At 43.6% G+C, this 107,290-nt stretch overlaps 1 protein-coding gene across 2 annotated transcripts; it reads right to left on the reverse strand.

The window, feature by feature from the left end:
- Positions 1 to 23,784: 23,784 nt before the first annotated feature.
- On the reverse strand, positions 23,785 to 86,907 carry RAI2 (retinoic acid induced 2). 2 transcript variants are annotated; one of them, XM_017540624.2, is made up of 2 exons: positions 86,673 to 86,907; positions 23,785 to 25,771 (listed from the first exon to the last, which is right to left on the reverse strand). In XM_017540624.2, exon 2 carries the CDS (start codon positions 25,745 to 25,747, stop codon positions 24,155 to 24,157), a length of 1,593 nt encoding a protein of 530 aa, XP_017396113.1. In that variant the 5' UTR covers positions 25,748 to 25,771; positions 86,673 to 86,907; the 3' UTR covers positions 23,785 to 24,154. The 2 variants fall into 2 exon arrangements, with proteins under 2 accessions (XP_017396113.1, XP_017396114.1); XM_017540625.2 differs by lacking the exon at positions 86,673 to 86,907 and adding an exon at positions 86,095 to 86,490.
- Between the last annotated feature and the right edge of the window lie 20,383 nt (positions 86,908 to 107,290).

Here is a 107,290-nt window from a genome sequence, read left to right on the forward strand (position 1 = left end):
ATCTTCCTCTGCCCATCTCTTGTCGTCTTTCTGACATTCATACCCACACATTATATGATTCATGATTCTGTGCATTTTTTGTCTTCCTGAGACTCATTTCCACACAAGGTCTGGTTATGTTCATAAGTTTCAATTGTACTGTATCATACACACGCATAATCTGTCCATACCCATGTTTTTCAGTTTTCCTGTCATCAGTACCCATCCATTACCTGGCTATTTCCGTCTCTTTCGTACTTTCTCTGTTCCATTCTTTGATAGATTTTTCACTTGTCTTCACTTTCTGTGTTCCTGTGACCCATTCCCACAAAAGATCTGGTTATTCCCTACTGCTGGGACTGGGCCCAGCAGTCCTGAGAAGGAGGTGACCGCAGTTCTGTCTTCCTGAAATGCGCACCCCCTTATTGTCTGTCCCTGCTTATTTCCTACAGTCTTCCTAAGATTCCTACCTACACACGAAGGGGCTATGCCCATTATATTCTTGTTTGTGTCTTTCATACACACGTGATCTGCTTTTGCCCATCTGTTATGTCTTCTTGACATTCATAACACACATTATCTGCCTCTGATCATCTCTGTCTTTCTGACATTCATACTCATACTTTATCTGCCTCTGTTCATCTCTTCCTCTTGCCCTGACATTCATACCACACATAACGTTATAGGCTTATCTTTTACTGTCTTCCTAAGACTTGTGGCACACTTGATCTACCTCTGCTTATCTCTTACTGTCCTGACTTTCATAGCCGGACATTATCTGCCTCTGCCCATCACTTACTGCCCTTCCGACATTTATTCCTACATGTCACCTGCCTCTGCCCTTCTCTGACTATTTTCCTGACATTCACAACTACATGTGATATGCTTCGCCCTACTCTTACTGTCATCCTGACCTTCATACCAGAAGTGATCTTTCTCTCTCCTCTTCTTACTATATTCCTGACATTCACACCACACATGATGTGCTAGGCTTATCTTTTACTGTTGTCCTGACATTCATACCACACCTGATCTACCTCTGCCCATCTCTCACTGTCTTTTTGACATTCACACCCACACATGATCTACCTCTGCTAATGCCTTACTGTATAATTGACATTCATAACCACACATGATCTGCTTTGCCCATCACTTACTTGCTCCCTGACATTGATACCACATTGATTTGCATCTGTCTCTCTGTTACTGTCATCCTGATATTGATGCCAGACATGACCTACCTCTGCCCATCTCTAACTGGTCTTGTGACATTCATACTCACACATGATCTGTCTCTGCCCATGTCTTACTGTCTTCCGGACATTCGCCCTCACACATAATCTGCCTTGGTCCATCTCTTATTGTTTTTATGACATTTATACCCACACATGATTTTCCTCTGCCCATCTCTTACTGTCTTCCTGATATTCATACCCACACAGAATCTACCTCTGCCATATCTTATTGTCTTCCTGACATAAATACTCACACATGATCTCCTCCACCCATCAATTACTTGCTTCCTGACTTTGATACCCACACATCGCGTGCCTCTTTGCATCTCTTACTGTTCTCACATTCATACCCAAGCATGATCTGCCTCTGCCCATCTTTTATTATTGCCCTGACGTTTTTACCAGACATGATCTTTTTTCGCACATCTCTTACTGTCTTCCGGAGATTCACCCCACACATGATCTGCCTCTACCCATCTCTTCCTGTCTTCCTGATGTTCATAGTCACATATGACCTGATCTGCCTCTTATTGTCTTCCTGACATTTATACCTCACATAATCTGTCTCTGCCCATCTCTCCCTGTCTTCCTGACATTCATACCTACAAATGATCTGCTCTGCCCATCTCTTACTGTGTTTCTGACATTCATACCTCACATAATCTGTCTCTGCCCAACTCTCCCTGTCTTCCTGACATTCACGTCCACAAATGATCTGCTCTGCCCATCTCTTACTGCCTTCCTGGCATTCATACCTCACATAATCTGTCTCTGCCCATGTCTTACATCTTTTTGACATTCATACATACACATGATCTGCCCTTGCCAATCCTTTGTGGTCTTCCTGACATTCATAACCACACATCATCTGCCTCTATCCATCTTTCACTGTCTTCTCAACTTTCATACTCACACATGATCTGCCTCTGTCTTTTACTGTTTTTGTGACTTTCATACCACACATGATCTGCCACTGCCCATCTGTTACTGTCTTCCTGAAATATATACCCACACATGATCTGCTCTTCCATCACTTCCTTTCTTCCTTCCAAACCACACATGATCTCACTCAGCCCATCTTTTACTGTCGTCCTCATACCACACAAGATCTGCCTCTACCATCTCTTACTGACTTCCTGGCATTAATATTACAAATTATCTGCCCCTTCATCTTCAGTGTCTTCCTGACATTTACACCGAAAGATGATTTGCCACTCTCCGTGTCTCTGTTTTCCTGATTTTCAAACCCACCCATGATCTGCTCTGCCCATCTCTTACTGTCTTCTTGACATTCAGACCACACATAATCTGCATTTTCCTGTCTCTTACTATCTTCCTGACATATAGACTCACATATGATCTGCTCTGCTCTTTACTTCCTTCCTTCCTAACATTAACACCACACATGATCTGCCTCTGCCCATCTCTTACTGTCTTCCTGACATATACACTCTCATATGATATGCTCTTCCCATCACTTACTGTCTTTTTGACATGCACGCACACACATGATCTGCCTCTACCCTTTGCTTGCTGTCTTATTTTCACTCATAGCCACCCGAAATCTGCATCTGCCCATATCGTACTCTCTTCCTGATACTCATAACAACACATTATCTGCTCTGCCCATCTTACTGCCTTCTTTACATTCACCCCCACACATACTCTGCATGCTCTGCCTCTACCCATCTATTACTGCCTTTCTGACATTCATAGCAACACATGCTTTGAGGCTGTTCTTCTCTTACTGCCTTCCTGATATTCATGCTCACACATGATCTGCATCTGTCCATCTTATACTGTCTTCCTGACATTTATACCCACACATGGTGTGCCTCTGTCTGTCTTTTGCTGTCTTTCTGCCATTCATACTTACACAAGATCATCCTCTGCTCATCTGTTCCTGTCATATTGGCATATACCCCACAGATGATTTTCCTTTGCCCATCTTTTACTGTCTTCCTGACATTCATCCTTACACATGATATGCTTCTGTTCATTCCTTGCTGTCTGCCTGACATTCATACCCCGACATGGTCTGCCTCTGTCCATCTCTTACTGACTTCCTGACATTCATAGGCAGGCATGTTTTGACTCTGTCCATTTCTTACTGTATTCTTGACATTCAGAACCACACATGAGCTGCCCTCTCCCATCTCTTACTGCCCACCTGACATTCATGCCCACACTTGATCTGCCTCTTTCCATCTCTTTCTGTCTTCCTGACATTCATACCACACATAATCTGTTTCTGTCTCTTACTGTCTTCCTGATCTTCATACCCACACATGATCTGCTTCTTCCCGCCCTATTGTCTTCCTGACATTCATACCCACGCATGATCTGCCTCTGCCCATAGCTTACTGTCTTTCTGTCATTCATACCCACATGTAATATGGCTCTGCCCATCTCTTCCTGTCTTCCTGCCATTGGTACCCACACAGGATCTGCCCTAGCCTGTCTCATCTTTCTGTGCTCCATCCTCACACCTCTTCTGCTCCTGCCTGTGTCTTTCTGTTTTACAAGGGTCCAAATCTACCCATGATGTGTTTCCTTCCCTTATCTCGTTGCCTTACTTGATTCTGACTCTTACCAAATATTGGACCCATCCTTCTCCTCTCAGCCACTCTTGTGAATCTGCCCTGGCCATTTCTCAGAGCTTCTACATGTCCAGCTTCCTCCTGAATTCAGGCCCTGCCCTGGCAGTGCCTCTTCCTGGGTTTCTCTGTTCCCAGGGTTTGGGGTATCTTCTTCTTTGGATCATTAGTGTCTCAGTTCCAATGTCACCGCTCAGAGAAGTCTTCTGTGACCGTCCCTCTTGGCATGTCCTCCTTCCTTGTCATCCCCTTTTACTTTCTTCACAGTGCTCCACGCCTTTGGGAGGAATTTTGTTCATGTCTGTTTTCCCTCCCCTTGCTGATCCAGAAGATCAAGGTCAAGGCCTGGTATATGTGGCTGCCGGCTCTGTTCCCGCCTCCTGATTGTGCAGGGTGCCCTGGAGGTGCTCGGTGAGGTCGTGCTCAATGAAGAAGTGAATTCCAGGGGTCAAGACACAGCTCAGCAGGAGTGGCCACGCACACGGAAATCCTCGGAAATCCATGGAACCCTATGGCAGAGGAAAGCTGGAAGGAGCCAGTGGATTCCGATTGCAGAAAGCCGGCGGTGGGCTAAGGCTGACTGCGCTTGTGGGACCAGGGAGGTGGAAGGTGCTGGAAGGAGGGAGGGCTGGCCCGGCTCTCGTGTTCCCATCACAGGAGGGAGCTGGGGGCTGCTGGCCTGTAGACTGGGCTCGGCTTCGGGCACCGGGAGCTGCTGTCTACACCTAAGACAGGCGGGAAAAGCGCAGGGTGGAACGGGCTGTTGAGAGGACACCGTGCCCAGACGCAGAATGAGAGGCGAGAGGACTGGTCGGGTGGGACTCACAGGTGAGGACCACAGGCTCAGCGAGAGGGCTGGGGAGCTTGATCTCCAGGTGCAGTGGGGGGGCTGGAGAGAGCAGTGAAAATGAGACCATCAGAGATGGCCCTTGGGCCACGGGGCCCGAGTCCAACCACGGTTGGCTGACATTCCGCAGTGGGAGGAGTCATGGGGCCTGGCTGGGGGGAGGTGTGGAGGCTTCTCAAGGCATCCTCGGGGCACGCCAGGGTCACAGGGTGTCCAGTGCTGGAAGCCAGAGAGATGGAAGTCCGGGACGAGGTACCCCTGGGCTGAAGGCAGCACACGGACTACCGTACCACCACGTGTGCGGGTCACCAAACCCACACCAAGTCAGAAATTCCAGTGCAATCAATCTGCCAGTTCCTGCTGGGGGCCTGTGGAGAACCTGTGTGGGGCCACCTGTCCTCAGGGCCGGCTCCTGCTGACTTGGCCCTGTCCACGGATGCCCTCTATGTTTTCCTTTCAGGGTCCCTCCTCCGTCCAAGAGCCTCAGAGTGTTTCAGAAAGGGATTGGAGAGGGAGAGACCTGCCCAAGGCACTCAGGGCTGGGCCCCCTCCTCTGCCACCTCTGCCTGTGTGGGAATTAGAGTCTGTTTGCCCCTTGGTCCAGTGAAGATGACCCCTCCCTCGAGGTTTCTGACAGTTCAGGGAGATCAAGAAGGGAAAGGGTCTTGTCCCAAAGGGTGCCTACTCTGTCTCTGCTTGTCTTCCTGCCTTTCTCACCCCCAGACCCTGCTGCTCCCTTTTCTACTGCCTGGCCACAGCTCACCCCAACACACACACTGGGGAACTGCAGCCCCAGCAAGTCTGACTATTAAGGACGACTTCAAATTCCTTTTCCAAATTATTTTGAACTTGGGTGTTGGAGTCACTAGCTATTGGCTCTGGGTGTCTGGTTCTCTAACCATAAAGTGATGCTGAGAGGATCCCATACATCGGTATAGACTATGTTCATTCACATAGTGTCCTGGGTTAGCGTATCGTTTTTTCCTGACTGTGAAGGCAGCTGAATGATTGAAGTCTCCATTTTGCTCACTCCATTCCTGGAGAAATGGATGGGATTTTTTCTGATCGGTAAATTTGGGAAGAGTAGCTGACAATAATCTGTCCAGCTCCATCTTCTTCTGCTTTTAGGGTTTCTGGGTGGGTGACCCTGGCTAATACTGGAATCCTCTTGCAGACTTCTTGCGCTATCGTGTTAACTGCATCCTCTAGTAGGAGAAAGACGATATTTTAGCCTCCATCTTTACTCTTATTTCTCAACTTTTCAGAACCTTGGGGCAAAGAAAAGAGAAATGATATTTACTGAAACACCCATGTAAAGTATTGAAGCCCCCATGTAAAGTAGGTAAGAAGGTATCTATTTTTTTTTTTTTTTAAGATCAGGTTTCACCATATTGGTCAGGCTGGTCTTGAACTCGTGACCTCAGGTGATCTGCCCGCCTCAGCCTCCCAAAGTGCTAGGATTATTTTATAGACATCAGCTACACACATTTATGGTCAACAATGGCTGTCTTCTTCAGGATGTTATGCACATGAATCTAAAATAACATATGTAACCTGAACACATAATCATAATAGTGGCCCTCAGATCTCTAATATGACTCTTTCCTACCTGGCCAATCTCGTTTCCTACTGTGTTCTGACCCACACACTTTGTGCCAGCCAACTCATCTTTATACTGTTTCAATTTTCTGAACACAGAACTTCCTCTCACCTCAAAGCCATTTGAAATAGATAAAGCAGCTCGTTTCTTTTGACTACTAAAGATCCCTCCAATGATCCCTGCTCCCTAGTATCTGTACCCTTGTGCAATCCTCCCCCATTCAATATAACTTGGACTTACTGAATCCCCTTAAGGACAGAAGTGATAAGATGTCAATTCTGAAATTAGATTTTAAACACTATGGGCTCTGTCTTAGACATTTTCTAAAATCTCTTACTCTAGAAGAAGTCAGCTGCCATGTCATGTGGCAGCCCAAGAGTTGCACACGCAAGGTCCAAGGTTGGCCTACAACTTTGCAGGTGAGCTTGAAAGTGGATTCCTACCCCATCACCCACTGAACTTTTAGATGAGATCCTAACCAGCTTGACTGAAACCTCATGAGAGATCCTGAACCGGAACCACCTGGCTAAGTTGGGATTGGGCTCCTGACTCATAGAAACTGGGAGATAATCAATGTTTTTCTGCAGCAATACATAGCTAAAACAACAGCTTCTTGTTTTTTCTTTTATTTTATTTTTGAGACAGAATTTTTGCTTCGTAACCCAGGCTGGAGTGCAGCATGTGTGTCATCACTGAGAAATATTTATTGGGTGATGATTACTGTTTTTTAGTGTTGCATCTTATTTTATTAATTTATGTCTGAACATATTTCATAAGTGAGCCTGACTGCTTATGAAATCAATAGCAATGCTTCTGTTAGAAAAAGTGCAGGTACACAAGAAGTGACTCTGGTCAGAAATGTGATCTGCAGTGGCACAATCATGGCTCACTGTGCAGCGTCATCCTACCTGGGCTCAGGTGATTCTCCCACCTCAGCCTCCCAAGTTGCTGAGACTACAGGCGTGTGCCACCATGCCTGCCTAATTTTTTTTTTTTTTTTTTTTGTAGAGATGGGGGTCTCGCTATATTCCCGAGGCTAGTCTTGAACTCTTAGGCTTACGTGGTCCTCCTGCCTTGGCCTCCCAAGGTGCTGAAATTACAGGCATGAGCCACTACACCTGGCCTTCTGCCTTATTTCTAAAGGCAAAAAATGTGTTTGATTATTGGTATATTTTCCCCAAACCTCACTGCCAAGCTGTTCTCCCTTTGATTTCCTCTCTCCACTCATAATAACTTCAGAATCTGATGGAAAGCTGTCTGTTGCTTACAAGTGCACAGGAAATTCTTGATGGCTGGTTTTTGATTAAAGTCTTAATCCATTAAATCTCAACTATGGAAGCCTTTGCCGAAAGTCTCAGTGAGATTTTGAAGAAGTGAATGCATGTTGCTAAAAGTGAAAATACGCAAAGTTCTTTCTTGGTATGTGAACCATTTGATATGTACAACCTGCTCTGGTAGTTATTTTTAGATCTTCTCTGTTGTGTAGTGTGTCTTGTTTTCACTTGTCTTTTGGTGTTTGCATATGACTGAATGAGGTCAATTCCAAGGAAGAATAAGGAGTTGCTGAATATGCTTTAGGGGGCAGTAGGGATATGTAGTTTTACTTCTTCTTTTTTCCCCTTTTGTTCTTAAAAATTTGTATTTTTGCTGTTTACTTTTTCCATACATGAGTGTACATCTTACTCCTGTATGTGAATTTAAGCTATAATATGTAATTAGCATTAGTGTCACCATTGAGAAATATTCATTGAGTGAAGATTACTGTTTTCTAATGTTGCATCTTGCTTTATTCATTTATGTGTCAATGTATTTCAGAAGAGAGCATGGCTGCTTGTTAAATCAATAGCAATGCTTCTGGTAGAAAAAGTACAGGTACACAAGAAATGACCCTGATCAGAAAGGAGTGCCCTGTTATACCCTTTCCTGAGCTACCTAGTGCAGTCAGTGACACATGAGCATCCCTCTATCAGGAGACTGTCAAGAGGTCCTGGCCAGGGTAAGGAGTGGTGGCCATCCGCATTGAGTTCCACTCCAAACATTGTCAAATGTGTGCATTACCTGCTAAATGGATATACTCATGATGACAGTGCAAAGAATTTTAACTCTTTTTATTATGTGATTATAAGTGAACTGCCTGATTCAGATGTGGTTTAAATCAATATGCTCATATTGGTCAGGATAAGTCATGCTATGCTGCAGTAACAAAAAAAGCCTGAAATCCCAGTAGCTTTGCTTGGTTTCTCAGGCAAAGTCTAGTCCTCTATAGGTGCTGCTTCTTTGTGTAGCTCTGCTATTCTATTTTTTTTTTTTTTTTTTTTTTTTTTTTTTTTTTTTTTTTTTTTTTTTTTTTTTTTTTTTTTTTTTGGTGGCGATGGCCTCTGCTATTCTGACACACGGCCTCCAGGACCATCACATCAAGGGAAGAGAAAAGCTGGAAGGTAGTTCAGGGTCTTTTTGTTACCTCAGCCCAGAGGTGACATGTCATGGCACTCTTACTCAGATCCCACTGGGAGAAGTAATCATATGACCTTGCATAAGTACAAGAGAGTTGGGAAGAGTAGTTTTTCCAAGAAGAAGAAGAGGAAATGAAAAATTTGGTGATGCAAACAGCATTGTTTCTACCACAAAAGTTTAAACGTTTTCCAGGCTAAAGCAATTACAAACATGCTTTTGAGATGGACCAGTTTGGTGTCTTGAGTGACACTTGTGGGGTGTAGTGCATAGGTGTGCAAAGATGACTGGAGGAAATGGTGTCTGGCTGGAACCTACCTGTTGCCCCTAAGGAGAGTAGTGATCCTTCCAGTTCTTGCCATGCAAGGTTTTGTGCCTTGTTTTATAGATCTTCCAATGTTTAAAAGGAAAATGGAAATGCAAATCTTCATGTAAAATCCCCCAATTTTAGAATGCAGTCTTAAATATAGCAAAAAAGGCTAAACAAAATGTGCTTGCAGGACTAATTTGAGCTATGTGCTGCCAATGTAAGATTGTAGCTCTTTGTCCTAGGAACTTGGGATCTTGAACAGCCCTTTATTTATCTGTAGGGTAGAGCAAACCTTGAATTTCTCATAAGTATCTTGGCTCTGCCTGTGAGCATTCTCTCAATCCAGGTTCGAGTTGTTCATCCTCACATTATTCCATACTCAGCTGACTGCTGGAGCACTTAGGGCCATACTTAAAGTTTAACACCTACTCCCTGCATTCCAAGTCATTGCCAGGCTGTGCAATCTAGAAACATTTGGTAAACCACAGATATTGGGCATGACTGAAACATGGGATGGGTATTGGGGAATTGTTATGAACTTGGAGAGCTAAGCAGGGCCTGAAGCAGGAAGGAACTTGAGTAGGTTTTGAAGGGGATCCCAAGAGTCATGAGGATAAATTGAAGGTGGTGATCAATGTGGGAGCCCACATGAACAGATCTGCATTCTAGACAGGTCATTCTGGGAGCTCTTGGGGTGGAGATAGGAGCTCTCAGCTAACAAGAGCTGACCATCTGTTCTGTGCCCTACCTGAGATGTGCATCCCATCCACATATTTTCCTTGGGGTCCACCTGAGGAATTTCTTCCTGTCCTTTTCTGGGCTGCGCTCAGAAGAGCAAGTGTCCCTCTGAGGGTAGCCCAAGTTGTTGGGTTAATGACCTCGAGAGAAGCACAACTCTCTCTCTCTCTCTCTTTAAAATGGTAGAGCAAAGTACTTTCAAGCTTGCCTGAGGTCTGAGAAGCTGAGCTTTCTGCAGTGGTCTTAGCGGAACCTCTGACTGGAGCATTCAAAGGGCGCCTTTCTTGTTTACTTTCTCGGCGTTGAAACATCAAGATGCAGAAACCAGAAAGGTCACTGGAGCCTGGTCCTCAGCAATCTGGACTCGAGGCTGCAGACTTGCTGTTGAAATGGGCCGGATGGGAAGGCAGAGTGGGTGCCAGAGCCCACCCTCCTGGGGCTTGAAAGGGTGGGATGGTACAGACCGGTCCCCCACCCAAAAGTAGGTACGGAGGAGGACATCTGTCAGGATTCGAGGTGGGTTTTGCTTCACCACCAGGAGCGAGGTGGGTGAGAGGCAGGTCCGGAATCGTGCACCTCGTGAAGATCAGCATGGGCTGATGGTGTCAGAGGAGGCGACAGCCCAGGTCATGCCTCATTAGGAGGCTTCCTCCAGCTGGAGGCACTGCTGCCTTCTTACCACTCCTGGGGCACAAGTGAGGCCTCACTTCCAGGACCTCCCTCCAGGGTTCTCGGTACTAGACTTAGCCTGGGAGACGGGCTGAAGTTCTCAGGCAAATTTTACTCTACCAAGGCCACCGTTTTGTAGGTAACCACCAGGCACATGGGCATCTCTGGGCCTAGGCTGGGCATCAGGCATCCTGACAGCTCCCTGGTGGTCCTGGGGTACAGCTGGGGTGGGGAACTCAGTGTCTGGCAATGTGACCAATACCGGCTATGTTGTGGGAATTCTCCCGGACCACCCTCCCCACTCGCTCGAAGGCAGTGGCTGCCAAGCTGGGCCTGTGCTCCAACCACCCCTTCCCTCCCCTAGCTCCCCTGAGTTGCATTCCAAGATCCCCAGCCTTCCCCTGCTATGTTCCTGTCGTCCCCAAAAATGTCAAGGCCACTGCTTTAGCTCCACACCCTGCAGTGTGCTGTGTCCCCAGCTTTCATTTTAGCCTGTCACCAAAGCTACCAAGTCCCAGGCCAGCAAGCATCTCTCTCCCCGACTTTGCTGCGACAGTTTCCCTTTAATGAAGGCTGAGGAGGTTCTTTTCTGAAAATCTGGACCTTTCAGGATTTTCAGTCTGGGACCTTCCCAGGGATGTCCCAAGAGGTTCGCAAGAGCTGGCTTCCTTCACAGAAGGGGGATCTTCTAGGCAGGTGCCCATCCCAGGACCACTCTAGGGAGAAGATCCCTGAGGTTGTTGCTGTAGTCTGCCAGCAGAGGGCGCTGTATCCCAGCACAGATGTAGTGGGTAAGAGTGGTTTCTCCCCAGCAGGTGGGTGGAGAAGTTGGGCTGTTCTGACTTTGCTGCCAAAAAAACAAAACAAAACAAAAAAAAAACAAAAAAAAAAAATCCTCTTCCCGTGGTGGAGAGGTCAGCAGCTCTTAAATAGCATGAGCAAGAGATTATTTTCCTATGTTCACTTCACAAACCCTTTTCTGTAGTTATTTCAAATACACTTGCCCCCAATTTATATAGCAGATGTGTTCTTCAGAAGTTGCCCACACGCTAGATCGTGTCTCAAGTGCACTCAAGAACGCTTCTTCATTCAAAAAAGAAACTGGTGTTATCTCTTGTAAAGCAAACTTCAGATTTCTAATTCAAATAACAATTCATCCACTCTAGGGCATCAGATTCTTATACGAAGGGTTTGATAAAGGGGGTTCAGCTGTATAATTTACTTCTGAGGAAGCCTAAACCCCCCCTGCTCACCAGGTTACAGACTTCTAAGGCTGCACAACCTCTTGGTGTCACTACAGAGCTGCCCCCAGGGCATGACTTTCCATGGGCCCTGTGATTGGACGGTGGCCTCTGGATGGGGGCCTGTCCCTGAGTGGTGGCACCTGAAAGCCCCATCCTCACCTGGAGCCTATTCACTGCAAGCAAGGACGGGAACCCTGGCCTGTGTGCACCTCCTACTCACAGGTCCTGGGCAATTGCGTTTTCTCATCAATCCCCATGAGAAAGGCAGCTGAGTTGTGGTTTTACTGACAAGGAATCCAAAGCAGGGTGAAGTCAAAGAACACATGCCACTTTGATTCCAGGATCAATCTTGCCTTCACGCTTCTTTCTCCCAGCCTATGTCACTTTTTCTCCTGTTCTAGCAAGTTCATTTTCTTTCTGATATCCAAGGGATCAACCATTTTCTAAGGCCAATGGGAAGGAAATCAAAATGACATTTACATTAGTTCAACTATTAGTCACTGGTCAGGAAGCAGGCATGAAAATGCCTGCTGGAAAGCCACTTTTATGGAACAAAGTGAAATCTAAAACTCTGCTTACTGGAACTAAAGGCGTTTAAAAATCTAGAATTCTGGTGATCTTGCTCTCTATCATTATCTGTAAACAAGATATAATACAAACACATTTATTGATCATTGTTTATATCATTTATATCCCTTGCTCATGCTTACTGTGTGCTCATTTATTGAGTACTCTGTCCTTGGTACCCCAAATACACTAACTCACATACTTGAAGATATTTTATTATATACATTTCACAGTTGAGGAAATGGAAGCAGAGAGGTTAAATGACCTGCCCAAAGTCACGCAGCTAGAAAGGAGCAGAGACGGGAATTGAATCCAGACTTTGTGGCTCTAACACTGGCACTCTTTTTTTTTTTTTTTTTTACTTTACGTTCTGGGTTATATGTGCAGGTCGTGCAAGATTGTTGCATAGGTATACACATGCCATGGTGGTTTGCTGCCTCCATCCCCCCATCACCTACATTAGGTATTTCTCCTAATGCTATCCCTCCCCAATCTCCCCACCCCCTGCTATTCCTTCCCTAGCCCCTAGCCCCCTACCCCGCAACAGACCCCAGTGTGTGATGTTCCCCTCCCTGTGTCCACGTGTTCTCATTATTCAATACCCACTTATGAGTGAGAACATGCAGTGTTTGGTTTTCTGTTCTTGTGTCAATTTGCTGAGAATGATGACTTCCAGATTCATCCATGTCCCTGCAAAGGACATTAAGTCATCCTTTTTTATGGCTGCAGAGTATTCCATGGTGTATATGTGCCACATTTTCTTTATGCAGTCTATCGTTGATGGGTGATCATTAAAAAATCTGGAGATAACAGATGGTGGAGAGGATGTATGGAAATAAGAAAGCTTTTACACTGTTGGTGAGAGTGTAAATTAGTTCAACCATTGTGGAAGACAGTGTGGCGATTCCTCAAGACCTAGAAATACAAATGCCATTTGACCCAGCAATCCCATTACTGGGTATATGCCCAAAGGATTATAAATCTTTCTATTATAAAGACACGTGCACACGTATGTTCATTGTGGCACTGTTTACAATAGCAAAGACTTGGAACCAACCCAAACACTGGCACTCTTAACTTTTACTCAGGGTCCCCAGCCATCCTCCTGCTTAGGTGTAGTGACAGGAACTCATTCTGCTTCTGATGCAGAAATGTCTTGTGCTTGGGTATTTTCCATATTTCAAGAAAGAAGAATGCATGGATCTCTAAGAGAATTTAAAGGTTGTGTTCAGCCAGTTGAAAGATTTCTAATAGTCTCATTTCATTATGACCCAGTGGGATACATAAGATAATGAATTGGGGCGTGGAAAGAAAATATGGCACCTCTTTATGTTTGCTTCATTTTTTCCAACATTTCTGTTCTTTCACTTATTTTATAATGTATATATTTGTTTGCTAGTCCATGCATGTCATTTATAAAGAAATCCACAAACTCTGGGGAGATAAATGCTCAAACATTTTCTTTGCATACCAGTGATGAGATGTTGACTGTTGCTTGCTTTATGTTTTATGTATATTTTTGTAAGAGTGTAGAAACCACTTTTGAAGAATCCATCTTGTTTTAAAAACATAGTAAGCCATATGGTTTAAAATAATCAAGTAGTGCATCTTCTTTTGCAAAGTTGATTATAGATTCCAGACATTTCTCTTTCGTATGTTTGAGTTTCCATATACTGGACTGGTTTGGCTAAGAAGGGCACACTTACACTTTCCACATAGGTTCAGTGCAGTCCACACACATTTATTGAGGGTCCCCTACATGTCAAGCACTGTGCTAGGTGTTTGAGATACAATGACAATGACCTTGGCCCTAGAAGAGTTTGTGACATAGTGGGATAGACAGAGTCATACTTTCAATTGAATGAGATGGATGAGATGATATACAGATGTGTGCACATGCACATGTTGCTACAGGAGGACAAGAGGGGCTCTTAGCTTATGCCGGAGCAGTCATGGAAAGCTTTCTGGAGGAGGTGTTGTTTTGAGCTGAATCCTGAAGGATTAGTCAGAGTAAGAAGATGGCGAAGGTCGGGTGCAGTGGTTGATGTCTATAATCCCAGCTATTTGGGAGAATGAGGTGGGAGGATGGTTTGAGGCCAGAAGCTCAAGACCAGTCTGGGCAACAGAGAGAGAACCCCGCTATCTCCAAAAAAAAAAAAAAAAAAAAAACAAGAAGGTGAGGAGGGAGGGAGAGGGAGTGTCAGGAGGAGGGCACTCAAAGGTAGAACCACAGACGCAGGGCTGGGAACTGCTAACCTTCCTGTATCCCTGGAGCTCGCACATAGGGTGAAGCAGGGAGTTCTAGCCACAGCTCTGAGCTGGCCCTGACCTCAGGAGGCCTGCTGACATGCGAGGCCACAGGGTGTGGGGAGCATCCAATATCACAGGCTTTTACTCAGCAGAATGACATGGTGAGGCTTGCGTATTACCAAAATGATCCTGGTGGCAGTATAGAGGAGAGAATCAGGCAAGCTAAAAATGGGGGCGTGGTGATCCAGTTCTGACACAATTGTAAGAGTCTAGGCAGAGAACTATGTGGGAAGGCTCAAGAACATTTGTATGGAGGAAAGGAATGATGGATTTGAGGAAGACTGGGGAGGCAAAGTCAGGAAGACAGGGACCTGGGAGGTGAAGATGAGGGAGAGATCATGAAGAGCAGCTACACATTTCTTGCTTGGAGAACAGGAAGCAGGCAGCAGCAGAGGCAGGGGGTGTACACTGGTTCTGAGGAGGGGGTGAGGATGGCCGATGCTGAGTCTAGTTCTAGGATGATGAGTATGAGACACCAGCCTATGTATATGGCAAGTTGGTGAGGGGGAGAGAAAGAAAAAGAGGCAGGGAGAAAGAAAGAGAGGAAGGGAAGGAGAGAAGGAAAGAAGGAGAGAGAGAGAGACAAGTCAGGGCTGAAGATACAGATAACTAAACACAATACAAATGTTGGAGACAACTATGAGAATGTCATCCCAGGAGAGCACAGGGAATGAGAACTGTGGGCCTGGAACAGAGTCTATGAAATAGAGAAAGAAAAAGAGAGGGAAGAGGTGGAGCATCAGCATCATTATCTGCAGAGGTCAAAATGAAGAGACAATCAGAGAGATCGGAGCTTTGGGAGAGAAGTGTGCCAGGAAAGCTAAGGAGGAGGAGGGGGATGAAAGTGCTTCATGCCTCCACACCTTCACATCTGTAACTCCCAGAGGTCAGGGAGATGAGGCTTGGGAAACAACCAGGGCTCCCTGGGGAGTTCTTGCCATTTATAAAATTAAGCAGAAGCAGCACTTTGGGGAGTGTTTTTTAAAAAAAAGAAAAAGGGGGCTGGGATCAGTGGCTCATGCCTGTAATCCCAGCACTTTGGGAGGCCAAGGCAGGCAGATCACAAGATCAAGAGATCAAGACCGTCCTGGCCAACATGGTGAAGCTCTGTCTGTACTAAAAATAGAAAAATTAGCTGGGTGTGGTGGTGCACACCTGTAGTCCCAGCTATCCGGGGGACTGAGGCAGAAGAATCGCTTGAACCCAGGAGGTGGAGGTTGCAGTGAGCCAAGGTTGCACCACTGCACTGCAGCCTGGTGACAGAGCAAGACTCTGTCTCAAAAAAAGAAAAAAGAAAAAAAAAAAGAAAGAAAAAGGGAAGAAAGAGGGAAGAAGGGAGAGGAGGGAGGAAGGAAAACTTCAGTAAAACATTAATTAAAATTTCAATTATTTGAAAATTTGTGATTGCTCAAATGGGCTCTGCTGGATTTTAATCCTGATGGTCACAGCAAAAGAAGGGTCTAAAGAGTAAATAAATTGGACAGGGTGGACCATACCCCAAATGTCTAAATCACGGCGTTCCATTCATCTGATGCTTGCACAAGTCACCTTTGACTAGGATCCAAAATAGGGCCAAACCAGAAAGACCTGACAGTGGCCAAGCTTGGGATGGGGCCAATATGGCCAAGAAGTGATACGTATGAAAGCAGAGAAGGTGCTCCAGGTTTCAATTCAATAAGCAACTATTGAGGCTTTGCTAGACACTATGTGCTATGGACCAAAACCTGTGCCTGCTCTCGGGAAGCTTCCCACCCAAGGGACAGAGATTGGCTCAGTAAAATGGGAGAGGCTTTCCTAGCCTGTTCCTGTTGTGCAGGGGGTCTCAGGGAAGCATAGGGAGGAGAGGAGCTGGGAATGGTCTCCTTAGCCGGGACACTGGGGCTGGGTCTTGCAGAGTGTGGAAGAGCCACTTGCCAGGGAACAGGGGACCATTTCATGCTATGGGTCAGTTTCTGGATGAAAGCCAATTGGCCAGTGATGGCGATCAAAGCATGCCTTGTTGTCATGGAAGCTGAGAAGGGACAGGATTGGAAGAGATTTTAAAAACAAACCAATAAATAGGCAAAGAAGGAAGGCACTCATGTGGATTGGCACTGGGGACAGGAGAGCCAATACCAGCTAGGGACAAACAGCCCCCTTCCCTGGACAGCATGGAGAGCATTGTGTAATCGCAGCCCAGGCCAGTCACCCCTGCTCACAACAATGACCGAGTCAAGGAAAGGTTTCCTTTGCCAAGGTGCTTAAATGCATTTTAAAAAGTTTCCCATTGAAAACACTTGCAATAAAAGCTTTCAGAGCTTGAAGAATCAGCCTTCCATTATCTGGCTCTCCCACTGCCTGTTGAGTGGCATTCCCCAGTCACACAAAGAAAATAGACTATTCTCATCCACGCTCAAGTGCATTAGGAGCACCCATTCATTCACAATAGTTGAGATCCTCTTTACCAATAATGTTATCCGTGTGTTAACAGGATTTCCCCAAGGACTTCTACCAGGCAAGACCTTGTTAGCTGCTTTTCATCAGTGCCTGAAATCACAAAAGCCTCATTAAGAAACCATCACTTGTTAACAAAAAAGTGGTTAACTCTGTATGCTGCCCCTGCCACCCTGAAGACTGAAATCCTGAGATTATTTGTCGTTCCAACCGTCTCCATTGCTATGGTGGCCGCCCTGGGGACTGACACTTGCTGGCATCCTGTAATCAGAAACCAAGTCTTTGTTTTGCAGGGACAGTGCTTGGATCCTTGACTGTTACTCTAGGCCTAGGTCACCCTTCAGTGGAAGGGAAGGATGGTTGGGAGTCTGGTCTCCTCATTCTGAGCCCATAGGTCATTAGATCACATGTGCCCTAAGTGTCCTCTCTGCTCCTGGATAAGATGTAAAGGAAAATAGTAGAAGGCACATTGCCCTGCTGTCCAGAGCCCTGATGGGGAGGTGCCGGGGGTGGGAGGGGCAGATGGCATAAAGCTGCAATGCTTGAAGACCCTATAGGGTGAGGCACCAGACAGGCAGGACTCCAGACCAGAGTGGCTGTTGTTTTGTAATTTTCTTTTTACACCCTAGTCTTCTTCAAGAGAGTTTGTTTGAGTTAAGAAGCCTATGGTGTAACAGAGTTTGAACGCTGACAGAGAAATAGTAAGGACCAAACTGAGAGCCTGGGAATGTCTGTTCAGGGGAAATCAGTTAGGGGAGGGGATTCCAGATTCCAAGAAACAAGCCATGGAGGATGACATTCCAAGCAAAGTTGTGACAGTCAAGAAACCTGGGAAATATGGAGGTATTAATGGGCATATCATCAATCAAAGATGGTGGGGCCCAGTGGAAAATGGGGATACAGTAACAGAGATATAACTATCAAAGATGGGCAGTAACTATTCAATTCTAGGAGGATTTGCTGGAACACATAGTTCCCAGTTTCTATCTGGGGTTCTTTTATTATTTCTTAAAAGATAACTTTGTTGAGATATAATTCACATATCATAACAATTCACCAATTTTAAAGTGTACAGTTGAGCGTTTTAAAAGTATATTCACAGAGTTGTACAACCATCGCCACAATCAATTTTGGAAACTTTTTGTCACCTACCTGGAGTTATTGACTCTACAAGGTTGATGAAGAAATTGGGGTCAGAGCGACCAAGATGACAAAAAGGCTATAAGATAGGAAGTGGGAGAAAGTGAGAAGAGAGAGGATTCTTGAGTCTTGAGGACAGGAGGCTGCAAAAAGTTCTGGTGCTTAAACTGGGAACCACTAAAAGGAGATTTGACTTTTGTTTCCATAAAAGACAAACAAAACACTGGGCTCACTTACAGCAAAACGGATTTAGGTAAAACATGAGGGAGAAAAAACTTCTTGGCAATGTTTGTAAATTCCTGGGTTATGCTGTCCTTAGAAATAAGACCAATTCACAGAGTGAGATTTGAATAATAAATAAGCCCTTCCAGTTTTGTGTTTGTAAAATAATAAGGATTCTGTCATGACTGGCAGAATGCCTGCCCTTTCTGTGAGATGGTGGTAGTCTTGCTGAATCCTTTTTGCTAGAGAGAAGCTTCTAAAGGGCCCATAACATGCCAAATGAATGACAGCCCTATGGATGGGTGAACAGTGGTACCAAGTAAATTTCCTGATCAGATCAGCCGCATGGTAGTAAATCAGAAAATGTGAGTAAGGCATCAGAAACCACAGCTACAGCTACAGACTCCTTTTCCTGATTGCTTCTTGGATGCATTCATTCATCAAGGACTTTTTGAGCCCCTGCTGTGGGCCAGGTGTCAGGCCCTAGAGATAAAGCAGTGGTTCTGGACCAAAGATGATGTTGCCACTCAGGGAACACTTGGCAATGTCTGCAGACATTTTTGTTATCTTGTAGGAAGAGGCCAGGGATGTTGCTGAATATCCTACAATGCATAGGACAACCCTCACCCCCCTAGCCAAACAGAATCGATCACCCAGCCTCAAATGTCAATAGTGCCAAGATTGAGAAACCTTGAGATAAAGAAGTAAGACTCAGTTCATGCTGTGAAAGAATTCAGCCCCTGTTCATTGTGGTGTTTCTAAATGTGATTTGAAATGGGTCCTAATAATTTCTGCATTGAAAAAAAATATTCAAGTTCCTCATTTGAAGAGACCATAAACTGGGAAAAAGCATGTTCCCAATACCATTCTGGACTGATTTCATGGAGCAATGATGTAATAAGGGTTTATTACATCCTTATTAATTGCCTGGTTTATCAAACTTTAGATTTAAAACATTCTTAAGCAGGGGGAGGAGTGTTTCCTGGTTTTTATCATCTTTATTAGCAGAGTGAGCCTACAGGGTTTTTGTTTTGTTTTGTTTTATCTTTTTGAGGCGGGGTCATCTTGCTCTGTCACTCAGGCTGGAGTGCAGTGGTGCCATCTCACTATAGCCTGGACTTCTCAGCTCAAGTGATCCTCTTACCTCAGTTTCCCAAGTAGCTGGGACTACAAGTAGTTCATGCCACCATGCCTGGCTAACATATATATATATATGTGTGTGTGTATATATATATATGTGTGTGTGTGTGTGTGTGTGTGTGTGTGTGTATATATATATATATATATATATATATATATATATATATATATTTAGAAATGCGGTTTTGTGATGTTGCCAAGTCTGGTCTGGAACTCCTGGGTTAAAGTGATCCTCCTGTCTTGGCCTCCCAAAGTGCTGGGATTACAGGTCTGAGCCACTGTGCCCAGCTGGCGCCTACAATTTTATCTGAGTGTATATAAAGAATACATTTGGATGGAAAATAACCTACAAGTGGAGTTAATAATAGTAAACCTCAACAGTTCATCGCCTTTAACTTGGGCTTGTTTGTAATCTCAGCAGGGCATAACTAAAATCTCACTTTGCTTAGAAATCCCTTGGTCTAATAACAGTTGCAGGTGGATTAGTTGAAACATTTTGGAACTACTTCTTTTAAGCACTTATATATACTACTTACTATAGTGTCAACCAATACGTTAATTAAATTAAATGATCAATTTGTTAAAATAGCACCCTAAGGACCTCAACTACACCCTATTTTGTCTTGCTGATGTGGGAGGTGAGTTATTTGACCTGGTGGTAGTGAGCTGTGGAAAACTGCTTTTTTTATTTAATGAGGAGTAAAGTCTGCTAGAATGACCTCTTATGCTTTTTTCCCTGCTGTTAAAGTTTTCAGCTTAGCAACTTTTGACTGTGGCTTTTAGAAGCTTGGCTTTCCCATCCTTCAGCTTAAAATCATCCCCTCACCATTGTGCCAAGTGCTCTGAGCATTCCAGCTAACTGGAATGATCTTGAAAATAATTGAAGAAAAATCTGTAATTCAGACTCTCTGCTAATTCATCCTGGCTTTTGCCCCTAAAGAGTCCAAATTCCTGTGGGTTCATTGGACTTTAGACCCAATATTTAAGACTATGACAAAGTACATATTTTTTGAGTTGTTGATGCTTAAAATCTAAAAGCAGAAAGCTCTTCTGAGCCTCAATTTCCTCACTTGTAAAATGAATCTAAATCCTTTCCTGTCCTGTTTTATTAATTATGCTCCTTATGAAGATAATGAATATATTGACATATTCTCTCAGTAATTGGCTTCTTCCTCTCTCCCTGTCTCTCTCCTTCCTTCCTTCCCTTCCTCCTTCCTTCCTTCCTTCTTTTTGTTTGGAGTTTTTAACCATTGCAGGCATATTTTTTTCATGCTAAAAGTGTGAGAGTTTTGCTTTTCAATCTAAACAAATCTTTGACCTCACCTCAGAATATTCTACTCACTGTCAACAACTTTCTTGGTTAGGACAGTACCTGTTCCTTCTTTAAATCTTCATTTTTTTCCCTCTTTAGATCTACTCATTTTTGCTCTGCCAGGATGATCAGTACCCACAAACACAGATCTTCAGAACTTGCTCCAATTTCTTATAATTTCTGAACTGAAGCCAGCTGAAGCCATCTTGACAAGTCTGAGCAAATTTGAACATTCCTGGTGACTAATTCTATTTCCTGAAAGGCTGATCCTTTGGCTGGTTGGCCCAAACTGTTTTTGATAGGAGATGACAAATCAAGTCTTGAGGAAAAGCCTGCTGGAAATCCTGCATGGCCGAGACCTCAGTAGGTGAACTGGACATAGTTGTGAGGGGTGGGAGATAAGAGTGACCACAGCTCGCTGAACCAAGCAGAAAAACAACAGGGCCAGAGAGTGTGCTGGTGGCCCTCTTTGTGAGCCCTGTGGGGATCACATGTCTCTGTCCAGGGACCATGGTTCCGGGCTAATGGCTCTTTCTCAAAGGTTTGTGTGAAAGTCTGCATACTCCTGACTGGGGAAGGGGCATGGAGTTGAACCACCAGGGAATCCTCGGCTCACTGGGGCCACAGCAATGAGTGTTTTCCCTTCTCTTAATTCCTGGCCTGCTTATAGCCAAGCAGACTGGATCCCAGTTTCCATCAAACGCCGGGATGAGGGGCAGGCAGAGGGTGTTGCTGCCCCATTAACACAACCCTGATCCCAACACAACACTCCACGTGCAGCCTTCACAGAGCTCAATGGGCAAGCCTCTCAATGCCACAGCCAGTCCCCATTACAATAGCCTCATCCCCAAAGGCCCCCAGTGTTGAATGAGAAGGACCATAAATGGGTTTGGCTGGAGTGGGTGGGGAGGCCTGTGGCAGGAATTTATCCCAGGGCTGGGAGTTGTCCCACATTGGCTCAATACCCACGGTCGGCTGTGTAGCCAGCCTTTGTCACCCAACCAAAGCTGCCGTCTCAAGTTGGATTGGCGGCCTTCCTGCACCAGCTGATGAGGCCCGTGTCTTTACAATACACTGGGAAGAGCTGCTGAGTCTCTGGCTTTGAAGGGACAAAATTTGCCATTTGTAGCAGCTGAAAGGATGGCGTCTGGCTGATGCTACAGACTGGGAGTAGCCAGCCTGATGAGAAACAGCTATTTGGTCACATTTTGAAAAAGAAATTTTACCAACACAGGAAAAGAACAGGAAAAGGGCTTCCCGGATATAATAAAGAGAAATGTGTGGCTTGAGGTTTATAAGGTAATTACAGGTTACCACTGACTTCCTTTTCTCTTGTATGTCACTTGGCTTTAAGTACTTACTTCTAAAGGGCAAATGGCATTATTTTGTCCCCTGAAAGCCAGAGACTCGGCGGCTCTTCCCCGAGTATTGTAAAGACACGGGCCCCATCAACTGGTGCAGGAAGGCCACCCAGCACTGCAGTGACAGGAGGAAATAACCGTAAGCAAGGTGAGAAACGACAGCAGACGAATGGGAAACGCTGGTGCCCAGGCACCTTTGTGTTCCATTTGAAACCAGAAGACACGTGCTATGCTCAGGAAACACGGCCAGAAACCCACAGTGGGAATAAAAATGGAAAAAAAACTGTACCCTGTGGCAGCTGAAAGGATGGAGTATGGCTAATGTTATAGACTAGGACTAGTAAGCCTGATGAGAAACAGCTATTTGGTCACATTTTGAAAAAGAAATTTTAACAACACAGGAAAAGAGCAGGAGAAAGAAAATTCACTCTGGGTGTATGATACAGGGCCAGCTAAAACTATAACCCTGTACATGGAGGGACTGGTAATAAAAGAACAGTCTCACAACTGCTTTTCCTCCTGTTCGTGCTCCCTGTAACAGCTGGATACATACTAATTGCAAGAAGTGAAAAAAATAAAAGAGCTTTAAGTTTAAAAGCAGGAGTGCAATCATCAGTCTCTTGCCAGCACAGTTTCAGACACAAGTGTACTGTGCCACCTTGCAGGTCTATTTTAAATGCACATTCACAGTTCCTGCAGTTCCTCATTTGTGTGGGTGGCCTTTGCTGTCAGGGAAGAGCTGCACTCTCCTTCCAGGTGTGTCGTTTCTGTCCATAAGAAATGGCTTAACTGGGGCTTCTCAGCCTCAGCACAACTGACATCTCAGGTCAGATCATTCTTGTTGGGGGATGGGGGCTGTCCTATCTGTTATAGAATGTCTAGCAACATCCCTGGCCTCTACCCACTAGATGCCAGTAGCAATCTTCCTCCCCGCCCCCCCCCCCCCCGCTGCGACAACCAAAAGTGTCTCCAGGCAATCCCAGAAATCCCCCGGGGGTTACAATCACCCCATTTGATAATCACTGGGCTAAACTAAAAAAGAACGACTTTGTCTTCTCTCCCTGGCTCCACCCTCAAAGTTCTCTATCCAAGGCTGGGAAGATCTATGAGGCATCTCTTGATCCACTGGCCTGTGCCAGTACTTCTGACTTGCAAGATTTTCAATAATTGAGAACAATGCTCTTACCGCCCTTGAAAAGAAGGGCATTTCCATCTAAACTCTTGGTAGGGGGGAAGAAAGCAGGTTACTTTTCTGTTGTGAGACATATGTCTGTGTTAGACTATGGAAGGTCCAGGCACAGAATTCTACACACTCAGAACTGTGTGAACTGGAAGGAGCCTCGGGCACTTGAAACTCACCTCCCTGTCTCCTTTCTTTGCCATATATATATACATATATATATCAAACGAAATAAAAAACCCAAGGCCAAAATGGGAAATGATTTGCTCTAGATCATCCATATTCCCAACCCTCCTTTTACTGGGGCATAGAGCAGTATTTTCCAATATACCTGAAAAGCTTAGGTCTCTAATCACGGATAACTTACAGCTTTTTACAAGCAAGAGTTTTGGCCAAATTATGACAGTCAGGGAATGCAAATTTTATAAATGATGGAATACTGCAACCAATTAGTGCAAACAAACATTTATTGTGAAATATTCATCCTACCCTTTATTAGGTATTACATCATCAAAGCACTTTGTGGCAATGAAAATAGCTTTTTTTAACCCCTCTAACTCACCCAATATTCCATTAAAGCTGCAAAAAATGTGCAATCTGCTTGAAAAATAGGTTGCTCTTATTTACTCATTTGTGAAAAGTCAAAAATTAAAAAAGAAAATGATACTAGCTTACAGGGCCTCTAGAGCCAATTCACCTTTGCATTTCCCAACCACTCCCCAAAATAATTAACAAAGATAATTTGTTTTAAATGCCTTTTTATAAAACCAATGCACCTTTCCCCATATTATAATCATACAAATTTTAAAAAGCCATTATTTACTTTCTTGGAAAAAAGGTGGCCAGCCGTTGTTTTTTGATTGGGAGCATGTGTATTTCCTGGGAGTTCATTTTCTTTAACTTTATGCTCCGGTTTTTGATGGATTTCCTAAGGGGCTCTGCATTTCCCATGGATTCTTCCCCTTGGCTGTTGATGTCATAGCCCTGAAGCACGGAGTCTTCTCTTTTGAAGGAGAAGTTTTTGGTGGACACCCCTGAGAGGCCTTTGATCTTGCCACAGAATATGGTAGGCACAGCATCTTCGACTGAGACAATGACCTTGGCCGCCTGGGACTCGCCCACCATCTCAATGTTGTTTTCAGCCTTGACCTCGCTGCTGGGGTGGTTGGGCTGGCTGAGCATCTTGGTGGCAGCATCGCTGCTGCTGATGTGACTATCTATCATGGCTGGGGCCTCATGGGGCGTGGCAGGGGCAAAAGACATTTCCATGCTACTGGGAAGTTTCTCCATCACTGCGTGATCTGGGCTGTCCACTGATGCACCACCATCATACAGTATCTCAGGTGGAGGCTCGGATTTCCGGTGGGTTGCCACTGACAGGTCTAGGGCCGCCTCTTCCTGAATGGCTGGGGGACTAACTTCACCAGCCTTGAGCCAGGGCACTGACTTCATGGAGAGATCCAGGGCCTCATTCTCACTTCCCATCTTGATGACTGTGTGGCGGCTGAGCTGGAAGTACTCCTTCGGCTGGAGGATGTCAAAGGGCTTCAGTTCATCTTTTTCCAGAGGGGTCTGGGTGCCTTTAAAGGGGTGCAGGCCAAAGGAAGATGGTGGCTTGGGGAAACTGGAGCTGAACTTGGATTCAGAACTCTGAGGCACTGGGATGGGGATGGGAATGGGGACCGGCACAGGCAAGGGGACAATCACAGGATATGGCACCAAGAGGGTGGCTGGTGGGACCAAAGGGGACAAGGGGGAGTTAAAAGGCTGGGGGGGTACAGGGGCATAGCCAGGAGGAGGCTGACAGGGTGGGGGCCCAAGAGTGCCCTGGGAGGGAAACAAATTCTGGAGCACAGCTTCAAATGGCAAAGTGGGCTCCTGCGGCTGGCTGGGGATCCTCAGGTCCAGGAGCTGGGGTTGGGCCTCGGGGTCCTCCGCTCCCTGGAAGAGGTTGTTGTGGATGGTATTGGAGGAGCATGGGGCCTCCTGCGGCAGGACCAGAGGGGAGTTGAGGTGCTGAAAGACGTGCTGCTCCAGCACCACAGGCAGCTGCACGGGGCCCTGAGTGGTCATGACGTAGGTGGCATTGCCATTGGGATTGAGCTCTGGCGCAGAGCTTCCCTCCACCTGCATGTGAATGGGCATCACCACTGGGTTCTCCCCAAGGCACAGGGGCTGCAACACGGTGGCTGCCACCTTCAGAGCCATGCCACTCTGAGACTCTGCAGGGGGATTCAGAATGGATGGGGCCGGCACGGTCACCAGGGCCTTCTTTACCAGGTCGGTGGAGTTGATGTTCCAGGCCTCAGTGGTGATCAGCTGAGCCATGCCATTCTCCAGTCTGTTATTAGCCAAGGCGGGAGGGGAGTCAGTCATGTCCATGGGGAGGTTCTGGGACTGCAGGTCGTCCATCACTCAGCTCTGATGCCACTTAGCCTGCAACACAGAACATACAATATGACTTTTCCTTAAAAGACTATTTATAATTGCCTTAAGAGCTCTCTTACATCTTTAGAAAGTTTCCACATCTTAGTTAAACAGGGAGCATAACCCATCTATGTATAGGTTCAGGTTAGAGATATCTCCTACTATATACAAACACACCCACATAATCATCTGTGCGTGGAGAACCATAATGTTTAAGATGATTAAGCTATAAACACAAGTGATGTAATCAGTAAATAGCTAAGTGAGGTTAAACTGGGCATTTTTAAAGCCTAATTCTCAGCTTATATGTTTAGCCTTCAACAAAAACAATGTTTCAGTCCACATTGCTATGTCAAACAGTGAAGAAATGCAGAAATTTGACTTGTTCAAATTCGAAGAAGCAGTGAAGACTTACTTTTCTTTAAGGAAAAAATAATGCCTTGTCACATTTGAATACGCTATGACTATGGAAAGAGGCATTTTAAATACTCTGTAGCAATCATTCTTCCAGAAGAGGTTTGATGCGGAAGAGCAGTGCATTTACACAAGGGTCATTACAGTTGTCTCTGTCTCCCTCTAACCAATGACATTCCCGTTTCTCCCAATAATAGGAAAATCCATTCCCCAGAGCACGGTGAAGATGGGATGACTTACATAAATGGTCATTGGGTCCACTGTCACTTCCCCACTCAGCTTATCTATCTGACCTGTGGCCTCTCCTATTATCTGTCTGCCAAGAGGAAGGGGACATCGATGGGCCTAGGGCTGGGGGATGAAATACTTATTGGAAACGAAAATCCTTGAAGGTCAGGCACACTTTCCCAATGTCCTTGGCACCTGCTGTAGACCTCTGGTCACCTCTTGAGAGGCCAAAGGCGCCTGGCGCGTATGCTTCCTGGAGGAAGCAGAGCTGCAGCTGCGAAAGGGCTCTCCATGGAAACCCGTCCATATTTAGCCTCGTTACCATGGAGAAGGCAGGCACCATGTCTAACTCAGGGATCTGAGCAGCCTTGGAGTCTGGTTGGGCTCAATAATAATTCACTAATCTTCAGTTTCACTGGGCAGGCCTTGGGCAACTAAGATTCTGGACTTCACCTATCCCAACTGCCTAGACTTTAGTCCTGTGGTCAGCTCATCCTCCTCTCCTCACCCCCAGATTGCCAACACAACCTCCAAAACAAGAAAGAGAGGCAGCCCAGCACACCAGGGGTTAGAAATAAACAAATGAGGCTGGATGTGTTGGCTCATGCCTTTAATTTCCCAACACTTTAGGAGGCTGAGGTGGCGGATCATTTGAGGTCACGAGTTTGAGACCAGCCTGGTCAACATGGTGATACTCCATCTCTATTAAAAATATAAAAATTAGCCGGGCATGGCGGTGTGCACCTATAGTCCCAGCCACTCTACTTGGGAGGCTGAGGCACGAGAATTGCTTGAACTTGAGAGGCAGAGGTTGCAGGGAGCCGAGATCGTGTCACTGCACTCCGGCCTGGGTGACAGAGTGAGACTCCATCTTTAAAAAGAAGAAAAAAGAAAAAAAAGAAATAAACAAACAATGTCTCACTACAGTAAGGCACTTTTAACAAATGAACAACTCTGTAGTATTTCCAATCAGAATGTGTCAAATGCACAGAACAAGGAGTTTCTCTGAGGCAGGAGAGGCAGGGAGGGAAAGGATGCTGTGCAAACAACTTTAGCAGGATCCAGAGCCTCCCTCTGGAAGCCACGAGGAGACCCAGCATGCTGGCCAATAACTCCCCTGGGACAGAGTTAGGAGGCAGTCTGGCCCCAGGGATGCTGAGAGGGCTTGCCTTAGCCGAAGGGTCTGGTTCTTTATGAGATGAGTGAATCCTGATTCAGCTGAGAAGAGGCCATGCCTGTAATATGCATTTTTTTTTTTTTTTTTTTTTTTGAGATGGAGTCTTGCTCTACAGCCTAGGCGGGAGTGCAGTGGCGTGATCTTGGCTCACTGCAACCTCTGCGTCCTGAATTCAAGTGATTCTTCTGCCTCAGCCTTCCAAGTAGCTGGGACTACAGGTGCATACCACCACACCCAGCTAATTTTTGTATTTTTAGGAGAAATGGGGTTTCACCATGTTGTCCGGGCTAATGTCGAATTCCTGACCTCAAGTGATCCTCCCACCTCAGCCTCCCAAGTGCTGGGATTACAGGTATGAGTCACTGCGCCTGGCCTCAAATATACCATTCATTCATGCATGCATTCATTCATTCACTCATCGTGAGTGAAACAGACAAGGTTGTTGCTTTCATGGACATTATAGTCTAGTGGAGGCAACACATGTTTGATCAGAGATTTGCTAGCATGCAAAGGTATCAATGTTATGCCAGGAGAGGCATCCACATCAGCAGGACAAATATTTTTTGGCCTCTTGCATGCCCCATGAAGGCCCTGAGAACCTAAGGTTATATCCTTGTCCCTCACAGTGGCCAGAACCCTTGGGGAAGGGTAAGAAAAGGCTGAAGGGAAGCTGCAGTAGGACTGGTGAGGACAAGGGCAGCAACAGTCAGAGAAGGCACCTATAGCCACCCATCTGAGGAGGATTCTCATGGTGAGAGGCACTCAACAGAAGTCAAGACATGTTCTGTGCCACATTTAGTCTTTCTGTGGGGTTAGGATTATCCAGCTGTGAGACAGCTTTCTCATAACAGTTGCATCTGTCCATCCTTGCAGAAATGGCAGTCTCTCTCCCTCCCTGTATGCTTCTCTCAATCTCCTCCCAAGGGAGGGAAGGCAAACTTCTGGATGCCTCCTACACCTCCTTGCACACACCTTCAGCTCAGGTGCCAGCTCTCATCGTTTCCTGTAAAACCTCAGTCCCTTCTCTGCCTGACCTTGGTCTAGGTCTGCTAACATTCCCAGAACAGTCCTGATTAGAAAGTGAAAAGAGGACTTTGCCAAGGCAGGCAGCCTCCCTCAGGCCCCTGTTCCTTCCACGGATGGCAAGAGCTACAGCTCATTGAGCATCCGCCATTTGCCAGGCCCTCTGTTGAGAACAACCCAGCCACAGGGGTCCTATAATTATGCCCATTTTGTTGGTGGAAAAACCGATTCCACAGGGAGATTAAATAAGTAGCCTAAAGGTACATAGAGGCTGGGCTTCCCAGGCTTACCTCCCACTGTGAGAGCTGCTAAGGCCACACCCCTCCATGCATTTTGTTTCCTGCCAAGAGTGGTCCCCACAACCTCTCCTTCAACATTGAGTGTATGCACCTGCAGAGGCATGCAAGAAAGGTATGGTACTTGAGCATAACATTTCTTCAAAGTGGAGGCCAGGTCCTTCCCAGTAAAGTCATTGAACTGTTGCTCTTTTTTTCCCCACAAGAGGTCTCATCTGTCCCCTTCATCACCGGAGTTCCTCCTGTCCTTAGGGACTGCATCCCACAGTGGCTATGGTTCTGTTACTGGAGGGCTTGAGGGGCCTCCATCCTTTCAGCCTACTTCTGGTTACCCACCAGTCCCAGCCTGCCTTCCAGAGACAGATGTCACGTGGGTAGGAGGGCACCTCACACCAATGAGATGCAGAGAGGCCCTTGGGTCCCCTGCTGTGGCTCAAGTCTCTGGGAACAGGGCTGAGGCCCAGTGGGATGGAGAACAGAGGACAGGCCAGGGTGTGGTGGAGGGGAGCAGTATGCAGGATCTCAGGGCAGAGGGGCAAAGCCCCTGACCCAAACCTCACTTCCACCTCCTTCAATAGGTCAGCTCTGGACCTGCCTGACTACTCAGCCAAAGCAGGCCCGAGAGTACCTCCAGGCCTTTCCCTAGATAGCTGCTGGTGCTGAGACAGGCTTGCATGCCTCCTCCTAGTTTCCACCAAGTATGGTGCTGGCTCTGGGATACTCAGGCAAAGGAACATGAACTTGGCCTTCATCATGCACCCTCCCACCTCCCAGAAAGCCTCGTTCCATCCTTCTCTCTACATCTCCTCCTCTTCCTGTTCAATCTGCCAGAAAGCACCCTCCTCTGATTCTGAGTCAGCAGCTGAGGGGGTCTGGGTGCACCCAGTGGGAGCATAGTGGGTATTGCTGCTGCAGGGGCTAGTTCTGGAAGCCTCAGCGAACCCCTGAGAGTACAAAACCAGCTCATGAATAAAGGGTTCAAAGGGCGAGTCTGTGTCCCTGAGGATGAACCAAGTAACCAGATAATGACTGGAGAGAAGGTGGAGGCCTGTCTCCCCACTCAGCCAAGCTGCTGATTAGCAGGGGCAGAGGGTGGGCGAGGGAACCTCTTCAGATCAAGGAACATCATAGGAGCCAGCTGATGCTCAAGCCCAGGGGCATGAATTTCTTCAGAGGTGACAGGGAACATTTTGTTTGTGTTTTGTAAAATATTTTCAAATGGGTTTAAATGAGGGCACCCATCTATTCTGCCTGCCCCCATTATCCTTGGGGGTGTGGGGCAGAGGTCAGTAAACAGTGGCAGTGTGGCTAGGTGGGAAGCAGGCAACCTGGATCTGGAAGTTGCTGGAGACCCTGGAGATCTTACTGTCTTGGTCTGCAGCCAGTTGCTAGGGCCTCACCCTCATGTAGCCCATGTGCCCCCTGGATGGAGACAGTGGGGAAAAGATTCAGGGCCCAGGAAAGACGAGGAAGTGGGGAGCAACTGTCTGGGAAAGTAGCTCTGCTTGCAGACTTGTGGGGTGTATTAATCTGTTCTCATGTTCCTATAAAGGTATATCTGAGACTGGGTAATTTATTATATTAATAAAAGAGGTTTATTCTGGATATTAGCCCTTTGTCATATAGGTAGATTGCAAAATTTTTTCCATTTTCTTGGTTGCCAGTTCACTCTAATGATAGTTTATTTTGCTGTGCAGAAGCTCTTCAGTATAATTAGATCCCATTTGTCTATTTTGGCTTTCGTTGCCATTGCTTTCGGTGTTTTAGTCATGAAGTCCTTGCCTATGCCTAAGTCCTGAATGGTATTGCCTAGGTTTTCTTCTAGGGTTTTTATGGTGTTAGATCCTATGTTTAAGTCTTTAATCCATCTGGAGTTAATTTTTGTATAAGGTATAAGGAAGGGATCCAGTTTCAGCTTACGGACAAATGGGATCTAAGTAAACCAAAGACCTTCTGCACAGCAAAAGAAACTATCATCAGAGTGAACAGGCAACCTACAGAATGGGAGAAAATTTTTGCAATCTATCTGACAAAGGGCTAATATCCAGAATCTACAAAGAACTTAAATTTACAAGAAAAAAGCCAAACCACCGCATCAAAAAGTGGGCAAAGGATATGAACAGACACTTTTCAAAAGAAGACATTTATGCGGCCAACACACATATGAAAAAATGCTCATCATCACTGGTCATTAGAGAAATGCAAATCAAAACCACATTGAGATACCATCTCACACCGGTTAGAATGATGATCATTAAAAAATCAGGAGACAACAGATGCTGGAGAGGATGTGGAGAAATAGGAATGCTTTTACAGTGTTGGTGGGAGTGTAAATTAGTTCAACCATTGTGGAAGACAGTGTGACAATTTCTCAAGGACCTAGAAATAGAAATACCATTTGACCCAGCAATCCCATTACTGGGTAAATACCCAATGGATTATAAATCATTCTATTATAAAGACACATGCACACGTATGTTCACTGCAGCACTGCTTACAATAGCAAAGACTTGGAACCAACCCAAATGCTCATCAATGATAGGCTGGATAAAGAAAATGTGGCACATATACACCATGGAATATTATGCAGCCATAAAAAAGGATGAGTTCATGTGCTTTTCAGGGACATGGATGAAGCTGGAAACCACCATTCTCAGCAAACTAACACAGGAGCAGAAAACCAGACACCACATGTTCTCACTCATACCTGCGTGTTGAATAATGAGAACACATGGACACAGGGAGGGGAACATCACACACAGGGGCCTGTCGGGGGTGGGAGGGGCTAGGGAAGGGATAAGAGGGGGTGGGGATTGGGGAGGCATAATACTAGGAGAAATACCTAACGTAGATGACGAGGGGATGGATGCAGCAAACCACCATGGCATGTGTATACCTACGTAACAATACTGAATGATCTGCACTTGTACTCCAGAACTTAAAATATAATTTAAAAAAAAGAAAGAAAAGAGGTTTAATTGGCTCACAGTTCTATGGGCCATACATTACAGGCTTCTGCTTCTGGGGATCAGAAAGCCTGCAATCATGGCAGAAGGTAAAGGGAAAGGAAGCACATCTTCACATGGCTGGCAAGAGGTAGGGGGAGGTGCCACACACTTTTAAACAAGCAGATTGCATGAGAACTCCATCACAAGAACAGCAAGGGGGAAGTCTTTTGATCCAGTCACCTCCCACTAGGCCCCTCCCTCCAACTCTGGGGATTCCAATTTGACATGAGATCTGTGTGGGGATACGGAGACAAACCATATCATGGGGTCACAGAATTATTATCTGAACCCCTTATCTAATTATTGCAAAGATCTAATTATACCAGAGGCCAGTCTCCCTAGTTTCTGTCCGTTAGCCTGGATCTCTCTCCTGCCTAGCCTTCACCTAGCCAACTCCTGCTCATCTGGGGTTCAGCTCTAAAGTTGCTTCTTCTGAGATCATCCCCCATCCTCACTGGGCTCCCAGAGGACCCCAACTTGACTTTGTCTAGTCCTGACTCCGCCCAGCCCCCATACTGGGATTTCTTATTTACTTGTTTCTCCAGGAGCAGGGGATGGTCTCCCACCTCACAGCTGGCACTAGTAGGTGCTTAGGAAATATATTCTGGATGAATTGCTGCATGAATGAACACCTAAGCCTTCCTGAGCCTGGTGTTCTCATCCTTACCCTCTCGTTGCAGGCACACCACTTATAGACTCATGGCACGTCAAGGTGGGCAGAGGCATTAAAGCTGACATCTCCTTCAGCCTCTTCCTGACCCTTTTTACTGATGAGTAAGCTGCAACTCAAAAAGACTAACTAAAACTTACAGAAGGCTGCTTCTTACAGAGGTCACCAGGCTCTTGTTTCGGGAAGAGCAGAGAGTCAGACCCACAGGTGCCATGGTGGGAGAACATGGGAGCCACCCACCTTTACCAGCCACAGGAGACTCCGATGGGACAGTAGATATGAAAGCAGTTTGTGGACAGTAAAGTTCCTAATAGGGATGGTGTGTGAATGGATTCACCCTGTATTTCTCTGAAGCACCCAGAAAAACAAAATCAAATCGACTGCTTTCCTTATGAGAAGCTACATTCATGAAGAAGCTGACTCAGACCTAACTCCTCGGTGATCAGTCAGTGACCTGCCCCACATCTCTGCCCCCACACTGGGTGTCCACACAGGTCGTGTCTGCCTCTCAAGCCTCCTCTTCCAGAGCTTTGCTCAAAGCACCTATTTCAGCTGACGGGCTTCTGTACACATTGACATTTTTCTAATGAGGACTCATTTATGGCTTAATTTAAAAAGAAAAAATACTTGACCTCTCAGATAGTTTAGACTATTCTCCAAGTCCAAAATTCCACCTATTTGTTGGTTGCCAGCATTTAACACTGTGAAAGTCACAACTACACACTCATCTTCTCACCCACACACACTCAGCCACTCACAAATAACTTAACACCCTCACCCCAATGCCCTCAGCTATATCCTAAATGATCTTAGTCACAGCCCCCTGAAGACCCTGCACCAACTCAGACTGGAAGCAGCTCAGAATGTGACTGTGACCCCACGCTGGCCCAGAACAGGCTCCCTGAAGGCACCTCAGGCTGAGCCTGATTTCTGAGCCAGTAATTTGGACAAAAGCCCTGGGGCATGCTGGTAGCCCCTCTCAGAGTTGCAGATCACCGCAGAGCAAAGTTTGATTTTATTTTGTGAACTGGAAGCATTTTCAGTACAGAAACAATGGTAAAGATGGTCACGACGCTCCTGATCCACAGTGCCAAGCACCCCTGAGCAAATGCTCCAGGAGTGGATATCCAAGAACGGTGGGAAAGTAGGGAGGTGTTTGTCTCATAGCTACTCAAGCCAGTGGTCACTGTTGCTGGAGGGCTTTGTGAGGCCCCTGGGATTAATGGAGTGAGGTCACTGGGAAGGCACACTCAGTTTCAGGGGAGCCTTAGTGATCTGGGCTACACAGGACAGATCCTACCCCCAGGTCCAGGAAGCTCTGGTGTGGGCTTCCAAGTGTCTTCTTCAGGTCCTCCATCCCAATTCCGGTATGCTGGAGGAGCCAGATCCTGGGCCCTGCTCCTGGGGATGTTCCCTTTCATCCCCAACAAACTGCAGGTATTATTTGCTCTCCTCTTCCACTGAAATAAGCCTTATCTAGATTTTTTTTCTATCAAGGTTAAGTTTCTTCCCCTACAACAATCACATCTTGAAACATATGCTGAAGATTCTCTCAAGATATGTGTTTTCCAACTATAAAATATCAACAGCTTTGGTTTTTATGGAGCATGGAGGCAGCTATCAATTATTTCTAGTCAAAGTTGGACTGTCTACCCAAGCTTGTCTAACTCGTGGCCCAAGGGTCGCATGCTGCCCAGAAGGCTTTGAATGTGGCCCAACACAATTTGTAAACTTTCTTAAAACATTATGAGATTTTTTTCTGCAATTTTTTTAGCTCATTCCCTATCATTATTTTATGTGTGGTCCAAGATAATTTTCTTCCAATGTGGCCCAGGGAAGCCAAAAGATTGAATACCCCTGAATGCCCTTGTTGCTCAAAGTGGGGTTCTTGGAGCAGCAGCAGCAGCAGCACCCAGAATTTTGCTAGAAATGCACATCTCAGGCCACAGCCCAGACCCACTGAATCAGAATCTGCCTTCCACAGCCCAAGGAGATTTGTATGTACATTAAATTCTGAGAAGCGCTAGTCTACCACTGGTTCTCAGATTTTGCTATTCATTGGCGTAATCTGGAACTTAAAAAAAAAAAAAAAAGAAAAAGAAAAAAAAAACATGCCTAGGTCCCACCCCTAAGACTCTGTTTTAATTATTCCAGGATGCAGCAGGTGATTCTAATGTACATTGAGGCTGTGGACCCTTAATCTAAAGGCCAGAGCACAGGACTGCTGGTGAGCTGACATTCTCAATGGCCCATCTTCCTTCTTACTTCCCAGAAAAGATTGAGGCTATCAACACACCAAACTCCCTCCTCTTCCGCCCAGCCCCTGCAGTGTCTCCCCATGTGCCCCCACCCCCAGGAAGACATGAGATGGCTCTCCCTCTTGCAAGGCTGACTTCCCAGAAACCTCTGCTAAGAATCCTGCCCCCTTCCATCAGTGCTCTATTCTGAGTCTAGGTTTTGCTTTCCATCCAGTACTTAAGGAAACCTTCAATGACTAACCTAATTCTGCATAAAAATTATCAGCCACTCTCTATGAGCCAAGTAAGAAAAGCATAATTTTCATTGTTTAATTCTACATGTATATGGTTTTACCATTCGGGACTTGAGATGCACTAAATATCTAAGAAGTAATTCCAACTGGGTAAAAACTGGTTTTTCTCTCCCATAGGGTAGAATAATTGTCAATTACTTGCACCAGTGATTAAATTTTCTAAGCTTTAAACATCAGCACAGGGCCTTTTTACCAAAGCTGTGAACATAATTACCACATGAATGTAGTCTCAAATTGGTTAAAATATGAAGAATACACAAAATAGTCACCTGCCTTATGGTCGATTGCCTTTTACATCCAGAGGTCTTCACAGCCCTCTGATGGGAATATGAATGCCCAGAATAGCTTGAGAGATGAGTTCCCTGATACACTAATTCATTTATGAAAACAGTAGTGACCACAAACATTGCAACTGGGACTAAATTTTGTGAGGACCTACAGTGGCTACAGGGAAGATCTGTTAGGGAGGACAGAGTACAAATATTATCTCTGATCTGATATTTGTGAAAAATGGAATTGGAGCCAAGCATTAGAAACTGGCCATAAACAGCAGGGAAGCCCAAGGTCTTCCCAGGGAGAGGAGGTAAGGTCATGCCCCGAGGTATCATAAAATTTATTTATGTTTGTTTTATCATCTCATCTTTTTTATTCCTGTATTTTATTTTATAGTGTATGTCATAAATATGGGAAGACATGTAAATCTAATTATATGTGTGCATGCATGTGTGTGTGTGTGTGTGTGTGTGTAAGGGGAGTGTTCAATTTTTTTTTCTAATAGGAGTGCAGGAATGAAAACATTGCAACTCAGCAGGAGAAATGAAGCTTTCAGGGCCCAGGGAGACTTCCAGGACGCCCCTGTCTGAACAAGTCTTAGTGTCACTGGCCCAACCCACCCCTTCTGGGTTTTTTTTTTGTGTTTTCTGGGGGGAGAGTCTCTCTGTCGCCTAGGCTGGAGTACAGTGGTGCAATCATTACTTACTGCACCCTCAACCCCTCAGCCTCAAGCAACCCTCCTGCCTCAGCCTCCTGAGTAGCTGGGACTATAGGTGTTTGCCACAGTTGATTTTTACTTTTATTTTTGTTGAAACTGGGGTCTCACTATGGTACCCAGCCTAGTCTTGAACTCCTGGCCTCAAGTAATCCTCCCACCTCGGCTTCTCAAAGTGTTGGCTCACAGACATGAGCCACTGTGCCTGGCCCCAATCTTCTTGCTTTGAAGAGCAGGAACCTGAGGCTCAGAGGTCAAGTGACATGATTAAGTTCACACAGCATAGACTACACTTATTCCTAGACCTGCGCTCCTTCCTTAAAGGCACATTACCCCACCTGTTGCCTCTGTTTCACATTTCAAAGGATATTGAAGAGCACTTGAATCTAACACATTAGCTATAGAGTCGGCACAGTCAGTCACCCAGGGTTAGAACATCTCTGTTGGAACCAGCATCTCACACCAAAGTATGTGGGATGGTTTGATTCCATCAAAAAAGTCAAAAAGTTTGATAGGTGAGGAGCTTGCTAAAAAAAGAAGAACACCCCCGCCCCTTGACTCAGTGAAACCTAATAAGTAAGTCATTGAAATGAAGAGATTCAGGGCACACCTGAAATTTTCATGACTGTTGGAATGTTGTTTTATACACCTGGGACTCAGTTTCCTCTTTTGTAACATGGGGGACTGCCCTATTCTCACTCAGCCCTCCTTGGAGCCAGTGGTGCCTGCTGGGGAGGAGTCAAACCTAGCTTCCCAGGAGCTGCTGGGTAGGAATTGCTGTGGGCCCCAAAGGATGGGCAGGTGGGAGCGCCAAGGAGGAATTGGAAGGAGGATGCCACCAACTCCCAGGCCTGGTTCTCCAAGCCTCTACTACCTTTAGCCTGCCCACAAAGGACCTATGATGGGTTCGGGGACCCATACCGGCCTGACTGCAAGACAGGAGTACGGAACGAGATTCGTGTCCATTCATTTTTATTCATTCTTTCAAAAATGATGTGGGCACCTACTGTGTGCCAGGCATGCATCTATTCCTCAGATCTGATGCCACTTTCTTTGTAGGCAGGTTGCTGTCTCTCTTGGCTCTATTCCCAAGGTATTAACCAAATCCATATTCTCCCAGTATTATCTGCTTTTAACAGGGCTCCTTCAACGCTCACATTTCTTGCAGAGGAAGGAGTAAGTCTCTAAGGGAAGAATGCTAGTCCCTAGACAGCCGGAGGGGTGATGTTCATGGAAGGATCTCTCTAAGGAAAAGAACAAATGTTTATTTCTAGAGATGGCTGCTCCTGATACTAACAGGAATAAACTGCCTTCCTCAGGTCTTGGTGAAGCTCAGCATCACAGAAGAAAATCATAAAGAGCTGCTGGTGGTGAGGCGGGACACTCATCTGGACAGTGGACTGCGAGAGACAGCAAGTGCCCATCCCTGCATTGGGCCAAGGCCCTACAGTTTGGTTGGACACCCAGAACCCCCAGCACCCTGAGGTGCTGTTGCTGGAGCGGCCATCTCACGCAGGAGCTCAGGTCACATTTAAGGTCTCGGGCCAGGGCCCATCATCTTAAAGAGTTATGGTTTTTAGACATTTTTCTAGCAACAAAGAAACCTCTTAAATTTGGAACAAAGAGGAGGAAAAAACCTGCCTCTGCAAGAGAAAATACTTCTAATTAGATTGAGGTACAAAGGTTAAATTTTTGTTCTGGGAAAAAGACTGTTTATAATCCTGTGTCATTAGCAGGACATTTTCCAGAGACCAGTGTGCAAGAAATAGACCCTCTGAGGGGTCACTGGAAGGAAGGGGTGCAGATTTCTGAAGTACAAAGAACTGGAGTTCAGATTTTCCCCTTTGCCTAATGCATGTGAATCCCTTGCACCTTTTGGCATGGAGCATCACCCTGGGCACTGGGCCCCCTATGAGAATGGTTAGAAGTACAAGCTTTGAACTTAGATAGGCCTAGGTTCAAACTTCAGCTCTGCCTAATTTTGCTAGCTGTGTGACCTGGGGCAAGTAAGTTCTAAGCCTCGGTTTTTCTCCGTGTAAAATGAGGATTAAAAATTTTTTAAAAACCTGTCACATGGGGTGGTTGTAATGATTACAGGAGATAAGCTATGTAAAGTATTTGGCACACTGCCTGACACATGGAAGTGCTCAGTAAATCATGTCTATTATCACTGTCGTCATCATCATTGGTATCGTCGTCACTGGCATCGTTGTCACCACTGTCAATATCGTCTTCATCCTCACCATCATTCTTATTGTCAGTGCTATCATCATCATCATGTCATTGGCACCATTGGCATCATCAGATCCACCGGCCATATTTCCTGTGAGCATCGAGTAGTATCACCCATGCTCCCTTTGCATCTGAATGGGATTATACATTCTCAACCCTGCCTGTTCAAAGATTCATTTAAAAATCAGCTACTAGGAACTTGAAAAAGCACTTACCACAGGATTAGTGTTACACCTGATGACAAGGTTTCTAGGCCAGCCCACAAATCCCACCTAGCCCCCAACATAGCTGAAATAAGCATTTGAAGTGAAAATAGAAAACAATGCTCTCTCAATGTTAGAAATTAAATATGGTGGGAAGACAAATAAATACAGAAATCTGTTTCTTATTCAGACTGAAAGGCTGAGGGAGAAAAAAAAGGTGGCCAGACCCTTTTATATCTTGAATTTGGACTCACGAGCACTTCTAATGGTTCTGAAATTACTACTGATTGACCACACATAATTTCACTTCATATCCTTCAGTTTTCCTTCTCCTTGACACAAGAGCTTAAGTAGCTCTCCTCTCCTACTTTTCAGTGATAATGAAGGTCATTTTCTCACTCATAAAAACATGGGAGGAGTGGAAGAGGAGAGGACAAGGGTAAGGATAAAAGGAAGAGAGAAAGCAAAGAGCCTTTTTGAGGTAACTAAGCAAGAATTGAAGGAGAGAAGACTCAAAAGTTTCTGTAGGTCCAAAGGAGAAATTGGTTAGCTATAACAGAAGAGTGAAAGAACACAGAGAAACTGAGGAAAGCTGTGAGGAAAACACTGAATGAGAGTTACTCAGCTGGCCACAAGAGGATGCTGTAATCTGTAATAGCTTGGTTACAGTACAGCAGGGTGGAGGGAGAGACAGGACTGGAACTTCTTAGCACAGTGAGGACATGGTAAAAAATAAAATACAGCATCGTTTACAAGTTTGAGTACTGCAAGTACTTAGGGAAGGTGCTCCAAATTTGGGCAGAACTCCTATGCCTTTAAAAATCATCAAGCACATTCCCTTGTGACTTGGCTGAATTATCAGTCCTAGGAAAAAAATCTAAATGTACCATCTTTCTGCATCTAATATTTATTTTTGCCTAACCCCCGGCTCCCCCAACCCTTCCTTGGGCAGTCAGAATTAGGTTTCTCCTATCAAAATTGAGTTTTCCAGAAAGAAGCTGATAAACTCATTCTCAATGAGGTACATGACTGATAAGGCTGAAGTATTATGTTCTTTTATTGGTATAATAAAGATAATCCAGCCAGTAATAAAGCTATGGACAAAGAAATGAAACTCTAATTGAGGCATTTCAGATACTGGTCATGGGGAGGAATCTTCCTAGCTATCTTGAAATCTCTCCATAGAGACAAGAGCCTACAACTATGACTAAGTTTGCTGGGCCCATTGGAAGTCACTTGAGGTCAAATAAAGGGGGCAGGGGCATGACCTTGACCGTTAAGCACTTGACCGTTAAGAACTAAGGGAGGACATGATTTTGAGTCAATTATTCATCCCTTTATAGACACAATCAGCAAACACTTATTGCTCACCCAACTGGAACCTCCTGAGTATGTGCTTCCCTGGTGCAGAGATTATAGCAGCATCCAAAGTTGTCCAGTGTCCTGTTACTGAACTGGCTACCTCCTGAATGCCGGCTTCTGTCTTACCAGGTTTCCATGCAGAAGTTAGGGCTCTCAAAGGACTGCACCACCATGCACAACATGCTACTGTAGCGCTACAGCCACAATGGCAACTTAAGGACTGTAACCAATCATGGTCATTGAACCATCACCAATGATGGTGATGAACATGGTGAGGGGAGTGAGGAGAGGAGGCTGCAGGGTTTTGGTGAACCCAACTAGCTAGTTGTCTTAGCTTGGGTTCCCCCACAAACAGACCCTAAGGCAAGGATCGACTGAAAGTAATTTATCTGGGAGAAGATCCCAGACAACACCAGTAGAGGAGTGAAATGGTGAGATGGGAATGCAAGAAAGCCAATTTGTCAAGTAAGTCACTACTATGGGCAACTGAAGCTCAGTTCCACTGGGGAGACCTCAAAGTCATCTCAACTGAGGGGCTAGGAAGCTGGGGTGTTTACTCACCCTTCCCCATCCATCACTGTCCAAGAGCTGCTCCTGGAGGATGTATTCATTCCTTGGTACTCCCAGCTAGCCCAGCATGCAGATCTAGTGTGCTCCTGAGACTAAAACCAAAAACCCAAAACTCACACCTTTAGGGAAAGTCGTGGGTGTTTGCAGTAAGCAGCATTTGGTGTATAAGAAGCCAGTCTGAGCGGGAAATGGCAGGGCACCAACAAGTGTCTGCTACACCAGCCATGGCCTGGAAAGTCACAAGGCTTATGTGAATATCTAAATGTCACTAACTTAGGCCACCACGACCAAATGTTTCCCCAGTTGGTGAAACCTTCTGTAACACCTGTGAAGAAGACACTCCTTTATAATAACAACGTTCACACCACAGAGGAATCAGCTGGAAAGGGGTATGACTCAAGATCTTATAAAGAACAAGACACACAAAGGGGCCAAAGATGACTATCTTTCCAAAAGCAAACTGTTCAAGAGATGGTCGGCATAGCTAATGTGTTCCTTTGCTGAAATATAACTGGGGCCCTCCAGAAAGTTCTTTGAATCAAATTTGTGCTGGCTGGAATGCAAGATGTTCCTGGGATGAGTCACAGAAAGAGTTTCTTTTCTGGTGATCTTGTGTTCCAACTCGGGGACCAAAAATCAATAAATAAACACTATTTCACTTCATCAGCTGCATGCTGCCTAATAATAATAATCATAATCATAATAACCTCGACCTGAGAAGTACACAGCCAATGCAGGAAAGAGAGGGTGGAGAGTACTCATCTTTTAGACAGGGAGGCTTCTTTCTGGGATTCTGTTTTGTCAAAAGCACCCTTCTGCCCAGAAGCACAAGAGCAGAACAACACCCTCTACAAAATCTTAGGGTTGGTGAGGCTTTTGAAGTCCCCAAAAATTCACTGTATGTATCCTAAAGCAAGCATCATGGTTGGAGCTAATACAGCATAAACAATACAAAGTTGGGGTGGGGAAGGAAAAAGATCGGCTGTATAACATCTGGCTAGTTACCAATAAAGATTATAGTTATTATTTCCTATTTTATTTAGGGGAAGAGTTCTAGAATGCACGTGTTTGCATGCGTACATGTGTACGTGCGTGCACACACACACACACACACACACACACACACACACGGTAACCAAGCATGATTAAAGCCACCTGTTGTCCCTCTAATAGTCAAGAGGGATATTCAAATCAGGATTCTCCTTCCTCATCTGTTCCACCTCAGTCAGGTATTTTCCCTCTGAATTCCAGTCATCAAATCTTTATTGTTGCAAGTGACCTGTGAACTGGACCTTGCCACATGAGTAGGATTTTGGCGCAGGAGATGGTGGAATGGAGGAGGGTTTTCCAAAAGTGCAGGACAGAAATAAAGGTAGAAGAGGACAGGTGTGTCTGGGACAGGCTGGTAGGTTGGGTGGCTGAAGCCCAGGGCTGGTGAGGGCTTAGGGGAGAGTCAAGAGTGCTTCAAACATTAGTGGAGTATCTATTAGGTTGATGCAAAAGTAATTGCGGTTTTTGCCATTCCTTTCAATAGTAAAAACCGCAATTACTTTTCCATCAACCTAGTAGCTCTTCAAAAGGGTGTTCAGAATCACCCCTTATCAATTAACCTTGTGCCCTAAAGGACTGCCAACTCAACCAACACAATCTTGATGTTTTCCCAGGCCCTGACGAGCAGGAAGCCATCAATTCACTAGTGAGATCATTAGGTTGGGAGGAAAAGATAAAATGTTTTAATTTGCAGGGCTTTGCTAGCTGCTTTTTCTGCTTCTTCTTCTTCTTCTTCCTCTCTCTCTCTCCCCCCTGCATTACTCCCTCTCTCTCACACACACACTGATAAATTGATAATAATAAACCATTTACTAAGCATTTACCATGTACCCCACTAGATATTTCCCATTTATTTTCTCCTCTGTTTCTCAGCATCCCCAGCAGACTGGTACCACCTTGGTGTGACTGGGTTTGTTGGATTGTTGCTTCCCACCCCACCAACTCCCCACCCCCAGGAACTGAGCTGTGAATCTCCAGGGAATGATTGTTTTGATGGGAGGGAGGGTCAGAGCTTTCCAGAACATGCACAACATTCACTGCAGGGAAGGCACTTCTGGGGGAGGTGGGGGAGAGAGAGCAAAGGTTCCTGGTAGTGTGCAGGGAGCAGGTGAGAGTAGAGAAAGGCAGGAAGGAAGAAGTGGAGATGTCTTCGGTCTCTGACCAGAACCTAGGATTTCTTAGCCTGCATCTGTTCCTCAGGCAGGTCTGCCTAGCTTTGCTGTCTTGGCCCTAGCCCTGCTTGGGCTTCCCTCTCCACCATTACCACTGCAGCTAGCAACAACTGGCCCATGAAGGACACAGCCTGTAATAGGTGCTCCCTTTTCTTTTTGGAACTCAACTCTCACTTCCCATGTCTCTGGCCCAGCTTGCATCCCAGGCAGGGGTTCATTCATGTGCTTCCCAGAAATATTTCATCTGTGGCTGACTGGCCAGCTGTTCACCAAACCCACCTCCTCTTCTTCTGGGACTACATTTCCCAGCCTCCCTTTCAGTTGGGTGTGGCCATGTGCTTGAGTTCTAGCCAAGGACAGGTGAGTTGAAAGTGAGGGGCACCACTTCCAGGCCTGGCTCCTACAAAGCTTCCTTCCATACATGATGCTCCAACCCTCTTCCCCTTCCCCCCAGCTTGATGCAAAAGGACCTTTTAGAAGCACCCTGTTGAAGATGGTGGAGCCACAAGATGGAAGGGCCTGCATGCCTGAATCATGGCTTGGAGGAGAAGGGCCACTTGCCATCAGGAAAATCCATTTGGGGCTTTAAGTGAGTGAGAAATCCACTTCTATTGTGTTTGAACCATGGTACTGTTACACTGTCTTAGTAAGCAAAGCCAGCATTACTTTAAGTAACGCAGAGCTTCCTGTGACCTACCCTGTGCACAGTGCCGGGAGTAGGTAGGCTTATTGCTTCTACCAAACTCAGAACACCCCAGAACCCACTGGTTTTCAAACCAGTGATTTTCAAACCAGAACCTTAGAAGCAGCCCAAGTACCCACAGCCCAAGTCTGAACTTCCAATTTACTGCTTTTCTGCAGTAAATTCACCGAGCACCCTTGGCTGCTCTTTCTGACTTGAATCAGTGTATTTACATGGGGTCAGGACCATTCTTTGCTCTGTAACTGCATAAATATCCACTGAAAGAGTCGGTTTCATTGGCATTCACAGAGCTGGCAGGGACGAGGGAGCTGACTCCAGGGAGCAGGAAAAAGGCTTTCAGTAGCTTCACTCCCTGGAGCCCCACGGCTGCTCAGGTGGCCCTCACTCATGTAAGAAGGTGGAGCTATGGGAGGGAGAAGCAGCAGGTCCCTGGCACAAGACAGGCAAATATATCTGGGAAGTTGGCACCCCTGGCTTCTTGCCAGAGGAATCTTCTAGGACTGCAACACTCCCTTCTCTCCTTGTACCCTTTGATGGTTTGCTGGTTTGCAGAGCAGGAAGGCCTGGATTTCTACCCTTTCTCCACACTGGATTCTCTATAGGAAAGGTCCCTGTAGACAGTCCTTTAGGGGAGTTAGCATCTATGGCTCAAGGATCTAGGGCCAGCTTTCTCCCTTGGTGCCTTATGTAATTGATTTTCAAGGCAAAGACTGCCCATTCAAAAGCACCCTCCTCCTCCACTGACTGCTGATGTTCTACCCCTAGCAAGCTCTTGCCTGTGTCCAACATTATTGCCTTCTTATTGGGTTCTTCTCCAAAAATGCTGGCTCTAAAGACACTGGGTCCTTGCCATATTGGAGGGACCAAACTGACAGTGTGGTCTCTTGTGTGCAAAGGGCCCATCCAAGTATCTTCTGTAACTTCACAACCACCTGAGGAAGTAGGCAGAGATTGTCCCCATTTTATAGATCAGGAACTCCAGGCTTGCCTCAAGCCCTGCAATAAATGTCAGAGCTGACTTTAACCCAGCCCTCAACCCCCTAAACCAAGGTTGATTAAATTCTCCCTAGGCCTAAGCTCTCTGGCTCCAGAAATACATGATTCAGGGCTATGATGTGTGTAACTTACCTTAAAATATACCAGCACCTACAGTGGGACATTTCCTGTCTGACTTAGGTGAAGCCCTAACCCAGTTAGCCACCATTCTACTAACAAGTGCACACCCCAGGGAGGGGAAGCTCAAGTTCTAATCTGGAAGCTCCCATCCTGAGGCTGCTACCAGAGTTCCAGTTATCTCTTCATGTAAATCAATACTCAAGGCTTGGTTAAAGAGCAACAGGAATGCTAGAAGTGTGTGTGTGTGTGTGTGTGTGTGTGTGTGTGTGTGTGTGTAAGTGGTGAAATTGATGACTTGCTCTTTAGCATGATGGCTATTTTTAAAAAGGTAAAATTCATGATACTCAAATATATATGGATTGGCTGAAATATTTTAGAGGCAGGCTCCACCCTTGTGCTGATAGGGTTGTAGAATCCAGGAAAGCCCATAGCTGGCACTCCCAGGGATGGCACCCAATGGTTCTGATGCTTGCCACCTAGCAGATTCCATGCCTGGCAACTGGATTTTGGAGGATTTACAGTTGCCTATGCCAACTAGAAGGTAACAAATTTCTGCCTCAGAAACATTGTTATATCTGCTGTGAATGGTCGGAGAAGCTGAGAGGACAAGTGGCTGGGACTCCCTGAGCGGGCTCATGAGCTGTTCTGTGCCTGCTGGCTGTTTACATGTTAGACAATCAGTGTCTATGTGGCGTGCCACACCATTTGCCCTGAGACTTGTCCTGTGGCTGTCACAGTGTGATTCAGAGTGTTCCCTGGGCAAGGACCCTCCTTTTCTCCACTCTGACTCTCTTTCAGGCCTCCTTCTCCTTCCCCAGTTCCCTGCTCTAGGGCTTTGGCCTTGGGCTTGCCCTGAGGCAGCCCACAGACAGCCCTCAGGGCTGGAAAGAGTCTGCTTTAAGGACAGGGACGATTAGTAGAAACCTCCTGTCCATAAACATTTAACACCTGGTTTCCATCCCATGGGACCTTTTCAGTGTCTGAGCTGGTATTGACTGACATGCTGCAAAATTCTTTAAAATGTCATAAAAAAAAAAAAAAAAAAAAAAAAAAAAAAAAAAAAAAAAACCTAAGCAACCATATCTCATCCATTACAACAGCTAAAATTTTAAAAGACTAGAAACACCAAAAGTTGTTGAGGCTATGGTGCAAGTGAAATAATTGTCTACCACTGGTCAATGGCACCACCACTTTGGAGAACTGTCTCCCACCTTCTAGAAAAGCTCAGTAACCACCTGCCCTGTTGTCAGCCATTCTACTCCTGGGTATTCTCCCAAAAGAAATGAAAACCTATATTCATAAAAGACTTGTACTCCGATGTTCATAGCAGTCCTATTCATGAGAACCACAAACTTGAAACAACCCAAATGTTCGTCAACAGGTCAATGCCACACCCAAACTGTGGAATACTACTCAGCAATGAAAGGCAATGTACTGCTGCTACAGATAATGGCACAACTGCTTCTGAAAACCATTGTGTGGAGCGAAGGAAGCCAGATACAAAAGTGCACATACTATAAGATTTCATTGACACAAAATTGAAAAACAGGCAAAAATACTTACAATGCTAGAAACCAGAAAGTGGTTGTTGCTCCAGGGAAGGAGGAGAGGGAATGAATTGGAAAGGAGCCTGAAGGGCCTTTCTGGGGTGACAGGACTGTTTTATAGCCTCCTTTAGGTGGTTACAAAAGTGCGTACAATTGTCAAAACGTATCCATCTGACCATTTATGAATTTAGGTTAATTATCCCTTGATTCAAGAAAAGAGACATTAAAAATACTATTGAAAAACCACAGAAAGGAGAAAAACCCTCAGTGGTTCTGCATGTGTGCATTGTGGGTTTTCACCACTTCTGAGCCCAGTGTGGAGAAGGGGGCTGCAGTGAAGACTGTTGGTTAGCCAAGGGGCAAGGACACTTCCCTGGGCACCTGCCAGGAGGCCCCTTACAAAAGAGGCAGCAACATCAGCCCCCAAACACAAACACTCAATGAAATAAAGCAACAGAGGCCCCGAGGAAGATGGTCTGAGAGTGTGGGATGGATAGCAGGCTTTGAGCCAAAACCACTTTCCAAGAAATGCCAATGTTTTCGTATTTGGGAATGGAGAGGGAGTATTAAGGCGAGCAAGAGCCAAAACATGTTGGTCTTTTGACAACAATTGTGCTCAACTAGGGGGTCCTGTGGGAGGGACTTCAAAGTGCTGCTACTGAGACCTCCTCTGTGGGTCTCTGCGATGCGGCACCCATAAAAGTGACGACTGGAGTGGAAAGTCAGAAGTTCCTTAAAGGTAAAGGCCTCCTATTTTGCATGTTGGAGAGGAATATTCTATTTCCCTAGTAAGAAGCCAGCCAAAGTCACACCCTTTAACCTTCAAATAGCCAGCGGAAACTTGTGATCTATGGCACAGGCATGAGCTTGTGTGTCAGGCCTGCACACATAACCTGGTTCTGACCTCTTGAGAGCTGTGTGGCCTTGGGAAAGTGACTCGGCCTCTCTGAGCTGCAGTTTCCTTGCCTGTGAAATGGGGAAAACACCTACTACTGGCAAAGTGGAAACTGCCTGAGGCCTAGTGAATGCTGAACACAGAATCATATTTGGGCTCCACGGGTCTTTCCAGATTGTCTATGCCAACCTCTCAGCTGGGGAAGCAATCCTCTACAGCCAAATCAGCACTGTTTTGTTAAAAAAAAATTAGAGACATTTAGAGACAGGGTGTCACTCTGTCACCTAGGCTGGAATGCAGTGGCGCAATCATAGCTCACTGCAGCCTCCAACTCCTGGGCTCAAGCAATCCTCCCACCTCAGCCTCCCTAGGACTATAGGCATGAGCCACTGTACCCAGCCTCAAATTAGCATTCTTTTTTTTTTTTTTTTTTTTTTAATTTTTGGACCTAAAGTGTACAGAATTTGCATAATCATTATCCTTGGATCCTGGTAATGTTGCATGCATGGTCCACTTTTTGGTTTTATTCTAAAAATAGTTTCTTTTTAATATTGTCCAATTTAAAGTAGTAAAATAAATATGTGAACCATCCCCCAACTCAGCAACATGTGGGTCTGTCACTGGACTTTCCAGTCTATTTCATCAGGCCCTTTGTCCACCCCTGCGCCAGCACCATGTTGTCTTCTTATACTTTCTGATGGTGCTAGGCACTAAGGAGAAAGCCAATCAGAGTCAATGGATTGAGAGTGACAGGGAGCAGGGTGTGGGGAAGGGCCTGCTTTGAAGAGGGTGATCAGGGAAGGCCTCTTGTTGAGCAAAGATTCAAGAGAAAAAAAGGAGACACCATGGCATCATGGCATTCCAGCACTCTAAGGAGACGTGTGTGTGTGTGTGTGTGTGTGACAGAGAGAGAGAGAGAGAGAGACAGAGACAGAGACAGAGACAGAGGTGTGGGAAGGGGAGAAGGAGGAGAGGAGCAAACAAATTTCAGAGCGGTAGGAAAGAAAGGCAGGGGCTAGATGACATGTGGCTTTCTAATTTCCATTTTTACAAAGACCATCTAGTACAACTCATTTTACAGCTGGGGAAACAAACGTTCAGGAAAGGTGACTTGACCTAAGCCACGCATCTAGGTAGGGGCAGGGTTATGCTTACAATTCAAGGCTCTGTGCATCTTTGTGTTGGCCCTCTGGGCCCTCAAGTGATTTGCATTCCACAAAATGCCTCCAAGCAGCTTTCAGGTAATGAGGTGACAAACAGTATATTGAAATAGTGTTCTTCCAAGCGGAAGTTCTTTACCATGCAAAAGATTATTTGAAGACTAATTAGGATTCTGAAATTCTTTAATGGCTAATTCCTTAGGGCCATGTCAAAATCTATGTGAATATTTCCAAGTTATTTTCTTATCACAGGCAATATTAATTCTCAAGAGAAAAATCAAAGATATGCTAGTGACATTTTTAGAAATTTGACTTGGGTGTTATGAATATGTAAGCACAAGCAAGAGTTTAATAACTGAGAAATATACAAGTAGTCGATTAATAATTTTACATTTATTTTAATACCATCCCTTCAGTTCAATAGACGAGAAGAATTCTTATTCCTAATATTGTGAATGCAAATATTAACATAAGGGGTTTAAAGGTTCACCTACCCCCTCTCTTTTGAAACTCTGAGCTGGGTACAAGATAAAAACAGGAGAGAGACCCGTGACTAAAGACATTTGAGTAAGTCTGACCTGCATTCCCTATTAAACCTTCAGGGTAAATGGATTTCTCAAATCTGTTTTCTTCTTTGGGCGGCTAATCCCTTCCTTCCAGGAGGAGATTTCAGCCCCTCCACTCTCTGCCTCGTCTATGGCAACAGCCCCACGTGCTGTTTCCATCTTGCTTCCCCACACTGGGCTCTGATACAGAAATTATGACTCAAGAGATCACAATTACTGACTTCCGAGAGCCTCTGATTTCTCCCAGAATAAGCAGATGAGAAGTTCTAGGTATTTTCAAAGACAGACAAATTCAGGCTGTTTTTGAATCATGCCCAGACTTTTCTTGGTCTCTCCTTTTTCTCATGAGGACAATTCTAAAAGTATGCAGATGTGAGAGTGCTAACTGTAGAGGGTCCTGCCTGCCTTTGGCACAGGTAAGAACGATTTGCTTTTAGTTACTTAAGTTGTGTCTCCACGAGATCAAGACAACTTGGTCCAGCAGATACAATGAAAGTGACTCAAGCTTTTGAGTGATTCTCTTCCTAGGCTCTCTGTCCTAAGCCACTCTGCCACTGTGAGAGCATAGGGATGCTGATAGTTCTCATAGGTGTACACTCACTCATCCCCTGAAGTTCTGCTTGAGAAAGAAAATACAATACAAAGGCATAATAAATCCAAGAGAAGCCCTTCCAACTTGTAGAGAAGAGGCTTCACTTAAATGAAATGAGATGGAGATGCCCAGCTCAGCCACTGACTGCTATGTGAGCACTGACAACTCCTTTAGCTTCTCTATGCCTCAGTTTCCTCATCTATAAAATGGGAGTGATGACACTGTATATGTTGCAGGGTTGTTAAGAGGGGTAGGTGAGTTCACATATGCAAGAAGCTTGGAACAGTTCCTGGCACATGATAAATACTCAGTAGGGGTTAGCTATTGTTATTATAACAAAAGATAGGGAGCCAAAGGACATTCACTATGGAATGCTAAATAAATAAGGTGAAGATTATATTTGAAACTATAAATAAACAATAAGTAAGATGAAAAGAAAGATGATTCTTCTTCTCAGCAGCTTTTCTGTGGCCATGCTCAGTCTATTCAAACATAAGCCTGGCATGGTGCTGGCCTCCCATGGCCCACAGTAGGTAAGATATGTGGGGGAATGGTAATTATCATCAAGTCTAAAGTGACAAGTATAAGGTAAAGAGCAGAGGCGGTGGGGACCTGATGTAGGATATTCATCAGGCTAGACTCTCTAGGATAAAGGGTTTGGAGGGACAATCAACTCTGGCTGCACAAGATACTTGATTGCGGAGCTTTGAAAGACCCAGATAAGTCTACGGCCATATTACCCTGAACGCACCAGATCTCGTCTGAATGACCCAGATTCCCAGGCCACACCCAAGGCCAATGAAGTCAGAATCTTCCATGGTCAGGCCTGGCTTTCAGGATTGTTTAGAGCTACCCAGGTGGTTCTGATGTGCAGCGAGGGGTGAGGAATGCTCCTCCCAAGTCTGGATCCCCTTTCACCACTATGTAAATGGACAGCTTATCCTGGCCAGTCTTCAGGAGGCCTAGACACAATCTCAATTATCTTCAAAGAGACAAAGAGAAAACCCACCAAGCCTCATCCAGGGCAGAAATCGATTAATATGTGTTTGTAGGTCCACAGTGCCTGGTATACAGTCTTGGTGCTGAATCAATAATTGAATGAATAGATGAATGAATAGATAAAGGACTGAATGAATGAATGAATGAATGAATACAGCTTCATAGCAAATGTCTGCAAATAGGGAAGTAAATTGGTTAAAAACTTTCTGGAGGGCAATTTAAAATCATTCATATCCACTGACCTAGAAAATCTACTTCTTGGAATCACCTCAAGGAAATGCAGGCCCTGACTGGATTTTCTCCCAAGTGCCTGCAGTGCTGTGATTAAAGGGAGACCCAAGGGCTATAGAAGTGAAGAGTGGACACTCTAGGGCAATGGTGCTCTTGCAATCTCATTTTTAAGGGGAGGTGAGAAAGGGGCACCCTCAGACAAAGCCCATACTTTTTACTTTTTTCTTTCATTAGGATTTGGGATTTGCACAGACTTTCAGTTAAGAACTCAGTGCAGACTCCAGAATTCAGTGGCATAAGCATGAAAGAGATTTTTCTAGATAGGAGAAAGCTGATAGGAAGGTCCTGCCATTCAGTCAGTTAGGCCTTCAAAAAAATCACAGTAAGACAGGGTCCAATGACTGATTTTGAGGAGAGCAGCCCCCCTAGGATGAGTTAACTGCAAAACGTGCCCCTGTATGGTTAATGATGTGACCCAATCTTGCCAGCTGGTAAGAACAAAGGTGTCAGCAATTTGAAACCGTGTCCAACACTGGAGATGGTTATTAACTTGGGGAAGTTAAGAACCTTCCCTTAATGCAAATGGGGTCGCTTTACCTTTGAGTCCGTCTCTAAGGCATTACGCATTAGAGGGAATCCATTCATCAAGACCCAGGGCTTGCTCCTCAAGACAGAAGGAGCAGCCTACATCTACCGTGCAGGTGATGAAGGGCCTTCTCCACTGCGTCTGCAATAGCATTATAATGGTGGGGCTTTAAATCAGGGACTGGAGTCAACAGGAACAGAATTTTGCAAATATACCTTTAAAAGTGAAACCATCCCATCTGAAGCTATTAAGTGTGCTTTTATGTGTATGTACTTCTTGGTACTTAAGAGAAAATAGAATCATCATTCCCTGGGCAAGACCACTTATAAGAAATTTGGTCCGGAAAAAATATTATTCTTGTGTTACAAAATCAAAGCTGTGGGGGGAAAAATCAAAGGGAACCATCACTCAGGAAAAATGTCCTGGTTCCAAAATGCTGCGGGAGACCGCATAAAAAGCACGGTAATATTTAAGCTTGTGCTAAACAGATTTTTTCTACAGTCACTTTTTACCAAGTGTAAGTTTCTATATGCTCTGTCAAATGCCTCTTTAAGGATTTATTCTGAGAGACTTTCTACCATTCTTGAGCTTACAAGTTCAGGCAAGGTTAAGGGGCTGGATGAATTATGGAAGTGAAAGACCACACAGGGGATAACCATAAGAACATGGCACTGAGAAGGCCGAGATCAACCCTCTGTGCCCTGCCTGGCCCATTTATAAAGGGCCTAGGTAGTTCTCCTGGTCACAGGCAGCCCCTGGCCTCAGCCAGCCATTCTGCAATGAACATGAGTCATGAATGTCACAGAGTTCCAGGGGCTGTGTGTGTGGCTGGGCTGATACTGTCCCATAGTGGGAAATCACCAACAGCGTTGATGGTGGGCACACAGTGATGTCTTAGGTACCAAGGATGACATCACCACTACAAACATCATTGTGACCATTACAATAAGTTTTACTGAAGAAAGAATAAAACCAAGTAATTCCCTGAAAACTGACCAAAACAGTATTAAGAAATATTATTGAATTATTTATCCCTTCAAATGCAAGTGGCTATTTCTTGGTGAAACCATATGTTCTAAAACCAAAAGGCAAAGAGAACAGCTGCTCTCTATTTCTCCACAGAGGTCACATTGACCTCCTTCTGGCCAGATCCACTGAGAGATTCTCTTGGCCCTTGTCTTACTCATCTCAGCAGTGTTTGACACAGTTGACTATTCCCTCCTTCTTTTAAAGCATAAATCAGATAGTTTTATTTGTCTGCATAAAACTCTCCAAGGCATCTCATTGTACTTTAAAATAAAAGCCAAGCCCTACAAAGCCCTGTCTGATCTGGCCCCATTTTAACCCATTCCAAGAAGGTATCAAGTTCTTTCCTGCCTCAGGGCCTTTGTACTGGCCATTTCCTTGGCTTGGAATGCCCTTCTCACAGCTGGTTCCTTCTCAGCTAAGTCTCAAATCGAAACAGCCTTCTTGGGTGGATCACGAGGTCAGGAGTTTGAGACCAGTATGGCCAACATAGTGAAACACCGTCTCTACTAAAAACACAAAAAAATTAGCTAGGTGTGGTGGTGTGTGCCTATAATCCCAGCTACTTGTGAGGCTGAGGCAGGAGAACTGCGTGAACCCCTGGAGGTGGAAGTTGCAGTGAGCCGAGACCTCGCTATTGCACTCCAACCTGGGCAACAGTGCAAGACTCCGTCTCGGGAAAAAAACAAACAAACAAAAAAAAACAGCCTTCTTAGATAAAGTTCTATGACCATCCGGAACAGTCATCACCTCCATCCAAGTTTTCCTCTCTTATATCAGTATCCATGTGTCTTTCCTTCAGCACCTATCACATTTGCAAGCTATCTTTTTTTCCTTTATTTATTGTTTATAGTCTCCGTCTTCTACTTCACCTGGAATGTTAGCTCCCAAGAGAGGCTGTATTTAATAGAACTTTTTCATCCATACTATTTCTGTTTTATTTACAAAACACTTTTACACACAGTGCTTACTACATGCCAGGTACTCTTCTAAATGTTTACAAATATTCAAGCCTTACAAACACCCCTAAAAGAAAGATGCTTTTATTATCACTACTTTAAAGATGCAGAAACTGAGGCACAAAAAGAATAGGGAACTTGCTACTAAGTGGTAGAGTTGGAATGTGAACTTACTGCAGCCTTGGCTCCAGAATCTATGCTCTTAACCACCAGCCCATGCTATCGAGAGTGTCTACTGCCACGGCACTGTATACTAACACAGGTGGGTGGGATGGCAGCGTGGGAAATGGGTGAATGGGGCAAGTGGATACTTACCCTTTAAGGGATTGCTGGGTTAAGTCTCACATACTTTATATACCACTTTTTGGTGCCATCTCTGCAGGCTGAGGGAAGGTGAAGAAGTTGAAGTTTGGGGGTCCATTTCGAACCCAGTATCCCTACCTCTGCAGAAGGTCTCTTTTTCCCTTCATGTTTCTACTGTAATTCTAGGCCAACGATTCTCAGCCTGGTACAATTCTCTCCCTGCTGCCAAGAAGACATTTGACAATGTCTAGGGACATTTTTGGTTGTCCCTCACTTGCAGGGGGTGGGGAGGTTCTACTGATACTGAGTAGGGGGAGGTCATGGATGCTGCTAAACATCCTACAAGCCACTGGACAGCCCCCAACAGCACAAAATAATCTGGTCCCAAATGGTAGTAGTGCTATGGATGGGTCACCCTGGTCTTGGTCCAGAGACTACCTTTCAGAAAATTAATAAGAAAGGTGGTAAGGCTATCAAAGGCAGGCCCATCTGTGAATCACCGAGAAATGCCAGCTGCACCACTACAAATCTGCAGGGAAGAGGAAAAGACCTTCCTCCTTGCCTCTCTCTCTCTCCTGATTCCTGGAACCACAGCCTCTCCCTTCTGCCGAGAAGCTAAGAACAGCCTTGGCCCACATGGCACATAGCAGAGGCTGCTAATACCTGCTTCCTTGGCAGTTTCTTAATGCTCTTGGCTTGACATTTGGTATTCCTAGAGCTCTTTTGCCTAATTACATTTTAGAGATGAAGGGAAACTTATATATAATTAAAAATAAATGGCCCTACCTTTGATTCCTTTCAAACATGCCAAATCAGAGTAGAACTGGGGTACTCCTCCACATAGATTATGGGGGGTGCGTCTCTGGAGAAGTAAGTGGACCTTGATGAGCCCAAGCTGGACCCTAGGGCAGAGCACAAAAGAATTTAGAATGCTCTTTATGGATACTAAAATGAAGAAAACTCCAGATCAGACTTAGGATGGAAGAGAGTGGGAGAACTACATGGTGTGGTAAACCCAGAAGGCCCAGGCTTGATTGCTGGCTCTGTGCCTGAGCTCTGTGGCCTGGAATTATCACTCCACTTTTCCCACGTGTAAAACGGGGTTTGAGACACCCCCATAAAGATACTGGGAGGGTTGGCAGAGGAGGCTGTCAAGAGCCTCACACTGCATGTGGATTAGAGTAGAGCCTTATCAAATTTTTGTTCATTCACTAACCAGTGTTCATCCTTTTATTCACTTATCACCATTTCTCCTTTTAACCATCTCGACACCCGAGGGATCCAAAAGCTATTTATGCCTCTAGCTCACCAACGCAGGAGCAGTCGGGTGTCCTGAGCACTCAGTAGAATAATAATGAACAAAAATAAACCTGAGGAGCACTGGATGTGACTTGATTTGCAGTCATTTGAAGGAATCACAGAGTTGATTGGATTTTAAAATTGGGCTTCAGCTAATGAATACATGTGCAATCCAGAGTCAAAAGCATGTGCTGAGATATGATTTTATGGCCATCTGTATGAAAAAAAAAAAAAAGAAAGAAAAAAAAGTCTGGAATGGTGTGGATAGGATGCTGTCCAGAGAAATGGATTAGGCTAGCAGTTCTCAAAACAGGGCTAATGATCGAAATCACCTGGGGATCCCTCTGAGCTCACAGATTCGCTATCTGACTACCAAGAGTCTGACCTAGTGCATCTAATGGGGTCCAGAAACGTACAAGTTCCAAACTCTCCCCAGGTGATTCTAAGGTCAGCTGGATTTAGGAACCTCTTGACAGGGTTTCTAAATTGTGTGGAGCAGTTCACCAAGTGCCAGGCAACAACCCATGATCCCTAAATCTCTTCCAAAATCCTTAACCAAGATGTTTCACAAGCATTGTTTGAGGCTGCATTTGCTTTTACATCTAAGCGAACATTTTTAGATAAGAGATTTGTTTTCCTTCCAGCAAGATGCTCTACATCACTACTACCAATTAGGCAAGTTCATTTAAAAGCTTTGAATCCATACTTGTAAAATTCCCCCTTTGCTCATCCAACTTTATGTCTAAACAGTGCAGCTGATGGCTGTACAGTTCCATTTATGAATTCCACTCTTGTGAATGTATTTCCAAAACTGTTTCAGAATTTCTTTGTCTGGGAAAGCCAGGACTGCTGGTTTTAATAAGAACATGGTTTAAACATAGTTATCCCGGTCACTGATATTTCATGGCTTCCCAGAATACAGACAGCACCCAGTACCCAGAGAGAACCTTCCCCTTTTCAAGCAAACACTGCCCTTGCCCAACTCTATCCTTTCCTTTTACAAAAGAACTCCCTCTCTCCTCTCACACCACTTTTTCTTTAGAAAGAGTTATATGGTGTAATATAATGAAAACTGAGGTTAGACCAAGGGAAAGGCAAGCACTGTAACTCTGGTTACAGCTCATCAACATCACAAAGTGGCCCACAATAGTGTCTAGCAAAGTGGCTTACACACAGTAGGTCCTCAACAGCTTAACTGAATGATTTCAATTATTTCAGAGAACTCTTGCACCTCAATTTAGGAAAACCCAAACAAGTATTCTCTGAACAACTGCGACATACCATAGCGTTCACATTTGAGAACGTGTTCTATTACGTAATCAACAAAGTAAAAGGAACTTTATTTTTAGCTACTGGACTTTGCAGGGAAGATCGGAGTCCCATTTTAAATTTCTCTTTCATCCCTAACCTTCAAATGACACTCCTATGATTTGTTTTTTTAATTTGTTTTTTTTTTAAGACTCAGTTAAAGATGGCCCGGAGCACACTTAAAACAATACAAAACAACAAGAGAAATAAACCAGATGGCAAAAAATCATAAATCAGGACAAGCCAAGCTGAACAAGCTACAAAGGAAGGCATGGTCAAACAGTGAAGGGAAGAGGCACTTCGTTCCTCATGGATAAGTCTCTATTATTGCTTCCTTGCAAAGGAAAGCTCAGAGGTTATCCAGGGTGTTGGGGGAAGGGTGTTGTACCTCCTCAACCTGTCACAATTTAGGCTGGAAAAAGCTGCATGATAGTTGGGAACCCCAAAGAGTCAGTACTCAGAACAAGTAAGTGGAACATTGCTTCCCATATGATAGAAAAAGAATAGTTTGTGAGGATCTTTGTTTTAATTGAATGGTGATAAAGGTAGAGAAGGTAGAAAAAGAAATTGCCCCAATGTATCTGCGCTATTTCTAAGACATAATGAAAACAATACCCTAGAAAAACCATCCATCCTCATCTTTTCTACAAACATCCATAAAAGGATATACCTTACACAAACATTGGCACTCTCTGGGCTGAGGAAGACAAGAAAGAGACTGAAATTCAAGACCCATCTTGTTTGGCTGTGTCTCTGATACAGGATTAAATGTTTGGACATTTCCATGGAGATAAGGGCTTCAGCTTTGAGGGATTTGTTTTGTTTTATGGGATCTGTGTGATAGCTGGTGGAAAGTAAAATATTCGGGGGTATTTTTTATATATAATATGGATATATGGACATCTGTCAACCTGCACTGGGCTGGTCTTTCAGCTCTTACAACAGCTGCCATATATTTCTGGTACATTAAAAAGCTTTTTTAAAAAAACAACAATAACTGAGCCTCTTAGGCAAGAGTACATGTCCATTAGTTTGAGATACTTACAAGTACATGCTGTTCTGTTGTAACACAACACGCAGAATATCTGGCACTAACTTTTCCACCCTGGAGCCCTGTTTACAAACATACTGAATTATTAACCCTAGAACATCATCTTCACCCCTCTCCCCATTTTATCTCTGTGATCTAAAAACAAGCAGAAGGTTTGCCAAGGCATGCTTGTCACTCTGAATTTATGGGAACGGACAACGTCAAGGACTACTGTTCACTACACACTGAATGTTTTGCACCACCCAATAAGGACTCTTGTAGTGGGAGAAGAAATGTGGTTATGTGTTGGGAATGTACGAAGCACAAAGAGATTACATCAATAGACCTAGATCTGTCTATTTCCTTATCATCCCCCACCCTCTTTGTTGATAACTGTTATGAGTATATCAGAGTTTGCTGTAAATGGCTTTTCTAAGCAGCCCTAGAACTTTGTGGATATGCTAAGGAAATAATGAACTGGTAGTGAATTGTCCTTTCCACCTGCTTCCAGAGCTTCCAGAATTTTCTCAATTATTCATTGCCTTATTATCTCTAGTCAAAGCAAGCATTGCACTGTGTTGTAATCACTTGTTTAAATCCCACCTTTCTTGCTAGAGGAAGTATTCTGGAAGGAGAAGCAGAGATCACCACTGCCTTGTTGTTACCAATCTATCCCCAAAACCTTGCAAGGTGCATGGTCTGTAATAGAAGGCTAATAATATTTGTTAATTGAGATGCACTGATAACAGAGCGAGAAGGGCTCCCTCTTCTAAGGTGACCAATCGTCCTGGTTTACCCAGGACTGAGGGACTTCCCAGGCCCTGGAACTTTCAGCAGTTAAATCAGGACAGTCCCAGGCAAACTGGGATGGTTTAAACAACTGATCTCTTTTCTTTTCCGCACCACCAGATCCAGGTTGCAGACTTGCCCTCCCCTCCCAGGAGTTCCCAACCCGTTGCACCTGTACATACAGCTGCTCGCCTCACCCATCAGCTGGAGGGAGGGGGAAGCCTTCTAAGGTGACATCCCTTTGTGCCCAGTTTCTGCCCAGTGACAAATGACTACCCTAGCCACGCTGCCTGGTCAGCTTCTTTATGAGACGCAATAATGGCTTCTTTATTTCCCAGATTCAGAAAATGGGCAGGTGTCAGAATGATCAGAAGAGATGCCCAAAATTAAGCTGTGTCCCTGAGTCTGCCCAAAGGTGGGCATGGTGCCAGATACTGGTGTACTTCAGATGAAAAACTGCTGCTCTCCTTTCCTGGCCACCTGCAAATCCACCCCAGGTCCCACCTGTCTGTCTGTTTCTAAAGCTCACCTTATTTTCTCCCATATTAGGGTTAATGCAGGCTAGGCGCTGAGGCCCCTCCTCCTTCCACAGTTCTGCTGGGGATGTGATAAGAGAACATGAAGCTAACTTGAGTCTTAAGGGAAAGATAACCCAAGGCTTTCCTGCCACTCAGGATCTAGAATGCTTGTTTATGCAGTGGTGAGTGGATTTTGCCACCAGTTTGAAACAAGTTTACCCATGGGCACATTATTCTTGCTTATTCCTAAGATGCCCTTTTATAGACTATCCAGAAAATATAAGTTAAAACTGAAGGCAAAGGAAAAGCCAAAAACAACCCAAATGTCCATCAATAACACATAAAATATCCTATATTCATATAATGGAATATTACAGAGCAATAACAGAATAAATTACTGATTCCACAACATGGATGAATCTTGAATATTTACACTTTGTAAAAGAAACCAGACACAGATGTACATACTGTTTGATATACTTCATATGAATTTCAGGCTGGGCACAGTGGCTCACACCTATAATCTCAGCACTTTGGGAGGCTGAGGTGGGCAGATCACTTGAAGCCAGGAGTTTGAGGCCAGGCTGGCCAATGTGTTGAAACCCCGTTTCTAATAAAAATACAAAAATTAGCTAGGCATGGTGGTGCACGCCTGTAATCCCAGCTACTCGGGAGGCTGAGGCAGGAGAACCGCTTGAATCTGGCAGGCAGAGGTTGCAGTAAGCTGAGATCGTCCCACTGCACTCCAGCCTGGGTGACAGAGCAAGACTCTGTCTCAAAAACAAAACAAAACTGAAGTTCAAAAGTAAACAAAACTGATCTTTGCTGGTAGAAGTCAGAGCAGTGGTTACCTTGAGCCAGAAGAAGAGAAAAATAATGATTGGGAAGTGAAAGTTTTGCAGGGACAGAAATGTTCTACGTCTTGATTTGGGTGGTGGTTATATGAATGTACACATAGGGGAAAATTTATTAACTTAACTTGTATACTTAAGATGAACTCGCTTTACTTACTTTATACCTCAATTTGAAAAGCAAAACAAAACAAAACAAAAGTATAAAAGCAATGGAGGAGATAACTTGCTTTGAGCTTGATCCAGCCATGTCAGCCATGTCATTTACCCCAGGGAAAACATTCTTACCTCCTCTGTAAATACATTATTCTACCTACCTGCTTTGACTGTCAAATTATATTAGATAAAACTGAGTGGGGTGGTTGTTCAATCTTATTTGTTAAATGTATGCTCGACAAAGGCAATGCTGTCAATCCCAATGAAATTAAATGACAAAGCTGATGGGTTTCTTTTTTTTTTAAATGAAAGACAGATTTCTGCATTTAGGACTTACTCTCAAATATCTTTCTAGCAGCTGTATCTCTCAGCCTATTAGTCAAAGGCAGGCACCCAGCCAGCTGTTTGCTGGATTCAACTTCCCCATACATAATCATTTCAAAGGTCGTGTATATGTTAATTTACTACCTGGTTGTTATTTAAAAAGATTTTATTACATCATTTTATGATGATTTATTCTTCCTCCTCCTCTAAGAAATTCTGGATACTAGAACACCCACTGGCAGGGTAGCTCTGGGTGAATATGAGACTTCAAAGAAATCATTGCTGTCATTTTTCAAATTAAACATGAACACACACAAGCAATATGTTTTGGTCGGACATAATTATGATCACCATTGTCTGGAGCTAGAAGAAAGAAGTAGTTTAAGCAAAAATGGTTCGTATTTTTTTTTAACGAGAGAGCAAGTGAGACACCCACAGCGTGCCTATCTAAATCATTAGTTGACAATAGCAATGTCCATGTGGTGAATTTGACAATATCTAGGTCTTTATAATTTGAATCGCTTTACTTTTTTCCTGGGGGCAACCTAAGGGCTTCCTAGTTGATTATAAGGCAATGCAGTTTCATTTTCTATGGTTTCTGTGAGGCTCACAGTATCCTTAAGCTGGGATCATACGGGGAAGAGAATAAAACACCAAGAGGAGAAAAAAGGAGGTTGAGGAGAAGGCAGGGTAAGAGAAGAGAGATGGGATTCCAAGGTAGCTTAGAGGAGGGGAAGGCGGTGGGTTGATGGAAAGAGGTCGCGTATGTAATGCCATTTCATACAGCAGGAGTTACAGAAAAGGTTTTTATGTGGTGGCTAGGGAGGAGAGTTGTGATGAGAAAGGCAAATGGTAGAGAGCCACAAGAAGAGGGAGGACTGGAGAAATCAGGTCTGGATAAAAGCACTGATTTGCTTTCAAATGAACATCTCAGTGCCTCATTTACTTTTCACCAGCACCTGTAATCTCAGAGACCTTGCCGACACATGTTCATGTTGGAGAAAAGAATGAGTCAAGCACAAAATCGTCAGTGAGTGATCACCATTGTTCTTCTGCTCTAACGTCACATTCAGGCGCCCGTACGCTGCCATTCAGAAATCTATTAGTAACATAGCGAAGTCAGGAACTTCCCTGACCTACTTTTACCAGACAGTGGATGCTTCTAATTCTGCAATCAGTGAAACAGCAAAACGATTAGAAAATGTGTGTGGCATGGTGCCGGATCAGACCAGGCAAATACAGCCACTGGGGAAAGGTTAATAGAATGTGACTTAAACAGCTTGTGTGCTTCTAAATTTGCCCCAGGCAATGAGGGACATCAGACCAAAGGGAGTCCTTCAAAACCAAAACCACACTCCTCCCTCTACCATCCTCAACTCTTGGATAGCCTGAGTTTATCTGTGCCCTCGTATTCCCCTCTCCCGAGCCCTTCCCGCTCCAGCTGTGCCCGACACACAGATGAACCAAGATCTGTATCTGCAATTTGACATCTTTCTCTCTTTAAATTCTGTAGGCCTCCAGATCACCCCAGCCCCACTGAGATAGGTCCGTGTGTTTATCCTTTCCAGAACCAAAAACTTAAACTCAAATCATCAAATGTTATAGCTAATTATATTCCACTGCCCTAAGCTCCACCTTCTTCCTCTGTTCCCTTTCTTAAGTTATATGGAAAAATACCCCTCCAAGAAGAGATGAAAAAGAAACTGGACAAACTGCTTTGTGCATTATGATTTTTAGGATTCATCTTGGAATTCTTTTAAAAATACTCATGCCCATATTACAACTGCATTTTTGAAAATTAAAAACAAAAAATGAAAAAAATTCGTTCAGGAGTCTTATGCTCCCGACAAACCAAAACCATTTGACTTTATTGTTTTGTTTTTTACCAGAAAAAAAACTATCATGGCAGAGATGTAACTTTTGTCTTTTCCTTTTCACACTGTATTTTATGATAAGCCACTTTCCTCAGGGATACAGAGCAGCTGAGAATCCCTTTAAGTAACAATGCCCACCCCTCAACTCTTGTCCCTGCAACCTCCGTGTCTTAAATGATTCTATTTCCTCACACCTTTTTGGAGTTACACATCTGTCGTGCACAGACAGTATCGGGAGTGACAAGGACAGGGAGCAATGGGACCAAGGCTGTCTCCCTTCATTGTAGCTTGAAAATTAAATACTACAGATGTTCCTTGACTTAACCATAGGGTTATGTCCTGTCATAAGTTGAAAATATTGTAGTCAAAAATGCATTTCATACACCTAACCCACCAAAATCATAGCTTAGCCTAGCTAACCTTAATGTAAGCTCAGAACACTTATATTATCCTAGTGTTGGGTAAAATAATCTAACAGCAAGTATATTTTATAATATACTGTTGACTATCTCAGTAATGTATTTAATACTTTACTAAAAGTGAAAAACAGAATGGTTGTACAGGTATTCAAAGTACAATTTCTACTGAATGAGTATGACTTTCATACCGTTGCAAAGGTAAAAAAAATCTTAAGTTGGGGGCCATCTGTATTCATTATGGTCCTTCCCTGAATCAGCTCCTGATCACAAGCTTCTCCACAGCAATGACATCTGACGATGGCCTGGCTGAACCCAAGACCAGGCAATGCAGACAGTGTCATGGCATTCACAAAATCCCCAGGCAAAATTAATGTATGTGCCAGAGAGCATTTTTCATTGGGGAGAAGGATGGCTAAATTTAGATTCCCCCCAAAAGCAGACCCTGTGACCAAGATCTGAGTGCATATAGTGTATGTGGGAGGGGACCTCAGGCAGCGCCCATGGAGCAGTAGAGAAATGAGCCAGGAAGGCAAACAATTCAGGATGCGTTAATAAGCAGCTGACTGCTATGAGCAACTGGGGCTCAGTCCCACTGGGAGTTAACCTCAGGCTTCTCCCTACTGAAGGAGAGAAAGCTGGGGCATCCGTCTTCCAGTTCCATTGCATCATTGGTTGAGGGGTGCTCCTGGGGACATATGCTCCAAAACCTCTTGCTTGCCCTGTGCCTGGGCCAAGCATGCTTCCAGAGCCAATACTCAAGTCTTGGAGCAGAGAGCTGCAAGGGTTCAAAGTAAGCACATAGATGGGTGGAGGTGAGTACCCAGGAGATAGGGGTCAGACCAGAGAGCTTCCACTATAGAGATAATGGGTCAAAGAGCGAGCTGCTGCAGACACCTAAAGGCCCAAAACCCACCAGTGTGCAGATTCAAGCCTGTTTGTTTCTCTTTCTTCACTCTCTGAAATCCTTCCTCACATCCTGTGGACAGGCAACAGGTTGGATTTTCCCAAGGTCTGAGATCCCTAAAAGTAAATTGGGTATCTTTAGAAGTTGTCTGCATCCAGCCTTACAGGGCTTCCAATGGGAAATCTTGGCATTGGAAACCCAAACCACAGCTCACAGATCCTGAAGCAGCCAGTGGCCCTACCAAAGATCCCAGCTTACCTCCCAAGGACTAATTTAATCTCTGGGAAACCTGGATCATAAACACTGAAGTTCTCAGAAACGATGTCTGTTTGGCAGTGGAATTCCATGTCCAGGCAAGCCTGCCACCCTTCTCAGTGTGACCCTCTTCCCCCAAAGGAGAGAAGTCAAGAGAGGCCCTATGCAAGTTGACTGCTTCATTCTTCTTGGGAAGCCTGCTGGGGTAAGTTGGGGGTTTTGTTGTTGTTGTTGTTTGATTTTTGGCAGGGGGTTATTTTTTGCAAGCTCTATCTTTGTCAAATGCTATCACAGGCAACATTAAGACAGCTCTACATATGGCCACCAAAAGACATGTTCAAGAATATTTGTAGCAGCTTTATTTGCAATAGTCCCAAACTGGAAACCACCCAGATGTCCGTCAGCAGGAGAATGGATAAACAAACTGTAATACATCCGTACAATAAGATACTGCACAGCAATAAAAAGGAAGGAACTACTGATACAAGCAACAACATGGATGAATCTCATAAGCATTATGCTAAGTGAAAACAGCCAGACGAAAAGATTACCTACACTGCATGATTCTGTTCACATGAAACTCTAGAGAAGACACAAATAATCTAGCGATACCGAAGCCACAATAGTGTTTGCCTTTGGGAGATACTGACTAGAAAGGGGCTCAAGGGAGCTCTTTAGGGTGCTGGGACTGTATTCTATTTTGATCTGGGGTATGGTTATATGGGTGAATACACATGCACTTAAAACCAGTCACCAGCATGTAAGACTTGTGTACTCTGTGAACTTTATTGTATGCGTTATATATACACCTCTATAAAAAGGTAAGATAGACTGATAGAATAATAAGTTAAAAGAATAATAGAATAAAATAAGACAGCTCTAGAGAATACTGTCTCTCTCTCTCTCTCTCTCTCTCTCTCTCTCTCTTTCTCTAACTGTGACCAGTGGACACTTAAGCCCTTCCCTAGAGCTTGGTCTCCTTAGGGGGAAAATGATCGAGAAGGCTCTCTTGGTGAAGTTGGCATTTTTGCCACAGGAAACAGGGAAGACAGGAGGAAAAACTCAACGTGAGCCCAGAGGTCTTTGGTGGGCCAAATGAATAGTTTGGGGGAATTTAATCAGCATCCCCCAAACACACCCACACACAGCACACAGACACACACAACACGGCACACACACTCATGTGTTCAATCACATCCACACATGCTCCATGCTCCATGCCCCATGCCACCCTGCCACACTACATGCACTCACACCCCGCACTGCTGCTGCCATACACCCCACACAGTCACACACACAGGACCGCACACATCACGCATCATATACACAGCACACTCACATACTCAGCCACATCGCACTGCACAGACCTGCACACACACACAAAGCACAAATCACATGCTTATACCACAAGGGATCACACACACACACACACACACACAGAGTGGAGGCAGCCCCTACCCTCTCAGGGTCAGCTCTTAGAGTGCCAGCACTGTTTGGGTAATCACCTCTTTCTTCTCACTGCCAACCATGGCCACTGTCATCATCATCATCATCATCATCATCATCACTGTTCCAGAAACATCCCTCATGGACAGGAACATCTCAGAGTGCATGCAGCTGTACCTGCAAACAAAGACATCTGCCTGGAGCTGCCTGCTGATCCCAAAAGCTATCTGAGCACATCAGGTTTCTGCCTGGTTCTGTGGAGTGAGTGTCCTACAATCTCTAGCTCCAGCCCCGACAGGAGACAGGAACGCTGCAGCAACATCTACACACCGTCCTCCTCTCTCTCTCTGTCCCTGTCCTACTGGCCACTGCCCCCTCCGCAGGAAGGAGCTTTGCTTCCCTTCTTAGTGTGGAACAGTGTCCTTCCTGGGCCCAGATCAGCCCTAATCTTCGAGACAATGCTGACTTCGTTGCTGGGGAAATGCAGAGAAACCAGCCAATATCCAGAAGGTGCCACCCTCTAGATTTGAGATGCCGGTGCCTCCTTGCTGTTAGTTTTTATCATGGACTCGGAACATAGCTGCAGCCTTTTGAGATCCCAGAAATGCTTTTTTATTCTGCTGTTGAAGCTAATTTGAAGAACTAACTCCATTGAGTTCATTTCAATATCTGTTGACCATCTAGACCTTCTGCAGAAATAAGTCTCCGTGTATGGAAGACAGTAAAAAATGTCCATCAGCGTACCCAACATTTAACTAACAAGAATCTCCCCCAAAGATAAATGCACAAGCAGGTTTATCACAGCTCTTTTGTGTTATAAAGACTGGAAACAACCTAAATGTCAACTGAGAGGGAATTGGCTTAGTTAATTATTCCAGATTATTACACCAAATATTACCCAGTCCTTGCAAAGGAGGACACAGGTTGGTACGTTCTAACATGGAAAAAAAAAGTCCAATGAAATTATTTAAGGCAAAAATAAGTGAAGAAGTCATTTGGCAGGAGAGAATATAGATCTTCTATATTTTCTATGTGTAACATGAACTAATTTTTGTTTAGTGTGTGTGTATGTGTGTGTGTATTAAGAACTTAAAGAATAAAACCAAGCATGTACCAGTTTCCTCTAATATTACAGAGTGCTGTTCCTGTCTTTGTTTCAGATATATAATGATTTTATTTTTAAATATGTGTTACTTTTTTCAATCAGAAAGAGACAAAAACATTTTTTTCTAAGTGTCCATCAGTGTCTCCTTGCCCATTCTTTTTAAAACCTTGGATTACCAATACTCAGAGGCAGCTGGACCTTGTGGCCAGCAAGTTCAGCATTTTCTAGCTATGGGGTCTGGCATGTGACTTCACTTTGTTGAACCTTCCTCTCATCCATTATCAACAAGCCTCATTGAGAGCCTACTCAATGCCATCCCTCTGTGCCAATCCTGGGGTGACTGTGGTGGACAAAATGCTCATCCCTTTCCTACTTGGAGTCGCATCTATAGCTGTAAAATCAGGTATCTTTGCAGGGCTACTGAAAAGATTAGTAACATAACAATTTCTGGCACATAAAAGGCCTTTGAAAATTGTCAGCTACTTAAAAAAAAATCCAAGGAGTATGACTTAGTTAAGGTGTGATAAGCTACCTAGTGAATTGCTCCTAACTTGTAACGGCTCAATAATGGAAGTGTATGTCTTGTTTATGTAACTATCCAGGGTGGGGGCTCCAGATCTGGTGGTTCTGTTCCATGAAATGAACTTCCCTAGGCAGAGGAGGCTCTGCCATCTTTAGCTGTGGCTTTCAAGGTGACCCTGGGACTTCGCTCCATCCCAGACAGCCAGTGGGTAAGAGAAGAGCTTGGAGGAAAACCTAGAAAGCTTTTATGGTTGGACCAGAGGTGCACATGTCCTTTCTTCTCACATCCCATTGGCAAGAACTCAAGCAGATGGCCACACATACAACTGCAAGAGAGACAGGGAAATGTAGCCTGTCTGGGTACCTAGAAAGATAAACAAAACAGGTTTTGGGGGACTAACCAGCAATCACTGCCATGGTGAATTTGAGAGGGAAACAAATCCCTATGACTTTGTGTGTGTTTATTTGTGTCCAGTCTGCAAATAGCTCATGCGCAAAGAAGCCTTTGCTCTAGGAAGTTCAAAACCTCTTTTTTGCTGAACTTTTAGTTTTTTGGAAGAACTTTAAGAAGACATCTGTTTAAGCCTCTCTTTTTTTATCATCAAGGTTGTCCTGCCACCATCTGAGATATTACTAAAAAACAATGCCAGCCCCCAGCTCTGACTTTCACAAGATTTGAGATGCTGTCAAAAATAAATGCCAGCTCCTCAGATTCCGTGTGAGAGAGATGCCAACACACATCTAACTCAAACTAAAAGCTGCAGACAAGAAGCTGTACCATGCACACATTGTCACTCCTACTCCACTAAAGAACCTCAAATGCTAACCAGTGGATCCATGGATTAATCATGGCAACTAAGAGGGAATATCATTTTTTCCCTTAAGCTCAAACTTTGCAGAACCAGTACTTATACGTCTGTCTGTCATAGGCTTACATTATAGATTGAGAAGGCTTACGATTTAATTCTACAGTATGGTTTGCAGAAAGTCCATGTGTGTGGTCGGGATAGGGACAAGACGTGTACAATACGATACTATTCATTTGTTCATTTATTCATTCATCCATTCAATCAATATATATTGAGTGATTCCTCAATTACGAGCACTGTGGATCCTGGGCTGAGGATAACAAGATGGAAGGCACATTCTCTGTGTGGTAGGGGAGTCAGCTGTGTGAACACGCAATTACAGTGCAGCAGGACACCTGCCGCGGTGGAAGCACGTGTGGTGGCAGTGGAAGAAGCACAAGAAACAGATTATTAGAAAGGCCGCTCAATTCTTGGTTATTTCTCTGATTTGCTTGGCACAGAAGCATCAAGTAACTCATCAAAAATCTTCCTATGGCTCATTAGATGAAACGACTGGAAATGTGAAGAGAAAGGAAATGCTCTAGGGCCCCAAGGGCTCTTTATTCATGCTGTCATTGGAAAGAAAGTGGGCAAAGTACTAGCAGCTGCAGACGTTGGACCTCTCCTGTGTACCAGGCATCTTGCATATTTGTCACTCATCCTGACAGGCAAGTATCATTGCCACCCACTGTACAGTTGGCATCTCTGAGGCCCAGAGAGATGAAGACACTCATCCCACTATGTAGTAGTTGGCAGACCTGAGAATTTGGTCTGTTTCACTCTAAGGAATGACCCCTTTCCATTGCATCCCCTGACTGCCCACACTTCATGGAAAACCAGGGAGAGCAGACCCAGTGGACAGCAGGAGGCTTAATCTCACTGTGAGGGAGAGACAGCAAAGGATGGTGGAAGGCATTAGTCTCAGGAGCTGATGCTCACTCCCTGGGAGTAATATGAGAATAAACTGTCGTCATTCATTAATTGATTCAACGATATTTATATTAAGCAACTGCTAGGTTCCAGGTGGTGAGGGGATATGGCAGTCAGTAGAAGAGGAGAAATAAATATGCTAAAAAAATTTTTGTCACCCATGAGAGGTAATAAAACGGCTACCTTTTCATTCTTGATGTTAATGATTAGGGAAACATAAATGATCAGCAAAGCTTTGAGAAAATCAATTTAAGCACAAGAAGACTTTGAATTGTAAAGCTCCAAACTCCTGGAGAAAATAGATAATATATGTATAGGAAAACAAATGACTGTGAGGACATGAACCAAGACAGTGATAGTGGCAATCTCTGGGTGTCAGGAATGTGAATGATATTTATTTTCTTCTTGCTGTCTTCTCATACTTGTAAATTTTTTTAAGTAAGTATGCCTATTTTTATGATCATAGAAAGACAAGATTTACTACCAAGGTAAAGAAAATAAAACTTCAAAAAACCAGAAGAGGAGGATTTCTGTGTTTCATCCCTTTCTTTCCTAGCACACAGGCGGTGACCCGCATGTAAGCCAGACAGCTATGCCTCACTCCTATAGTTAACACCCAATGATATCTTATTTCAACACACTGCCTGATTATTTCAGAACTCACTCGCAGGAGGAGCCACAGGAGAAAATATACACTCATCACTGAGATATTAGGGACTGAATCTTGAAACTTGATTTTTCATTAGGGCATTGTGCCATTTTTGAATTAAGACAGGTTCTTTTTTTTTTTTTTTTTAAGTGCTGATGTGTAAAACCTCATTTCCTTCCTTAGCACACTCACCTGTAGATTTTATTTGTAATGCATTTCCATGCCCTCCTACAAGTGGCAGAGAAACTGAGCTGGTGAGTTGTGTTGCGACAGTGCTCCTGGTGCTGGAAAGGAAGCTGCAGCTCTGTGAGAACAATGCTCTGGAAAATCTGTAAAACCCAATTGAACACACCTAAGGTTTGCGTGAAAGGGCAGACATTACTCACGGCAGCTTCGACAGTGAGAACAGAGACAGAAAAGCCATCCAGCCCTTCAGCAATGAATGTGCCTGGATGAATTGGTCAGGTCTAATCTAGAAGCCAAGGAAGAACTGTCTAACGTCTCAATACAGTGGATTCATTGTATTAACTTTTTATTAAAAGTATTTTCCATGTTCTTGAATTAAAAAAAAAAAGATTCCAACCCTACTTCCTCAAGTATTAAATCTAGAAATGAAAATATCCTCACTCAAACTAACAGGGTCTGTGAGGGGCTTAGGTTCTTAACATAAGATTCTATTTCCTGCTGGAAATATTGTTTCAGAAAAAATAGAAGCAATGATAGAAGGGCCACAGGAAACATCTGTGTATACAAACAGGCAGCTCACTAGGAATCAAAATGCATTATGCATCATGAAAGTCTAAATATTTTTATTAACATAGTTTGTTAACTAAGAATTGAGAAATAAGGTTCCCTAAGAGTCCCCCATCAAATGTTTTCTTCGATATTTCATTTTATTCTTAGGAGAGAAGTTACTTGGAAACCTTATCTTAGATTTTTGCAATGAGTTTTCTATTAAAAGTTATTTCTTTTCCATCTCAGGCAGAGCAAAGCTCTGGGCCAAGAGGGTTAGGGAATTCGTTTCATAAAACTGACAGCTTGGCGAGCATTCAATCACTCAGCACTCCACAGCCCAGGAGAACAAATAAGTCCTTTGCTGATGCCACTCCAGACACATTACGATGTATGTTCCATAGCTTGATTCCCACCTTCCTACTTTTTGCCTCCTGCAGCAAAAAGAAAAGGGGGCAGAAAGCACATAGAAAAATACAATAAGACCTATGAATAAGAGAAATTCATCAACCATACTCTCATTTGGAAGTTGGAGAAAAATGTCCTCATTGGATATGCTGTTTTACTGGCTGTGCCTGGCTTTACCTTCCAGAAGGCCAGTTGATTCAGAGGACTCCCAGCTATTTTATTGTCATATCCTTGGTGCTCTTAGACATGTGTCTTTGCAAGGTCTGACAGAGACTTTAATAAGGCAGATAAAGCAAGCTTGGTGGCTACCTTTGGCCCAGGTGGTGCCAAGAATAAACAGGTTACTGGCTTGCAGCCTGGGCATTGTCCTGGGCAGAAGAGACCAGCTGCCCCAAACCCTATACCATCAAAAGCCCAGCTTGGAAACTTCCTGTTTAATGAGCCTAACTCAGAGCAGCCAGAGAAAGGAAACCATTACAAAATTTCTGCTCCCACACTCCCCACCAAAATAAATCGCAGGACTTTTTTTTTGGCACTCATACACAAAGCTATGACTTAAAAATCCCTGTATGTGATACAAGAAATCAATGCTGTTAAAATATAGTGGCTATTGTTGGTGAGGATAATGAAGAGGGCATGAAGAAGCTTCTGAAGGCTGGTGCAGTCTGTGTCTCCATAATGGCACTGGCAACATGGGTGTGCTGTTTGTGAAAATTCTTCAAGCTGTACACTTAATAATATATGCAATTTTGTGTATGTATGTAAGAATTTTAGACAAAAATCCCCAAATAAAAATTTGCGTTGGATAATTTTTAAGACTTCTCCCATCCATATAGCTGGATTTAAAAAGCAAACATTACCAAGGAAAGAATAAACCATGTCACCCCACTGCTTAAAAATTGATGTATTTGAAGTGAAATAGACAACCTTTAAAAAATGCTGATGCTATTATTTAAGGTCTAATATCTATTCCTCATACAGTGGTACAGAGGGGCACGATTAACAACAACACTATTTTTCTCTCTCAGACTCATTTTAGGAGTACAGGGTATCATTGGGGGCACTTTCCAAAGACCCAAGTCCCATTTTGGGTGGTTCTCCACTATCTGAACTAGATGGCCGTGGCAGAGGAATCTTCCTTTTTTCACATCTTTCTCTAGTTTTCCCCTTAGCTTTTATTTCCCTGAACTGAATTCCTCCTAGACCACCCTCCATATTCCAGTTGCTGAGGGGTCAGTTTCCAGCACGAGAATAAACTCTGAGTGCTTTTCCCTGTCACTGGTGTCCTAAGATGAGTATGTCACCTCACTCTGCATTTCTCTCTGCATTTCTTAATGTATCTGAAGGCTTGCACCAGGAATCAGCAGGAAAAACGCCTTTCATTAGCTTCCTACTCCAAGCTTTCCTCTGTACCATTTACAACACGTTGTCTGTTTATTTACTGAGGTTTGTTTTGCAAGAGAAATCTTTGGGATGGGGTGGAGAAAGGAAACTTTTGAAAACTTAAAAATTTTTAAATTTGGTTTCAGGAGAGTCATGAATAATGGAGGACTACAGTCGCTTTGCAAAATTTAAATCTGCATGGCCTTACTGCTAAGCAAGATTCTGCATCTTACTTCTAGAAAAATAAAAAGACTTTTCTATTCATGATTTTAAGGATGTAGGAATGTATTATATAAAGAAATTGTTTTTCTCACCCAGGACGCAGTTTAACATATTCCCATGTCCAGTTAAGAACTTACTAGTCTCAGATTCCAGCAGGACTGAAGGATTTGTTCACTTATCTGAAATTTACCTGAAATATCTGGACAAGATCTCAGATGGGTAGGATAACAAGAAGGGCATAGATAGCATGTTCTAGTTTCCAGGAAGGCAGGGTAAAAATCTCAGGCTCCTATTTTCAGAGAAGTGCTTCAGTTAGAAACAGAGAAGCTATTGGAAAGTGCTTGGGGTATGTTCTTGCCTTTTCTATTCCCAAGCTCATTCTCTTCTCTGTGGTGGTATCCCCATATTGATGACAGTTCAGGTGGAACTGAATCTCCACTTTGGTTCCAATCAGCTCAGCCATCCATATCGCAACGCCTCCCCTGGCAGATGGGGTGACCCACTCACCCTAGTTTGCCCAGGACTGTTGAGTTTTAAAACTGAAAGTCCCATGTCTTAAGCACCCTCTCAATCCTGGGCAAATAAGGACAGGATGATTGGTCATGCTAGCAGCAGGCCACCAGCCAAACTCCCCTGCCCTAGCTGGGCCCAGTCAAAGCCTGAACCAGCAGGCTCACTCAAAGTCCCCTCCTACTTACAGAGTCTGACCTATTTAAAGCGTATATATTTGTGAAGTTCATTTAAAGCTGTGGACTGAAGTTGCTCCTGGGCTGTTGACTATGTCAGATTTTGTTTTTGTCCCCAGAATGGCTTCAAAAGGCTCTTGTAACCCATTCATTTGTTTTCATTGCATTTCCTTCAGAAATGAGGACTCAGAATAGGATTTCCTGTGCCACACCAAGATTTTCTGGCTACTCACCTAGGCCTGGCTGCAGAGGGAGGGGAGGCCCAGGTACCCACTCTCTCCCTTCTTTTGAGTTTTTTGACCCACTAAGGGACCCAAAAGCCAGAAACCAGGGTGCTGTCATCATTTAGTCTATCAGCCTAATATGGTTTGGCTGTGTCCCCACCCAAATCTCACCTTGAATTGTAATAATCCCCATGTGTCAAGGGTAGGGCCAGGTGGAGATCATTGAATCATGGGGGTGGTTTCCCCGATACTGTTCTCGTGATAGTGAATGAGTCTCAAGAGATTGGATAGTTTTATAAAGCGGGGGTCCCCTGCACAAACTCTCTCTTGCCTGCCACTACATAAGACATCCCTTTGCGCTTCCTTCATCTTCCACCACGATTGTGAGGCCTCCTCAGCCATGTGGAACTATGAGCCCACTAAATGTCTTTCCTTTATAAATACCCAGTCTTGAGTATGTCTTTATTACCAGCATTAGAACAGACTAATACAAAGCCATCACCGAGCCTCAGAGAGGCAGCCTTCTAGATCCTTTCTGAATCCAGCCACTGGCCTCCCCATCCACTGCACTCCTCTACTTGGGTTCTTCCTCAGCTCTCTTTCTGGGTTACTGCAACAGGGCCTTTCCCATCCCCCACCCTCCAGTTCATCTCCACTGGGAAAAAGACCAAACACATAAATTAGATCATGTCACAGGCCTCCTGAAAACTGCTCAGGATAAAGTCCAAGGTCTTTATCAAAGCACACAAGACCCATTATGATATGAGCCCTGCCCACCTTTTCTGCTCATCACTCAGAACTTGCCCTTTTGCTGCCTCAGTTTCCTCATCCCGCAAATAAAAATAGCTGTTTCCAAAAGTGACTGTGTGGTAGAAGTGAAAGCACATATATTAAAGCCGCCCAGTGCTTCAGCTCCATTTTAGGTTTGGAGACCATGGAGTCCTTCGCCCCCAGCCACAGATGTGGCCAAAAGGAATGAAGGGGGAGGGTGGAGCACTTGGCCTAGCCCTCTGCAGAAAGCAACAGATTTGAAGGCAGCAAAGAAGTATCCGTATGGATGGGGGATGAAGGACTTCCTGTCCAAATATCCACAATGGAGTTAACAGTGCGTTTGACTGACTAGAGGAAGGCAGGCCTCGGCCCCTGGTGATGATCATGACGAAAGACCAGAGAGGGCCAGAAATCTGGGACCTACCATGTGCAGGTATTTACTGAGCCTTCTCATGGGTAGATGACAGAGAGCTAAGTGGTAGGAAAACAGAAGTATTAAAAGCCCAAGAAATTTACATTTCACCACCAATTAATGGGGACAGAGCCTCTATAATAATGCAAAAAAAAAAGCCCTTGACTTCATGCCTTTTGGAGACTTACTTTTGGAAACAGACAAACTGAGGAAAACTTGTGTGTTAGCACTTTTTTGTTCAATCTATTATCAGCAACTAAGTGCTGCCAGGAGCCAAGGAGGGCTGGACTGTCATAGACTATGATTAAAATGAGCTTTAGAAAGTGCTGCCTGGCTCAAGAGAATGAATGTTGGTTTGAGACCAAGCCACAAAAAAAAAGACACATGATTTCTGCTCTCAAATAAAACAAAAAACAAAACAAAACAAAAAAAAGAGAGGGAGAGACAGAGAGAAAAAAAACTTATTCTCTGTGAGGGGAAAACAATATTTGTGCACACTCAGAAAAAAATGATTCCATATCACTCTTTTATTTTACAAATATTCATAAGAAAAACAGCTCAACAGCTGCTTTGGTGAGTAACCTCAACTACTTCTTTCCACCTATTTTTTTTTTTTTTTAAACAAGAACATTCTCAGCACCGCTGAAATAGAGATCAAGTGTTAAGGTGGCTGACATTACAGTCTCCTTCCGGAGACCTTTCGAGACCTTCCCTGGCCACCTAGCCACTCACACCCCCTTGCCTCCACCCCCGCCCCAGGGAGGCTGGCTTTTGCCCTCCAAAATGGACAAAGACTTTAATTAGGGTGAAGAAATAAATGTAGGGGCATGGAGGAGGTGGGGAAACCGGGCTTCATTATCTGTCTGTCTCACTCTTTCCTAGTCAACTTTTCTGCCCTGTTTAATTACAGAGAATAGCAGATTGGACAGTAAATGGGCCTCTCTGCCTAGGCTTGCCCTAGATTGCTAGGGTGGTCAGGGAGTTCCTAGAGCCCATGCTTCTTCCTTCACCCACAACTGGCTCTCCACCTTCTTCCTCCCAAAAGAGTCCCAAATTAAAATGAATGCTTTCAAGAACAACTGCCAAGAAAGTGACCAAATCTGTTGCCCAAATACAGCTGGAATGATGAGGAGAGGGTAAGCTCTTCAGGACAGCAGTGGGAAGGAAGCTTCTCCCTGCTGACTTGAACCAGCGACCACTGCTCCCTGAAGTACAGAGGCAATTCTAATGCACATTCACCCTTGAGAACTGCTGGCTACAGGCCTCTGGGAAAAGGCAGAACTGTATTGTGTCTGAAGGGAGGAAGAGAGATGTAAAGTCTGCAGACAGCAGAGAGACGGAACTATGCGGTGAAACAAGTATATTCTAGAGCTGCTACCAAAGTGTACATTCAGTAAAATCCACTTCCTCGGCCACACCAGTCACATTTCTAGTGCTCCTACTGTTACTCGTAGCTAGTGGCTACCATATCGGACTGTGCACATTTCCATCATTGCATAAAGTTTTACTGAACCAGGCTGTATAGAATCTCAGTTCCACCTCCTATAAGTGGTGTAACCTTGTGTAAGTTACTAAACTTCTCCAAGCCTCTGATTCCTTCTCTGTGAAATAGAGTTCATAATACCTATACCTACCTCATATGGTGATGAAGCTGGAAATAAAATAACATATGCAAATCACCTGGTACCGCTGTCCAGCCTATAGCAGGAGCTTCATAAATGATGGATAATATCCTTGCTTTTATGACTTCATGAGCAGTCATTGGAGGATGTTTCCTTACAGAATGGACAGTCTGCATTGACTAGGATAGACTCCTTCCACTATGCTTGAGTTGTAAATTTCAGAGCTTGTGTAAGTGGCTCAGTTCTCAACAGGATAAGCTTGTAGTGTAATTCTGAAGCAATACCCATTTGCTGGCAGGCCAGAAAGGTGGCATCCTAACACAGAGTAGTAAGAGACTTGTAGTACGGCTGCAATTCTTGAAACCAGAAAGCCTCATTTTGTTAATGGCTTTTTCTTCTTTCTTTCCTTCTCCTCTCTTCTCTCTCTTCTCTTCTCTCTCTCTCACACACATACACACACACACACACACTAAACTCAAGCCTTCCATTTTCTTCATCTAGAAAGATACTCAAGACATCCCATAACCTTTTTGGAAGTCTCCCCCCATATAAGAAAACAAAACCCAGCACAGAGAAGTTGTACAATCTGGAGACACCCTCCCAGGATGCCTTACTGAATGCCAGTCTAAGCTCTAGGATGGGAGGAATGGGCTGGGAAAGTAGAGAGGGCTTTATATGTGGTATTTTATTCAACCTTATTAGGAAATAGGGAGTCACTGGATGTTCTTGAGCTAGAGTGACAAGACTAGAGAGGTGCTTTAGCATGCGGAAATTGATGCAGGCCTGTAGAACAGCAGCTGGGGAGAGGAAGACAACAAATCATGCAGAGCAGTGAGGAGAACAGGGCCACACTGGGAGCCTTTTGAGGCCTGTGTTCATTACAGCAGTGGGCATGGCTGAGGAGAGGGTGAAGGAGGTCAAGCCCATGAGAACCAGCAATGGCGCTGACATTGGGAGTCAGGGATAAAGGGCCCAGGCTCTCAGCATTGAGGCTGTACGCTTGCACTTTCATGTTCAAGAGGCCAGTTTTACCCCCTCAAACTCCTCCAAAGAAGCAATTCCATTCTTCACATGGGCTTTGGGAAAAGCCAGCTCTCTATGAGTGAGGGGTCAGAAGAGCTGAGTAAAGAAGGGATTCAGGGAAGCAGCCCCAGGATCCTTTCTCAGGTTGCTGTTTCTGGCTTAGGAATCATAACAAAGGCTCCCCTTCCAGGTCTACTTGGGTCTCCTGGGTGAATCTCAAACTTTTGAATGTTATGGATGAGTAACATTTTTAAAATGAAGACTCCAATATGAGTTGGACAACTTCTCACTTTGTCAAATAAAGATGTCAAAATACAAATGTCATCCACTATCTCTTGATCAGTCATAAAAGAAAGTTTCACACCAAGGACAGTGGGAAAGATCATTTTGGAATATAGGGCAGTTTTGTAAAGTGAAAAAGGTTTAGCTTTAAACACAATAAATTCACTGCATTTTCACTTTTCTTCCATTTCACTGTGAAGGGGCAGAAATCCTGTCCCATATAGGCAGTGGTCTGCAAACCTGGTCTGTGGGGACCACTGGCTTATGTGGCATTCTAAGATGTTTCCCATTGTAGTTTGGGCTGTAAGCTTCAGCCCTGATGACTTCACATCCAACTTCCCAGCTCCTATGAGCACAAACAAAGCTCGGGGTTTCTGGTGTGGCTGTGTCCAACATGGAAGCACAGGTCAGAATTGGCCTTTTCTAACCTTCTTAAAATGCAAGTGATAGGCCAAAAAGGATCTTAGAACAAATGGCCCCATATTGATATTTTCACATTCAATAATTTCATATTTAGTCTAGAGGGTTAGTTATTCTTTTTTCATAAAAGGAAATTGCAGCCAGAGCTAATTGCTCAATCTAAAATGGATCTGGACATTGTTTAGATATTGGAAAGGGAACGGTAACATTGTAGAGCTTTAGTAAAGACGGGAGCATTGTTTTAAAAACAAACTTTAAATGGAAATTAATAAGAAATGTAACTCCGTATGGTTTTCAAAGCTTTGATATATATAGTCGAGAGAGCACCTCTATTTTGTGCTTTCCTGACATTTTCCTTGTTTGTAAAATGCAATAGGAAATTCATCGGCACAGGCTCAATCCATTCCCATCCATTGATTGCTAACAAATCAATGGCCATTGTAATCTGAAAAAAAAACAAAACAAACAAACAAACAAAAAAAAACACTGGTTTCTATGACCCTTTCCAAGCACAGCAGTGTTCAGCTAAGCTTAATAAAGAGAAAAACAGCGAGGACCATCTGGAAAACACTCTTCCGGAGTCTCGAAAGATAGTGGCAGCCTCTGCCCAACCTGCTATAAATAAGTGTCTCAGAAAAAAAAAAAAAAAAACACCCAATTTCCAAATCTGTTTCTACTTAATACAGCTGCAATAGGGTTTATTTAGCTTTTCTCTATAGAAGGAAGACTGTTTGCATTTTTATGACAAGGTCCTAAATGTTTTTCACAGCCATTTCCATTGCCATTATTTTGAGGAACAACATATCACTCAGACCTGTCTGTTTGCTTCTGTAGCACACAGCAGTGGCCCCAGTGGCCTCTGCACCACGAAACTGGCCTCCAACGCCCAGATTTATGATCCTGTTTCCTCTCCCAGTGTTTCAACCATCACCCAAATCCTGGCCTGCAAGGGACTGGCAACTTAGAATGACCAAGTGTCACGTGCTGCAAATCAATTATTTATCCGCCTGAGCCCAGCACACTGTGGATCCCTGCCAGCCTCTCTCTCTCTCTTCATGGCGACAAGGAAGACTTCAACTATACTTCAAGAGACGCTGGAACTCACCAATGAAGAAATGCTGCTGGCTTGCCAAATCCCTCAATTCTCACCTTTCCATCTTTCCTCACTGGATAGCGTGCAAGAGAATCCTACGCATGGCACTCTTTGGAAAAGGTCAGCCTATCTTGGATGGCTGCAAAATGAAGTGGCCTATGTTGACTTCTGCACTGAGCAACTGCCTTGTATCCTCCACCAGCATCCCCCGTTCCCACATCACTCCCAGAGACTGGCAGGGGAGGGCTGATCTGGGGGACACTCTCTGCCCTCTCCCTGTCCCCTAAACACCCATTCCATTTCCATGTATGGGCAGGGCACAGTTTGCCCCCATGACACCTTTCCTGTGTAAGACATGACCCTCCTTTCTAGCCTTTCAAGGGACTACCAGAAAGTATATGGCTGAGGGCTTGTCCTGGTGGCAATATTTCATCTGCTGTTGCTGCCTGTAGGCATTACCAGGTGCTAGCTGCCTGAAGGAGAATTGCTTCAAGGAAATAAATGCGTATAAAAGGAAACAAAACTGCCAGGGGTGATGGGGGCCACCTGAATTTCAACTTCCAATCATTATGAAAAATGATCCATCTACCAAGAAAGTAGTTGACTTTCTCTCTCAATAGTACTGGAAAACATAGAATTCAGTGGTGAGTAAAGGGCTGCCACAATCTGAAATGAGTCCATTACAATATTACAAGCAGAGCTCTCACAAGTACACTAAAACGCTAAATTAATTGGCTGGGGCTTAAGATGCTACTGAAGAAATGACAGTGGGGAGGAGCCAGGGGCAGGGGAAGATGCCTGGTGGCTTTGAAGTCACGCCTGGAATCAGGTGCATATGAAAAAGAAATTAGGAAGGAATAAACCTGTTCTCTTTATGAAAAACCAGAGAAGCCACTAGTTCTTACAATGCACCCCCCAATTACCTATGACTTATAAAATTGCCTGCCTTAAAAAAGTCTCCATGCTTATACAATCTTATAGACCCTTCTGCCAACCTTAGAATTAAGTCAAGCACATGACCCACTTACAACTGTTAATTAATCATGCCCATGAATTGTATATATAAAAGTCAGAGGGGGAAAATTGGGTCTTTTATTATTTCAAATGGAATTTTCACAAAAACACAAAGTACTTATTACATTTTGGTCTAGACGAGTGGTCCTCAATAGGGCTAATTTTGTCCCAGAAGGGACATTTGGCAGGGTTTGGAGTAGAGGGATGTGGTGCTAATGGTGTCTAGTGAGTGGAGGCCAGGGATTCTGCTGAACATCTTAAGGTGCATGGGACAGACCCCTGCAACAAACAATTCTCTGGTCTGAAATGTCAACAGGACCAAGGTGAAGAAACCATGCTCCAGATAAAGCCAAATATGCTTGGTCTTTAACATTCATAATTCTGGCAGTCATCAAAGGGAAAAGATCTATTTTTTTCAAAATCTAAGGAAGGTTTACATATATGTTGACTTACATATTTACCTGTTTTCCATATAAACGAAATACTTTCTCCTTCTGAATCTAGGGACATTAAAGAAATACTGTGATGATGGTGGGGTAGGTATGGCATATTTTAAATGCATATTTCATCACTCTAAATGGGTGGAAATTAATATCTCATAAAACAAAATGATTATCTATTATGTTGCATACAAAACCAAAATCAATACACTGCATCTTACTTAACCTGCAATTAGAGTTAAAAAAAAAATATTAAAACAAGGAAATGCTATTCTTTCCCATTTTTTGCTAGCTGGGCACACACTTCTGAGCATGAAGCATTAAAAACCAACAGGCAGACAGAAACCTTTTTTTAAAACATATTTTTCCAGAGCACAAAAAGCTTCCTGAATCTTTCCTTGTATTTACTGTAGATTCAATCATTCTTTAGTGAGCAAAACATGCAGCTCATTCTCTTAGTTATGCTTGCCTGGCTTTCCAAATGCCCTCAAAACTGGAATGATGAATCACATACTTTGGCCCCACTGTGCCAATTAATAGTAAGCAAAAGAATTCCACACGGCCAAGATTGGACTTTCTGCCTGGTTGTATGTATGGGGGTGGGGAGGGATTCTTCAGCCAATTGCTTTCAGAGAATCTTAAGAACAGGTGTTTCAGTTCCCTAAAATTCCTTTCATCCTAGAACATTCTATGTGGTTCTGCAGTGCCCCCACATTGGGGATGGGCTTTGATCAGGAAAAAACTATGTTCCTACAGTCAGCCTGAAGCTTCCAGGCTTAAAGCACGAAGGAAAGAATGGCTGACAGCTACACCATTTCAACCCTTCCAGGCCTCCATTTCTTTCTCTGAATTATAAGGAAAAAGTGGCCATACACACAAAGGCAAAAATAACAGCAACAAAAACGCCCAAACACACCCAGTCTTGGCTGCCAGCGAGGCCCAATTCTGCTGCTGAAAAAGAACAGTTGCTACAGTGCAGCTGGAGGAGCTTTTCCAGGGAACTGGTAATACCCTGGCTGTTAATGAATTATTTTTCGCCAGAATGTCGGATTCTTCCTGTGCTCCAGTAAACAGTCTGCTTCTGCCATGTGAAACAAAACCAACTCCTTCTGAGGAGCTGAAGGAGGTCAGCCAAGGGTTCCCTGTGAGGGCAGCCCCCTCAGGAGCCAGAGCCACAGACGCCTGACCTGTAAATCACTGCAGTCCCAAGTTCATTATCCCATCCTTTTCTGCCTATTCGTGCCATGCCCAGTGCCCAGGGAAGGACTCAGGAATAATGTGATATGATAATACCATGGTACCAGCCAAAATCCTTTTTCCACCTCCCTGAACCCTCTTTTGGCCAGGTTTCTTCATCTGTGGTGCTATGGTTGTGTGAAATTGACCTTCCTTATTCTGTCTCCCTCGCAGAAATTTTATTTATGTCTTTGCTCTTGTTCTCATCAAGCTGTCAGGAAATGACAGTGTGCATCCTCTTTTTTATTTTCTATAAGGCTGGCCCTGGCCCCAAATAACCCACTCTCAGCATGAGGGTGTCTACTGGCAACATTACTCTCCAAGCACAAATCCCTGGGATGGATATTACTTTAAGCTGCCACTAGAACAGGTGTCAAGGAATTTTCTGATGGACGAGGACACCGGACTAGGGTAGGCAGGGTCGAGGAAAGGAAAGAAGCCATTTCATTTCAGCCAATCCTGCCTGTGCTCCTTCTGCCTTGCTCATTCTATTGGTTTTCTGGGTCCCACATTACTGACAGAACATGAGACTGTGAGTAGGGAACCCCCATGATGGCACCTGATACTGAAAATCAAAATTGCTTGATGCCAGGCTGCTGTGGCTACTGAGTCAGCCCCCTGCCTCCCATCTGCCATCAAGATGGAGAGCATTTATGTCCCCAAAACATCTGGAGGCTGAAGTCACAAGTTTCGTTAGTTTGCTCCAGAGCAGCTCTGGCTAATAGAAACGTTTATGTAATTTTAAATGTTTTAGTAGGCACATTAAAAAAAATAAACTAGTGACAGTAATTTTAATACTCTAGCATATTTAACTGATATATTGAAAATATTATCATTTCACCATGTAATCAATGTAAAGATTAATGAGCTATTTTGGATTCTTTTTTTGTATTAAGTCCTAGAAATCCCATGCATGTGTTATATTTAATGCACATCCTAATTTGGACCAACCAGTTTTCAAGCACTCCATGGCTACATGTAGCCAGTGGCTAGTGTGTGGGACAGTGCAGACATGGAACATTTCCATCATCATAGAAAGTTCTATTAGACAATGCTGTGCTGAAAGACCAAAAAGTTATGGGAAGAGGAGTGATAGGTGTGAGCAGGATCTGCTCCAAAGTTCTCTAGAATTACTGAGTTGTTGGAGCTAATTACAGCAGAAATTGAATTATAAGGATTGGGATGTTCGAGAAGCCCAGCCCAATGTCTAAGTAGAGATTAAAATTGGCTTTTATGAAAGGCCCTGGAACCATGCATAGTCTGAATGTGTCTGTCCCCTCCAAATCCCTATGTTGAAATCCTAATCCCCAACGTGATGGTATTAAGATGTGGGGCCTTTGCTTGGTGATTAGATCATGACAGTGGAGCCCTCATGAATGGGATAAGTGCCCTTGTAAAAGAAGCCCCAGAGAGCTCACCTGTCCTTTCCACTATGTGAGGGCACAGCAAGAAGATGCCCTCTCTAAATCAGTAAAAAAGTGCTCCCCACACACTGAATCTGCTGGCACCTTGATCTTTGACTTCCCATTTTCTAGAATTATGAGAAATGCATTTCTATTGTTTATAAGTCACCCAGCCTATGGGATTTTGTTGCAGCAGCCCAGATGGACGAAGGCAGACCATGCCCATGTTTTGGGGTGCTGCCCCCACAGTAGTGGGAAGTCCAGCAAGTATGATCAATGTCTCAAGACATCTGCTGGCTGAGCCGCCTCCATCTTAGCTGTTCTGGTCTGTTCAGGCCAGGGGCTGGGAGAGAAGAACACCAAAGTCACGTACTTCTTTCAATAACAATTCTGGGTTTGAATCTAATTTGGTGAAGCAGATACAGAAATGTGATCAAATTATGTGCTTCTGTGTCTGTGTGTGCATGTGTGCTCATGTTTGTGTTCTTGGCAGGAGAGAGAAGGAGGGTCATGTGTGAAGTCAAGTATCAACCTGGCTGCCAAAATCAGCATCTCACCAGCTGCCATCAGAGGACACGGAAGTGGCAGACTCAAGAGGCTCATCAAACATTGTGAGCTATGGAGGAAAGGCCTTGAGTCTGGAAAGAATGAGATGATGGGCACCCAGACAGACAATCAGGTTGGAGGGAGAAGTGGTAATCAGAGGCATTCTCTCACGACAAGAGCTGCCAACTCTATAGCAAGGATGTCACCCTGATCCCCAAATCAAGCTTAATTCGGAAGCCCACACAGGTTTTTGTGTGTGGGAAGAGTGCAATTAGCCATCTTTCCCCCTCATTCTCTGAGGTCTCCCTCATATTCTGATCAGGGAGGCAGCATTCAGAAGCACCTCATACATAGCTTCGAAGCCCAGCTCTCCCAGTGGCTCCAGAATTTCTAGGACGTTAAAGGCTGCCACCTGGTTGGAAGGGGGCTAAGGGGCTTGCTTTAACAATACACTTGCATAGCAAGTCCCCTCCTCGTTTTCCTATAGAGTGTTTATTTGAGACATTACTAGTAAAAATACCTCACCCACCCTTTTGTCCCATCATGGACTTTGAGTTAGTTGCTTAACCTTTCTGAGCCTCAGTTTTGTAATCTACAAGATGGGAATAATCTTGCCCATCTCACATGGATTTTGTAAAGATTAAATTGGGGCTTCTCGGCATGGAGCTGCCAAAGGCTAAAACTGGAGTATGACACCAGGAGTTTCAGGCCCCCAACCAAACATACAAATCTTTGGATCTCTTCCTGCTGGGTCTCCCTTAACAATGATTTACAGTCCCCTCCCCATCACTGTTCACTTCATCAGTGCCATCATTTAGTCACTCAACTCTCATTTATTAAGCAAAATTTGGGTGGTGGGGACTCCAAGATGTAAAGGCACACTCTGTCCATCTGACATAGGTATTATCAGATCTATCTACTTGGCACATAAGTATGCACTGTGAGCAACTGGGCTGCCCACTGGTGGGCTTTCACCTTCCCCCCCAACCCCCACCAATTGGGTACCAGACTTTGTCAAGGTGGAGGGGCTGAAAGATCCAGCAGGAAGAGATCCAGAGATTTGTATGTTTGGTTGGGGGCCTGAAGTACCTGGTGTCATACTCTAGTTTTAGCCCTGTGGTTCTATGCTGATAAGCCCCACTTTAATCTTTACAATGTCCATGTGAGATGGGAAAGATTATTCTCATCTTGTAGGTAAGGAAAGTGAGGCTCAGACAGGTTAAGAGGAATTAATAAGAGATCTGGAGCAGAAGAGGAATATGTTGCCCCTTTAAATCATAACCACCAAAGTCTGAAATCTGACACACGACTGGAAATTTATCTGAGCCTCAGATTCCTTATCTGTAAAATAATTCTTCCATCATACAGTGGCTGAGAAGGTTTACCACATGTGAAGTGCCTGGCAGACAGAGGCCAACAATAAATGTTAGTTCCCTTCCCAATTTATTTCCTTCCACTACCATCCTCTCCAAAATTCTAAGGTTAGGGGAGAAACCAGAGAACAGACGTTTCCTATTTTCTTATCAAAGATTTGGAGCACATTCTACAGGGCTCTCCGCACATCCCGACTATCTCCATTCTGGGCCAATGGATTTGGGAGGCCAGTCCTATCCTCAGCTTCTGGGTCATTATAGCTAGAGCACTCCCAGCGACAGCTCTCATACACCTTCCAGTCTTTGATTTTTCTTTCTTGCAGTTCAGATGGTCCTGTCTCAGGGACTCTGTATTCTGGACACAAGATTTTGAAATGTATCTTACAGTTCTTGCCTAACTGCCTATCAAACCGAGTTTTCACCCCAGCAAGCAGCATCACTTGGAAAACTGTCTTTTCATTTGCTCAGGTGTTCCTCAGATGAACTGGTTTTCCTGGGCAGAACGTCACCGCTGGAGGTCTTGGCTTTCTTTCATCATAAAGGAACCCCCTCGGATGGCTGAATGGTCCCCTGGGCTGGTGCCAAAGTAGCCACTACCCCTAAGTTCCAGTCTGACTTGGTTCACAGTGTCTGGGCTGCCCTGGGGATGCCTCTAGTGGGCATCTGTCAGGACGAGAAGCAAGTGCCCATTTGAAGGAGACTGTGTGTATGTGGGGGTGTGGGGGCAGGTGGGTTCTCTAGGCTTGTAAGGGGCAGGGAAACTGGGATGCCACCAAGCTTATGATTCTCTGCCTTCCAGCCCACCCCTGGCTTCTCATGTTTCCGTTTGAGAAGAAAACTAGCATCCATACTGTCCCTTCCATATTGTCCCCCTCCCACCTTGCCATCCTTCTACTGTAACAAAGGCATGTCCACACCACATTTTCAAAGTTATCACAAGTCTCTCGGTCCACCAACAACCAATTCTGAGGACTCCAAAGGAGCAAGAGAGACATCTAGAAAACGGTGGGAAAGATTTCCTGGGAAAAGCACAGAAAACCTTGCCTGACTCATGCAAGGCTAAGGATTGTTCTCTCCCTGCTGGCTGCTTTTCTCTCTGTTCTAAAGAGAAGCTTCCAAGAATCAGCTAAATAAAGGGATCACACCAGAGGATGCGAGATAATGCTAAACCAACAAAAACAAAGACCCAAATGAAACAGAGAGAGCCATGAGAATACGCGGTTATCAAAACTTTGTTTGGCCATATCTATTTATCATCGCTGCACACCCGGGCTCTGCGGAATATCATTCCGTTGATGTCACTTATCCTCAGCAAAATATTTACACATCCTTAAAAACGCCAGATGAGGGGGGCCAGCCCGCGCACTGCCGCAAGCCGCCCCTCAAACCCCATCGCCGGGTTCTGGGCAGCCCAGGATGTAGGGGCACGACGGTGGGTGGCACCAGCGGGCACAGGTGAGAGCTACCAACAATTCCTGGAACACGGTCACTCAGACACCGCGCCGTGCCCTGCCCACCTCTCCCCTACCTGACTGCAAGCAGCAACCACATACCCGATATGGTGTTGGCGCCTCCTTGTCCTCCTCTCCTGCCTTTTTCATTGATTAAGTTCTGAAACCATTGTTAAAGCTGGGTTGCTTTTCCTTGGAAAACTGGGCTAAATTCATCAAGCTTCCCTTTGCCACAAAAGGAATATTCATAAAAGTTTGGCAGGCAGAAAGGGAGGCTGAGTGAGTGCCATGGTGCCGATGACAATCCGCTCCTCCAAAGCCACCCTCTTCTTCCGTGCCCCATCCCTCTCTCCTTGCATCCGTCCTGCCCCAAACCTACTCCAGGGACTTCTGATAGGGAAACACAAAGCAGCAGCTGTTTGGCAACATTTCTACCCCTCGCCAGCAACTGTGGTGGGATGCCATTTCCCCACCCAGGCGGAGCTTATCCTGAACAATAGTCGGGCTTTAAATGGCAAACAAACAAACACAGAGAGCACAACCCCAACCCCGAAAACGCCACCACGGAGAGAAGCAGTAACTCCCTCCGCAGCAAAAGGCGCCACTGAAACGCACGCAAAAATGCAACGAGAACATTGCTCTGTGCCTAACATGGCAGAAAGCCCGAGCTGGTGCGGCCACCCCTGGGCTGGGCATTGGGGGGCACCGGGGCTCCCGGGGCGTCGGCGCACACTCACCCGGCTCCGGGGGGATGCGGGGCTGGCCGCGTATCACAAAGAGGAGCCCGGCGCGATCTGGCAAAACCCAACTTTCCACCCGGCTCGCCAGGGCCGCCAGATACGTCAACAGAATCCATCTTTCGAAGGGCCTGGAAGGCGCCGGGTTTTCCCGGCCGGGGCAGAACGGCAGATCCAGAGACTGCCCGGTGCGGTGCCGGGGCTCGGAGTCCGCCGTGAGCCGCCCTCTGCGTCCGGTGCCAGTGCGGGCAACGACCCGAAACCCACTTCAGGGCCCCCGCCCCGCCGGCCGGCGCCGCCTCCCCGGCAGTCCCTGGCCCCGCCGGCCAGTGCGCGGCGCCGGGAACGGGAGCGGAGTCCCGGCGCGCCACACGGGCGGCGGCCTCGGCCAGCGTCCCCGCCCCCGCCCGGCCCTCCCCGCCGGCCCCGGCCTCCGGGCGCCGTCCTGCCCCCGGGAACAGGCCCCTCCCCGGGCGCCGGGCCCCACCAGACGCGCCCAGCCCGGCGCGCCCCCTGCGTCCCGGTGGCAGGGAAGGTGGGGGTGACCCCGGCCCGCAGGGGGGCGCAGCGGCCGCTACCTTGCAATCGCGGCCGCCGCCTCCAGGAAGCCGCGGGGTGGTCGCGGGTGCGGGAACTCTCGGGTCTGGCCTCGCCGCCGGCAGCCTGAAGGGGGTGCGCCGCGGTGGGAGCCGCTGTCGCCGCTGTCACCGAGCTGCTGTCGCCGCCGCCGCTGCCGGTTGTGCGTGAGCGTGTGTGCGCCTGTGTCCGGGCGAGTGTGTGTCTGCGTGCGGCGCCCGGCCTTTACTATATACACCAAGGGGTGGGAGGAGGCGGGGAAGGGGAGGGCTTGGGGGAGGCGGCGGAGGAGGGGGAGCAGGAGGGGGGCGAAAGGGTACCCGAGGAGGCAGCGACAGAGGAGGGACAGGTGATCTCGCCCACGGGGAGGGCGTGGCCGTGGGCGGCTCGGGGTGCCTGGAGGAAGGGGTGTCCCCGGAGACCTTGTGGGAAGTGCCGGGGAGGGCCGGAGGAGCTGGGACCCTACTGCCTCCCGGCGGGCTGGGGACCATTCCAGACCCCAGGATGGAGAAGAGCAAGGAACAGAGCCCAGGAGGGAGGAAGTGGCTGGCTGATGGAGCCAGGGGAGGTGGGAAGAAGAGCCCAGAGATCACCCGAAAATGACAATTGTGATACCGGTGGAAGATGCTTCTTACAAGGTGGGAGATTAGAAAAGATCAAATTAGTCCACCTACATAATGTGATTTCCATCCAAGACATGATTCATGTATCAATCTAACCTTTATTAAGCGCCTAGTGTTTGCCAGACACTGGGCTAAGAACTGGAGTTACAGGGACGGTGACTGTATGATTGCTGACCAGCAAATAAGTGGTAGGTGTCAGTTGTACTATTGATCATTTTAAAATTAAAAACAATAAATCCTTAGAATTCTTGAGACAGCCAAGGAAGCAACCAAATTGGGTTAATGAATCTCCAAAGATGTAAAGATTTTTTCTATTAATCAAAACAGGATGAAGATATTTGAGAGAGAATAGCAGAGCAGAAATTTAATCAGAGCAGAGAACAGAATGAATCTGTCTGTTCTTGGCAGTCTGGAGCCCCCTGAAGTTCCAATACTGTGTGTATTAACCATGACTTTCCTCTTATCAAATCTGAGTTTTATAACACAGTTTATAATTGGTATGGGAACCTGAACTTGCGTTCAAAAGGCTCTATTCTAACCATGTTGTTGCAGGCATAAGGTGGTAGTAAGTGGGGCTGAATGGTGACTGTCTTGAGCACTTTTGCCTTTGTGGACTCCTTCCTCTGTAGAAAGATATTACAAATTACATGTTACAATTGCATTAGTGTAAAGATGAATATAATAGTATTATATATTAAAACAGTTTCTTCAACCTAAAAAATCCTTTTTCTTCTTATTTTAAAAGAAATTAAAAGATTTCTGTGGGTCCTTAAAAGTACCGTGAGCCCCAGGCACTGTGTCTACTATGCCTAAAGGAGAAATCAGCCCTGGTAAATAGTATCATTCCTTGATACTGAATTTCCTCTTTTGAAAAAGAAGAGTTAAATTAAGAAATACCAAGACCACACAGGGGTGGAAAGACACACAGTGCAAGTTGAAGAATTGACAATAATGAATATCAACAGAAAATGTCAGCTTCTACTTGTTTCAATCAGGCTGTGGGGGGTTTAAAATCAGCCCCAAGTGATTAATGATACCTGCGGAAATATTTGTCTATGAATGTGTCTTCAATCATTTCAGTAACCAAAGTCTTCCTCTATAGACCTTATAACTATTATAAGTTCTTGGATCAGGTATGTGAGGTCTCGGCTGCCAAGACTTAGCCTGAATACAACTAAAGACACAGCTGGGCAATTATAATTGGGCAAGTTCATGGATGAAAGATCCATAAAGGCTTTGTGTGTGTTGAGGGGCTATGTGTGTATAAGGTAGGGATTGATATCCTGGAAGGCAATTACTAGCCTATTTCTTTTTTTGGCTTCATCGCAACCTTGGGTTAATGTTTGATCCTCACTGCCAGTTGTGATTCATATTTTCTGCCTTTTGAGGTGCTTATGTTTTCAGGAAAGATTATATTGATTCAGATTAATGCATAGGAAACAAGTATCATGGCCCCCATTCCCAAAGAAATGTACAGTGGCACCCTTCTGCCATTTCATCCTGGCTGCCCTTGCAAAGGGAAGAAAAAAAGAAGTTCACAAAGGATAGGTCTGGATTTGTGTATGAGGGGGTGCTTTGGGACAGAAATAGGACATTAATATGGAATAATTGTGTTCATACATTAAAAGGGGTGCCTAAGAAAATGGAGGGAAGAAGGAACATGCCAAAACAGCAGGAAAGAACAACCTCAAAATCTTTCAGGATGGGTTAGGGTGATTTTTGAGATCTGTAATTATAATATTTGATGATTTTAAATAAGTACCCAAGAAATTTCCCATCCCAGATATTATTTTTTAATCCATATCCTGCTTCTCTAATACAACGTCTCCTTATAATTGGGTTTTCACATACTTGCCAGATGAGCGATTCATTTGTTTATCAAATAAACATCTGTTAAGTACCTACTAGCTGCCCAGTCACTGAGCTAAAGATGTGAGTTAGAGGTATGGTAAATATATGGTTTCTGACCCCAGTCTGCTCACAGATTAATAAAAACTATTCATAATACAATGTGACATTATGTGGTACATGGTGAGTTATAAAATGAGCTAGGTGAACACCCAAGGAGTGGGCCTATTCCTGCACTGGGAAGGAATAGGGAATGGCATGGGGCAGGGAAGTCAGAAAATGTTGCCAGAGATGGTGACAGTTGCTTAGTGTGGAGAGATAAATAGAAGCTTTCCAAAGTAAACAAAAGGCATTATAAGTGAAGGGAACTGAAGCTGGGATGCAGAACACTGTCTAGAGGCTGCAGATATTTTCTAAGTCCATAGTAGAGGCTGTGAGGAATAGTAAAGGAGGGGGAAAATGAAGCTAAGGGCAACTTGAGGTCCCTGGTCGGTCCTGTCAAGGAGCTTTTTCTTGTTGTCAGTGAGAACCATTGAAAGGCTTTAAGCAAGGGAGTGACAAGGAAAGATTTGGATTGAGGAATGATCATTCTGTTGGTTGGTATGGAGGACTGATCAGAGGGAGGTGAGATTGGCAGCAGGGAGGCCAGGTAAGAGAGGCTGTTGCAATGATCGGGGTTTTAATGAAGGTCATGCCAGCAGAGATGAAGAATAGGAACTTGAGTCAAGTGGTACTTGGGATGCAGAATCGACAAGGCTTAATGACAGAAGAAACAGAAGGAGTAAGAGTGACTGACACCTGGTTTCCTGAGTTGGGTGACAGGATGGGAGGGCGTGGTCACTGAGATAGAGGTCCCTAGGAACAGAAGTCCATTTCACGGTGGTGATGACAAGTGTCGTAGGTTCCCCCAGAAGCAGATCCTGAGACAAGGATTCCAGTGCAGAAAGTTGATTTGGGAAGTGAAGGAAACACTGTAGGGGAGTAGGGAAGTAGGAAGGGAGCCAGAGGGGCAGCGGTCAATGGGAGGCACGTTTGCAAGGCCAGTTACCACTGTGAGCAACTGGAGCTTGATCACACAGGCAAACCCTCGGACAGGATACAAAGCACCCACTCCAGAGGTGAGGAAGCTAGTTAAGAGCAGTCCAGGGGATGCTGAATTTCTGGCAATTCCAACTTGCCACCCAGCTTAGGCAGAAAGTTTCCCCCAAATACAGAGAGAAGATCCTGGCAGCTGGATGTCTGTGGAGCACATTGAGGTGGTAGCACTCAAGGGATATGGGTAGTGAACCATCAGTATCTGCTCCAGGGAGTTCTGGTTAGGACATCTCAAATTGGAGGTGCCTGTTGATTAGCCACACAGAGATGTCCAGTAGGCATTTGGAAGAGCAGATCTGGAGTTCAAGATTTAAGTCAGAGACCAAGATCTTGGAGTTGTTAGGCCCTGGGTATTGGTTGAACCAGTATAATTGGTGACCTCTGTAGAATACATACGTGAATTGGGCTGGTCGCTGAACCCATCACCCTGGGGTGCACCAACACAATCTGACCTCATCTGCATAAACATATGGGTTTCTCAAGGGGTTCTTGAAAGCCCTTAAGTTGTAGACGTCAGTTTAGTGCTCACCGGTGTTAATGCATCTGGGGAAATTGTCTATTGCTTTCAAGAGTTTCTTAAGGGGTCTATATTTTACTGAAGTGGAATAATGTATTTAAAATGGAAACTTTGTTTTACAAATGTTTTCGTGGTTAATAATATTTACTAGGTGATTGGGTGATTGGATGAGGCAGGCATTTGAAAACATAATCACAAGGCAGAAGGAGAAGTGCTGAAGAAAATGCAAGGGATAACTGAAGCACAGAGGACAGAAATCAAATCCGGGTTTAGGGAAAGATGATGGAAAGCATTCAGAGAAACAGCCCAGTGAGAATGACATTTTTACCTGAGGAGTGTTCAGAGCTCATGGAGGGAGGGAAAGGTTTGACTATTTGGATGGGAAAGAGACATCTAGTGCACTCTGCATTGGGGTGGGGAGTTTCAGTATTCTTCATTTGAGGACTTCCTATGAACTGTTTTATGCCCTTTGGATAAAATTAGCAAAGACCGGATCAAAGGATATGTGAGTTGGTCCTTCAGTTAGGCAATCAATAAGTATATACTGAACATCTATTACTTTAAAGTACTAAGCTACATGCTAGAAGGCAAGGAATAATAAAGTACTATCCCTGTACTGCATTGAAGCCTCTCATTGTCCAGCTGCAGCTCTGACTAGTCTCACAAGTGGTAGAGCATTGCATTTCATAGAGAGTTTTGAGAAATTATCATGAGTAAGAAGCAGGCTCATTATAAAGGGCTTTGCTTGTGGCTGATGTATTCTGTATTCTCCATTTCTCTTTCCTAGCAGAGCACTAATAATCAGACACCCATCCCTCTCCCTTGAAACTTAGGTATCTTAGAATTTCATCCTAGATTTAGGGTAGGTCTATTTTAACTAAGAAAAATTGCATCCCTCCTGCTATAATTAGGGCCAAATAAATGAGAGGAGAGATTTGCTGGGAATTCCTAGCAAAGTCCTTACTCTCTAAGAGAGCATCCCTCCCTCTCCCGATGGATGTGAGGCTAATGTAATTCCATTTGCAATTGACAGCAAAAACATTATGCATGTGACCACATAGTTGATCACCTAAACCGGGATGCTACTGAGGGTGAAAGGCATTGCTATTAACAACTATGTCAGGGGAAAAGGCATGAATTGGGTCTTTCCAGTAAACCAGGATGGATGATCACTATTATGCAAGGAACAAGGCCTAGAAAGGAGCTGATGCTCAAAGCATCACAGCAAAAGTAGAGAAAGAACTTAGGACCATGGCTAAGTTGTCGAACTACTAGAATAAGCAGCTCTAGAGCCACCCAACCGTGTACTTCTGGTTATGTAAATTATTACACTGCTTTATAGGCTAAGCTTCTTTGAGTCAGGTCTCCATCACTTGCAATTTCATTGAAAGCATCCTAAGCCATACATGCAGCAACAGGGTTGTCTTTGTTTTGTTTTACCCTACATCCTGGGGGTAAAGGCCATTCTTGAGTCAAGCAATCTGACAAAAACAGGTGTCAGGAAGAAGTAGAGGTTAGGGATTGTCATGGTAAACTGACTTACAAGTCAGTTTTCTGACTTTGGATTTCTATTTCATTCTATCTATTAGGTAAGGTGATAATCTAAACTAGAACATGGGTGAAGGCCCACTGTGCATGGGGTGGTTTCCATTCTAGCCACGCCTTCAAGGCACACTGATGCCTCTGATGGAGGGTGAGACTCCTGTGCCAGGGGTCAGGATGGGGAACATCTATCCCACGATTTGTCACTGCTCTAAGTGGCTTTGAGTAAACTCTCCTCTCCCTCTGGGACTTAGATGTCTTGCACCAGTGGTAGCCATCCTTCCCCTTGCATCTCATCTCTCTGAGTTGATGGTGCCCATCGAGGCAGGCCTCGTGGCTTGCACCTCCCACAGATGCCACTTTAGTTCTCCCAGTGTGGGAGGCCAGCAGTAAGTAGTTGTTAAACTCACTGCTATCTCCCCTCCCATTTGGGCTTGGTCTTGTACTCCAAAGGAGCTGAAACAGCCACATCTCCTACAAGTATCATAACCGTTAAATCCACCTTCCTTTTCCATGTGGAGGGAAGATGTGGGCAGAGTAGGATTGGAGTTAGAATCATGTGACTGTCACTTGAGGCCACCAGGGTTTGCCCAAATCTGTGGAGAGCCCTGTACAACCCAAGTGAGAAGCCAGGCTGCATGAGACAGAGTAGAGTCCATGAAGGTCACCAAGGAAGGACCAGAACACAATTATAGCCCCAATAGAGAGTTGGAGTCAGGGGCATGAAATTATAAGGCAGGGATGTCAGCGAAGTGAAAATACACCTAGATTTGTTTTGGGCAGTGAATTATCTGGCTAGATGGGACGCCTGTGCCAACTGTGGCATGAGTATGGGTAAAATACTGGCACATCACAGACCAGGGGTAGGAGAGCTCAGAGATGACCCTGCACAACCCAACCTTCGCATGTGGAGCATGAGGCTCAGAGATATTTGCACAGAAGAACTGGACGCACACACATACCCATGCACACACACATATGCACACAAGCACATGTACACACGTACATGTACACACATGCACACACACATGCACGTAAATGCACACATGCACACACATACACCTTTACACATGCCAAGTCCCGTTCCATTTCCAGGTATGAGGTTCACCTTTTCCTCTCTTAGAAGTTCATTCACCAATGAACCAGATTCATCTCTGAGTAAGAAAGGAAAATCGGCAAAATTGCCCCGGACTAATGAGCATCAACAATTAGAACATTGCCCAAAACAGATGCTAAAAAATAACCATGTTGACACTCCAAAGCAGGAATGTTATTGTTAAAGAGGACAATGGAGTGGCCAGTAAGTATCCTCAATCGCCCAAATCCACAGGCCCCTGGTACCCAGCACTGTGGCGAATCTGAGATCCAGCTCTGCAGTGATTGCTTGGCAGAAGAGCTATTGCGGGCTTTCTCAGCCATCAAACCCATAGGCTTTTGGTAGGGATTGGTTCCCCTAGAGGTACAACCTGTCTGACCTGGCTCGCATGCATTTCATGAACAAACAAGAGTGTGGTAGTCAGTTTCACAAATGGTCTGTGCCGCACCCTGCAGCGCATGCTTCTACCACCCTCAATGTGTCCATGGCCCTTAGGTCTGCTCAGATTCATGCACTGCAAGTCTCCCCAATGTAACTGGCTAGGGTTCTGCTACTATAATTTCAAGAGATAAAAGGAGTTGCCAGGTCATTCATTTTCTGAACAGGACATCAATATGTAGTACAAAAGAGACTTTAACAGTTTCATTTTTCTTCACCTGGGAGAATTTCTCAAATTATAAAAAGTTTATGAATGGAACGATTTTATAGAAGAAAGAAAAGAGAGCAAGTGTAAAATCTCTCATGTCTAGGCTGGTTAGCATTTTTAATTGCCATCTTTGCATTTGTGGCCTCTTCGTGCCAAGTCAACACCTACGTGCTCTCATAAGATCGCTTACCGGCAGCCCCTGCTCACCTTGGCCCCTTTCAGGTGAATCCATTGATACTCTTCACCCCTAGGATTACCCTTGCCCAATTTCTGAGTCAGACCACCAGTGTGCTGGGACCCAGATGAGGCCTGCTTCTCTCTTCTAAGCTCCTTGTGTTCTTGAAGGTAGTACACTAGGCATCATTCAGCCATGGAGCCCCAGCATTCACCAGTAATCATCCATGACCTCTTCCCACATTGGCCCTATTTACAGAACTAGGCTTCTGAGTCTGATTCTCTTCATACCTCTCAAAACTTCCATTGGAAATGTGGCTCCACCACACAGCCCAATTCACTGAAGTGTCTCTGTCAATCTCTGATGTTCAAATTTCTGTGCACATGGGAGAGAGTTGGTTTCCCATTCATTGACATCCTGCCTTAAAGGAGCTGTCCCCAAACTTCACAGCCACGTTTCATAGATTGTGAACCACTACCACCTTGGATTTCTATTTCACTCAATCTATTAGATGAGTCCTTGTTTTTTGAAGAAGAATCATTTTAGAGGAAATAGAAGTGACATTTTGAAAGCTACAACATTATTGCTTCAGAAAATATTCACAATTAGTGTAGAAATACTGTAGACTATATATAATGTATTATTTTTAAAATGAATTGTTCATTGTAATATTCATTAAAAATTAAATATAAGTGTAAAAATTTATTCTATCTTCAGCATAAACATTCAATTATAACCACTTTCAGTGATCTTTATATTTCAAGTTTTTCTCTATGCTATTTACTCAACTGAAATAATATTACATGTGGTTTTAGTCCTGTTTTTATCCCTTAACATCTTCAAAGAATAAGCATTTTATCATAGCATTCTAATCACACTACACAATCACCATAAATATTTTTAATGGTGGTATACAACTTTATTAGGTGGATTTATTACCGTATACTTAGTTTCCACCCATTAGAAGTATAAGCCATTTCCAAAATCTGCTGTTAAAAAGAACACTGCAATTAATATCTTTGTGTATATCAATGTTCCCCATTAATAATTATTTATCAGCATAAATACACAGCTGTAATATTTCTGGGATGGACACAGAGACATGAACATGTTGCCAAACTGATTTCGAAAAGGATATATGAGGTCTGAGACCACCTGCCTTGTGAGTACTCACCAGCCTGGGCCAAAAAAAATCGACTCATTTTGTTTTAAAATGTATTTTTCTGATTACTAGGGAGGTGAGCCATTTTTATTTGTGTAATTGCTACTTAGATATCCAAGGGAATTGTCTTTATTCCATTTTTCATTTAATCATAGTCTTTGCATCTTATTAGTGTGTATGTGTCATTTACTTAATACAGAATAAATGTTTGTCATAATGGCAACAAATATATACTTCATTTTCTTTTCATTCCATGAATGTGGCTATTATTTTATATGGATAAAATTTTTATTTTTGTAAAGTTAAATCTATCCCTATTTTGTGTTATGAAGTCTTCTATTATTTGAGTAAAAACTAATATATCCTAATTAATTCTATTTTAGTCATTTATAATTTTTTGGTATTTATTGTAAGGTGGATTCTAATTGTATTATTTTTTCCTTGAGTAGCTGGCCAATTGTCTCAACACGATTTAATATGAAATAGCTTCTTCATTAACTTGTGCTTTCTATTTTAGCAAATAATAAGCTAATATTTAAAAGATTCTAATTTGGGGCTCTCAGTTCTGTTTTGTTGCTCTCTTTTTTTAAGATAAAACTTTTGAGATAATTATAGATTCACATGCAGCTGTGAGAAATAATACAAAGAAATCCCCTCTATCGTTTCCCCAATTTTAGCCATTGGTAATGTCTTGCAAAACTATAGTATGATGTCACAACCAGAATATTGACATTGATACAATTCACAATCTTATTAAGATTTCTCCAGTTTTATTTGTACTCAGGTGTGTGCGTGTGTGTATTTGGTCGTATGCAATTTTATTACATGAGTAGGTTTGTGTATCCCCACTATAGTTAATATATAGAACATTTTCATAACAACAAGGATCTCTCTTACTGCCTTTTTATAGCCATATCCACCTCTCTTCCATCCCATCCCTACCACTGGAAACCACCACTCTGTTCTCATTACTATTTTTTTTTTTTCATTTAAAAATGTCACATAAATGGAAGTATACAGCATGTAACCTTTTGGGATTGGCTTTTTTCGCTCAGCGTAATTCACTGGCAATTCATCCACATTGCTGTATGTATCAACAGTTCATTCCTTGTAATTGCAGAATAGTATTTCATGGGACATACATACCATGGTTTATTTAATCATTAACCTGTTGGAGCACATCTGGGCTGTTTTCGGTTTTGGTCTGCTGTCAGCTTTGGGCTACTATAGCTAAAGCTACTGTGAACATTCCTGTATGGGTTTTTATGTGAATATAAGTTTTCATTTCTCTAGGATAACACCCAAAAGTTCACTTGCTGGGTCGTATAGTAATTACATCCTTGTTTTTTTAAGAAACAGCTAAAGTGCTTTATAGAGTTGCTGTAACATTTTACATTCCCAACAGAAATGTATGAGCGAACCAGCTTCTCCACATACTCACCAGTTTTTGGTATTAGAACCATTTTCATTTTAGCCATTCTAATAGGTGTGTAGTGATAGCTCACTGTGGTTTTAATTTGTATTTCTCTAATAGCTAATGATGTTGAACATATTTTTTTCTGTTTATCTACCACTTGTATATCCTCTTTGGTGAAATGTCTGTTCATGCTTTTTGCCCATTTTATGATTGGATTGTTTGGGCATTTATACTGTTGAATTTTGAGAGATCTTTATATATTCTAAATATTAATTCTTTGTCAGATGTGTGGTTTGCACATATTTTCTTTTAGTCTGTATCTTGCCTTTTTTATCCTTTTAATATGGTCTTTTACAGATCAAAAGATTTTACTTTAGTTTTATTTATTTGTTTATTTTTACCTATAGATGTCCAGTTTCTCTAGCACTAGTTTTCGAAAAGGCTACCATTCCTCTCTTGAGTTGCTTTTGCACCTTTGTCAAAAATCAGTTGGCCATATTTGTGTGAGTCTATTTCTGGATTCTTTATTCCATTCCACTTATCTATGTATCTATGTGTCTGCCCCTCCACCCTCACATACTATCTTGATTACTGTAGTAATCATTAATATCAGGTAGAGTAATTGCTTCTACTTTATTCTTCTTTTTCAAGATAGTTTGAACTATTCTAGTTAATTGGCTTTTCAATATAAATTTTAGAATAAGCTTGTATATGCCTATAAAAATTTTTCTGGGATTTTGATAGGAATAGCTTTCAATCTGTAGATCAAATTGAAAAGAAATTACACTTTCAGTATGTTGAATCTCCTAATTCATTAACTTAGAATGTGTCACCATTTATTAAGGTCTTCTTTAACGTCATCAGCACATTGTTATTTTTCAGTTAAATTTAGACCTAAGTGTTTCATTTTCTTTGAAGTGATTGTAAATGATATTGTGTTTTAAATTTCTGCTTCCATATGCTTTCTGTTAGTATATAGAAATAAGAGAGATTTCTTTGTGCTCATCTTTCCTTCTGTGACCTTCCTAAACTCAATTATTACAATTATTAATTCTAGAATATCTTTTTATGTTTTACAAATTCCTTGGAATTTTCTACATAGGCAATCATGTAATCTGCAAATAGGAACTATTTCATTTCTTTCTTTCCAATCTGTATGGCTTTATTTCTTTTTCTTGCTTTACTGCAGTGGCTAGAACTTCCAGTACTATGTTGAGTATGAGTGGTGAGAATAGACATCTTTACCTTGTTTCTGATCTTAGGGAGAAAATATTCAGTCTTTCACCATTAAGTATAATGTTTTCTATAGGCTTACTGTAGATACTCTTTGTCAAGTGGAGATAATTCTCTCTTCCTAACTTGCTGAGAATTTTTAGGATGAATGAGTGTTAATTTTGAGAAATGTGTTTTTGCATCAATTAATATTGATTACCTGAATTTTTTGTTTAGCCTGCTGATATGATAGGTTAACACTGATTTATTTTTGAATGTTGTATCATTCTTTTATATCTGAAATAAACTTCACTTGGTCCATGTGTATTCTCTTAATACATTGTTGGATTTGATTTGCTATTTTATTAAGGATGTTGGTGTCTGAGTTTATAAACAATATTGATATTTATTTGTACTTTTTTGTACTATTTGTCTAGTTTTGGTATCAGGATATTTGTCTCATAATGTAAGCTGGAAATTTTTTCTGTTATTCAATTTCCTGGAAAATATTATATATAATTGGTGTTAATTCTTCTTTAAATGTTTGATAGAGTTTTCCAATGAAACTGGGCCTGGATGTTTCTTTTTAGGGGAGTTTTTAAATTACAAATTCAATTTCCTTCACGGTTATAGGACTATTTAGATTATTTATTCTTGGCTGACACTTGACAGTTTGTGGTTTTGGAGGGATTGGTCAATTTATTCTAAGTTGTTAAGTTTATTAGTAGAATTATTTGTAGTATCCTCTTATTTTCCGTCTAATGACTATGAGATCTGTACTGGTAGTCTCTGCTTCCTAATATTCTCAATATTCCTAATATTGGTGACTTGTTTTCCTTTATTTTTATTTTATTTACTGTATTAAAACTTTATCAATCTTATTTCATTTTTTGATAAACCAGCATTTAATTTTATTTCATTTTTACTCATTTTTCTGTTTTTAATTTTATTGATTTTTGTTTTTTATGATTTCTGTCTTTCTGCTTGCTTTGGGCTTATCTTACTCTTCTTTTCCTAGTTTATCGAGGTAGCAACTTAGATTACCGACCCAATACCTTGCCTCTTTTCTAATATAAGCTTTTAGATTTCCCTCTCAGTGCTGCTTTAGCTGCATCCCAGATATTTAATTAATTTCCATGGTTTTATTTTCTTGGAGACAACCTCTTTGGCACATGGATTATTTAGAAGTGTGCTGCTTAATTTCCAGGCATTGAGAGATTTTTCTTTTTCATTCTTTCTGTTATTGATTTCTACTTTGATTCTATTAAGATCAGAGAAGATGCTGTGTGTGTGTATATATATATATATATATATATATATATTTTTTTTTTAACTGCACTTTAGGTTCTGGGGTACATGTGAAGAACATGCAGCATTGTTGCATAGGTACATACGTGGCAATGTGGTTTGCTGCCTCCATCCCCATCACCTATATCTGACATTTCTCCTTATGTTATACTTTTAACTCTTTCAAATTGATTGAGATTTGTTTAATGGCTCAAAATATTGACTGTTTCAGAGACTGTTATATGGATAATTGAAAAAGATGTGTATTCTTCTGTTACTGAGTGGGATGTTTTATATATGTCAATAGGATCATCTTGATGGTTGATTGTGCTGTTCAGATCTTTTATGTCCTGATTTTCTTTTTAGTAATTTTATCAGTTGCTGAGACAGAAGCATTGAAGTCCCTAACTATAATTGTAAATGTGTCTATTTCTCCTTTCAGCTGTATTAGCTTACACTTTCACTCATTTTAAGGCTCTGTTATTGGTTGCATGTATGTTTATAATTGCTATAGCTTCTTGGTATGTTTACATAATGTCTGTATCTGTAGCAATTTTCTTTGCTCTGAATTTTATCTTATATTAATATAGCTTCTCCTAATTGTATTTTTTTTTTTGAGATGGAGGCTCACTCTGTCACCCAGGCTGAGGTACAGTGGTGTGATCTTGGCTCACTGCAACCTCTGCCTCCCGGGTTCAAGCGATTCTCCTGCCTCAACCTCCCAAGTAGCTGGGATTACAAGTAGCTGGGATTACAGGCACTCGCCACCACACCTAGCTATTTTTCTTTCTTTCTCTCTCTCTCTCTCTTTTTTTCTTTTTTTTTTTTTTTTTTTTTTTTTTTTTTTTTTTTTTTTTTTTTTTTTTTTTTTGTATTTTTAGTACAGACGAAGTTTTACCATTGTTGGCCAGGCTAGTCTCAAACTCCTGACTTCAGGTAATCCACCTGCTTCGGCCTTCAAAAGTGCTGGGATTACACACATGAGCCACTGCACTTGGCCCTAATTGTTTTAATTAGTGTTTGCATAGTATATCTGTCTCTATCCTCTTTTAACCTACCTATGCCCTTGAATTTGAGAGTTTTTTGTAAACCACATATATGCACGTGAGTTGTTTTGTAAATCCATTCTGCTAATATCTGTCTTTTTATTGGTATATTCAGATCTTTTACATTTAAGATAACTATTGGTATGTTAGAACCTTACGCTACCATTTTATTATTTGTTTTATGACTGTTTCCTTTGTTTATCATTCTTCTGTTTCTTTCTTCTTGCCTTCCTGTGGGTTACTTGAACATTTTAATAAATCTGTCTTGAATTATTTATAGTGTTTCTGAGTGTATCTCTTTATATAGCTTGCTTAATTGTTTCTCTGGGTATTACAATATAGATAAGTGATGTATCACAGTATACTGTTAGCAGCATTCTGCCACTTCAGTCAGCTGTGGAAACTTTAATTCCATTTAGGTCCCTTTAATCTGATTGCTTTCAAATATAATTGTGTTGAGTATCAAGTGTTATTATGACTTTTGCTTTAATCATTAAATATAATTTATAAAGTTTGTAGGAAAGATAGTCTATTTTATTCATCCATATTTCTCCTCTTTCTGTTGTTCTTTCTTCCTTCTTGATGCTCCAAGATTTTTTCTTTTGTAATTTCCTTTCTGTCTGAAGAATTTCCTTTAGATAATATTAAGGATAGGTCTGATAGAGACAAATTCTCCTGGTTTTCCTTCTTCTGCAACTACCTTGATTTCCCTTTCATTCCCAAAGGATATTCTAGATCGGCAGTTCTTTTCCTTCAGAACTTTAAGAATATTGTATCATTTCCTTCTGGCCTCCATGGTTTCAGATGAGAACCCCATTGTCATCCAAATTGGTGTTCCCTGATAGGTAATGCATCATTTATCTCTGGCTGCTTTCAAGATCTTATCTTTGCTTTAGTTTTCAGAAGTTTAACTATGATGTGTCATGATATGGATTGTGGGGGGAGGTATCTTGTTTGAGGTTTGCTTAGCTTCTTGAATCTATGTGTTTTCTTTTGCCCCATTTGAGATGTTTTCAGTCATTATGTCTAATATTCTTTCAGCCCCATTCTTTTTCTTCTTTTTCTGGAACTCCAATTATATACATGTTTGATCTTTTGTTATTGTTCTACAGGTCTTTGAGAGTCTGTTCATTTTTTTTTTCTGGGCTATTTTCTCTCTGTTTTTCAGATCATGTGACTCCCCTTTAGACAATGTTTATTCACCAATTCTATCTGCTGACATATTTGCTCTACTATCCAGTCCATCCAGCAAGTTAATAAATTTGGAGTATTGTACGTTTCAGTTGTAAGATTTTAATTTCATTATTTTTTATAACTTGTATTCTTTTCTGATTTTTTTTCTATTTTTCACTTATTTAAAACTAATTCATTATTATTTATTTGAAGTTATTTATTATGCTTACCTTAAATTCCTTGTCAGATGATTCTAGCATCCTATTCATCTTTTTGTTCACATCCCTGGATTGTCTTTTTTCATTCAAATTGTGGTTTCCCTGGCTCCTGATATGGTGAGTGAATTTTTATTGTATCCTGGACATTTTTTTCTTTTATCTTAGGGGATTCTAGGTCCTACTTAAGTATTTTATTTTAAGAGGCAAACACCCAGTTTAGGTTTAGCGAACAGATCCTGATCTACATTTTTGGACTGTGGTTTCAATGACAGTTTAATTTTCAGAGCCTTTTCAGTGATTCGTGGTATGCTTGATTTAGCTGGTGCTGCTGAGACTCCCACTGGTCCCTGGTGGTGCTGCCTGAAAGGATCAAAAGGGTTTCCCAGTGCAGGGCCACCTGGTGTCTCAAGGTGGAGGAAGGGAACCTCTAGCCCATAAGGATAAAGAATGCTTCCTGGAATAAGAAGCTTATTGTGTGTGGCAGAACCCATCTTGCCAGTGCCAACTTGTCACCCAGTGTCTCTCAGTAGAAGAGGAGTATCTCAGGTCTTGCAGGGGAAGAGAGACTTTGCCTTAGCTGCTTATTTTTAGTGGGGCTCCTAATTTATCCTTTTTACCAGCACTGCAGGCTCACTGGGCATTATCAGTAGGACTGCCATTCATTATGGTGGAGAACTCAGCCTACCTGCACTGCCTTGTGCTGCCAGGTTGGGGGCTTGGAAATGCCAGGCCAGGGTTGCCTTCTTCTGTTGGGTAGGGGGATATAAGAACCTCTGCTGCTGTGTTGTTCCTTCAGTACTGTGAACCCAAACTAGCTCACCTTCTTCTTACCACCCTTCATAGTCTTATTTTGGTTGCCTTTTGAGCTTTTTTCTAAGGTTTATAGTTGTACTTAGCAGGTAGGAGCAGAGAGAAATAGGTCTAAGCCATCTTGCTCAAGCAAAACTTCGTTTTAATTGTTAATTACTTGTTTTACAACTAGAGAAAAATTCAAGAAAATCATTATTATGATTATTATATGATCAATACTAAAGATAATTTTGGCATAGAAAGAAAGCACACTTTTAGAAATGATCTACTCCAAGCGTCAAATATATTAGCTATGCCACCGAGAGTGGGCAAAGTAAAAGAAGAGATTAGAAAGATTGTGAAGAATGGCCTTGAAACCAAGGGTGGAAAGAGTGTTAAGAAGCTGACAAGGGTTATTATATTTGTTTTATGGTGGGATTAGAAACCAGAGTATCTGAAGCATTAGGTTGCTTGCCCAAAATTGCTAGGGCATTTGACTGCATGATGGTTGCAGAATTCAGGATTATGACATTCCAAGACCATGGTAACAGCACACTGTTTCCCAGAGCACTGCTTTCAAACTCCAAACACAACACTTGCTAGAAGATATACTGCAACAGTGAAGTTAACCTTTTGCTTATCTGGCAAATGAACAAAAAGTTTCAATAGAAACAAATGTTTACTAAATTTGACTAGTATCAAATGTCTGTTATTAATTATCTCTTAATCATGATGCTTGGATGGGACTTAATTTTCACGAATTCATTTTGAGATAATAATTACCAAGTGGAGTGCTTACTCTTAGAAGGAGAATATTAAATTATTATTGGCATTTGGATAAATTTGTGAAACCATTATTTATGTCTTTCTTTAAGCTTCTGACTTCTAGAATTTATCTACAACAATTTCGAATAAGTCACATTTCTCTAAGTTTCATTTGCCCCTGTTCACTTCTACATAAGCTAAACATTTGCTCTCAATAGTATATACAGGATTTCAGATAAAAGCTGACCACTTTCTGATTGAATGTGTTTGCATCTTTCATTTGATTTCTAAAATTTGACCCTGAAAAAATATATATGAAATGGATTTAAAATTTTTAAGGAAAAATCTTTTTTAAAAAACTCAAAATAAGAGACCTCTTCCCACTAAAGAAAGCAACCCTTCAGGAAAACTGTCCCTAAATGAGGCCAAACTGCAGATAGCATCCTGGATGAAAAGATATGCTTTGCTACCCTGTCCAAAAAGTCTGTGCATTTTGTCGATTGGGCTGTGTTTATTTGTTATATTGAGACATGAGAAACTACTCACTGGGAATAGATTAAGATAGCTTTGGAAAGTCTAGTAACAGTTTCAAGGCACTGGGATGCCATCTCCCCCACATCCCAAATTCATCCAACATATTAAATGGCTTCCCATCATCCTGAAAATGTGAACCAAGGTTCTGCAGTGTCTATCTTGCAGTTAGCGTATGCTCCCTGCCTAAGGTGTAACCGGTTTCAGTGGTCTTTGCTTCCTCTTGCATGTCTCATAGTATTCATGTTAAAAGTTATGATGCTTTGGTAATTTGAGATCCCATCTCACAGCTGAGCTATTAAATCATGACTGTATGAGGAGGTGAGATGCCAAGGATTTGGGTGGGAATGATCAGGTTTATAAATTATGGGAGCAAGAAGTTGTTAATATAAATTATTACTCAATGTGGAAGAATCTAAGGGTCAGCTCCACAAAATATCATTCATGGGATACATGAATGATTCACCAAGGGGAGTGATGCACTTACAGAGCAAGCTCTACCATCTATAATTCTACAACTCAGGGGAGCAGGAAGCAAGTCTGCCCTTGCAAACCTGCTTAAAAGAAGCACTATTATTATTAGTTCCCCTCCTTATTTGTTCCTGTATATCATATCATCAGCTAGTGCTTTAGAGTACTTCCTTGCATCAAATACTGCCCTATAAGAAGTGAACAGGTTAAATCATGATTGTAATTTTTTTATCTGCAATGTGACCAGCTCTTTAGTGTCAAAGTGGAGAACTGATTACTTGATATTAAATAATCATCTACTCATTGTATAGTAGAAAAACCCAAATTATTATTTATAACCCAAATGTTTTCTTGGGGATATGAATTAAATCAAATTAACCCAAACTCTGGCTTTTAACTCTACTTACTTATTCAAGGTCACCAGCTTTCTGGAAAAGTTCTCCCTCTCCCAATTGAATATTCCTGGATATCCCTGGCAGGAATTCATAGGGAGCTCATGAACCAGTATGGCAGCTGCAGGTCCCACACATCCACCATTATCAAAATTTCCTTCTCTTCCTGAAATGGTTTCCCCTTGTCAGTGTTACCTGCTCAGAAGTAGAATGAAAGCCTTTTCCCAGTGCTGCTGCTGATGGTAAGAATTCCAGCTTCCCCACCAAGTATGTTCTCTTGCCATGCTCTCTAAATAGCCCATGATGCAGTAGCAGAGAGCATTCCATTTTGGGCAACAGTTCAGAGAATGCCTCTATTCTCTACTATGTGATATTCTTTATCACCCCAGCCCCCAAGACAAAAATACTTATATTCGATCTCACCAGAGTATCTCATACTCTTTCCATGTTAGAGCTCAATACCTTTTTCCACTGGGGATCAAAACCATGCCATGAAACCAGGCAAGAACAACAATCTTGTCTTCTCCTTTCTTGTCCTCACTTCTAACTACTCCAGCCTTCTCTAGCTCCACGCTTCATGCGCCTAAATCCTTTTTCTTCCTTCAGACACCGAAGTAAAGGCCTCAAGCACTCATGGACATCAGTTCACGGAAATATTGCCCATCCTACCACAAACCCTCAACCTCCAGTTGTAAATGAGTCTCTGTAGCTCTTTATTGGCCTCAATTGTCCACTTGTCTTTGGTTTCTTAAATATGGCCTTAGATTTTCTAGAGCAGTGGCCTCCAAAATGGAGTGATCATACTCCAAAGGTGAATGAGATAATATATTGGGGTATAGGGAGCAAACATTAGAATGATTAGACAGATAGATAGATAGATAGATAGATAGATTCAGTTTGACTACCATTTAATATATAGATTGCTATCAGTGACCTTCCTCTGTCTATCTGAGCAGATCATATGTCCCATGTGCTTTTAGAAGTATTCTAGGGACAGAGGGAATGTTTCACACTCAGAAGAGTTGACAGTGGACCCTTCATGTGATCACTTCTTTCAGCATATTGCAAAGTATTGCAGTTGACATATTCCTGGTTAGGTAGCATTACAAATTGTATTAGCCAGTTGTAACTAAAAACCCTCTCACAATAGGTATGTAACTTTAAAAAAATCTTTGCAAAGAAACTGTAGATCAAGATACTACTATTCATTCACGCTTATAAAATCAGAAGAAAATGGCAGCACTGCCAATTCTCCTACCTTAGTTGTAGCTCAGCACCAACCACATTACATAAAATAATGACATTATAATCAGATTACTTAAAAATAGAGCGTCGAGACCATTTAAAATGTTATTAACAATTATCTGAGTTGCCCCCCCCAACAAAAAAGACTCCAAGACAAAGATTTACATAGAAATATCCTATTTGGTGGGTGATTACAGGAAGCACAGTGAGGGAGTAGGAAGGTGACACAAAAGCAAGAAAGCCAGTAAAGGATATGCTGATGAGGACCCTCTGAGAGACTGTGTGGGACTGAATTATACCTCTCTATTACTGTGTTCTCATGCTGCTAATACAGACATACCTAAGACTGGGTAATTTATAAAGAAAAAAAGGTTTAATGGACTCACAGTTCCACATGGCTGGGGAGTCCTCACAATCATAGTGGAAAGTGAAGGGAGAGTGAAGTCACATCTTACATGGTGGCGGGCAAGAGAGTTTGTGCAGGGGAACTCCCACTTATAAAACCATCAGACATCTTGAGACTTATTCACTACTATGAGAACAGTATGGGAGAAACCACCCTCATAATTCAGTTATCTCCACCTGGCCCTGCCCTTGACATGTGGGGATTATTACAATTCAAGATGAGTTTTGGGTGGGGACACAGCCAAACCATATCACCCACTGAGGTGCAAGAAAGTTGGGGCATTTATCCACTGACTCCCCGCCCTCATTGGTTGAGAGTCATTCCTGGGGTGTTGGGTCCCTAGTACTTGTGCATACTACTTACACTTTAATAATTAGAGAATGCTTTCACGCAGAGAAATACGGGAGCTGTTGCTTGTACAGGAATCCTGCAGATGCCTGTTAGGGTGGACCAAGACAATAGGTTGAGTCCTGACAGTGTCTGCCAATGTAATGAAGCTTTCTGTGACCCATATTGTTTGTTGAGCTATTAGAAAATGATAGCAGGAAGATATCACAATTGGAAAGTACTTTAAAAATATTCATTTTATATTTTCCCCCAACCTTTTAAAATGTATTTTTGTGTATGTGTTTCATTATGCACACATAATTCATCAGAACAGTAGTGCACAAATATAACTTAGAAACAAATATATCTGTGTTGGTGTTACATGCTCAAAGTATTTTTTAATAGGTGCCTGGATCAAAAAAGTTTTAGAGTTCACTCCTCTAAAGGAGGCTGGAATCTCAAAATGGTTTATGAGCACTAACTCCAAATCCTGTTGAAACACCATAGGCCAGAGAAGAACCATGGAATAAAAATCATAAACCCCTTGTTCCCCAGAGGCGTCTTACAAATGATTCTCTCCTCTGCTCCTCTCACAAGATATCTAGCAACCTGGTTGCTTTTTTTTTTTTTTTTTTTT

This window comes from Cebus imitator, unplaced genomic scaffold, assembly GCF_001604975.1.
Source record: "Cebus imitator isolate Cc_AM_T3 unplaced genomic scaffold, Cebus_imitator-1.0 Scaffold128, whole genome shotgun sequence".
In the NCBI taxonomy this organism is placed as follows: Eukaryota; Metazoa; Chordata; class Mammalia; order Primates; family Cebidae; genus Cebus; species Cebus imitator.

What these genes read in the sequence shown, in the direction of transcription:
- RAI2 (XM_017540624.2), bottom strand. Translation starts at nt 25,747, where the DNA reads ATGGACGACCTGCAGTCCCAGAACCTCCCCATGGACATGACTGACTCC.